Below are 144,179 nucleotides of genomic sequence, written 5' to 3'. Positions count from 1 at the left end.
ATAATATCCCCATATACAAAGTTTCAAGTCCAACACACAAAAATATTTGATCTCCATACAAACTTTCAACCCCTTTTTCACCACCTTGGGGGATGAATTTTCAAAAACGCTGAAATTACTTTTCCCGTCTTATAATAATATCCCCATATACAAAGTTTCAAGTCCAACACTCTCAAAAATATTTGATCTCCATACAAACTTTCAACCCCTTTTTCACCACCTTGGGGGATGAATTTTCGAAAACGCAGAAATTTGTTTTCTTGTTTTTTAATTTAGTACCTTTTTACGAAGTTTCAAGGTCCTAGCTTAAAATAAAATTTGCACCCCAGGACAAAGTTTCATCCCCTTTTTTACCACCTTAGGGGTTGAATTACCTAAAACGTCGCAATTCCTTTTTTTTGTCATCGGCTATTATGTCTTTCTAAGAAGTTTCAAAGCATTTGTAATGGGTTCAAACTTTCAACCCCTTTTTAACCCTGTTAGGGGATGAATTTTCAAAAACGCTGAAATTACTTTTCCCGTCTTATAATAATATCTCCATATACAAAGTTTCAAGTCCAACACTCCCAAAAATATTTGATATCCATACAAACTTTCAACCCCTTTTTCACCACCTTGGGGGATGAATTTTCGAAAACGTAGAAATTAGTTTTCTTGTTTTTTAATATAGTACATTTTTACAAAGTTTCAAATTCCTAGCTTAAAATAAAACTTGCACCCCATACAACCTTTCATCCCCTTTTTAACCCCCTTAGGGGTTGAATTTTCCAAAATCGCTTCTTATCTCTTGTACACTTTATAAATTCAACCTAGTGTGCAAATTTCAACTTTCTAGCTTTTGTAGTTTCGGCTCTGCGTTGATGAATCAGTCAGTCAGTCAGTCAGTCAGTCAGTCAGGACACTTGCATTTATATATATAGATTACATCCAAAATATATCACAAGTGTGGGTACTTATTACTAACTGATATAATAATCAAACAAATTAACTGGTATCGTAACTTACGAAATTTGTGTACATAGGTGTTACTTTTAGGTGAGATAAACATGTTTATTACATTTAAGTACCTACCATAAAATAATATATAATGATTTAATTTTGTAGTAATCAAGGTTCCGTACGCAGGGAATTAAGGTAATTAACAAACGAAGGTCGAATCACCCCTGGATGGAGAACCAATACAAGTTCTAACTGATGGGATCCCTCGGGATGAAGTACAATTATCAAAATTAGTTATGTTATTAGTATGTTAGAAACTTTAAACGTGACATTCAGTCTCTTGTTCGTCCGCGGCTCCAATTGGAGGTTAGTGCTAGAAACCTGTAATTTTTGCACAGATAGATAAATTAATCACGCCGACAAAACGGTAGAATAAAAACTATGTAGAAGAATAAAATAGGGTAGGTACCCTAACCCGATTGTGTCGTTGGATCAGCGTTGGAAAGGTCATTCAAATTTTGTGAAATTCGACTCGAGCATTTAAAGAGTGAAACAGGAACAAGATAATACCTAATGAATCTTGTTACAAGTTGCATCATATCGGAGTTGTAGAGGAATTCACCTAAAGCTCAGATTTAATATATTTGCATGCATGTCGTCAAAGGACAGGTTGGCAAGGTTACTAACAAGCAGAGTGCAGCTTTAGCACTCGTATGACCATCTTTCCTGTTGATATCTTAATAAAATACAAATATTCTTGGAAAATATATTTACACAAATTAATTAAAGTAGAGTAAGTGTGTCCGTTTGATCTGCCGAAGTCGGGAATCCGGCACCTGCTCTGGATCCGTATTTCTGCCAGAAAACTCGGATCGACTATTTTGGTTCAAAAAACATCTCTACCCTACCTCGTCCGCCATATTAGCCTAGGACGTGATTTTTACCTGATTAGAAAACGGTATGAGAACAAAGGAGATTTCCTGGCTGCTTATATCTATGAAATTTCGGAATCGTCTAAAGAAGAATGGTCGTCGGTATTTTCCAAGTGGTTTAAATAGATGGAAAAATGTATACGTATTTACGGAGAATACTTTGAAAAAAAAAATCGGTAATAATAAATATTAGAATATAAACAGTAAAAATTTTTGAGTACCTAACAATTATTTTTTCACCTCAGCAGCTCGAACAAGGGTACTTTGCTACTTAAAAACAGCGAGCAAAATCGCATTTTGCTCACTGAGTGAGACAAAATGAGCAAAATGCGATTTTGCTCACTGTTTTTAAGTAGCAAAGTACCCTTGTTCGAGCTGCTGAAGTGAAAACTTAATTGTTGGTATATCTTAAGAAAACATGAGTGAATAGGTAAGTGATGAAGAAGGAATACATTTTTCGGGTTCTCTAATATGTTCTCACTGCTGAGGTGAATAGTTTTGTGAACTACACGAGATCAAAGTTATTTACATCTCGTGCGCTTTTGAGTCCCTTACTACGCTCAAGATAAGCACTCGAAGAAATATCAAACTTTGATCTCTTGTTGTACAAATATCTATGCCACGATCCTCGTATTGTGTACTACGTGTAACATGGCCACCCAAACGACTTTCTAGTTGGCTCAATCAGTGCCGCTATCGGATAACTGCGTATAATTGAATCCACTGCAAAATTATACTCCATAACGTATTGCACGAGCAATCGCAGGATTCGTACTCGTAGGCGCCTACGTGTGTTGTTACGTCTGTATTTCATGGTCATATCTTCAAGACTGTTATATAAAATATTTTCGAGGCATCTCATCAGGTAAAGAATCTCAATAGGTAAGTACTCAAACCGCTCTCGCTACCGTACTTTTCGGTTTACTGAAAACGGGAGCAGAGAACATTGCTAAATAGTTAAAACACGAATTGATTCATGGTCTTTCATTATTCACAAGATTAATTTTATACAATTTAATCGAAATATTGATCAATAAGTATTTATTAGGTTAATATTGACATTATATTAAAATTTAGGTAAACACTTTTAACATTGATTATTTCAGTTAGACGACATCATAATTTTGTACAACCGATGTTAGGCTGCTTTTAACCTTTCAACCGCCGTAGACTGATATATAAGACATACAAAAACGGGCTCATTTCGCCGCTGTCTGATAAATAAGACAAAACTTCGTGTAACTTCGTACCCCCCCCGGCGGCACGAGCACGCTCGATGACGTATTCTATGGCGGTTAAAAGGTTAATAATGGTCGGGTGAAGGATGATTACAACGCGTTGCGGACTATAATTTGGTTAGTTTTCGAGGCCGGAGGGTCCTTTGTGGACAGCACGCGTCTCTTTCATGCATCGCCACATAACGTGTAGGTACAGCTAATTGTGTGGACACGTTAACGTTTAATCTGTTAGTTTCGGGGGTTATTAGCGCGATCGTGACCGGATAGGTCATAGAATAAGCTAATCGACTAACACAGAAATGAGTCTGCTAGCTTGAGTAAGTTTTTGATTACTTAATTGTTACTAATGTAAGAAATATTTTGGATTTAATAAAAAATGCGCATACTATTTTTAATAACCAGATGTACACAGTGTGTCTCACGTCCATGCCATACTCTGGCCATACCCTGTAAATTTGTCCCGTTTTACCATACGAGGAACAATTATTAACTTTAGTCCACAACCTACAACTATGGTCAAAATTCAAGTTCCAGTAAAATATGTAGGTATAAGTATTTTCAAATTATGTTGAGTATATAATATAGAAAGAGCGTTAGTGTATCTAAGCTCCAAATAAATGTAACGAGTACAAATCATAAAGGCTCGTTAAGAATCAACGTTAAAACTGGACCATAAGTTGTACTTAAGGACTATAGTTACCTGTGTTTACGGTACTGCTTTTGATGTTTGCTGGGGTTTGATAGTTATTGATAATAAATAATAAATAAATCAATATTATAATAGGACATTCTTTACACAGATTTACTAAGTCCCACAGTAAGCTTAAGAAGGCTTGTGTTGTGGGTACTCAGACAACGATATATAACTAACTATAATATACAAATACATAAATACATAGAAAACACCCTAGACTCAGGAACAAATATCTGTGTTACTCACACAAATAAATGCCCTTACCAGGATTCGAACCCAGGATCGCGGCTTTAACAGGCAGGGTCACTACTCACTAACCCATTAGGCCAGACTAGTCGTCGATAATGGAGCAACATTTAAGTACCTAGAACTTGAAAAGGCTGATTTGTAGATATAGAACGTTTATAGGAAACTTTTGAAAAAAAAGGTGTTAAAATCAAAATTCTCCGTCGCACACTCTAATAAAAGCCAATTACGAGGTACAACGGATGGAACCACCCCAAATTATGTAAATTTGCACCTCGGAACTGCAGTCTAGAAATAGTTCTTTAATTAAGACTCGACTACTGTTTGTGCAAAAGTCGGGGACGTTGGAGAAAGGAATTTAATTTGTAGCTGTGGAAATGATTACTTCCCTCCTTTTTATTTGTATTATTACTAATGTTTCCTTACTGTGTAATAAGTCTAGTTCCACTTTAGTGAATATGATGTAAAAAATATTTTTTATATTTATAGTTTAAATTAGTTATTACGAAATCAGTAAGCATTTATAAATTATTATTCATACTAATATTATTAGTAATGATGAAATTTCGTATGGATATAGTTTGAGGTCCGGAGAAGGACATAATTATGATAGTTTTTATCAAGCATTATCACCATGCCGCGCAGGCGAAGTTACGGGCAGAAGCTAGTAACAGAAAAGCAATTAAATCACACTCACTGGGAGTATCCACTACAAGGGGGGTAGTGGATACTCCCAAGATCGTAATTTATTTTTATTAGATTAATGAGAGAAAGGCGACTAATAGGCTGCGTTTCCTAATGTGCAAGGATGCGTAACGAGGCATGTGTTTTTTAAAAACCAATAGAATCACTTCATTTATTTTCCTCGCTCAGCGTGTTGTGATTCGATTTGGTTCTTAACAAACACATCTCTCGCTACGCATTGTCGCTCATTTCTGGTGGAAACGAAGCCTTATTAGGAATTAGATATCAATCTGTTTAGTATGGTGGTCAAGCAATGTTTAGCATGATGGCCTATATTGACAAAGTTGACATTATACTTAAAATAGCTTTTTAAAACCACATGGACTAGGTTAAAGGTTAAACTGAAGGATTAAAAATTAATAAAATAAAAAATTACGACTACAACAGAACTAGTAGGTATTTCGAATATAGCTGCACTTTTGTCCGGCCGTATAAAGAAACTGTCGCGCCGCGGACGGAACTGGCCAGATGAATCGGCTGAAGCTATGAAGACTCGGCAACTCTTTTCACGTCATGAGCTGCATACATTTTTACTTCTTTGTCAAAGTAGATGAGAAATTCTCTTTTCACCTCAGCAGCTCGAACAAGGGTACTTTGCTACTTAAAATCAGTGAGCAAAATCGCATTTTGCTCACTGAGTGAGACAAAATGAGCAAAATGCGATTTTGCTCACTCAGTGAACAAAACGCGATTTTGCTCACTGTTTTTAAGTAGCAAAGTACCCTTGTTCGGGCTGCTGAAGTGAAAACTTAATTGTTGGTATATCTTAAGAAAACATGAGTGAATAGAGGTAAGTGATGAAGAAGGAATACATTTTTCGGGTTCTCTAATATGTTCTCACTGCTGAGGTGAAAAGTTTTGTGAACTACACGAGATCAAAGTTATTTACATCTCGTGCGCTTTTGAGTCCCTTACTACGCTCAAGATTCTAAATTAGATTCACGAGCGTAGCGAGTAATAATATAGAATCTTTCGCTTGCACGGGACTCAAAATAAGCACTCGAAGAAATATCAAACTTTGATCTCTTGTTGTACAAATAACTATTATTATGGTAAAGTTGGTCAGTATTCAGCACTATGACTTTTTATTTGATATTTTGCGACGATTTATAGGTTAGGTATTACTAAAACCATCAAAAGAAAAAGTCCTTTTATTTAAAGAATCATTTATTCTAAACTTAATGCACCGTAAATAACTTATTGGAACTTGGCGGTACTTAATTAATAAGTTTGGCCGAGTTATCTTAGTTTGGTCTTCTTCGTTTTTCACGAATTTTCCTTAGAAGTGAGAGTCTATGCAGAAAGAGATCAGTCGTGAAATGTATGGGATCCAGTACATTCTACGATTCTTCTCTTTCCGTACAGACTTTATCAATGTAGTGACATTAGAGGTTTTATTAGAAAAAAATGTTTCTAGCAGAAGTTACAAGTTAGTAGTCTACTTAATAATACTAGTAGTTAGTAGTATACTTAATAATAATTTTAACTGTAATTAATTTATTTTATAAAGGTAACATTTGCAAGACTAAATTAGATTTTAGTTCTCTTTGAGATTTGTATGCCAAGTTGCCAACCGGCAAAACATAGCGCTCAAATGTAACCTAAGACCTTAGACCCATGTATACCTATGTTTTACAAATAAAGCATTCTGATTCTGATTCTGATTCTGAAGTTACTACTATATAGTAATTTCAAGTGAAGTCTTAATAAAGCTGAATATTATTTAGCAAACGGATGTCTAAAAAAATATTTGTAGACCATGGCACTGGTTCAACATGTTACCTACACAACGAGGAAAAAACATCCCAATATACTTCAGTAAGTATAGGGACGACGATTTTCTATTGCTTTGTCCGCCGGCGGACAAACGAACGACCGATGGACACAGCGAAACTATAAATGGGGCATTATGTATGAAAAGGGACCTTATTGTCGATGGCACTTATGCCGCTCAGCGTCGCGCGGCATTGTATTTATATCGGAGGATCGTTAATAAAGGCGTAAGCGCCATCGACAATAAGGTCCCTTTTCATTGATAACATCACAAATACCTAGTAGATTGTTAACCATGGCATGAAAGACACCCATTTGTGATAAGATATTTTTAGTTAAAGTCCGTTATGCATGTCCGAGTTGAACACGAATTTTCATTTCGAATAAGAGGAAATTAGAAGACGAATTTTACAAAACATGACTAAATATAAATGACGAGTGAGGAAAAGGATCGTTATTAAGTTAAATATTGGAATGTTTTATTTACAACAAAACTATTTTAAATTGAATTATCCTTGCTAAACGTAATATAAATATAATTGTACCTATACTTGAACAGTAAAACCCTAGGGTCGAAAAGTATCACTTTCAACCCGCTTCCTATGAACATGCATTTCCTATGCATTGTTTATCTATATAAACAATGCAGCTTTCTACGGAATAAAGAAAGTGTTTTGTGCAGTTTTCTGTCGAGCGTCAGGATGACAGTCACCATGATACTCGTAGCTATTTATAACGAGTGTTACTCCAAGTATTAGTGCCTTTTTGTAGGTATTATTTGGTACCTGACGTCAAAAATTTTGTACCTCGCTAAAAGAAGCATGATAAATAAAAATGGAAACATTACTTCCAAAACCTAAATTAGCGCCACCTTTGATCACTTGAAACAAGCAGAACAAAGCTTTCCTTTGACCTGGATCACCGACGGGGCGATATGTTTTCATTATCCCAGGTAATTTTTCATGCCCTTTGGCAGCGACGAAGCTGCGTCGTACTGATCGTAACCACCAGGTGTCGTTGTGTAATCACCGTGCAGTCCGTGCGTAAACAAATCCTAGGGCACCCCAAGATACATAGTCTGTGCGGAAAGAGAAGAGTCTTGTCAAATGTAACTGTTCCAATATTTCTATAACTCTTTTCTTTCCGCACAGACCGTAATTCTGATAATTTTACATAGAGTTCTACTTTGCATGTACGGAAGCCTGTGACTTGTTGGTAGCAAATAGGGCCTACTGCGAAAACCGAAATTCGCAATTTCGATTTTCGCGGTTATAGCGGATATTTGTATTTTTCCCTTAATAAAAAAAAATATTGCTCGCAGGCGTATCTGCCTGATCATGATTTCATTTATACTTTTAGGACTCCGAAAAAATGTCCAACTTTGGTTTCAACATCTGTCAGTCGCCACTTTATTCTGTAACTTGTTTGTCAATCAATCAGTGTTCAAGTTTGATTCATACATAGATACATAGTATATGTATAAGAAAAGTTACCAACATTATGCCGTACTATTTATAACATAAATTATGGGGAACTTGAGATTATGGGCCCGAGTCGGATTTTGTTTAAGATTTAACCTGTCAAATTTGACATTTGCGCGATTCTGGAGATACTCTTGAACGATTTCCACAAGATATGACTTAGAGATCCAATTCACATCTAATAGATATCTAACTCTATCTAACGTAAAAGTGACATTGGTTGCCCGAATTGCGCTGCAAAAGAGAACTAGTTGAAATCTAAACTACTAGTAGTTCGCCCCGAACTGAGAACTCGCGGTTAACCAAAAATTATATAGCTATTGACTTTGTTGAACCTACTTAGGTACTCGTATAGTGCGACATAAAATAATAGAAAATAAATGAGGCCGCCACTTTCTACGTAACTGTCACATTTGTGACGTAAAATGCTTACACAAATACACATGGCAACAATTTAGTATGGACATTTTTGAGTTCCATTTTATTTAATTTCTACTATTTTATGTCGCTCTATAGGCGGCAATGGATCAAAGATGGATTTATTGCAAGGTCTGTGGAGCCTTTAACTGATTGATTTAAGCAAAGAGTAGTATGTATAATATAGTTGGCCAAGCAGATCTTGTCAGTAGAAAAAATGTAGGCGCGAAGGGATATGCTCTCATAGAAAATTTGAGTTTCGCGCCTTTTTCTACTGACAAGATTTGCTTTTTTGCATCAATTTTGAAGCGCCATTTACAAGTTTAGCGTTAAGTAATATAGATGGCGCTATTTTTTCGAATAAAGGGCTTCGTATACGGCTGCCCCTCCCCTGGATTTAAGTCACCACCATAGAGATTAAAATAAACTGTATCTGTGCTAAGCCGAAATATTTCCTGTCAAATGTCAAATACATATATTATGTTTATTCTATTTTATTTTTATGTTGCTAATTATTTCAAAATGGTAAATTTAAAAACGATATTATAAAAGTGTAAGTCGAGCACTTTCATTTGATACTAAACTCGACCATGTTTCTTGCAAAAAAATGACCAGAATAGCAAGACCTCTCACAAACAGCTTTTTGGCCTTCTAAGCTCTTCTAGCTCAATAACGTCTTGATCGGGCCTGCTCATAATTTAATGACTAAAATATAATGCCCTCGACTACACGTTTACCCAATTTCATTTAAATTAGAACAAATTTACTTAAGTTATTGAGTATCAAACTATCTTCTGACAGTTCAGCTTAAAAACATCGAAATGCCGAGACGTGCCGCTAGCCAGCCGCGTGTTCAAAGTCGAATGTAAGAACTTCGCTTCGCTTCGCTCGCTCGTTCGATAACGTATCTAGAATGGATCTAGTACGTGTCGTCTCTTGTGAATATCTTGAAGTTCGAATACGGCAGTATATATAATGTTTGTTGCGTCGACAATGTTTTTCTTCAACTTTTCAATAATAAAACTGCTATAGCGATTGTTTGTACCTACACTACTGATATATTATTTCAGGTCTCGCTTTGCAGAAGTTGTGTGGTTGTAAATTAACATATTGTTCATGAACCGGGATAAGTACGAGTATATTGTACGCTACAATTAACGTTGATATTTTGTAACGTTAACAGTAGCATACCTACAATCAGGCCAAAGTTAGGAAGTAAACAACAAACAACTTAGGACTTTTTGTTAACATGTTGTGCAGGAAACATCACATTTATAAATAACTAGATTAACAAAGTACAGTGTGTTTAGTAATCTATGTGGACATACCATCCATACCATCGCCCACACTGTTAACTGTCATTCGACCTTATGCCTTTTGTAATAAGGTCCACCGATGGACAGTTAACAGTGTTGCTGTTTGTAGCATATTTTTTATAATATCGTTCTGTAAATATTTAATTCTGCTCAATTACTTTTTCATACAACTGTTCCCGTGTTGTTTCATTCAACTTAGGTCCCACACGTTCAGTCCTGGCAGTTTTAGTAGTAGTAGTAGTAATAGTAAACTCTTTATTGTACAAAAAGACATATTAAAAATAACACTGAAAAGAGGGTGACAAACGCAGTAAAATGTACAACAAGGTACCAGAAAGATAAAGGATATAAATACATACAAAATGTATAGGATAAACATACATAGGTATATTACACAAAAAGGAATGGGGAAAATACACTAAATATTGGAAAGAAGTAGAAAAATAGAAATCAAGTATACAACAAAAATATTGGCAAATTAATCAGTCAGATAACCATAGCTTTTTAACCTCTCCTTGAGCGACGCAACCGATCGCAGTTTTATAATTGAAATAGCACCTACCTACGGGCCAAGGACCTATTATTCACATTCGAAAAGGCAAGCCGTGCTACATGTACTACTATGCCATTGTACTTAGCAGAATTTTCTCGCTATGAGACGAAAACAGTAAAAAAAATGTAAACGTATTATAATCGTACGTATATGAGCATTTTCAGGAAAAAGTGTACCATTTTTACAATTTAATAATACAGTAACTGACATTTATGTGATGTAATACTTTTACTGACGCTTTAAAAAAAACCGGCCAAGTGCGAGTCGGACTCGCGCACGGAGGGTTCCGCACCATCAACAAAAAATAGATCAAACAAGCAAAAAAACGGTCACCCATTCAAGTACTGACCCCGCCCGACGTTGCTTAACTTCGGTCAAAAATCACGTTTGTTGTATGGGAGCCCCACTTCAATCTTTATTTTATTCTGTTTTTAGTATTTGTTGTTATAGCGGCAACAGAAATACATCATCTGTGAAAATTTCAACTGTCTAGCTATCACGGTTCGTAAGATACAGCCTGGTGACAGACGGACAGCGGAGTCTTAGTAATAGGGTCCCGTTTTTACCCTTTGGGTACGGAACCCTAAAAAGAAACATAATTATCTCATAATCTCAAAACTTTGATTTCTTTGAAAACAGGGCTGAAATGTTTTACAAACTCATTAACAAATTTAGCGTATCCGCAACAACAATAGGCTGTGACAGACAGACAGACGGACGGACAGACAGACGCACGAGTGATCCTATAAGGGTTCCCTTTTTTCCTTTTGGGGTACGGAACCCTAAAGGAGCAGGATATTAACACATAGCTAGAAGGTTAATTTAGAAAACAACACAGGCAATAACGTTTATTACATAATTGTAAACCACATAATGATTAACAACAAAACATAATTTATTTACGGTATAATCTTACAATAAGGGATTGAGAAATTCGTATCAAATAGTTGTAAGTTAGAGAAATAAAGGCAAATAGCTAGCGTAAATGATGTTATAGAATTTGTATGTGATATTATGTAGAGTTAGAAGCATGTAACTGCGTTGAAGTAACATCGTAGGACCCGCCCGCGGCCGGCGGCGCCCGCCTGCCCCCGCCGCTGCAGGGCGCTCTGGTAACAACAACAACATAACAACAATTAAACCATAAAGGATAATAAAACAAAAGGAGAGGAAAAAGTCAGACTGAGATATCTAATTTGACACAAAAAAGTTGTTACTTATACGTGCACATTTCGGATTGATGGTTATATAGCTATTACAGCTCTCAATTTTATTTCAAACAGAAAATTGCTACTTTGTGAAAGAGAAGAGTGTAGCGAACTACATACTTACCTACCTAACTTCCTTACGCTACGGTAAGGTTTTCTTTGAAAATATTTAATACGTAACTTATATTAAAGTGAAATGGGTCATAATTAACTATAACGTTGCTAAAAAGACTATCAAACCAAAGTCAAAAGCTGTCTACTGAGAAAGTAGGCTACAGTCAGGGGCAGGACTGACTAGCCTACTTTCTACTACTGAAGCAGACAATCGCTATCGCTTCGACAACGAAACGCTTTGTCTCTCTCTATCACTCTTCCATATTAGTGCGACAGTGAAAGTTGCGTTCGATCGCTACGGAGCGTAAGCGATTGGCACGTTGGCTACGCGGCCTGAGGCGATGCAAGTGGTGCAATGGTACCGGGAGCCGACACGGCTACTTTTTGCCAGTACCCTGTCGTTGGATTAAGGATGCGCAGTGGCGCAGTGTGAGAACTGTTGTAGAATTCTCCTGGTAGCTCGTTCTGGAGTCTGGGTCTACTGTAGTCTGATTTAGTCACGACTTGCACGCCACTTACCATGTCGTTGGAGTCGAGGTAGGAAGAAACGCGCAGCGGCGCAGCGTGCGGACCGTCGTGGGATCCTGCCGGAGGTTCGTGCAGGGCCTTCTGCAGCGCGATCAGAATTCGGTCCAACACTAGTGCCGCTCGCTTCTGCGGTATCACTACCTCCTGGAACAACAAGCTTTTATCAGACACCAATTTAAGTTAAGTCTTGTATCCTCGCAGTGCAAGCGTATCGGGCGAAAGTGGCGCACTGAGATTAAAATAAAAACAATATGATTATTTTTTAAATCTGCATGCGCCGTCTATGTACAACCGGCTAGACATTTCTATATTATACGTTTACATTTTTTACTGTTTACGTCACCTAGCGGGAAAATGCTGCTACGTTCAACGGCGTAGCACACGTAGCTCGGCTTTGCCTTGAATGAATTCGAATGTGAATAGGCCCGTGCTTTTTCAATTACAAAACTGTCAGACTAAAAAGCGGCCAAGTGCGAGTCGGACTCGCCCATGCAGGGTTCCGTATTTAGGCGATTTATGACGTATTAAAAAAAACTACTTACTAGATCTCGTTCAAACCAATTTTCGGTGGAAGTTTACATGGTAATGTACATCATATATTTTTTTTAGTTTTATCATTCTGTTATTTTAGAAGTTACGGGGGGGGGGGGGGGGGACACACATTTTACCACTTTGGAAGTGTCTCTCGCGCAAACTATTCAGTTTAGAAAAAAATGATATTAGAAACCTCAGTATCATTTTTGAAGACCTATCCATAGATACCCCACACGTATGGGTTTGATGAAAAAAAAAATTTTTGAGTTTCAGTTCTAAGTATGGGGAAACCCCCAAAAAAAATTTTTTTTTTCTTTTTTTGTGTGAAAATCTTAATGCGGTTCACAGAATACATCTACTTACCACGTTTCAACAGTATAGGTCTTATAGTTTCGGAAAAAAGTGGCTGTGACATACGGACGGACAGACAGACGGACAGACAGACAGACAGACAGACAGACAGACAGACATGACGAATCTATAAGGGTTCCGTTTTTTGCCATTTGGCTACGGAACCCTAAAAAACGTGTGACCACACGGGAACAGTTGCAAGAAATAAGTAATTGTTTTAAACTTGTAGGGGATACCTATAAGTAAAAGTCGTTAGATATTTTCAACTATATTTTCACTCCTTTATGGGCAATATTTAAAAAAAACTGTTTTAGTGAAGCTCTACTTCTAAGGATATTTCTATACATCTAAGTAGTTATGGATATAATATAAGCATGTATATTGTCGCCTAGTACCCACGTTACAAGCTTCGCTTAGTTTGCAGCTACAGGTCGATCTGTGTAATATTATCCCAGTAGGTACTTAAAACTATGTATTGTAAATATTGTAATAATACAAAGACGTATAAAATGCGCTGGTGGCCTAGCGGTAAGAGCGTGCGACTTGCAATCCGGAGGTCGCGGGTTCGAACCCCGGTTCGTACCAATGAGTTTTTCGGAACTTATGTACGAAATATCATTTGACATTTACCAGTCGCTTTTCGGTGAAGGAAAACATCGTGAGGAAACCGGACTTATCCCAATACGGGCTTAGTTTACCCTCTGGGTTGGAAGGTCAGATGGCAGTCGCTTTCGTAAAAACTAGTGCCCACGCCAATTACTGGGATTAGTTGCCAAGCGGACCCCAGGCTCCCATGAGCCGTGGCAAAATTCCGGGACAACGCGAGGAAGATGATGACAAAGACGTATAAAATCGTGCGGATTGGAAAATGTTCGTAAACAAAGCCACGATCTCTTATAACCGCGACATTCGCGACCGTCAGTCCTGGGCTCCTGGGGAAACTAGGAAGAAGAAGAAGTAACAATACTTACTTAATCAGGTAACTATTTGGATCGTAAAACCTACACTAAATTATTTCCCTCCAAGTAAGGTAATCGTACTGGTGCTCGACGCGGTCCTAATACATGTCATCTTGAAATTAGTCATTGTCAATAGAGGTGACAGCTGGGTGCCATCTTTTGGGCATTAGCTTGTCGAGCACTAGTACGTTTACCTTAAATAGATCGACAACGTAACTATTACACACAGTTTCGGCAATTCTGGAAATAAAGGCAATTTCTCACAATTACATTACTAGCACGAATCGAATTCGAAGAAAACCTTTAACCTAATTTAATGACAAAACATTCGACGTTGCGAGGAAAGGACATTAAATTTATCGTCAATTACTCACAATTCGTACTATGGACATTGACTTTTCTACGCCACCATGCATAACAGCTCATACAACTGTGGGTGGTGCAGGCGCTTTCGATGATGGGGGATTAGACAATCAATGTGACGGTTGCCCCAAAACAATTTTTAGGTTTTAGACCATACGTGTATCGCATAGTACACTAGGCATCTCTGAAATAGTTATCCCTCCACTGAAGTCCGAAAGTTCAGAGGGCGTGTGCTGTCTATTCGACCGGCTATTTCTTTATAAATTAGGTTTACTATTATAATTTTTCTCATGAAATCCTTCATCATAATTTATGTACCTACTTATTACCTATAAAAGTAAACTAAAAATAGGCATGCTAAACCTGTGTGTTCTTTACAAGAGAGTATAAAAAAAGGAGCTTAGGGTATAGGTTACTAGTTATCATGCGGCTAATAAAAAGCACTTTCTTAGATTTATAACTAGGTACTCGTACCTACTCATTTTCTCTCATCTAAATTTCTTAGCTTATTTACTCATGCCTTGATTATTCCCGGCCACTTCGTTTAAAGAGATTTAATTTATTTTAATTTAGGTAACAGATTCCTCTTTGTTTGATTAAGTGACATGTAGCGGGTCGAGCAAGTTTTTCAGTACCTAGAAAAAGGCGCGATTTCTATTTTTCTACTGATGACAATGGCTTGACCTTGGCTTGACAAACTATATTAACAGCTCATTGATTGTCAAAGAAAATAAACATTGAGTCAGTTTTGTCCCTACTCACCCCATTTAACGAACTTTGCCACTCTTGTGGATAAAATGCAACTTTCTCGTCATTGTTTGAACAATCAAGAGAGCCTTTACGAGCTGATGTTCTGAAAAATAAATGATCTCGTCCTTACACGAACATTCTCCGAAAATCTTACATTTATATTATACATTTATTATAAAATTTATAAAGAACAGTGCGAATATAGGAGGCAGACTCGTTTGTCTGTCAATATTTGGGCAGGAATTTTGAACGACGTTTAACGATGGTTGGACCACATTTCATTGAATTCCTAAGAAACATTGTTACCAGTATTACTAAGCGAGGTGCCGTGCCGTGCCGCAGCAAAATTAGGAGAATCTTCATTTCCAACGAACTTACGTGAGTCAAAAGAGTTACCTGAGAGATGAATTGGACACGCACAGCGAAACTTTAAATTCGACAATATATTCTATAGATTTTTGCAGTCCTTCGCCATCATCAGCCACTCCGCGGTACCATTGGCGGTACCACGCCAAGTCGTAGACAACGTTTACGTGGAGTACCTCTGGATTCTCGAAGAGAGGCGCAGGCGCTGCGTCGATGACCGAGCACGCCAGCGCTAGCAGCAGCAACGCTACGCTCATCATCGCTGGTACATCACACTGTCCTGCACAAGATAACAAGCTTAAGTATTATACAATTTTAAAATGTAGGTGAGTACGTATTGTGTCCATCAGCCACTTGACACGTGCAAAGTGCCCTTTTGAAAGTAATTTCTGCACTTGCCGGGCATGTTATAATTGAGTAATTACGTAGGTATATTAAAAAAATTACCATAGTATAGGTTTATAGGGCGCCTTAGGGAATTAGTTCCAACTGACAATTGACATTCTTTGGTTTTCGACTAGTTAATTTTTTTAAATAGGTACTTAAAAAGTAGATTGGTGAGGGCAGCTACCAGATGCCGCTAGATTGGCATTCGGTTTTTTGATGCATAAAAATTGGAAAAAGATTACTTTTTTATCGCGTGCTGTACACTTATATTAAATGTGAAAATATCAAGCGTCGTACTAATTAAAAAGTTACGGAAGTTTTCCTAAGATCATGAGGCGTATTCTGATTGTTATAGCTGGTTATGAATTTGATCCGGATTTTTTATGGATATTATCTGTTAGCTGTACAGTGAGTTTTCTTCATTTTCTGAATTTTCGCGTAGCAGAACGGAATGCTGCCCTACCTGACAGACACTTTTTTACCTGACAGTAAAAAAAACATCCTGTATGTATGTTTGGTTATACCATTAAAAAAATATGTCCCAAAATGTCCATTCCATTACGTCACGTTTTTAGTATGAGAAAAATTTTCACTTGTATGTAACGTGACGTAGTGGAATGTACAATTTTCATACAAAATTTTGGGACATCTTTTTTTAATGGTAGGATGGAGAGTGCTGTCGATTTTGAGTAGAATAAGCCCAAGAACGTCCAGATTTGAAAGAATCGGGTTTTCGATATTTATTTTAGAAAAAGCCCTCTAGACACTGCTTATGCTGAGCGGCATCCTATTTGGTGTACCTTTCTTTATTTCATTTTCTGTTGTACCCACCAGACTGAGCATAGTAGCGCTACCCCCTCTGCCTATACGTAGTTTTACTCCATTTTCGAGTCAAAGTGTCTTTGTGTGACGTCCGTGTCTTTGAACGGACCAATCACGGCACGGGACTCGCTCACCTCGTCCCCCGCACCCCAGTATTTTTGGCAGCATCGGTTTCATGAAATAATTGCTCTAAACTACCCATAGTACGAGCTTTGCTTAGTTTTGGGCTAGGTTGATCTGTGTAAGATGTCCCCTAAACTCCGTCTAGAGGATTCCTACTCTATGGTTGTACCTAATGTCAATGTATGTTTTTTACACCAAATAAATATTGTCTATTTCTATTTCTAAAATATAAGAACATGATAGAATGATAGATGTCCCTCGTTATAATATGGGTCACGAAAATTGAGCTCACATAACACGGAGTTTAATGCTTTATTGATAGCTAGATGACAAGCTACTTACATTCTTTGCGAAGGATAACACACTTTAAGGCCGTTAACGCCGAGAAAATGTGTAGTTCTGACTACTTTAGAAAATATGTAGAACATTATTTCAAGATAATTAAATAATTAATATACCTATTCATAACGGTTGATAAATACAGAAAACAAATCAGGCAGTCTGCAGGGGAAACCGGGGACAATATAAGCTTTTTAAACACATAAGTTATGATAACTTGAGGATTAGCTATAATATTATATGACTTTGTTAACAACCATTAACTATGTATATTATGTTTTTTTTAAATATATTTTGCCATTTAACAAAAAAATACTTACCGCTCATATTATCCCCTTAACGGGGCACTAGAGTGGTTTTTGCTATTTTCTCTTGACCCCACATTAGGAAACCGTAAAACGTTTAGGAAATGGCTGGTGGAATGGTTGTGGAGTTGCAAAAGTAGCTCTGGAAGAAAAATAACGCGTATTCATTTGAACCTATTCAGACCATGAGGCCAATTCGGACTTACATTCCGATTTCAGAATTATGTCACTTTGTTATCAGATATAGGTAGGTATAGCCCATAATGCCACGTTTATTATACTTTAGAGGCGTTACGAATAAACTGATCCTGAATCAACAAGTGGTTTTTCTTTTAAAATCTTTGTTAGTCACGAGCTGAACTAGTCAACAATTATAAATGCTAATTCAATTGCGGCACAGGAATCTGACACACAAAAATCACATAAAATAACGAATCCTTTTTCAAAGTATCTAGGTACATATTTACTTTTTTCTCACCGCGTGGGCCCGGGCCGTACCGGCTTCGCCCTGCTAGAGGTTAACAACAGATAAGTGAAGGAAAAGTCTCTTCATAAACCGGTCTCCCGGTGACCGTATTGCCCCGGGCTCCCCTACTCGTACGTCGCCATACCGTATTTCGTTTGATATTGCTTTTTACTCCTCTACGTATGAGTTTTATTTTAGATAATAAAGTATTCATTTATTATGTTGTACAGGCACGATAAAGAAAATGTGCAATTAAATTAAATCAATAAAATGTTTCGGCTGATTTCTTTAATTGATCACTTGTCACGTACAGTCACCTGCAATAATATGTTACTCTTTGAAGGCAGCAAAAGTATGTGACAAGCTCTTATGGCTCTACAAATAAGATCGTGTCAGATATTTTTGCGGCCTTCGTTGTGTAACATATTATTACAGGTGACTGTACTTACGTAATTTTAATTTCAGATGACAACATATCTAGCAAAATTATACTTTATAGCAAAAAAAGTGCATAGCCAACGTGCAATCGTTTACGCTCCGTAGGGAGCGAAATGCAACTGTTACTGTCGCACTAATATGGAAGAGTAATAGAGAGAGATGACTACGATACGCTACGGATGATTGGTACCTACGTTTAGAGTTTGTCAGTGTACTAAAATAGCTCGATTACACTTCAACGCTATAAAACACAATTCAATAAAATTAAAAAAAAACGAAGCAAATAACGCCGACGAGCACGGCACCACTTAAAACGTTTCAAAAAAAAACGAATAGATACATTAGGACAATGACCCGGTTCATACTGTGTAAATATAGGTAAAGGCTTATTATTAACCGGGCACCTAAAATATTAAACAGGAACTTTCATTGGGCATATAATAATATAATTTGGCTGTGCATTAATATTTTAGAGCCAAAAAAAACATTTTTGCCCCAAATATAAGCATCATATTATTAAAAAAACTGGCAGCAAAATCAAGCCACCTAAAAACATTATAGGGAACTTAAAGTGATAGGTTGGCGTCTAAAATAATAAATTGGCAACTAATATTGTAAAGCGATCATAAAATTTAGTTATCATCTAGTTGTTCAAACCTAAGTAATCAACTAATCATAACTGAGCATATCGTTTCAGCTAGGAAGTATTTTAACACGAAAGCAGTAAAATTTAATGAATATTGGTCACTTTTTACACAAAACACCTCAAATTAATTTACCAATACGCAATGGTCTAATTTATATTAATCGAAATTCGTAATCATGAAACGCCTAATGGCCATTAGATCTTTAAATTTTTAATTAGGTACTAATCGCAATAGTTACCACTGTGTTCTGCTAGAGTCAACAGATAGGTGCGACGACGAGCGAAGCGAGGAGGAGCGTGTTAGGTTGACCGTGTAATGACCAAACAAAATATTTTAAAAGAACTTCGTTTTCTTTTTAAAATGTGCTTCATAAATGGTCTCCAATATATTAATTACATACATATAATAAATACTTGGTACCTGCCTAAAAATAATCAAAAGCTGTAACGACATTAAAATACAACTCATATTGACATATTTTAAGGTTCCGTTTTTGTAGCCAAACTATTAAATTTAGTAGCCATTTCAATTTTTTTAAACTACCCAAATTTGATTAATTAGTTGACCGGTTAAATACGTGCCATAGGTAAATACATTACTCAAGATTTGAAGTATAAATTAATTACTCAAATATGATTTATTAATAATACAACGAATGCCTACACATCTGTGCATATCTTTAACTCCAGCTTATAGAAATTGTTTTAAATGGGCATTTGTCTCGTTGTTGCACTTTACCCGCCAGGTGGAAAATAAAGGCCACGCAACTAGTGCCTGTACTACTTAGTTCACTATAATCGGCTCTATTTCCGTCTAATCAATTTAATAGCTTTATTTCCACTCAAATTCAATGATTACCTAACTTAATCATGTATAACCAAATAAATAAAGATATCATGAATAAGTTATAATAATAACAAAATTAATAATTTGTTTTTATTTTTATTTTTCTTAGTTACCTACTCCTGATATACATTTGTTCATGCATTATAGGTATACGTAATTAACAATAAATTATAAATGCATCTAATGGCACTAAACAAACAAAAACTTCAACAGTAAAACGAACTAAATATGTATAAAATAATATAAAAATACAAGGAAAAAATTTATTAGGTACTCACGGTAGTTCATAATTGTAGAAAAAACTAAAAATCTAAGTAGCGTCAAGTTAAACTATAGATATACTTTTGAAACGTGTACGTACGTTGAACGGTAGCGGCGCGTGCAAGCTCCACAGACTATTTGGGCGGCGCGCAGCGCCCAAGCTTTTATAAGGGCGGGCCGACGCATGCTAGTGCTCGCTCGCGGATGCGGCTTCCTCATTATTAACTTTAAAATGGTGAGACTAAGGACCCGATTCGGGTTTTGTAATAGACATCTATTAGATATCTTTTAGACATCACCAAGATACAATAACGATATGTTTAAGATCTAACCTGTCAAATTTGACATTTCCGCGATTCTGGAGATAGTCTTGAACGATTTCCACAAGATATGATTTAGAGATCCAATTCATATCTAATAGATATCTAACACTATCTAACGTAAAAGTGACATTGGTTGCCCGAATTGCGCTGCAAAAGAGAACTATTACTATCTAGAATGGATCTAGTACGTGTCGTATCTTGTGAATATCTTGAAGTTCGAATACGGCAGCAGTACAGTAGTTGTAATTAACTCAGCAATTGTAGTTTAACATTCGCCAAAATAATACATGGCAATGGCATTACCTACTTTAAAATGCGTAGTACTTAAAATATTTTTAATATCTGAGATGTGAGATTTTTGTATACGGGATAAGGGAAATGAAACATCAACATTGTAGTCATCATTATATCAGTCGTCATAGTCGAGAATGTAGGGCCTAAACGTTGCGTGAACAAGAGATTTCCTTTGGCAGGATTGGTCCTTAGGACCCAAGGATGGATTTAAAAAGCGGAGCCACCGAGATTTTGTAAAATTTTAGGCGGGAGGCTCTCAAATTTCGTATAAATCGGGGATGCCGAATTCATTTAAGATATCATAATTATACCATTCCGTAGTAAAAACACATAAAAAATAAAAAAATAAAACTTTATTTAAATTCCTCTTCACGCTTAAACCGCTGAACCAATTTAGTTGAAATTTGGTTTAGAGATGGTTTGAGTCCCACTAGGCCCAGGAAAGAACATTGGATACTTTTAATCTCAAAAATTATCCATTAAGGGTGTGAAAAGGGAGATGGAAATTTGTATAGGGATTCAATAACCGCTGAACCGATTTGACCGAAAATTTGGTATAGAGATAGTTTGAGTACCGGGAAAGAACATAGGATAGTTTTTATCCAAAAAAAACCCTTAAAATGAAAGGTAGGGTGTAGGATTGTATGGGGAATCAATAAACGCTGAACCGATTTGGATGAAATCTATGTCTACATCTTCGATTTAGTTGAAAATGATACTAAACTTGACTTAGAACCTAAACTTATTAACCTCAGACGTTACAGACGCTTAAAACCTGCATCAAAAATCTGGGTGGCTCCACTTCTTAAATCCATCCTTGGGTCCTAAAGGACCAATCCTGCCATTCCTGCCAAAGTAAATCTCTTGTTCACGCAACGCCGTAGTTGACCTTTTTATGATCTGAGCACACTCGACTATCATCCCTAAACACTACTTACCCTCTCCAACTCCTATCTAAGTTACTATACTAAAATCATTTCGAAACAACATTAATTGGCGACCTACAAATAATATAAATACCTATTGTGAAAAGGATAAAACAATAATGAATGATATTTAACAATCTAAAATTAACTTGTTTTGTTCAGTAGAGTTTTTCGTAAATAGTAACAAATTAATTTATAATTGTTTTTTCATAAAGGGAAAAGAACCTGACCTACCTATAGATCCTAAAAAAATAAACTTTCAAATGAAATGACAAATTAAAAGTGACCTAAATCTTAAGGTGAGATCGGTCCGTGGGCCGGTTCTATTAATATGTCAAATTTTCGATGTACCTAATTTTCTATTAAACGTGGGCCCGAATGGTGACCCGATCAACTTAAGTTAACCATAAATAGATTTCGGTGACCATACGTTTTCGGTTCCGTACCCCAAAAGGAAAAAAAACTACCTTTGATAGGATTTATCTTAGTCCTTCTGTCTGTAAATGTCCTTTTTCAAGAACACTGGATTAAAATGTAGGTACTATATAGATATGTCGTAGTCAGATCGTATAATCCGCCGTATTACATTACGGCTAGCCGTTTTCCGAAACAGGGGCGTTTTGAAATGCGGCGGCTCGACGATTAGCCGGATTGTAATTGCCATACGTTTTTCAATAAGGCGGTCTACGTTTAGCCGCATCGTACTATACTATTTAGATTCTTTCGGTCGCCTACGTAACCGGAGTTTGACAATGTTTGCAATTTAATTTATTTTTACCATGGTCCCACCGCACTACATGTGTTTCTTTTCCAAAACATTTCCTTCACAACTTAAATAGACGGAGCCCCGCTTTGCGGGGCTCCTATTTCTGGGCGGTTTGCCCTTCGGGCATCTGAAGCTACCTAACGAACCTAACCTCTTTTTTCCCCAAAGTGTAATGTTTTCGCGGACGTCTCACTAAATCAATAGGTAGGTAGGGCTCCGTCTAGTTAAGTTGCGAAGGGAATGTTTTTTGAAAAGAAACAGTCCGACGAACTCCAGATTTGATGGACACCCCAGCGTTCTTCATAGTTTGTTGTTGTTATGTCAGGCAGCGCCACGAGTGTTAAAAATGGGAACTAAAAACTGTCAAAGCGGCGGCTAATGACTCGCAGTATTACATTACGGCTAGCCGTGTTGAAGAACGTATGGCGCCGAATACATTCTGGCGGATTCTCATTCAGCCGCATTCAATCCGGCTAATCGTTGAACCGCCGCATTTTAAAACGCCCCTGTTTTGGAAAACGGCTAGCCGTAATGTAATACGGCGGATTATACGATCCGACTGCGACAGATACCATCGAAGTTTGTCTCTCAATTTAAAACGACATGCTTCATGTAATTTATTAGATATGAAACTTGGTATAAACATTGACGTAGCATATATCTATGTCAGGTACTAGTTTTCGTTGCTAAAAATTGTTATACAAAGAAAATAGAACTAGTAAAAAAAAAATTATGTAAACTTCTACTCGCTCTAATTTCTTTGTATTGCCATTCCTAGCTACGAAAACTAGGACGACATAGATATAAGTTTCTTGTTGTTATTTAATGTCAAATTTTACGTAAAAAAATTACACCATAACTGTGCTTGCAATGGCGGCGGCTAGGGTCGTGTGCCTCTAAAAGCTGTGAAACAATCAAATTTCTAATGAAATATTATTATTTCTAAAAAAAAACGATACGTCTATAAAATTTATGTTAAAGGTACTTAGGTACATATTTCACGCAAAAACCTCTAGGGTAGGTACCTACTTGCCGTTGACCGAGAAACATAAATGACAAGTAAAGTAGCAATGCCTTACAGCAGAAGTAAAAGGAAAAATATGAAAACCGAATATTTTGCAGTGTTACCACTAACTTTTGCGTATATTTATTGGCGTGGGAGACGCACAATAACTACATATTTATCATCATTCAAATAGCAACCTAATTTCAGAGTACGGTCAAATAGGCATGTATAGGGCAGAGCCGCGGTAGTACGGTTGTGACCACTGGCCTGATTTCGGCCATTTATTATAAAATAAAATTTATTCGTTGTATAGACTCAGTTTGTTACCATACAACGCTATAAATACTAAAAAATAGATTATTTTAATGTTATAGTTTTCTATATACCGTAAAATGGGGTGAGTAGGTGCAAAACTGACATTCAAACCTCGATAACATTTTATTTTTACATATGCAAACTGAATGGTGTATATAATAAGTGTTCCGGAAGTTTGTATTTTCGTTTTTATTTTATTTTGGGTAGTTCCATTTCATAACTTTGACGATAAACAGGAAAACCCACCTCACCCCGTAGTCCCTCGTATTTGGGGTGAGTTGGGTTTTCATACAAAGGTGATTTTGGAAGATTGTTGGATCGATTTTTTTTTATTATGAGTATTACTATAGCTCCAATTTAAATTGGAATGCATTGTTTTTGTGGCAGTAGCCTTAAAAAACCATCTCACCCCCCTTTCAAACCTTCCCTCCCCATTCATAACCCAACTGTCCCCGCGAAGCCTACTCACCCCATTTTACGGTATTTATTAAAATTTCAACTGGCCAAAAAAGGTGCTAAGGTGGCCAAAACCGGGGCATCTGCCCTGGTACAATTAGGTACGATTGTTTGCGGAAAGACACACATTTTAAATATAAACAAATACCTATATGTTTCAGATCGTGTTGAATAAAATAAAGTTAAACTATTCGATTGTAACTGAAAGTGGTAGAATGTTAACAAATAAATCCATTAGCTCTCTGTCAATTTACCGTGTAACGAGGGTCAATCCGTCCGATACCCGGAAAAGTTAATTAAGATACGAGAACTGAGTTCATATTTGGTCATAATAATATATCTGCTGTTTGATACGGATCATCAAGCACTGTGAGTGGTATTTACTGTAGTTTATAAATTGTATTTAAATACAATCGTGATTTTAGGTTCAGGCACGTGAGTCTGTGCTCAAGACAACATATAATCGCCTTTTTAAATCGATCCAATAAAATAAATACACTCTTTTTTTGGGCAGTCGTGTAAAAATACCGCCTCCTATGTACTCCTATTGGTAGGTAGTCTCTTATTGTGCTCATAACGGATGGCATTATAATGGCCACACTTGGCCGTGGGTGCTCTGTATATCCACAATGAATTACGAGCGTGCCGAATGACCGCGTAAAAAAGGATTATATTTGTACTAAATTAAATGAGATCAAATTAAGGAACTTCATACGAAAGGCTATTTGGAAAATCGCATTGTATTTTTTTTTACTTATAAAGCACCTTCCTACTCGTATATCAAAGAATACTAGGTATGACATCGTGTAGCATACCTACCTATAGCCATTTATAGCAAAATTAACAGCAAATAGTAGTTTTTCAGTTTCTAGTATTTTGGTTGTATGAATGACCGCAACAACCCCCCCTTCCTTTTCTAACTTTTAAACGTGCTGCAGGACGCGTAGGCGCGAATAAATACTTTCCATGATATGAAATAGAGGTTTCAAGGCATTAATGAGTTAAAAAAAAAAACATATTTAAACATTTGAGAAGAGTGACAAGAATGTAAGTAACTCCGTAGATACCTATTATATGTATATTTAAAGTTCATACGAGAATTTTATGAGACGTTCTTCCTATCAATTGAAGAACTTTCCAAATTTAGTACCTACTTACTTAAACTACTCTTATTTAAGGTATAAGCATTATTAACAACTTTAACAAGATTAAATTTCAAACAGTCATAAACTGCTGCGGCTGGCGGATGTCAAGGACGTGACGGAAGATAATATTTAATAGAAGATCTTAGAACGCCACTATAGAAAACATAACACTAAATGTTAAGAATTGTACCAGTCCAGCCTAAAACTATAGGTACTATGATCTCAAAATACTATGTAAACAGTATGTGTCTATTTAACCTTTTGGACGCCAATGACCGATATATCCGCACCGTAGGTTCAACGCCAAAGACCGATTAATTGATCACAGACCACAGAGCAACATCGACCTACGTGCATATGCATAAAGTTCAACTTCAGTTTTGACACTTCAATGATGTGACGTCTGAGTGACAGCTTTTGTGTTTGACACGGCGTGGAAAAGGTTAAACTTGTTTCCACCCCCCCCCCCCCTTATATTACGAGTCAATATTTAAAATCAAGCCATTCGACTCGACTTTGTCCTAACTTCATTATTCATAACTCTTCAGATCCCACTATTGCGCCGGCAGGCGGTACGCCCAACCCAACATACATAGTTCGAATTATTTTTAAATATGGTACCTTTAAATAAATAAAAAAGTTACCCAATTTCACATAGGTTGTCATGTGCGATGACGAAGTTGCGTGCTGTGCTGCCTGTGCTCTGTTTCTGGAGACCGGCCTGTTTAGGCTTTGTTTAGTACCTAACAATAACATGATTTTTTTATGGCATTGATTCGGTTCTAGTTTGTTTGTGAGTAATTCGACATTTAGATTGGTAGAGATTTTATACATCTCTAGTAATTTATTTCTTTGAATTGATATTTATAATTGTTGATGTTTTATTTTTATTGCTTTTATGTAAAATGCACCTTTACGTGTAAAAGTGTTCTTGTGGTTATTAGTATTTGCTAAATATGTAAATGTTTAAGTTTTTGAGTTATGCGACTTATGCGCCAACGTTACCTATGTCATGGTTATGCAATTATGCATTAGGCAATCTACAATCACTAGGTGGTAATGTCACAAGCTTCCAAAGTCAATTACATTTCATCCTTAACGTTTTAAGTTTTAACGTCAGCATTGTTATAGGGTAATTGTGTCAGATACCGTCCAATTATAGGAGATGTCTACTTTGAAATGCTAAAAAAAAATATTTAAGTAGTCTTACTTAAATGTGCTATATTTGTTTGTATTGCTCATATTGTCTATTTTAGGTTAATATTACGTGACCTTAAATAATATTTACGGTTTATGTTATAAAATATATATTTTGAAAAAGTAGGGTTATTTCAGTTTCCGTCCGCCTGTGAGCTACTTTTCGTCCACGTATGAGTCAGTTTTCGTCCACTGTATGAAAAAGTACTGTAGGGTGCATTATTGCATTGAAAATCAATTATACCTATCTTTATTTTTTGTTTTTATGTTATATAGATAATTCTTAGTTAGTTACTAGCTTCTGCCCGTGACTTCGACCGCGTAGAATGGTTATTTTCGTGATAAATATTTATATATATTTCCTTCCTCAGGACTCAGACCGACAAACAGTGTTACATTCGCATTTATAATATATAATATCAATATAATAAGGAATCATTTATTTTTAAGCTATGTACGTTACTAGTACCGACTTAGTTTTGTTTTGCATATGCGACAAAAAAATCGCAGCGATTTTAAAATTGTGATTTGTCACATTTTTCCGCGACTGCTCGCGACGCCATTGTCACAAAGTGAATTGCAGCATACGGAGTTGTATGGCCCCGCGCGCACTGCGATAATAAAATCGCACCCCGGACCTCAGTCGGCATTTCGCTCTCCAAGAGTCAACATATCGGAACCTGCTTCTCCAATGGAGTCACAAGATGAGACGCTAGATGTTGACCGTTTAATTATAGAAATAGAAGGAGATCACCTTTGTGGTATAAATACTCAGTCATACAGCGATTGCATATTGTTTCACGCCTGGCGACTGGTACGAAATCCATGTCGAGAATGAACAAATCGTCGACTTTTCATCGCAGTGCGCGCAGTGAATTTTCTGCGATAAATTACAGCGCGATTCTAAAATCGTCTCGCAAAAATTAAAATCGTGGTGCGCGCTTGGCCTTACAGACGCCCGGACCGTGACTTTGCGGTCCGGCGCACGTTCGATCGTGTGTAAGGTGATCCGCCGTATGTACGTCCATTAAAGCCGTGTAACAGACAACCGCACCCATGAGTGAGAGCGAGAAAGAGATGGCTTTTAAGGACGCAGTTTTATAAAGCCCCACATTCACACTCCTACCGTGTAGGCCGCCTCGTAGTCCGCCTCGTTGGGTAGGATTGTGTATGGGGGTTGTGGACCGTAGTGTGGCTCGTAAGCCGTCCTACAAACGGCTAAACGGTAGGACGGCTCGTAGTCTACAACCCCCATACACAATCCTACCCAACGAGGCGGACTACGAGGCGGCCTACAAGGTAGGAGTGTGAATGCGGGGCTTAAGTGAGAGCGAAAAACAGATACTTATTAAACCAGCTTCCACACGGCCTGGTACAGCTATCAGTTCATGCTGTAGGATATAGAGCGAGATAGGGAGACAATTATATGTCTCATTCTTGCAGGACTATTTTGTAACATCGTGTAAATACTGCTTAATAATCATAGACATTTCAATTATTTTAAAGCCCGCTCCACACTCGTGCGCGAGATATTAAGGAGGGAAAATCGTAAGATTTGACATTTTTTATATTAAGATTCGAGTAATGCTTGATGCTTAAATAATTAATTGCCTATTTTAACTTATTTCCTCGCATATTTGGGGCAAACCACTATGCTCCGGTGGGAATAGCAATTCGTGGAATCGTCTCATTGTCGGACTCAGTTCAATTCTTTCATTTCGTCGAACAAAATCGAAACTCATCCACGAATTGCTATTTTCGCCCTCAGTAATCATGTAATAATAAATCTCGTCTACACCACTCATAGTACATGGACGGAAACTGAAACAATATTTAAAGCTATTTTTAGTTTTCGACCACGTATTTTAAACATGATTTTAATCAAGCAACACTGACAAAATCGTGGACGAAAACTAAAATGTATAATCTTATAAGCAAGAAACATCATTTTAAGAGAAAATATATAGTAGTTTATAAGTCTTTTGAAGTAAAACGATCATAACAAATACTCACCTAGCTGTTCCAGTTACCGTCCGTGTGGTCGGAAACTAAATATTTTTCAAAATTAGTATGTCAGTACTCGTCCACTAAATTTATCAAAGATTATTATGAAAAAACTATAAAAAACACTTAAAATTGCGTTTACTATACTTTTAAGTTGCAGTATGTGCCAATAACGTAACTTAAACTAGTTAAATTAATTAATAAACTTACCGTGAACATTTGCCGCCAACACTTTTTTTTTCTTGCAAAATGACGTTTTCAAGCTCTGGATGCAATGCCGCCACTTACATAATTTTTTTTAAAGCCGCTATTTGTCAAATAACACTTTTATTTTGGTAAAAATATTGCTTAGACATTATGGATTGCAACAAATCCAAACATGTGTGAGAAGGCTTGTTTATATTCAAATTTTCCGCAATTCTTTGTAGCACCTCCGCCAAGTGGACGGAAACAGGCACTGGACGGCAAACAGACACAATTACCCTACTTGGTCAACCAAATCTTGACAGTAGAAAAAGGCGGCAAATTTTAAAAATGTAGGGGCGAAGGGATATCGTCCCATAGAAAATTTGAATTTCGCGCCTTTTTTTACTGACAAGATTTGGTTGACCAGCTATATGTTAGAGTATTTTATAGCGTAGGCAATAGTTATTATTGCGTAGATACAATACTTGCCAGTTGATATTGCCCCCGGTCCTGTAAGCTCTCTAAATCCACAAAGGCCCGCTATCAGGATACAAGGCTGAAAGTAAATAGAACTCGTGTGAACTGACATGTTTTGCAGTAGCTCTGTTATCGTGATAGATTTAGGTGAAGACACGTACGAGCTACTGTTCTATTTGTTATAATATTTATGCAATAATGTGGAAATAATTTCACACCCACCACTGAACGCGCGTCATTTTTGAAGGCAACGGGGATTATTAAATACCTACTTATTATCATTTGATGTACCTACCTAAAAACTTATTTATATTTACATAAGTACCTACACATAATTAGCATGTCGAGCACTGAGATACGTTTTCTATATCTGAGTTTTTTTACCTTACATTCATGAAAATACTTGAAGTAAGTATGTAGTAGGTAATAACCAGCTTCACTCATACAGATGACAGTGGCAATTTTAGGCCACACTTATTGCTTAAGGACTATTTGAGATACTTTACGTTAGGCATCTTGCCGCTAAATAGCAATCTCCTCCGGTTCGGAAGCGGTGCGGTGCCTAGCTACATCCTCCCGACTTTATTGTAAACGAATAGGTAAGTTGTCTGCACCGTACTCTTAATTTTCCTTCATCATTGAAATCCTTAAGGATACGATGCCTCAAGCTCGACCGGTCCGGGTCCGAGCCGAGGCGTCCGACACTTCGTTTTCTACGATGGATGACAGTTACTTTCTTATATGAGTTGTCCTTTTGTCGTCCAGCTGGACATAGGTCATCTCCAACGCAAAAGTTCAATTGCGATAAAGTCTCCATGATAGCATTTTCGTGATTTTCTTTTTGCAAATACCTATACCTTCACTAAATTAAGTTAAGGAATTCTAAATGCATCCTAATTGGCTATCTGTATGAAGGGGCGAAGTATGGCGTAAACAATAACAAGTAATAATTATTTTAAGTAGTTTATAGACAGGAAGTATTTATTGACACACACATTAAAAATAAAACATTAAATAAGCTTAAAAATAATGATATAAACTATGTATCTATAAATATAGGTAGGTACTTAAAATAAAAGCCCTATAAATTAAACACGGCGTCCAAGTCACTGCCGTTGGGCAGTGTGCCTAGAAGGCTGGCCGCATTGCCACGTTGAATGGCAATGCTATTAGCGTTGAGCAAAATACTGGCCAACCCTCTGGTCCCTTGTGGCGTCTATAAGGCGCGTCTATAGATAGTTTTCATGTTTATTGTATTAGTTATTAGCTTTGTTTATTTCTTGATTATTGTAAATGCAGAATGGAAATTATCAAATACGAGTAGGTAAACGGTTATTTGTATTTTGTATACTAATAATAAACTGTTCCTGCTACCTAAGTAGGTACCTCTAGTACCGCATATGAGGACATTACCACACGATATAAAGTGGCATCAGCAACAAAAATACTTGTCAACGCTTGTGCTTAGAAAAGTCGGTAGGTAAGCTATAAAATATTAGGGGACACTCAGTATGTCGTTATAGCCAGGTCAGGAAGAAAGGTCATTGAATCGTGGGCGGGGGTAAATGCAACAAGGGCTGCTCAGTAGGGCTAATGTATTGGCCATGTAGCCCCGCATGGGGCCTATAGCTAATCATTTCGGCCACTCAACTGCTGATGGTATTAAGCTTGTGATTAATGTCCAGGCATATCTTAAATGCGGTGGAGCGGCGGCGTTCAGTTGTTTAAGACGAAAACTACATTCGCTTTCACGAAGAGAAAGGAAGTAAATTGGGCTTCATTTAAAGGCTTCATAGCTCAATGCTTTATAATAAAGCATTGCAAAGAACTGAGGATAAATACCTACCTACTCGTAATGGGTAAGGTAGGTAGTTATTATATTTGTGCTTAGTCCGAGGTAGTATTTACATGTAGTATCCTGATTCCAGCGTCTAACGTCGCGATTTCAGAGACTAAAAAAAAAAAAAATAACCCTACCTGGCAACACCATGGTCACCACACTTCATTCCTGTTTTAGCGCGAAAACTAGCGGTTCGCGTCCCGTGAAAATAAATAGTTTTATACATTGTTTTATGTGAAAGATTACATATCTCCTGAGAAAAAAGATGCCTAAAAGATCTATTGAAGGTGAGGATGGTGATGCACGTAAGTTACGGAAGATACGTAAGATGGAAAGGAAAATACAAAAATACAAGGAAGCCATGACAGGTAAGCTTTAATCAAACATTGAATTTTGACTCGATAAACCAGTATTTTTTCCACACATAGCAGGTTATTTTGAATGTTTATTGCCTCGGCATAGTAAAATCTCGTTGAGATACTATGAATATGGATGTAAAGTTATCCATAACCTATAACGGGTTGCTCGAGTTTCGAAACCCGTTTCTCTCGGTGAGAGAATTTATCTGGTCTTTTACCTTACCCCCATTTTCCGGTGGAAAAGGGGAAGATCTCGTTGAGATATTATGGATTCTTAAGAAAATATCAATTGTTCACATGACCTCATGCCGGGTTCCTTCGAGTTTCGAAGACCCGATGTCCCCGTTTGGGAAAATTAACATCTAATCATACCCCCAGTTTCCGTTGGATCAAGGGGAGGATCTCGTTGAGATATTATGTTGATTTTTAAGAAGATACCACAAGAGAGGTGTGATATGGCCCTATATTTAATGTCCTTGCTCGGTGCTCGGTTCACTAGCCAAGTTGGCTCTGAAATTTGGGTATCATAGTGTAGACTTGGGTATAAACCTAAGTACTTATCTTATGGTGATTGAAATCTAACGCATGGAAAAAATTTCAGCTGTGGATCCAGAAACATTATCAATTTTGGAACAAAATAGTGTGGATGAAAATTGTAATAAGTTGGAAGAAGAAGATAATGCTCGTAGTGACAATCCAGAAGAAACTCAAGAACACCATCAGGAACACGAAGATGATGAAGGTGATGTTGAGATAGAAGAACTGCCCCAAGACATCCTGACTGCCCTCGGAGAAGGGGGTCAGGATGATGATGCTAACTATGGAGCTGAAATAAAATCAGAGATTGTTAAGATAATCAATACCATACTAACAGATGGGATGAATAAGGAGATGCAGGAATCCCTATCAAAGACTAAGATCCCGAGAAACATCAAATTGTTAGATGCTCCAAAATTAAATACAGAATTTGCAGGTTTGTTAAACAACTCCATGACTAATAGAGACAACCTACTGAAAGATAGACAGCAAGACCTGGGCAGAGCAATTGCTTTAGTTACTCAGACAATTAATGATCTAACTAAGAAAGATTTTGACAAATTACAAGCAATAAAGTCCCTGAGTGACAGCATAAGACTACTCAGTAACCTGCATTACAATTACACTCAAATTCGCAGAAAGTTGATTGCACCATTTATGGATAAGTCATTGACACAAAATCTAAGTGAAAACAAGAGGTCTGAGTTTTTATACTCTAAACTCGAGGAATCAGTAAAGACATCCTCTGCAATGAAACGCACAATCAACATTCTAAAACCCAAAAACACACCAAAAAACTATCAGAATCCCAGGCGGCAAGCCGCCCCAAACCAGTACACGCCCAGAACAAACAACATGAATTACAAACCCAGACCATACCAAAGCAATCAGGTTCCAACCTACAAGCCACAGCGCAGCCATCAACATCCACCACAACAAGTGAGGTCAACCCGCCGACCAACTACATCCCACCATCGGGGAGGTCGTGCGAAGTACACATAAAGGTAAATTTTGCTGCCCGCCTTAAACATTTTTATAAATGTTGGACATTTATAACAGATGATGAAACAATCCTAAAATGGATAAATGGATATTCCATTCCTTTTGATAGTGAACCAAGTCAACATAATATACCTCTTAATAATACATTTAATGCCTCTGAGAGAAATATTATTACTCTGGAAATACATAAACTTATTGTAATGGGGGCTATCACCCAATGTCAATCAAGGAAAGGGCAATTTTTGTCTAGTATTTTTACTATCCCTAAAAAAGATGGATCTCACAGATTTATTCTCAATTTAAAATGTTTAAACAAATTTATTATAACAAAACATTTCAAGCTGGAAGACATTAGGACATTATGTAAACTAATCACAACAGATGATTACATGTGCACTGTTGACCTAAAACATGCATATTATTTGGTGCCTATAAATGAATCACATAAGAAATATTTAAGATTTACTTTTAATAAGAAATTATATGAGTTTAACTGTATGCCATTCGGGTTGTCTACGGCTCCTCTAGTTTTTACTAAACTTTTAAAACCGGCTATTGAAACACTTAGAGAACAAGGTATTAGGATTATTATCTACCTTGATGACATAATTTGTCTTGGGAGTACTTACACGGAATGTCTAAATAACACCCAAACAACATGTAATCTATTACAATGTTTAGGTTTCATAATTAATTATGAAAAGAGCTCTATGACTCCATCCCATGTGAAGGAGTATTTAGGCTTTACTATTAATTCAAGAAACATGACTTTAAGCCCGACACTAAAGAAACGCAAGAATTTATACTCTTTAATTAAAGACTTCCTTAAAATTAAATCATGCAGTATCAGAGAATTTGCAAAATTACTAGGAAATTTAGTATCAGTTTGCATAGCAATTCCTTATGGTTTTGTATACACAAAAAATTTAGAAAGGGAAAAGTTTTTAGCTCTAGAATGCCATAAGGATAATTTTGAAGGAATTATGAACATAAATAAACCAATTAAAACAGACTTAAGGTGGTGGAAAGAGAACATTTTAATAAAGAGCAATCACATTAAGCAATATAACTTCTCCTTAGAAATATTCTCTGATGCCTCACTTATGGGATGGGGTGCATTTTGTAATGGCCAAAGTACACAGGGCAATTGGTCTGAGTGGGAGCGCAATCAGCACATTAACTATTTAGAACTTTTAGCTGCGTTCTTTGCTCTAAGATGCTTTGCAGACAAATATAATAACTGTGAAGTACTTCTCAGGATAGACAACACAACTGCCATAGCATATATTAACCGTATGGGTGGGGTGCAATACCCGTTACTAAATGATATTACTAGACAGATATGGAGGTGGTGTGAAGCGAGAAATCTGTGGATTTTCGCATCTTACATCAAATCAAAAGAAAATGTTGAGGCTGATTTTCAATCTCGCAACTTTAATGTAGATACTGAGTGGGAACTTGCACAGGACATTTTTAATATAATTATTAATAAATTCGGTGCTCCCGAATTAGACCTGTTTGCGTCAAGAATTAATCATAAATGTGACAAATATATATCATGGCACAGGGATCCTTTCGCCTGGAACATTGACGCTTTCACAGTCAAATGGAACTCTACCTTTTTCTACGCCTTCCCACCTTTTGGTATTCTACTAAAAGTTCTTCATAAAATTAAATCGGAAAAGGCCACAGGCATTCTAGTATTTCCTCTATGGCCATCTCAAGTTTGGTATCCACTTTTAAAATCTATGGTAATATCAGATATACTAACATTCGGACCATCTGAAGATCTCCTCATGTCTCCTTTCAGAACTCCACACCCACTTCAGACTCAACTTATCCTGGCGGCGTGCAAATTATCAGGGAAGCGTTTAAGAGAAGATTAATAGCAGAACGTTCAATTGACATTATGATTGCTTCATTATCTAAGAACTCCATTAAACAATATAATAGTTGTTTACGCCAGTGGTGGCTTTATAGTAAACGTTATAACTTAGATCCATTTAGTGCATCAGTCCCTATCATAATATCATATTTAACAAACTGTTTTGAGAATGGCCTGTCGTATCAATCACTGAATTGCTATCGCTCAGCGTTATCCCTTATAATTGGCAGCCACATAGGCACAGATGAGAGAATTAAGCGCCTATTTAAAGGATTTTATAAGTTGCGCCCTATGAAACCCAAGTATAATGATACTTGGAACCCGGACACAGTATTAACATTCTTAGGAAATCTATATCCATTAGAATCTTTACAACTAGAATTACTTACAAAGAAACTAGCAATGTTATTGATTTTGGCAACAGGCCAAAGAGTACAGACTCTTTTTTATATTAAAATTAATAATATTAAGGCCTCTACAGATGGTATCACAATACAAATTACAAACCTTCTGAAGACTTCTGGACCCAGGCGTCCTCCAACAATACTTAGCATACCATATTTAAGTAATAAACCTGAGATATGTCCGGCTAAGACTTTAATTAAATATTTAGAAACTACTAAAAATGTACGACAGGAAAATAGTTCTATCAGAGAAGCCTCTACTCAGACCATTAGTAGATGGCTGAAGCAAATTATGAATGATAGTGGGGTGGATATATCTAGATTTTCAGCTCATTCCACTAGACATGCGTCTTCCTCTAGAGCACACAGAGAAGGTCTTACTGTAAACAGCATAATGAAGGTTGTAGGTTGGTCATCAAAGTCGCACACATTTGCACGACATTATAATAGACCACTAACCAATATGGTTAATGACCAAGTTCAATTTGCCCGAGCAGTGCTCGGAGATTAGAATATTTTGTTTTTATTATAACTTTTTATTGTAAGGGTCAAGTCCTGAGTTATGTTTTATTTAATTTTATTAGTTGAAACTTGTACTAAGACAGTACAAACAAATTGTTTATGTTGATTAACTGTTAAGAAGCTTATAAGAGTTATATAAGACTGTTCCGAACTGATTAAGTCTATTTAAAGTTTAATCTCTATGTTTGTTCTAAATTGATCTCATAATAACTGTTAAGAATACAGTAAGTACATAAAGTACACAATGTGAGATTATAAATAGTCTATGTTCCATTAAAAAATCTGAAAGTAAATAAATAATGCTTATTAATTTTCTCTGAACATCTACATGTAAATACTACCTCGGACTAAGCACAAATATAATTACAGGATTAAACGAACTTACCTGAAGTGAAGTTCTATCCTGATTATATGTAGTGCTTAGTCCGAGGTAGGAAGTTCCCTTCCCTCCCAGGATTAAGAGTTCCCTCTTAATCTCTTACCCTCTTAATTAGCTCTGAACTAAATGAAGTGTGGTGACCATGGTGTTGCCAGGTAGGGTTATTTTTTTTTTTTTTAGTCTCTGAAATCGCGACGTTAGACGCTGGAATCAGGATACTACATGTAAATACTACCTCGGACTAAGCACTACATATAATCAGGATAGAACTTCACTTCAGGTAAGTTCGTTTAATCCTGTAATTATAACTTCTAGGTACGGAATTTCAACTATTTTCATGCCAAGATCAGAGGGCCTAAGCTAAGATGCCGATCGTTTGCACCGTATTAGCGAACGAAACAGTAATAAATAAAAATATATTTATTCGTAATCTCTCTCTATCACTCTTCCATATCAGTGCAACAGAGAGACAAGAACAAAAAACACTATGTTACTCATTCCTTTTTTTGGGTGCTAGTACCTACCGTAGTGATTATATTCTCTTTGGTACCTACTAGCGTCCTTAAAACAAAGACAGTATGATTCTTTCTGTCTATGTTTGAAATGAGACAGTCCCTAGTCAAACTATACTCTGGCACACCTACTGTGTCAGTAGAAAAAGGCATCAAATTAAAAATATATAGTCGCGAAAGATTAACTTCCCATAGAAAATTTGAATTTCGCGCCTTTTTCCACTGACATAATTATAATAAGTAAAAAATATATTTAAATTTGTAGAATGCAAATGAAATTAATAATAGAAAGAGATTTCTACACGTTCAACAAATAGGTAAGAGCCGTATCAGACTACCGCATCGCGACCTTGGTGTGCCGCACATATAAATGTGAGAGCGAGAAAGAAATTATTTCTTTTAAATATTGTGCGGTTTAAAAACCGCGTGAAATAAAAAAAATATATACGCGTCGACTTGAGAACCTCCTCCGTTTTTTTCGTCGGTTAAAAAGTCCAAATCTTGTCAGTCAACAACGTGTCCATGTCGACTGCGATCAGTACGGTTACCATCAGTTTGTCACTGACATAAACGCCGTCGAGAACGTAATTTAATTTCTATACATCACGTTTGCGCTAATATGCGAGTGCGAGCGAGATGTATAGAAAGTAAATTACGTTCTCGACGGCGTTTATGTCAGTGACAAACTGATGGTAACCGTACTGTTATCTCATTCTAGAGTCTGGCTAATGAAAGTTGAGCCTGAGATAACGCGGGAATTTCAATAAAAACCGCACCTGGCAATAAAATTACTATGAAATTAAATGACAGCTTGAAACTGACAGCTTATTTGATAGGAAAAAAAGTTGCCATATAAATAAATCTCAGGCTCAACTTTCATTAGCCAGACTCTAACTATCGCTCCATATATCGCAAACGTTTGCAGAGGCCTTTAAAGTGATAACACACTATCGCACCGCACCGCGACCTTGGAGTTGGAGCGTCGCATCCAGATCGCACCCAAAACTTAGAGCGAGAAACAGATGTCTCTTTCTCGCTCTCACTTATATGTGCGACGCACCAAGGTCACGATGCGGTGCGATAGTGTGTATCACTCTTAAATTTATGTTGGTTGGCAACATTTAAAAAATGAATGGATTGGAACGATGGGAACGAATGAATGAATGGAATGGTTAAAAAAAGATGGTGGAGCGAATTCGATTGGATGCCGGCCGAATTGAAAATTGAATTTATAGGACGCGAGCTTTAAATTTGGTATATTTTGTGTGACTTGACAATAATATTATGTAAGTTTATTGTAGTCTATCAAATGTAAATATATTATTAATTTTGTATGGGTTATTAAATTGAGTTTCTTGTTTTAAGGGCTCGCAATAAATCGCCGTCAGCAACGTCGGATAAAGACAAGAAGAAACCAAAGGATAAGAAGAAAAAGGACGATTCAGGATCCAGTAGCAGCGATAGTAGCGGCAGGTAGATCTTTTTGCACACTCGTTGCATTTTGCATCAACGAATCGTCATTCATCTGAATCTACTAGAATGTAACAATTAATTTTAGGTTATGTACGGAAACTGATGCACAGTAAGAGGCTTACCTGGTAGGTACGGTTAAATTTACAAGGATAAACCGTTTAAAAGCAGTGTTTCAGCGGTTAGTAATTGTCAGTTTTTCTTCGGTTTAATATGTTTTCCCGCCTAAGTTGCCTTTAGGCTCAGTCCTTGTTGTATAGTATGTTAATATAAATAAATATACACAAAAAACTGACGTGTGACAATGCCATTCATGTTAAACAAAGAAAACAAAGCTTCTCATAACAGATATACAAACTATGGTTGCAATGCCATGAATAAATTATGAGTTACTAGCGTCCCGCCCTGGCTTCGCACTGTTAAGAAATTATACATAAACCTTCCTCTTGAATCGCTCTATCTATTAAAAAAAACCGCATCAAAATCCGTTGAGTAGTTTTAAAGATCTAAGCATACAGGCAGACAGCGGGAAGCGACATTGTTTTATACTATGTGTTGATAGTGATGTTATGACACATTAATTTAGTACCCACTTACAAATCATATTAATAGCTATAAACATTAAGTATTACGAACAAATTACATCCCAAGAACATTTTTTTTAATACCTATTGTTATTTCCAGTTCATCAGGGAGCAGTTCATCAAGGTCATCGTCTCGGTCTTCTTCTAGTAGCTCGGGCAGCTCCTCAAGATCTTCCTCCTCGTCCAGCTCATCCAGCAGCAGTAGCAATGACCGCTCCAGGGCCAAGAAGAAGTAAGTTTTATTAAAGACATAATAACTCTTTACTATGGGCTGGTTCTGGTTCTAATATCACACTGACCGTCAGTGCTGACAGGTCAATGAACGTTTTAGAATAATGTCGACAGGGGAGTGCTGACGGGCGTCAGCGCTGAAGCATATGCTGTAGATGCTATGGTTTGGCACCATGTAGGGGCCAGACCTGACCACTGCTCTCGCGCCTCTGTCTCCTATGAGCGTTTTGGTATCTAGCTGAGAATGACTAGCGCTGATGGGGTGTGAGTGTGAGCCAATGATTAGCACTGGCCATTGGTGGAGGGTCAGGTTGACACTATAACTAATTGTGCAAACTTAGAGCAGGATTTGTGCAACTAACCATAATTCATTTATCATACATTCAGTCTTAGCTAGAATGGAACTCATTTGTTTGGCCATTAGTTATGCATAAGGTAATTAAATTTTTTAATCAATGCAGAAACAACCACAATCTCTAAATTAAGCTATAAGAAACTTTTACAATAAAAGCAGATCACTTTCTGCAGAACTTTGCTCTTAAAATTCAATGCTTTATCCAGGACATCACCACAGAAGAGTCCAGTGAAGGATCGTCGGGAGCCGGACCGGGAGAAACTTCGGGACAGATCACCACTTGGAGACAAGAAGAAGATCTCAGCTCCATCATCTAATGACAAGGCCAAAAGCAAGGACAAACATGACAGGTATGAAACTTAGAAAAGTAAATTGCGGTTTTAAAAAAAAAAATTCTTTATCCTGGTTTGTCTTGGTAGTTTCTCTTCACTAACTCTTCGGTTCTACTTCAAGGTTAAGATTAAGGTAACTCATGATAAGAAGAATAATCTTAGTGTCAATATGTAATGAATAACAGTTAGTGACTTTCATAAAAACTTGTAGCTCCGCCCATTATTGAGATTAGGGCCACAGGCTCCCATGAGCCATGACAAAAAGGCGGAACAAAGCGAGGAAGATTACGATGACATTGTTATGTATGATCATTTATCTTATTTGAATCACAAATGTCTTGTCTTAAAAGTGGTAATAGTATAGAGTTGGCTCATCTTTTTTTAGATCTCCAGCAAGAAAAAAGAGAGAGCGTTCACCGCCGCCGCGTCCCACACGCATCCACATCGGGCGGTTGACTCTGAATGTCACCAAAGACCATCTTCAAGAGATATTCTCAACATATGGCACTGTGAAAACTATAGAGTTCCCGATGGATCGCCTGCATCCGCACAACAGTCGCGGATACGCCTACGTGGAGTTCACCAATGCCGACGAAGCAGAAAACGCAATGAAACATATGGATGGAGGTAAGACATGGTTTATTTGTGGTGTATGAATTTCATGTCATAAAACAGTAAATAAAACATGCAATAGATTTGACATATTCGCTCATGATGATTGAAGATTTCCAATAATTGGGGCATTTCACGTGAAGCGGACAGAGTAAAATGGTTGAGGTTTCCGATTTCGGTTATATTCGAGTATGTTACACATATATGAGTTCTCGACACAACCACATAATATTTTTACAATTGGAAGCCTATTTCATAAATTATGGGTCTTAGAAGATTTGACTTAAGGCGAGATTTACACTTCTTTAAATGCCACGACTCAGTTAGAGGAAGTATAGTGAACCAAACTGCTACATTTAATTAACCCTTAAATTGCCTTTATTACCTCATATTTCGATTTCGTTTAAAACTTTTTTTTATGAAAAAAAAAAAAGTAAAATATTTTTGTTTTTACTTTTTTACAAAGTTCGCATTTTTTCTTTTTAATTTTTTTTGCTTGTTATTTTGAAAGCCTATATTATGTTTATACTCCAATTATTAACGTTAAATGTATGTACGCGTGTGACCTTGTACACATGCACAAATTGATTAAGAAGGAAGGGGAAGGAGATACGATTATGATCATGCTTTCTCGCTTGCTCACATGCATATATAAAAATCGTGTGACTCCAGGGCAGATCGACGGGCAGGAGATCACGGCGGCGCCGGTGCTGATCCCGTCGCGGCCGCGCCGCCCCTCGCCGCGCCCGCCGCCCCGCCACGCCCCGCTCCGCCGACACTCGCCGCCGAGGTAACTACTATACTTGTCGGTCAAACCAATTTGCCAGTCAGTAAGAACCAGGAAAACTATACTCATCCTTTTCTTTTGGGTGCTAGTACTAGTGTAAGACGAAGATTTTCTGTCTATGTTTGAAATGAGATGGTCCTTTGACAAACTATAATAATCATATTTCATGATTAATATCAAAGAGACAACTGCACGTCTACAAAATAGACGCGGGGATTATTTATGACTCAATATAGTACCAAACGACAAATGGGCTAACAGAAACATTTGGTAACGAATACGTGTCGGCATTTAATTTAACTCATACTCCATGCATAGTGTATAGTTTAGCGTATGATATTGAAGTGTACATGTCCGTGGCAGGTACCGCCGCCGCAGCCCCCCGCGGCGCCGCTCGCCGCCGCGGCGCCGGCGCACGCGCTCGCGCTCGCCGCGCCCCGCGCCGCGCCGCCGCCGCTCCAGGTCCTCCTCCTCCTCCTCCCGATAGTCGCTCCACCACCACCATCACCATCCCTCCACACACACACACACACACACACACACACACACACACACACATACACACACACACACACACACACACACACACACACACACACACACACACCCGGTGCTCGTCACACCGGTAGACTAGTTTCCTGTAGGTGAGCAATGATTTATAACTCAAGATAGGTTATAGGCGTTCCAAAATTGAAGCGCTTACCTTGTGACAAATTGGACAAGTTGCCTTTAGTCGCGGCTGGACAAGCGAGAAATGTGCACGTGCTAACGAGCTCCCGCACACCGAAAGAGAAAGAGACGACCTTATGTTTAACGACAAGTGTGATGGAATGAGAAAATTAATCAAAAATAACAGATTTCTACGTAGGCACAAAAATAAATATGGAAGTTTATTTTGTGTTCTTCAAGTATGAGTATAACCTATCTATAGTTATATAATATCATTGTAGGTGAGGATATTTCATGGCAATCGTGAACTTTAATCTTAATTGACTGGACTATATTTGAACTAACAAAAGAACATTGAAGGTTCGATTATTGCATAATATTATGACATAGTTTAGATTATATTAAACATTGTTGATGTTTAGGTACTTACTAGGAAACTAGCCTATTACACGATGAAATACAGGTGATATGGGGAGGTTTGGTATATCTACATCTTGGTACACTTTTATCCGAGCTTTAAGTACTCGTTCTAAAGTTAATGTTTGCTTCGAAGACGTCTAACTGATAAAATTACAAGCATTCGGAAAAAGTATACCAAAATTAACTCAATCTCACCATGACACATTCCAGAGCCTTCGCGTGAGGTAAGTATGAATCCGATTCCCTTTCTTTTAGAATAAACTGGTTCTGTAGATTCTACAGAAAGGTAAGTATAGTGTCATGAATAATTAACTTGCAAATTTCTCATTATAAAAGCTTGCAAAATGGAAACTGAAACAGTGAGTGGTCAGTGAAGCTCCAAATGAACTGAGTATTGGTGAAGTGTTTAATGTATTTCAGTACCAATTTTTATTTGTATAATCAGAGACATTTGACCTAATAAATTGTAATACTAATCTTTTTTTTTATTCTCCCCAGATCCCAAGCTCCCACAAGTCCCACATCTGTTTCAGTCTTAAGAACTGTTTAAGATACATTCCTCTGGCATATTAATAATTTCATTAAGCTTTCATATTGTAACAATGTAAGGCAAATAAATATTGGTGTTAAAAATGTACATAAAACGTTTTATTTCAAAATATAACTTACAAAATATAACCTACCAAACAACATACACTTATAGGCAAAGATTTCAAAAGTAAAGAACATGCCCGTTCATATAATTCTGACGGAACCTCATTTGGCGTGCCTCGGTGAAATGCTACAACGCGATTGGTTGATGAGTTCGCATCACGCGCGCCATTGGTCGTAACTAGCTGCGTTGGACTGCACGCTTGGCTCGCATTAGTGCACAGCGTGACACCGCTGTGCTGGCACCATTCTTAGTACCAGTAAGGTTCGTCTTTACGATTTTACGAAGTATGTAAGTCAATGCTTTTAGGTATTTTCAATACCATACCCTAATGTCATTGTTGTTTGCCTATTATTTTACAGTATGTTTGATAATCTGCTACTAAGACTTTTCCCTTGTATAAATAGTTTGGTTCTAATAAAGCTAATTCTTGCAGTGATCTGAAAAAGTACAGAAATGTATATAAAAACATGACATACTAATAAATGTTATAATTAATTTAGGAAAGTAACCAAGCACTCACGGGTATTGAATTTTCATGTTCTTTGGCCCTCTAACTGGATTCCATGCAGAGACTGGTGCCTTATTAGCTACCATCAGTCCAGCAACAGCAGTGTATAGTCCATGTTCTTGACACATCTTTTCCTGAAAATATAATATTTTTGTTTTAAAATGAGTGAGGAGATATTCACGACACTCTGGTAGATGGCGTTAATTTCAACATTTAACAAATTAACACATCAGTTGAAAGAATAAGGGTCAAAGTCAAATGGCGTTCTAACAGTTATAATCTTTTGTCAAAAGATGGCAGTAAATGTACTGGGGCTACATAATTTATTTTTACCATTACAGTAACTCTATTCATTTAGAGCGGTTTCGCACTACGTCCGATCCGAATCCGTGAAAATATGGTCCGAAGTAGCCGTAGAACTATTTCTATGGTAATCTACGCACTCCGTCATCCGATTTCGGAAAGAAATCAGACGGATCTTGTGCGTAAATTACCATAGAAATAGTTCTACGGCTACTTCGGACCATATTTTCACGGATTCGGAACGGACGTAGTGCGAAACCGCTCTTATTCTCTTTGGTAGTAGTAATCAGTTTATTGTCCAATAATAGGTTCACATGAATGAAATTTACATAAAGTTAGGTACACAGGCGAACTTATCCCTAGAAGGGATGTCTTCCAGCTAACCATAGAGTTAATGAGCATACATCGGGGTTTTCGGTGCGGGAATGATTTCGTGTATTTATAACTTTGTTTATTGTAAAATAATTACCAAACTATGAATTAAACGTAGGTAGTGAGGTTCAAATGTGCTTAGAAATGTTAAATTAGTATCGTTTTTTACCGTTTTTACCTGTTATTTGGCTAGTGTAAAACATTCCCGCACCGAAAACCCCGATGTATGTTAATGAGTAGAAAATTCGAATTAGAGTAACTTATAGAACATATTTACAATAATTATTTTTTAATCTCAAGGTCGTATTTTAACTAACAGATTAAAATCCCACGGGTCTACATTAGCCAAGAACTTACCCGCCACTCTCCCAGCATGAAGTCTGCGTCACTCAGGCTTAGGGCTGCTCCAACCACATGGTCGATCGAGGAGTAGTGACTCAAATAGTTTTCTTCAAGGAAATTCACAAACGAACTTGGCTGACTTAAAAATTGATCTATTATCTCTGTAGGGCGGTGTGTCAACTGTTTGCTTCCATTTTCGCTTATCACAACTAAAAAAATAAAAGGAATCATGGTAGATACAATTACTAGAAGCTACAGAATGTTTTTTATAAGTGTTAACTCTGGGTTAAATGTAGTTTGAGGATACCACAGCCTTAGAGAAATTAATATTATTTAACATAAATTAGGTACAGGATTAAGGAATATTTCTTGAAATTTGACAACATTTTGTACCTATATAATGTGGAATGAACGCCTTACTGCGTGTAATGAAAAAAAAATTGTTTAAATTTGAACTTTAATAGCTGTCAATAGAGTTGAATATCATATTCGTATGCGGTAAAGGGTTAATGGTTACGCGTTACATTCAAATTATGTGTTTAAAATTTACCTTTTGGGTTTAGTACTCTTCCTACGCCATGCAGAATGCTAACAGTTTGGTCTTTCCCTAGGGATACGAATTTACTTGATGGTGGCTTTTTCTTATTATTCACAGTCTTCTTACTTTTCGTTTCCTTCTCAATAATTACATCAGTCTCTAAACTTTGATAGGAACCTGGAATTATATTTTAACTTTAATTAACCCTTTTCCAGGCATAGTACGATTTATCGAACACATACGTGTCAATATAATTTCAACCTTAGCACTTTCATTTAAGGCAAATCTGATCGCATTTCCGGGGAGTGACTCGCCTTCAAATGTCCTAAACACCTAAACTTAACATTTTGGAATATCTTTCGATTTTTTGGGAAAACCTTATAGTTTCTTGTGGCCTGGAAATAGGTATTACTGAAGCTAAACTACACTAAAATTAGTGCCTATGCCAACTCTTGGGATTAGTTGCCAAGTGGACTCCAGGCTCCCATGAGGAAGATGATAAGTATTACTGAAGCTTTAGTAAATTGTAGTAAAATGTCAGATCAGGTTAAAAACAATTATACCCTTTAGACAGGCAAAATGTAGGTTCAACACTGCCGATCTTACATCCCCCGCGGAAGAATTAACAACACAGTCTACCAGCTCGGCTGTTGGTTTGTTGTACATGGTGGTATGATTTTTACTAATGATTTCTGAAACTCGCTTTAAGGCAGATTTTAGTCCTGTAACTGATACTGCATTCAATCTGAAATAAAAACATGATATTAAAACAAATACTTAAACTAAAATTGTATATATTGTACCTTTACATTAAATTCAGACAGCACAAACGTAATAATTTAAAGAGGTAGGTACAGCTATAGCAAATGCTTTCATGCTTTATGTTGTAAACATTTGCAGGATTAAAAATACGAAACAAAAAAAAAGGGGAAATATTACGCGATGTGATGTATCTTGAATTGCTCCTTCAAACTTGGTGTAAATAGATTTGCAGCAGTATTCTTACTATCCGTATGACTTTCTGAGCATATAAAAACTATGGGTGATTTAGCTCTTTGTTTATAATGGCTGGAAAAAGGTACAATATTAGTAAGACATCTGGCAGTCAAGTTAAAATTGTTGACACCACTAATTGAGTTATACCAAACAATGAATTTGTCGCAATCGCAACCTGTAGGTGTGAACCATGAATTCACAGTGAATTTTGGTCACGATATTCATGCTCCACTTCACGCAAAATACAGGTTCTCTATGCTAGTTCTATACATAGTAATAATTAGTTCAATGACACCACTCTTTGTGTGTAAATAATAACTTACTGTAGAACATCACTAAATTCAGACGGTGTTCTTATAAATGTATTTGGTAAATCTTCAACCAACACCAGTTTGCTGCTGTTGTTATCCAATAGAGATGTAAAATTAGCTGCGTTCAATATAAAATCAAGGAATTTAGTAGATTGTTTTTCTTTAAACTGGTAATCTCCTGAAAATGAAAGAAACAAGCGGTAGTAAGTATTCAGTTACTAAATCACTTAATCTGATTAGGGAAGATAAGGAAGTGGAACTCTCTTCTTCCTCGATTCCTCATGACTGAGGGTCGCGACCACATGAGGTCGTTGTTTTGCGCACCAAAGCTCTCCATTCTGCACGATTTTCCGCCTTCCTAATAATAGGCGCCTGTGTTGATCCCTGGCAGGCCTTCTTTACAGTGTCCACCCAGCGGGTCGGTGGATGTCCACTACCCCGTCCTCCATCCACCATGCCAATCATAATACGCTTTCCAAAGTTGTCCGGCTCCCGCCTGGCCACGTGTCCAAAGTAGTTGGAAGTGGAACAGAGCTCTTGTTTAACTAAATCCTTAATAAGGTAACATATCCTTCCTAACATAAGGCACTCTTCATAGACCGCAAAATTATTATGAAGAGTGAAACATGATATTAGGAATGATGAGGATATCAGAGAAAATTATCCTGTAGATATTTAGAGAAAATGGATTGGCAATCATACCATATTCTGTAGGTATATCAATATCCAGGGGTGTAATCCACTCTGTGACTTTTACTTTGTATTTAGCAGCTAGTGTCCGCACTGTAATAGTCTTCCCACACCCTACAGGCCCAGTGAGAAGTAATATCTCACTATTATTGTGTTGAATATTGAATTTTAACCAGTCCTCAATTTCTTGTATCTTTTTACTATTAACAGCTAAGTCTTCTATTGTCACTGGATCAAAGTTCTTCATCCAATTCTTGTGATCAATGTTAATAGGAGTTTTATCAGTAGTAGCCGATGTGTTACTGCACATATTCTGAAACCATGTGAAAGTTTGTAAGAACAAAATAAATTAATTGCAGGTATAAAACTTTTATAGAACAGATAACAAGAGATCTTGAATACTTCTTTGACGGGGGTTCTAGAATTAGGCAAGGTTCCATCTTTGCTTTTTCGCCGCTTCGCAGGAGGAACATCATCTTCGAAGTCGAAGATTGGCTTGAACCATTTCTTTTCCTGGTAACAATTTTCAATATTATGAAGTGAACAATTAAACACTAGTTTATTAAATGCACAGTTATTAACGTGTATTACTTTTTGTATGGACATTGTTGCCCTCAATGTATCATTAAAATTCTACCGATTTTGCACAGAATAATATAAATATTGAATTGAACTCCAATTTTCAACGTATCAAATCAAATAGCATTGACATTGACAGTCAGCTGAGCTGGGACTTGACGGTATGAAGGGATATTTTTCTTCAATAATCATAATATGTATGTCGATAATAAGTGTTTAAAATCAATTAATGAATACTGTGAAGTGTCTGTGTATCTTAAGTGTAATGTTATTGCATGTTAATTAAATTTCCTTAATTATGTTTTATGTGCAATCCTGATAACTTTTACAAATAAACCATTTTTTATAGAAAAATACACCCTAACGACATACAATTCGTTTACGAGGAATGGAATAAAATTATTTTTGAATTGGGCATCAAACTTGTAAATAACACATATAATTTTTTTTATATATTACCTTTATTGTAAATTTAGAGGAACATTATATATTTTTTGTTCTGTTTTCAATAATGAGTAGATTTATCAAAAAAAATATGCGTAGATTTATTACGATTAGCCAACTTTACAAACACAACACTTGTCTGTTCTTACGTAAATTTTGTGTATTAAAATTTTATTTTATAAGCGTACAGTGGCATAATTCTATCGAGTTGTTTGTGTGAAAGCTTGTAAGTTTGTCAGCATGTGATTACGCCTGTTTAAGTTCGCACTAAATGGAATTTAATGCGTAGTAGTACCTGTAGATACATGAGTACATAACCAAAACATTTTTCAGGTAATTATGCAGGCTATTAAAGCGCTGGGAGCGACGGCTCCTAAAGCTCTTTCTGTAGTGAAGAAAGGTGCTTTTGCTCCCATCGTTGATCAAGTCCGTCAAACCCATTTGCCAGCTCCGAAGCCGAACGAGAAGCGCCCGTACTCTCCCTTCCAGGATGCTAGTAACCTGGCAGAGATTGCGGTGGCCAGGCTGGACGATCTCCTCAACTGGGGAAGGAAGGGCTCCATGTGGCCTATGACCTTTGGTTTAGCTTGTTGTGCCGTGGAAATGATGCACATCGCCGCGCCTCGCTATGATATGGACAGGTACTTATGAAGTATTGGGATAAAAAATTAGGTGAATAAACATCTACACCTGAACACCCTTATTTGGTGCTTCAACTACACCAAGATCATATAGGAGCAAACACAAATGAAGTTTAGCAAGTTTTCATTGTGTTTGGTTAAACCCCTGACCTGGGCGGCCACAGAGGGGGTTATAAAACCTTTTTTTGTTCTAAGGGAGGTTGCAATAGCCAAAATCAACTAAGGCGCTATACCTGTGTATAGTTGTATCTCTGCTTTAAGGACTCCTGCATGTGATTTGGTATGAACACCAACTTAAAAATCACTAAACATCAGAATAAGAATATCTAGATACAAATAATCCAGATTGTCTTAGTGATAGATTTTAGTGGCCTGGCCTTTTAATTTGAGGATGCAAATTTCAGACAATCATGTTTTTATTTATTATGTTATTTTCCATTTTCCATTTCAGATATGGTGTAGTGTTCCGTGCATCACCTCGCCAGTCTGATGTCATGATTGTCGCAGGGACCTTGACTAACAAAATGGCACCAGCTCTTAGGAAAGTATATGACCAGATGCCTGATCCCAGATGGGTCATTTCCATGGGAAGCTGCGCCAATGGCGGTGGATATTACCACTACTCCTATTCTGTTGTGAGGTAATTATTTGATCCCCATTTACAGATATCTTAAAAATAAACAATAAATGTCACAATAATAAGAAAGCTATTATGGAGTGTACAATAACTCACTTTGAAATGTAATTTCATTTACGTCACCCTAGGGCCGTAACTCACTTCCTGGCCAAGGCAAGACGTAAAACTTTAGACAAACCACGGGCGGTAATTCGTAAAGCCCCAGATCGCATATTTATGGCCCTCACCTTCAGTTCGGGCCACAAATACCTGCGATCTGGATCATTCACGAATTCACCTCCCTAGGTATGTAATGTACTATTGTATACCTTGTTCTATTGCTGTCGTACATTATGTTCTACAATTATTAAAAGAGGTTTGAAATTGAGTTATTGTACTTATGCTTAGTGCGGCAGTGTAGTGAAGGAATAAAATCTAAAATAAAAAATACTTTACTAACATTTACGCTACGGCACGGCTTACCATAGAGAAATATAATAAAACAAAGAGTGCTCACTCCATACAACAGTTAGACTATTAATTTCAGTGTCTACATCTAGCATCGAGTAGCGGAACTATCAGTACTGCTACTTAACAATAGATGTAGCACCGACCGGAAAGTCTTATCTCAACATCATAAGACTTTCCGGTCAGTGCTACATCTATTGTCAAGTAGCAGTACTGATAGTTCCGCTACTCGATGCTAATAGTCTTTTTGGTACTAAAAGTGATGTATGGAGTGAGCAATCTAGGTATTTTTTTCTCTATGATAGTACCCAGTCATTATACTGCCCTCCAAAACAAATTATTTAGAAAATGGAATTTTAAACTAAAGGATTTAAGGTAAATGTTTGCATTCCATTCTGATTTCAGTTATCACTGTATATCTGGTAAAACAAAGATTAATGTTTATGCATTATTTCTCAATCCTTACCTTAAACGTACTTACTACCAACTTAGTACTTACTGAATACCTTATTTCGTTTCAGGGGTTGTGATAGAATCGTACCCGTCGACATCTACGTACCCGGATGCCCGCCATCAGCAGAAGCCCTACTTTATGGTGTACTTCAATTGCAAAAGAAAGTCAAGAGAATGAAAACTGTTCAAATCTGGTACAGGAAGTGAAGAATTATATCTAATACATTTGGTTAAATCAGAACATAGACAATTTTTTATTTATACGAGTATGTACATAATCTCTTCTCGCAGTAAATACATCGTGTAGTTGCAGCAGTAACACTGTTTTATTTGAGAATAGATTTACCCTTTTTGTCTATTAACAGACAACAATTGCGCCCCACTATGCTTATGCTTTGGTTTCCTCCGATAGCGGTGCCGTCATATAGCGGCCGTCTCCATACAAATACTACGACACCCATATTTAGCCGTATTATTTAGTATGGAGACGGCCGCTATATGACGGCACCGCTATCGGAGGAAACCAAAGCTTTACGCTAACGCGCCTAGGGGGTCGCTGGCAGTGAATAGATATAACACCCAGCATAAAATTGATATTGGAGTAGTTACATGCCATACGGGCGACGCTACCATTTAATGAGATTTTTCAATATTTAACTACCTACCTACATAGGTACCCTAAGTTTTAAGAATTCTTGAAGTTCACAAGGTTAATGAAACTCCTTATTACTTCTTTTAAATAAATCAATCTAGCGTGGAGCTGCGATCCACGTCCACGCTCCGGGTCGTATCTGGTACAGGAGATTTCATTGGCTATATACAGCGTGGAAATGCTGCTAGTGTGATGCTAATGTGGTCTTTTTTAGACGACTGTGTTTTTGAATAACCCACATGAGAAAGTGACGAAGCCTGTTGCTAGCATTATTTTTTGTGTATAACGACACTCGTTGCTGATTTATGGTTATGAGTTTATCATTTATTTATGTTGCTAACTTTTCATTAACGATTTATCTGTGTTTTGTCAATTTAATAGTCAGCAGCAGAAGTTGCTAAGCGGGTAAGGTGTTCAAAATGATCTTGATGCGACTTTATTGTTAAGAATAACAGCGTGTCGGGGTACTTTTGAACACCTCGCTGCTTAGCAACTTCTGCTGCTGACTGTACAAGCTGATTATTGTTTTTTGACGTTTACCCCCCTGGTATTATTTAATGGAAGACTAATATCAAAGAGTTTTTAAAAAAGCTGAAGAGGTGTAATATAAGAATTAAGTTTTGACAACCGTTACGGCATAGTCTGTGCGGAAAGAGAAGAGTCGTGGAATGTATGGAGCCCAATACATTCCACGACTCTTCTCTTTCCGAACTGACTTGAATGCACAGTTCAAGTACAGTTACTTCTACTTCAGCTGTCAAATTCGAGACGCGATTTTTACTTAAAGTGTCATTCAATAGAACTTGCTAACTATGTAAACAAACCGCCATACTAAAATTGACACTGAATGTCAATTTACTAGTAACTTTCTCGGTAACTTTTGTTTACATAGTTAGCAAGTTCTATTGAATGACACTTTAGATTTTATACCTCTAACTATGACAAACTCTTTGCTAGTATCGACGTCAGGATAAGTGGCATCTGCCACAAAATGGATAGGAAGGTATATAAAAATCTTATTGGTATAAAAATCAAAAGTTTTAATGGTATTTTCTGAATCGCACCAAGCTTTCATTTACTTTTTAGTATACAGAATGATTTTGTATAAACTATAATACACTTCATTGTTCTCGCAATAAGAACACAAATTTTTAATGTGCCATAGGACAGGTAGGTTAGCCCGTTTCTACACTTGTAAATTTTACTTACGTAAGTAGGGACACAGCTATACTAGAGAATGAGAGATGAATATCGTTATCTCATTCTAACAAATAGCTTTGTCCCTACTTACGTAAGTAAAACTTACAAGTGTAGAAACGGGCTTACAACTGCAATTTTGTCTGACTCAATGATCATTTATACTGGATGAATGGCACACTAACGCGTTTGTAGTTGCTGACTTAACATAACTAAACAAGTATAAATCCGGATACTGCTCACAATTATTATAAATCCAAAATTTGTTCACGAAAAAAATGTAATGATTTATGAAATACTTTTACACAAATTTGAACATTACTGCATTATACTCATTAGATCTATAAACCTGAGAGACACTACTTGAAGTCAGACAAAATGTTTTTTTTTTCACAATACATACATACAATAATATCACATACTTTTAAATGCATTTTAACAAAAATCATCCGCTATTGCTGTCGAGTGTAATTTTATTCCATGATCACTAATTAAGGAGTCAGTAAATAAATAAATTTACTCCACTGGTACAATTGAAAAACCATTATGAGATTTTTAACGGAAGCATAAATTAAACTCCCGATACAATAATAATTTATGGGATTTTTCATTTGTTTGAAGTTAAATAAACCAATTCTATATTTTAACACTAATTTACACACTAATATTTACATTTTATTTATATGTATATATAAATATGTATAATTATATTGATAGCGATTTCAATAATCCTATCCCTCACATAATCAGCAATTTGATGTATAATTAACTAATAATGGTCACAATAACAACTCTATAGATATTTCCATGTAAATAAACAAGCAGTAGTGTACAGGCCGGCGGCGACGAGCGCCCAGAGTCCTCGTCCTATATTGCACTTGTCGAGCGAGCCGTCTCGCTCGCACCACCCTCCCCCGAGTCTCGCCCTCTCGCTCCGGCCCCCCACTCTCCGCTCCTCGCGACGTCGTTCGACTACGATACCGGTCAACATTACACTAACAACGCGTCGGGGGCGGCTCGCGAGTGGAGCGACCGTCGTCTCGGCAAGCGACGTTACAATAAATATTTTTCTAAACCGATAATACGAAACGATACACATTAAACTGTCGTATTCTCACTCGCGACGTCGTTTACTCTACCGTATGTACAGGCGACGAGAGCCGGCGCTATCATCGCGGCTCCTCCTTCTTGAGCATGTCGAGCGGGGCGAGGGGCGCGAGCGGCGGCGCCAGCGGCGGCAGCGGCGCCAGCGACTGGTGCGCGTGCGCATGCGGGTGCAGCGGCAGCCCGTGGCCCAGGCCGCGGTGCAGCAGCGGCGCCGCCTTCAGCTGCTGGTGGTGCGCGTACGCGCTCAGCATCTTGTGCCGGTCCTCCTCGGCGCGGATGGCCGCCTCGACGATGGGCGCGAAGCGCATGTGCTGCAGCGGGTCGAAGGCGCGGTAGGGGTCGCCCCAGGGCGGCGGCGGCGGGTAGGCGGGCAGCGCGGGCGGCGGCGGGCGCGGCGGCTCCTTGCGCTCGTCCTTCACCTGCCGCTCGGGCTCCGGCGGGCCGGGGCGGAGCGGCGAGCGGGCGCGCGCGCGCTCCAGCTCGCGCTCGCGGTGCTTGCGCCGCTCGCGCTCGTCGCGGTCGCGGCGCTCGCGGTCGTCGCGCTCGCGGCGCGCGCGCTCGTCGTGCTCGCGGCGGGCGTCGGCGGGCGCGGGCGGGCGCGCGCGCCACGCGTCGTGCAGCGGCGCGCCGAGCGGGCCGTGGTGCACGCCGTGCAGCGAGGAGAGCGCGAGCTCGCGCCCGTAGAGCCCGAAGGCGGCGGGGCCGCCGGGAAACGCGCCGGCGCCGTAGCGTCCGAACGGCGATATCCCTGAAACGCGCAAACCTCGGTCAGTGGGCGGCGCGAGAGCGGCGGCCGGCGGCACGGGCGGGTATCGGACGCTACCTAGGTGCGGGTGGTGCGGCAGGTAGGGCGCGGGCAGGTCGTAGGGCGAGCGGTAGGCGGGCGGCGGCGGCGCGGGCGCGGGGAAGGCGCGCAGCTTGTCCTTGTCGGCGGCGGCGGGGACGCCCGGGGCGGTCGGCGCGGCGCCGCCCGTCTTCTCCTTCTGCTGGTGGTTGTAGATCTCCCACGCGATCCGCACGTGCATGGCGTTCCATTTGCCGGTTTTCTGCGAACGCAAAGAGGCTCCCGTTAAAAATCTGCGAGCGGGTTGTACTCTAGATGTAAAGATAGTGAAAAGTAAAGAATGATAGTAATGAAATTAGGCATGCGAAGTAATTAAGTGGCAAGTGGAAACCTACCGCGACGGCGGGGCGAGGTGGTGGTTTAGTGGCGGAGTCGCTCGCGGCCGACACTACGGGCTGTTAAAATGAGGCGAGGCAGGGTTAATGATCGTAAAGCAACATAAACAACGTAAGCAATAAGAAAGGTAGATAAAGAAATCTTCGAGTAATAATGATAATATAGGCATTAGGTATGCAAGATTCTGAGTAATATTTCCTTGACGTGGATTTGACTAACAATTTTATTTTGCGGTCCGTATCACAAAATTCTTCAATATGTACACTCAGCCCACAATTAAAACAAATCACCTGTGTATAAAGTGACATATTTTCATAGGTCTTGAAAGAAGACTAGAGACGAAATTACCATTGTAGCAAGAGACGATTGTTGGCCGAATCCACGCTTAGAACATTTAATAAATAAGTGGCATTAAAGGACTAAGTCATAAAGCTAATTTACAGCTTAGTAAATCTAATCGTAGAATCAATAGGAATATGTTTAAAAATAGTTGGCATTGCTGGCACATCTACTTTCAGTTTAAATAACAACTCGGAAGGTGATGCAGATATTATTATTAATTAAAATATTTGATCAGACGGGTGATTCTTAAAGACGACGAGCAACACCATGAATTACTAGGTATTTTACATATAAAGCAGGGCAACTTCTTTACCGACCGCCCGAGATAATTAAGTCGAAGACTTTTGGAACGAATTGGCGTTACTCCTCCCTAGATCTCGCTCGACGCACAGTATCGCACCGAGTACCGAGTATCGACTCCGATCGCGATAGGGAGGCTCGACCAGGGATGATGCGGATACGGATGCGGATATTTAAAGGCTCACATCCGCGGATGCGGATGCGGATGTTAAGATTAGGTACTTAGAAAATGTCAAATATTACATTTTTAGTATTTTTTTATTTAAAAAAAACGAAACGTTTAGTATTTGAGAAAGAATATAGGTGCGTTATATTTAATAAACAGTAACTTGGCCGACTTTTCTGGATCTAGACGATTTCGTTATAGTTAATGACGAAATCACCTAGCACTTACGCCGCCGCTAAGACGTTCCTGTACCCACTTGTTCGACATCCGCATCCGCATAAGCTCCGCATCGATTTTATGCGGATGCGGATGTTGAAAATAATGCGGAAGTTCCGCGGTTGCGGATGTTCGCAACATCCCTGGGCTCGACATTTCATGCTCGGGTCGGTGGATGTCGTAGAGTGTAGTGTGGTGACAATGTCGGGTGTTACCTTGGGCGCGTATGCGAGCGGCGCGGGGGCGGGCTGCGGCGGCGGGTAGGGCTGCGCGGGGTGCAGCAGCGACGACGAGTACGGGTAGCCCAGCCCCAGCCCGCCGCGGTACAGCGTGTTCATCTTGCTCACGTCCTTGAACTGAAACGGGAACAAAAACAGTTTAACTAGTGGCTCTGTGAGCTGTAGACCTCGCGAGCAGAGCTTAAAACTGAATAAATGTATGGCAAAAATATTTATTAAAATATAGGTATAGTACATGTAATATAAACAAAAAATTAAAAACTACATAAAGCTACAAACAAAAATTAAATGAATACGCTTAACCCGCGCTTGATAAATAAAAAAAAGGAAATTTAAAATTTTTCAAAATCAAAAATAAAAAAACCGGCCAAGTGCGAGTCGGACTCGCGCACGGAGGGTTCCGCACCATCAACAAAAAATAGAGCAAAACAAGCAAAAAAAACGGTCACCCATCCAAGTACTGACCCCGCCCGACGTTGCTTAACTTCGGTCAAAAATCACGTTTGTTGTATGGGAGCCCCACTTAAATCTTTATTTTATTCTGTTTTTAGTATTTGTTGTTATACGTCGCTCAGTTGTCCCTCCCGACTCGAAGTGTGAAATTGTAGCTACAAGCAAATTTGTCACCGGTAGTAATACAGTCATGTTCGACTCGAACCTTTGTATTTCGTTTTGCGGGGGTTCCAATGGCATACTGCTCATCTCATATACGTTATATTCGTAACGAGGTGAGAATATCAATCTATCTATAAAAGTATGTATATCGTCGCCTAGTACCCATAGTACAAGCTTTGCTTAGTTTGGGACTAGGTTGATCTGTGTAAGATGTCCCCCAATATTTATTTATTCAGACTTTTGACGTTTATGCCGACACGACACTTCAATCTTTGTGATCGCAAAGTGTACTTGGTGAGGTTGGATCTCGTGTAGTGGTAGTGGTGGTGGTACTGACCAGTGAGTGCGGATGCAGCAGCTGGTGCGGGTGGTGGTGCGGATGCTGGTGCACGTGCGTGTGCTGGTGCTGGTGGTGGTGCATCCCGTGCGCGCGCCCGCCGCGCATGGTGAGGTTGGACCTCGTGTAGTGGTAGGTAGCGGTACTGACCAGCGAGTGCGGATGCAGCAGCTGGTGCGGGTGGTGGTGCGGATGCTGGTGCACGTGCGTGTGCTGGTGCTGGTGGTGGTGCATCCCGTGCGCGCGCCCGCCGCGCATGGTGAGGTTGGACCTCGTGTAGTGGTAGGTAGCGGTACTGACCAGCGAGTGCGGATGCAGCAGCTGGTGCGGGTGGTGGTGCGGATGCTGGTGCACGTGCGTGTGCTGGTGCTGGTGGTGGTGCATCTCCGTGCGCGCGCCCGCCGCGCATGGTGAGGTTGGACCTCGTGTAGTGGTAGGTAGCGGTACTGACCAGCGAGTGCGGATGCAGCAGCTGGTACGGGTGGTGGTGCGGATGCTGGTGCACGTGCGTGTGCTGGTGCTGGTGGTGGTGCATCTCCGTGCGCGCGCCCGCCGCGCATGGTGAGGTTGGACCTCGTGTAGTGGTAGGTAGCGGTACTGACCAGCGAGTGCGGATGCAGCAGCTGGTGCGGGTGGTGGTGCGGATGCTGGTGCACGTGCGTGTGCTGGTGCTGGTGGTGGTGCATCTCCGTGCGCGCGCCCGCCGCGCATGGTGAGGTTGGACCTCGTGTAGTGGTAGGTAGCGGTACTGACCAGCGAGTGCGGATGCAGCAGCTGGTGCGGGTGGTGGTGCGGATGCTGGTGCACGTGCGTGTGCTGGTGCTGGTGGTGGTGCATCTCCGTGCGCGCGCCCGCCGCGCATGGTGAGGTTGGACCTCGTGTAGTGGTAGGTAGCGGTACTGACCAGCGAGTGCGGATGCAGCAGCTGGTGCGGGTGGTGGTGCGGATGCTGGTGCACGTGCGTGTGCTGGTGCTGGTGGTGGTGCATCTCCGTGCGCGCGCCCGCCGCGCCCACCGCGCCCGCCGCCGCGAGGAACCGGTTATCTAACTCGCGCCGTAGGAGGTCTGCCGAAGGGCCTGAAATACATCAATGAATAAAACTGTATTATCTTGCACTTTACATACAAAGACGAAAGAAGAAGTGACCGAGGCATCATCTATCATCCAGTGCACAGAGCTGGGTATTAGCACATTTATCATTCGCGGCAGGTGACCGGGTAGCCTACCGATGGAACCGACCGGCGGGTGGCAGGATAGACCGAGTGCGGGTGGCTGGCGGCATGACACTGGTTCGTTCCCAGCCCTGGCATCGGTCACTTTTTATTTCGTATACGACATCTATTTAAGCTCATAGTTAATGGGAGTTTTCTAAAATAAATATTGAAAACCCGATTCTCCCAGATCCTGGTGTTTTTGGGTTCTTTCAACTCAGAATCACTAGCATATTCAATCCTGATGATAAAAAAATTGTCCCAAAAAGAATCGGGTTTTCGATATTTATTTTAGAAAAAGCCCTAATATCATTTGACTACACGGTTAGTCTTAGTTTATATAGTTTACGTCCCGAATATAAGATACTTTTTATCCAGAGAGTAAAGTGAATGTGTTATACAATAGATTATATACTGACTGGTCTGGAAGAGCGACTCGGCGGAGAAGGGGTTGGGGTTGGGCGGCGCGAGCGGCGCGCCGAACAGCGGCGGCGCCGGCGCAAACCCGCGCTCCGGCCTGCTGGAAAAAGATGCACGCACCATCACTACACTGTACATAATAAAACAATACCGTCAACATCCCGCCTTAGTGTGTTTTGGCGTCTTAGCGAGCAGCGATCAGACACGAAAGCGTTTTTCAAAAAATCCCTCGCCAGCAGTAAGCGAGGTATTCCTGTCCTATATTTGATCAAATGCGCATTGCGTCTCGCTCTCTCATAAAGCAAAATGTGAGACGCAAATACAAATTTGATAAAATGTTGGACAGGTGGAATATCACCATAATGGTATATCATTGGTGTCAATACTTTTTGTCTCGAGCACCACTGCCAGGCTTCCGCTTCCTATTGACGAGTCTCATTTGCAGGGTCGAGATTTGGTTCTCGATAGCAAAACGGTTAGTGTAAGGCCCGAGTGGACGCTCGAGTTGGGCGTGCAGCGGGGCGGGGCGTGCAGCGTGCATGTTAAACAAATGCAAACGTAAAGGAGCGGCCTTAGTGCACGCTGCTCAAATCCCTTGGGAGCTCGACGCCACGCTGCACACCCCGCCGAACGCTCCGCTTCGAGCGTCCACTCAGGCCTTAGTGTAAGGCCTGAGTGGACGCTCGAGTTGGGCGTGCAGAGGGGCGGGGCGTGCGGCGTGCATGTTAAACAAATGCAAGCGTATAGGAGCGGCCTTAGTGCACGCTGATCAAATTACTTGTGAGCCCGACGCCACGCTGCACGCCCCGCCGAACGCTCCGCTTCGAGCGTCCACTCAGGCCTTCCTTACTTACGTAAGTAGGGACAAAGCTATTTGTTAGAATGAGATAACGATATTCATCTCTCATTCTGTGGTATAGCTGTGTCCCTACTTACGTAAGTAAAACTTCCAGGTGTAAAGGCGGCCTTACACTTAGTCGGTAGGTTACTGCGCTAGTGTACTCACGTGACCCCCCAGTGCGCGGGCGGCTTGGCGCCGGAGCTGATGCTGGGCACGGTGGGCACGGGCGCCAGCGAGTGCGGCAGGAGCGCGCCCGGCGCCGCGGGCGTCGGCGTCGGCGCGGCCAGCGGCGCGCCCAGCAGCCCGCCCAGCGGGGCCAGCGGCGCCTGCAACAGGGATTTAACACTCAGTTCAACTCGCTTTCTTCTCTATGGGACACTGAATTGACGTAGCTCATGACGACGTAGTCTAAGTAGAACTGACGTAGTCTAGAGGCCTATGAAACCCCGATATAGTAGTTTTGCGTTAATTGATTTCGGACTTCAACTAAAGTAACGTAACATGTCGTGTTACACTTAGTGTAAGGCCCGAGTGGACGCTCGAAGCGGAGCTTGCAGCGTGGCGTCGGGCTCACAAGTGATTTGAGCAGCGTGCACTAAGGCCGCTCCTATACGCTTGCATTTGTTTAACATGCACGCCGCACGCCCCGCCCCGCTGCACGCCCAACTCGAGCGTCCACTCAGGCCTTACACAGACTCATAGTCACAAGTATACATAAGCACCAAGCTGGCTTGCAAATACTTACATATTGCGATTCCGATTTTATTAGAACGTTTTTTTAATAGTACCCCTAATTGTTTGTTACAACAAGCATACGGCCCGCCATATAGTAAGCATTCTCCGGAGCCTATGGACGCCTGCAACTCCAGACATGTTACATGCGCGTTGCCGGCCGTTGAGCTCTGGACAACTTACTTAAGAATCTTTATCAAATTGGCGCCGGTATTGATCAATGCCAAAAGATCTCTTGGAGTATCTGTTATGATCCGAATTTCTTTCTTATACTTGATCAACCAGATCTTGACAGTAGAAAAAGGCGGCAAATTTGAAAAATGTAGGCGCGAAGGGATATTGTCCCATAAAAAATTTGAATTTTGCGCCTTTTTTTACTGACAAGATTTGGTTGACCAGCTATAGATTTTATTTATATAAAACACTGACCGCGAGAGTTGTAGCGAGCGGGGTCGCGAGCGGTGTAGCTAGAGGCGCGGGGAGGGGCGCGCCGATCGTCGGCGCCAGCGGCGCGCTGCTCGCCGACGCGGGCGTGCTGCGCGACAAACTGCTGATGTTGCTGCTGAAATCAAACCAGGCAGGTCTTAAAATTATGTCTTAGTTGTGCCTAACGAAAGTCAATTGATACAAGTATACGGACAAAGAAAATATGTATTTATTTTTTTCAATCGCAATTTGAGCCTGGCACTTGCAGGCTGCCTTTGGCACCCCTGTCACAAATGGTCAATGCATAAAGATTTTCTGTTTCTGAATCGGATTGTGTTTTCTAAGCGAGTATGAATGTGGCGTGAGGCGCCTGGCGGCGTTTTGACGGAAATGACGGCGGTTATCATTAACCAAAAGTAAACGAATATACCTAAAGCTTTCCCGTTCCCGGTTGGGACTGTGTCCCCTGGGCGAGTAGGAGTGTGGTGCGTGCGGAGGTATCGAACCGGCGGCGCCCGTCGAGCCAGGCGTGTGCGGTCGAACGCCTTTTGGCGTCTTTGGCGCAACCAGTGGTGACGCTGATAGACTTGTGCGCTGGAAATAATAACAAATTCATGATTTAAAAAACATTGTATAACATAATGTACGAGTAAATTGCTGCTTGAAGCAGTTACTATTACTAACGTTAAGAATAAAAAATTGACAAGAGATATGGTATTATTAGCACACATTAACTATTTATTTAAGAACAAACAAATAGAGAAACAGTTCAATCTGTGTTTATGACACTAAACATGAAGACTGACTGAAATGTTAGTTATTCCGATAGTAGGCTCAAACATGTGATCAACCGACTTACAAGGTGGCCCAAACATACGTAGATTTTTTTACTGTGCATATCGTTGATCAGTTTAATAAACGTTTACGTTTGTATATTTCTTCTTGATCAAAGAACTAACCGTGTCCGCTGAGTTTCTAGGAGACGCAGCAGCGGGTGGTAGATACGGGCTGTGTTGTAGCGTCGTGGCGTACGGCGCGTACAGCGGCGGGAACGTCGCCCCGGAGTACACGGCCGGCGGCGGGAACCCGTTGGATGAGAGCGCCGAGCTCACGACCGCCTCGCTTCTGGCCGCTTCGCTCGTAGGTTGCCGCGAGTCTATCACTGGCGGTAGGGAATGACTGCTTGTCGTGACGACTGTCGGCGCCCCGCTCGACACGGGCAAGGCGTCCACGTGATTGTGCTGGGGCTGGTGAAGCGTCACCGGAGGGATCATTGGAGCCGGGTGAGGAGGTAGACTGAGACTCGGATGCTTCAAATTTGGTGTAAAACTTGACATAGAACTGGCAGTCGTTGAAGGAAGAGATAATGGAGGCCCAATGTGATTCGGAGTAGACGTCGCTAAAGAGTTAGAATTACTCGAGGGGAGATGATTCACATGATTGACAATGGAATGGCTGTTTATGGGATGACTTAAAGGTGTGGCAGTCGGTTGGTTGGCTACTGAGGATTGGACATGATTCGACGACACGTGATTAGGCACGGTGAAAGGAGCGAGATGGGGGGGCCGGCTCGTATATACCGATTGTACGGAATGTTTTTGTAAACTTGATTGACTCTGAAACGGTATCGAATGGCCGTGAATACTGGAACTTAAACTCGAGTTTATATGACTAGACCCGATTGACGGGGCGGGGTAAGGACGAGAGGCGGGCGCGGCCGGAGAGAGCGGCCGCGCCGCCAGGGGTTGACTACTCGGAAGACAGCTCGGCGTGGACGACGCGACCGAGTGCGGCGGCGGCGGCGCCACGCCGTTCACTCGGCTCGGGAACGAGATAGGAACGGAGGGATGTGTCGGGGCGGCGGCCGGGGCGTTCCGGACGTCGTGCCCCGGCATCACAGGGTGAGGCTGCGAGTGCGACACGCGGCTCGGGAGACTAGGGTGCGGCGGCGGCGCGGCGGCCGGGGCCAGATGCGGCGGGCGCGGCGCGTGCGGCGCGTGGTGCGCGTGCAAGTCCAGCGGCGCGGCGGGCGGCTCGCCGGGCTCGGTCCGCGTCTCGTGGTTGGTGTGCCGGAAGTCAGGCAGCGCAGGCGCCGCGTGCGCCTGATAGGCGGTGTGCGAGGGGAAGAGCGGCGAGGGCGCCGGCGGAGCGGGGGGCGCCGGCGTGGGGCTGTCCGCGGCGGCGCGGGCGCCCGGCTGGAGCTTGTTGTTGCTCGCGGGTCGCTCGGGGGTGTCGGGCCCGGCGGCGCCCACGGGCCGCGCGGGGATCTGCGTGGCGGCGTGGCCGTCGAGGGCGGGGATGTGCGCGCCGTTGGGCCGGTGCGGCGTGTCGGCGCGGAAGGGCGGCGGCGGGAGCGCGGGCGGCGGCAGGGCGGCGGGCGCGGGCGAGGGCGCGGGTTGCGGCAGCGGCGCGGGCGCGGGGCTGGCGCTGCCGCCGACGGGCGCCCGCGACAGCGCGAGGGCGCCGCCGCTGCTGCCGCGCGCGACCAGCTCGTTCTTGGCGCCGCCGCCCGCCCCTGCCGCGCCCGCGACACCGCCCGCGCCCGTCACCCGGAACAGAGCCCCAGCGTCCGATACCTGAAAAGTGTTAGGGTAATCATAATTATCTTCCAGCTTGCCAAACACGAGCACTCGTAACGAGATCAGTGCTAGCTAGCAGGCTATCACCATACTAGAGTCATTTAAAGTTACGTACAATGCGATCTATGTCATAAATAAATGCTTTTTTCCCAACTATTTCTAAATAGAGGGCAGGTATCGAAAATGCAAATAGTGCGTATAATATATACTCACATCTTCCATTGACGCATCATGGTATCGTGGTGAGACGTTTCTACTATTATCTGGGCTCGCCTGTAACAAAGGAAACACAGATGAGTACGGGTTCAGACGGTAGAAAGTGTTTCTTAAACAGTATTTCAACACAGCCTACGTTCGAGTGAAAGCTTAAGTTTAGCACTGGTCGCATCATACATATAGTCGGGGCAACGATACTGGTCTGTTACTCCCGAAGCCTATAGAATGCAAGCAAGTAATGGGCGAACCAATACAATTATGGCCTCTTGGTCTCCGATAACGCTTAATTTATATATTGATTTCGAGGTTTCAGTTATGTTGGTCCTCTTTGAGTTAATGCTCGAACACTCACAGTAATACATGGCCTGGTTTGTATGCAGACACCGAGCAGCGCGTGAGTGGATATTAGTATTCCGCCTATGCCTCTTGCTCTAAAACAATCGCCGCCCACAGGGTTTTTGTGTCCGATGGACAAATACAATCACGTCTGACACATAAAACAATGTTAATAGGAATTACAAGCAGAGATTGAATAGTAACAACTTGTTAATATCACCAACAGATCTTGCAACATCAACATTAGCATCACGGTTTGATTTATTGGTAAAATAAATTTTACTTCAGTAAGGTCAGGTATATTCAGAGATCAATCATCATTAGGTTCAAAATTAAAAATCGAAATGTCTTGTAAGTACTGTTAATTAATATTAACATCGACAACTTCCTTCTACGAGGGGTTTAATTAACGCAAAAAAGGGAAACAACAACGAAGTACGGGAATAAAAGGTACATTCAAAGAGGCGAGGAGTAAGTATGCGTTTTGTTTTAAAAGATAGACTGCAAATTCAAGGGGGAATGGAAAGTAATTACTTGAGGATATTTACGATCGAGTCAGAGCAGGGCTCAATAAAACTAGTCGGGTAACCGCCGGGCGGCCATTTACGACCAGCGTAATTTAAGTAGCCGTGTTTCTACGCTTTGTTTTGTTACCTAGGTAGTAGGTACCTACACCTGATTTAACAATGGCCGTTTTATTTGAGAACAGGCTCTAAACGTTGAGCAACGCGGTGAAGAAACTGAATATTACAACGTAACGCTAGTTAGCGGATTCTGTGTGTCGAAAGTGTTGAAACATCAAGTTAGCACGTCTAATGGGACGTCATAAAATAGTGCTAAACTGTTTACTAAAATAGGTTCGCGGTACACTGAACTCTGTAGGTATTTGAACAAGAATTGTTTCGATAAAGAATTTCTTTTGAAATTCGAAGCGACCTTTTTACGAGAAGGAATTCGCTCGCGGACCATTAAACGCAACTTTAGCTATTATCGAACAGATTCTCTCCCTTCCGCGGTCAAATAGAGACAATGTTATGCGCTGGCGTAAAAATATATTTTTAGATTTTTTGCGATCAAGTTATACCTATGTCAGGTTGTAAACAAGTGGCAATATTTTAGGGCGAGATTCATACTAAACTGAACAATGAAAGGGTGTCACATTTTGAGGAAATTCTATAGAAATGATCAGACATTGCTTTTGTTACTTATAGCGCGAAATGCAAAAAATCAACGCGTCCTTATAAAACTGCCAAAAGGTTCTTCACACAGCAGTATTTAAAAAATGTAGGCTAAATTTTTTCACGCACTAAACAAATAAATCTTTTCCAAATAGGCCCCGCCGGATTAAGTAGGTACGGGACGGGCGGAATGAGCTAAATGTAATGTAGGTAAAGTAGTCAATCGATCGTTTGAAGGGAACAAAATCTTCTCAGGAGCGTTCCGGCAATTGAATGTTTAGCCTTATCCGGAGAGGGTGGGTCGACGCTCCGCAACAATGGAGTGATAAATCAAGTATGGGCCGCGCGTGCCGGCGGCGCGCGAGCGAGCGCTGCGTCCGGGGCAATAAGATATTCAAAGGTGCCGCACTGGTGTTGTGGCGGTGGCACGCCGCGTTGGCGGCCTGTCAAACCGTCTCAGGTTAAAATAGACATCCACCGAGGTATTAGCGCGATGACTGATGCGTCGACGAGCAATAATAGCGAACCACAGACCAGAAACAAACGCCACTAAAATAAACCAGCAATAAAAATAAACGACAGCATTAGTCAACGATGTCAAAATAAAAATTAGAATATTAACACGACCCGAACATTGAAAATTGTCTCGCTGTCGTGACAGTTTATTTTCTGAAAATAAATTTGAAAGCTCATTTGTAAAAACACGAGTTTAATGGGTAGCTTGAGCGAAAATTATTTGTTGGCTTTTATTGTAGTAGGTTGTCTACAAAAAGCAGTTAAAAGAATAACTTTAAAAATAAATTAAACGTTGGAATTAATTATATTCAAATTACGAATTCAAAACAGATAGCGAAACATAATCTTGCGATCCCAGCCCGGGGGGCCGTTTTGCTCGCCTCCCGTCGCTCTCCGAAGGGAGCCGGAAAAATGGCGTGATAGCTTCTCGCTCGCCCCTCGTTCGAATTTCTAATACTTTGACAAACTTTTAATAGGATAGAACTTGAAATTCAAGGAGAATTCCGTCTCGCAGCAAATTTCAAACAGCGGTTCGCAACGCGATCGTCGGCTGTGACTTTTCTTTTTTATGTTACGAGCTTTCCCGTTCAACGTTTAATCAATTTGAATAAAAACTTTCCCGAGGAAAGTATTAATAACTAGTTGTAAACTCGACAGAAGTTACCGGCTACTTAGTCAAGTAAGCTTTATGGAGTACTCTAGGACTGTCAGTGACCGCTCGTGTAACTGTTTTGCTATTGAAAGACCTCGAGTTTTATATTAGGTACCATACCTACAATACCTAAAGCCCCATATAGACGGTTCAAGATCTTGCGGTATGTGGTCGATCGACTGAATTCATTGTTACAAATGTTGTTTATGACAATTATGAATATTATGTATGATATCTTTATATAGGAGCTTGATGAAAAAAGTTACCTACTCTGCGTATAGATGTTGCTAAGCAGAGGGGAAAACCCTGTACACTTTTCCTTCAAATTTATTACCCCTCCGTAATTACAAATAATACAAATATCATATGACCTCGTAAAAATAATGAAGCACTTCAAAATAAAAGGTGTTCTCTACACCAATATAGAATACATGATGACTAGATAAATGGCAATAGCGGCCGACATAACCGTGCGTCCGGCCCGCGAGGATTTCAAAGGAATAGCACAAAAAGAGAAAAGACTCCATTCGTAACGTGTACAATGAGCTCGCTTTGCCCTATGAATAATTCACAATGCTACAGTAACTTATTGTCGACTCCCACCCCACTACTGCATTTGGCTTTCGGTCTGTTTGCTTTCCTCACATTTCGTTTGTTGAGTAACTTAACGAAATAAGGAAAACAAATAAATCAATGAAATGTTGATGGCAAATGTTTGTTCAAGTGCTGTATTAAACAATGCTTTTGACAAATATTACGACGTCTAGCTAGATTTATTCATGTAAACAAGGAATTTCTCATGAATACATTGTATATTATGCGTCTATATTACCTATCTGCTTCTCGTTTCCCTGTACATAATTGGATATTTGTAAATGGAAATACATTACACTATTTATACCGCTAGGAGGTAGATTAAGAATTTCAGAGATGTATATATTTAGCATAAAAACTAAATGTTGAAAGCCTTAATAAAGGTAATATCACATAAATAATGTAATACTCGTACAGGATTGAATGTTCATGACCCGAATTCAAGCCGCATACAGAATTTGGTCGACTGTGCATGCATAGTAAGAAGCGCTGCGTACCAAGCAGGCAGGCAGTTTGCTGGACTTAACTATCCGTACGTGACGATTGCAAAATAAGAGGTGTAATACATACATGCCAAGGAGATACCGAGGAAATGGCGCTATAGTGTATGCGTTGCGATGAGTAGACATATTGACAATCACCTAAATATGGTCTGAGGCGACAAGCCCCTGGGAAAATTAAACCAGATCGTGCTCGCATCGTTTGGACGCTCATGGTAAAGAGGCTGAATTAACTACTGAAAATCACGGTTCTTGTTCCAATTTCCTTAATTGTACTAAACGTTTCGACTGAATGAGGACCTACGAGCTGCGAGAGTATGTAGGCTGATAGGATATTTGGAGATTTCTTAAATCCTCCATACTTCGTGTACATGGTAGCTATTACCATCAACAAAAAGCAAGACTTGTCTCTTCTGCCCCCAAAAGGCAAGGATTATGCGACTTGTATTGCATAAAACTGGTTTCGACGTAGTTGAACCAAATCCGTGTAATTCTTCCAATATCTCACGTGTGTTTATAGAATGCTTCATTTTCAATAAATGCATACTTTTATAAAAAAACGTTCTAAAATAAATAGGTTATGGAGCTACAATTGTGATGATTACGGGTCGTGTGATCGCTGATAATTGCAAGCGCTCGCTCATACTGGGCGGTCCCCATACCCTAGCATTACGGAAATATAGGTAGTGCAGCAACGACTCCGTGGAGCAAGATTTAAGTGGGTTTTATTACCGATGGTTAACTGATAGATTATATTAACTACACATAAATGGTGCTAGTTTATTTAATTAGAAGGAAATGAGGACCTAAGTGATTTTTATTAAGATAGGTGTATTCAGCAGTACCCACTTGTAAAAACAAATTTAGGGTAAATGACATTATTTCTGTCTAACTTACATAGATACCTTAACCTCTCCAACTCCATGTTGTCCATGCATTCAAAAATATACCTATCTATTTCACAAAGTTGAAGTGCGCATCATAATATACCATAGTTTTGAAAAGAATATGCCAATTTAGCTCCTGTGTACTTGTTAACGTATAAAAATATGTAATGCCACCAAAACCGACACTAACACTCATTTTTTAATTTCCAAAATCTGATAAATGGAATGTATTAAATGAATATGTCGTTGATTGTGAAAACGCGGTTGTCAGAAACAGGCTTGCAACAACTTTATCGAGGAACAAAATTAATCGCGCACTTTACGAGTGCATAAAGGAAGCAATTACCACATGATATAATAAAGTTATCTACAAAACGTGGTTATAAAACGCTGCATTAGGTATGCGCCTTGCACCGAGCCGGTAAGGCCGGACATAAAATCATTTATTAACCTACATGAGTTAATAGCACCTGAGTACTCATACTCATGTAGAGCATGATAAATTATAAATCAGAATAATATGGACGGCTGCATTTGAGTAACGACTTTACGTATTTTGGGAACAATCTCACATCACATGTATAATTAATGTTATTAAGAACACTGGAACTAAAAGTAAAACGTATGCCTTTTGCCCTTTGTCTCGTCTTGGCGGGGGCACGGCCGTGCCCCCAGATTGTGGGTGGTTTTTTATTTTGTTCAAAGCATGGATTTCTCCGCTATCTGGTAGAGAAGGCAAGAAAAAGAGCTCCTAAAAATGTATGAACCCACTCAGCGCTAATAACGACGCATTGTCGTTACGACTCTACGAAGCATTTTCGCTACTTGCCGGGAAATCTGTGATATCGGCTACGGCGTAGCGCTACAACCGTAGCTTAGCAGTGAATTAAAAATGTTTTGTATTGTATTTATCGTATCGTAATTTATAGTTTAACAACAATAAAATTAAGTTGCTAGTAAATCCTCAAACTACATACATAACGCAACCTAAATACGGTGAAAGAATTGTGTCTCTATGTGCAATAGTTTTTTTTTTCTTTTAATGTGTACGAGTGAAAGAGCGATAACGGAGAAAACGATGGTTAAAATATGGGCCGGCGAAAACACCTTTGTACTTTGAAGTTATGGAGTGGTTTGGTATAAAACTAATCTTTCAGGATCTAAAATTAAGAAAAATAATCTATAATTATTCCATGACGCTCTGTGGAGATTCACAATTTTTATAATGCTTTCTTAAGTGAAAAGATTAGAAATAAGGTACTTATATGAATTATTTTAATTCGTCATTGTAAAGTTTATATAATTTAATTCGAAAAATTCGTTATAAAAATACGAAGTTCATGTGTTTAAAAAAAATCATACCACTAATTAACAAGCATACCTACTTAACGACATGTAAAAAGTACCTATGCCAATAACAAATAATTATTACATCATTTTCTTTACTAAATCTTAAAGAGTGTCCCACTTGAAATATGACATAAATAATATTGAAAGATGTACTGCCGTATTCGAACTTCAAGATATTCACAAGAGACGACACGTACTAGATCCATTCTAGATACGTTATAGGTTAGATTTCAACTAGTTCTCTTTTGCAGCTCAATTCGGGCAACCAATGTCACTTTTACGTTAGATAGAGTTAGATGTGAATTGGATCTCTAAGTCATATCTTGTGGAAATCGTTCAAGAGTATCTCCAGAATCGCGGAAATGTCAGATTAGATCCTAAAAATATCGTTATCGTATCTTGGTGGTGTCTAAAATATATCTTATAGATATCTATATCAAAATCCGAATCGGGCCCGTAATTTGTAGTACATTTTCACGGATGATAGAACGAATGTAGTAGCTCGGCCCCTCGTTTCGAGTACAGGTATAATTACTCAGCTATCAACATTCAGCCGGGGTATCGTAGTATAATAGCTCAGAACTACGCGTGTTTGCGTTTCGAATGTGTCGTGACTAACGGCAATAACGATTCTATTAGTTTTTTCAATGTGAATAAGTGTAATACCTGCCTGGGATCTGTTGGCGGATTTTCACCTTTTTTTTGTAAAACGAGGCATTCTCTGTTATGCTTATGTAAATGAGTGTTTACCATGGAAGCTAATAGCTTATGAACATCATTAAAATACTTTAAACAAAGCAGGTTACAGTTAATACTACAGTTAATAAATACAAGTGTTATTGTTATGACGGCAATACTGTTTAAGTTTTCCTACATGACCTACATTCATATAAAAAATCATTTCGTAGTATAGTTACTCATAAATGTAGGCCTTATTTATTGATAGATGGCAGAGCAGACGCAGAGCGTAATAATTTAAGTATGTACATATGTAGGTATAATAGTCAGGTAAATATCTCATGTTTTTTTAAGGACAACCAAAAGTTTTTCGCTGGGTAATCAATTGCAGCCAATTACCTCGTGATATTAGCCGTTATAATATATAATTAATTTATTCAAACTATTAGGTGTGCACAAATTAGCATAAAACAAATATATTTTCATTACAGCTTAAAGTTGATACCTGATGTTCAGTATCATCCTTAACCGCCTTCTCTTTTCCTTCCTTTTCCGTTATGGAGAAGACAGCTGTTGCCCTCTCTTTTTTCACTCCTGTCACCGCTCCGCTGTTGCGGTCTGCTTTCTTTCTACCAGTCTTTTTCTTGCTTTCTTTCTTGCCACCACTCTCAACATTGCTTTTAGGTGAATCTTTGATCCTCACTATGGCTACTGTTACGACAGCTAATGTGCAATAATGTACACTGCACTTTTGTAAATACCGAACAACATCAATAACACGGTAACACTTTATTTCATTATTTTGTGCTAAACAAATAAGTAGCTCAAGCTAGTTTTTCACCTTAGGAACACTTTAATAAGTTTGCAACTACACTAAACTTTATTTCACATCACTTATCAAAACAAAGTTGTGAAAGATGAACTCAAAAAAATCACTGCAATCCGTGCGCACTGCAATCCAATGGCGAGTGTTCGGTGAGAGGTGATCCGATGTGGAACAAAAATAAAGACGAGTCGCGATACTATCGGAGACAAAGAGTGTTCGTGTGTAGGTCGGACATATAGTCGGCCCGGCGGCCGGGACGAGAGTGCGGCGGGCCGCGAGGCCGGTCGGCGGCCGCTCCCCTCCCCAAGTCCCCACGCGCGCGCACGCGCCCGCCCGCCCTACAAACTGCCTGAGCATTTCACACTACACATGTAAACGGCTTTCGGAAGCTAATACCCACCTACATGCCGATAAAAGAAACCACTTGAATAAAAATTTACGTTCCATATTTATTTTGCCGTTGGCTGTGAAAGCAATGGTATTGTCTTTTTTGTTGACATATATATCAATGTCAACGTTACTCTGTATTATGCTAATGCCTCTATATACTTTACAAATTGACAGTTACACTAGTCGACTTCGTAATATACACTAAAGGTAAATGTAATATTAATATAACCCTGTCTTATTTACGTGGATAAAACGGGATATTATATTCTAGTTCTAAAACACGTATACGTAGTAAAAGCTAGTGAAGGTAAAACATCACCTTCAACTAACTCCTAAATTGACCAATCATGTTGTTAATTATTTTCACTTCATGAATCATGAATTGTCGAAAGTAAATTTATTTATTTCGCACCGTGAATTAGTGCCAATTAAAAACAATTAACCACATAAAGTAAGTAGAAGATTGATAGCGGATTTCCCGCAGTCGGCTGGTAATTCAACTCTGGCACGCCTGCCACTCCGGCTGGCTATTAAGTCATTATTAATTAACGGTAATTACAACGAGCAAATGTTTTACCTACACGGCAAATTCCTTGTTCAGCTATTAAGGCTTTAATTTGGCTTGTAAATGCTAGTGTCAACTTGACTAGTAATGTTATTATGATATTATGACGGTTTGGTTGTTTCGTTGTTATTAGTTAATAACTATCGTTATCGTATAAATTATCGTTGTAATATAAATTATAATTCAGCTGTCGTATTTCTAATATAATAGTATCTACAAAACTATTAATTTAAATAAATTATAGACAAAGTATTTTCTTTTAGCCTAATATTTAAGAATGAAACAGCCCAGAGCCTAGCGTTAAAATCGAAGTTTTCGTTGAAATACCTAATACTGAAACCCTCACATTCTCCTTTAATGTGGCATTAAAAACGTTACGAGAGAAGTAAAATTATTCACTGAATGTGCTAGTGTCAACTCGAACGTTTATGTTTTTACGAAGAATTATATATAATTTATTTGCAAGTCGTCTGGTTATCTACTTGAAATTTGCGCAGATGTTGCTTCGGTATTAAAACGTTGTAAACTGTGCGTAAACAGTGCTTTATTGTCCGTTCTTATTGTATAAATGGTGCTCATTATTTTTGATTGTGCGAGTGTTTGCTTTCTTAATAAAATAAATTAAACACAATTAATGCGGCCACAGCCAACAGCTGGGTAATCAAAGCTTAAGGAAGGATGAATCACATTTTCTTCATTTCTTGCAAATGGGACACTGCCTTGAAGTACATTATAAATACAGACAGCACCTGTATATTACAATTTTAGTTTGCTTTAGTAAAAGCAATTTTATTATTAACACCTTCGTAATGTACAGTTATCTTTTATCATCAACGACTTTATCGTTAAAGGGTTATAATGGAATTAATTTAGCAATATACCTACCTTAATTGGTTTTTAATGTCTTTATTAATTTAATGTAAATTACATTGAAAATATAATTGTCGCAACTCTTAAACTTGATAATGAACTTTAAAAAATCCCATACGAATATCTATTATTACGGTGTATGCTCGACTAATTGTGTCTAATTCAGTACGGTAGTCTGGTCTCTTCTTATGTCATTAATTAAGTATGCCTTTTGTAAAATACAAGTTTACTACGAAGAAGTGTAAGTATTGTTATGTTTTATAGACTTTATGTATATTAAATATAATTGCTTACTTACTTACCTACTACCCCTTGTAAAATTTTTTAAACTTTATAATTGCAATTGCCAACGAAACTAGACTACAACACAATACACAACCTTCACTTTAGGTATTCAAAATTCGGCATACAGTTAATTTCTAAAAGTACGTAACTAGTTCAGCACGGGTTCAGTTGAAAATGCAAATATAATTTCCGATTGCCTATTTGCTAAACTGATGAGGTTATGAGGTTATAATCATGCCAAAAGGGTAATTAAAACTGACGAGGAGGAAATAAGTAATAAACTAATTGTTGGTTTCAGCCTTACTTCATAATCAAAGGCTTGGCTTAGTTTCGTGACCAATAATTTGTTATAGTCATAGGTATATAAACCACAAACAATGCCCCTTGAGCAAATGTTTAAAATAATATAATTTCGAGATCTATTTTTATTACTACGAATTACGACTGTATTAAAGAAGAATGTATATAGACGTGTTACTACAAAACTTCTTTGACAAACAAAACTCTTTAAATTATACCAACTACTCAACATAACAATTAGTTGTTTGATGTTTTATCACAATGTTTCAACTTGCTTGAAAACTTTAATAAATCGAAAATAAAATAAGAACCGACGATAGTTTATATTTCGTAAAATTGAAATTCCCGGACGGCGAGTGCCGGAAATTCGCTAGCGAGCGACAGCAGGCTGTTTATTTTTTCCCACTTTTGAACGCAATAAAAACAGTTTCGTATTTTTTTTAAACCTTTAGCTGTATTTTCATATCAGGTTTTAAACATTTTGCACGTGTGAATGAAAATGTAGAATTGTTTTGGGCAGTGAGCGTGCAATAACGAATCATACATTTGTCGGCTCTTTGTTGGTCAGTAAACATTCATAAACACGCATAGTGATAATTATAAATTAACGATAATTTGGTTCTTACGCTTGTTAACATTATTCTAAATTTCAATACAGCTAAAACTCGTATAATTTTAGTTTAAATTGTATTAAATACAAGGTAAACTCTTTGATGGCTTAATTCATGTCACCATTACCGACGAGGTTGGGTAGTGAGGTAGTTAGTTAGGTTAGGCTAGAATTAGGTCTGCGGCCCTCGAAGCGGCAGCTCCCGGCGTTGATTACGCAGATTGAAATCGTTTCGCCCCTCGCAGCTTGTTAATGATGCAATAAAAACGACGCTTATCGATTTAGCCGCCCGTTAAGATCGCTTCAAGGCATAATAATTTATTATCCAAACAATGTTGCGTCAGGCCATGTAAATTACAGTATTCCGCGGTGGAGTTATGTAACGTTGAGATTTGTTAACCGCCGCCTGTGAAGTGACAAAAGTAATTAACACTTACGATACACTTAAGTGCTGGTTTACGGCGGCGCTCGACCCTCGGGGCCTCGATCTCTAATGAGGGAGAGAAAATGGCTCCCCCGATAATGATCACGGCTAGGTATTTAGCACTGATTCGACTCTTGTTGTTTCGGGCTTCATTTTATCCCTAAGGTCGTGTAGTATTTAATAAAGCGTAACTAATATTTTCGTTATAAGTTTGATTAAAACTTTTTGTTGTTGAGATAACTAATATAACTTTTCTCGTTTACAGGTGCGATTTCCCGCATGAATTGCCAACAACGGCAAACAGGGGTGAAATGCGTACACAGTATTGGGAGTCAGACAGCGACTATGGGATTTATTTCGAGCCTCATTCAATTTGCGGTGAACGTATTGTTGAATTGCGTTTTTGTATCGCTACCATTTAAGGGGATTTTTATTTAGGCACGCCAATCCTACTAACATTTAACTTCAGATTTTTTGTTGACTTTAATTGAATGAAAGCTTTTATTTATTATCGTTTGTTTTAATTATCTGGTGTTACTTTTACTTTCATACGCGTCGTTATTTGAGTAAGCAGAAGTCGTTATTTAAGTATGTACTTATCAGCGGTCCAGACACTATCAGTCTATCAGTAAGAATGACATGAACATTGGTAATTTCTTCGTATCATTTTATTCGAATCACTACTCTGGCAATATTTAAAGATAATTACTATCTTCACTGTTAGTGTTTGTTGCTTAATATATACCAGAACCACCAACGACTACCGTAGAAAAATACCAAAAATGTTGGGCGAACAAAATTTATTTATTGCATCGAAATATAAACACGAAAACTTACAGGTATAAGTACTTAAAACGTGGGTCGATGCATGAAACACACAGGGCTACGCACATGTCATACAAACATATTCAGAGAACGGCAATGGCAGCCTCATACTTAGAATTGCAATGAGGATAAGCTGAAACTCCGCGGGTGAATATATTCGACACGGGTATAAATTGTGTTTATTTAGATTACACAGGTGAATCTTGACAATGTGATGTGTGGTGGCGCGTCGTGCCAAATATCAATTAAGCGCAGGCCAAGTTATGAATGCTTTGGAGATTTCTTACTTCATACAAAGACATCTTAGCAATGCAATAAAAACATTTACTACGAATTAATTATTCGAAACAACTAGTCAATTAGATTAGCACGATTAAGTGCTCAGCTATAAATGTTTAAAGCGTTCGGATGTCGAATTAAGAGCGGGCCTGCGAAGTAGTTTCCAAGTGGTCGTGTAGTGTAGTGTCATTCGTAAAGGAGTTGCAATTGGTATTTGTGGTAAAGAAACGAGCAAGAGCGGAAAAACGGCGAAGCGCCAACAGTACAAAGGGAATACCCGCTGCTCTGGATTTCTCAAAAGCTGGAGTAATCTCGCACAACGTATCGTACCGACTACAATAAAACCCCTGTATCATCCCACCCACTCCCCTCCAGGCGAAAACTCCACTTATATTTTTATGTATACTAAACATTTGACTTTCTAGCTTACTTATTGTTTTGTAAGATAAATAAAATGTTTTGTTTTGCATAAGTAAGACATAATAGAAAACGTTTTTTTAATTATTGCTATTGCTGCAGCTTAAAGGACAACGTTTGCTTTTTTCCAAAATGCTGATACTAATTAACAAAACGCAAATGAACCGTTCCTTATTTCACACATAGAAGGTTTTAAATATTTTTGTTTTTAATGCAAATCATAGAAACCGGCAATCTTTTATTTATATTTCATGCACGATTGAGATTTTAGTTTATATAAATAAATAAAAACAGTATTTCAATATAAAGTGTTTACATACTAAATGATGAAAATGATGTTACTAATTTCTTAAATACTTGAATTGATAACTAAATACGGGCAAACTTATTTTCACAAATTGTGTAGTTAGGGTGGAAATTAAATGGAAGGCATGATTTTAACGTCAGTAGCGGCGGAAGGGGGCCGCGGGTGCAGGGAGGTGCATTTGACGATTCAGTGAGAGGCGACATAAAATTTTCAACGACTGCTCCGAGTATCTGTCGGCATTATCTAGCCGTTTGTGAGTGCTCTGACGCTTTTCATATCTTTCAAATAAAATTCTCAAGTGTAACATTGTTTCCGGTCAACGTGCCCGACGTTGCAGAACTATCTGATTGTTGGTATCAACTTACAATAAAGTCTATTGATATATGTACTGTACTTGTTACTTCACGATATTTTAACGCCGATGATTTAAGCTTCATGGTTTATTTTTAAGTTAAGACAATAAATACACTTGCGTTTCGAGACATGATAAATGTAATGTATTAACGTTCTGAATAATAAAATGTTAAAAATTATTTAGTATGTGTATATTATACGAAATATAATAAAATAAAATAAAAAGCATGTTATTGTCTTCCATAATGTTCCACTACACATTGGGCAATCACACGAACACATAAGGTCGAATCCCTAAGCAGAGATTGTAAACACAACAGACGTTCGATAACGACAAGAGAAAACATTTCGATATAGCCATATTACTGCGGCATCGAGAAGCGCTATACGTTGCAAGGAGCCGTCGACAATTTTAGAGGGAGAAAATGTAAAAGGAAAACGTAATAGCTTTATAACTCCGTCACAAAAAGAGAATTAAGCGAGCAAAAAGAGCGAGTGAGAGTAAATATGGCGACGGGAGCGAGTGGCGAGACAAATAAGCGGCTGTGGAGCGCGCACGGGGACGGACGGGGGCACCGACAATCTCGTTATAGATGTGAATAAATAATGAGTTAGCATTAAGCTCGCCTTTCGCGCAGAGGGGGCGATTGCCGAGTTGCCTTTGTTGTCGGCGGTGTTTACTGCGCCGGGGATTGCGCCCGCCGCAAGCCCAATTTATTCCGCTAATCGAGCTCACCTCGCTCGCCGTAAATTAATTAACTTCGACTTAACCTCCGCATACACCTACAAATTGTAAAGGATCTTAAACCTCAAGTTTACTTTACATTTTTTATTAATGTTTGGCTTGATGTCGATTAAGATCTCCTGAAATATAACTCTATAATGACGCTGACGGTATTAAAGTTTAATTTGGTAACTGACGAATGCTTTTTGTTTACGACGCGATTAATAAGCGGCAATAAAGTTATTTTATTTTATTCTGAAATAACACACGCGATATATCGCTGTGGGCCATTTAGTGGACAATAAAATAACAGGAAATATATTTTACGACGAAAGTTTCACAATGATGATAATAATTGAGTTTGATTTGCGACCGAAAAGTATATTATGTGGGTTAATTGAGTTTCAAAGTGTCGGGTTGTTGTTGTTTTTTCGTGTGGGGACATCAAAGCGTTGTTGGGATGGTGGCCCGCCCACGGCCAGGTGGACACGTCGGACGTGCGGAATGCACTCGTCCGGTGCCAACAGACGGGACATCATTCCGGCTGCGCTCGACAGCTCCGATCAAACCACTCGGTGGCACGCGAGTTATCTGTCACATGTCACGCCGGCTGAATAACGCGCGGCTAATGACAAACTTACAAGGCGCTATCTTTCATGTTTATTAATATAATGCTTGGAGATAAACGACCAAAGTTTGCAACTGAAAATAACATAAAAAGGAAAACATTTGCTATGACAACGCGTATTGCTCAGACGGATTTTGTCAAAGCGAAGAGAATGCGAGCTTTGTGAGTGAAATTGAATCGAATGTCATACATAACGCATTCCGCCCGCTCAAAGGGAGTGTAATTGCGATCTGGCGGCTCCATTTAAAATGTATCCGTGCAAATCTGCACCACGCTAAGCTGAATCTCTCTCGCTGGTGCGTCTCGTTGGCCCGGCCGGAGTTGAATCAAAGCTCGGTCTTATAAAGATTTAGGTGGGTTGGCGCGTACAGATTATCTGCCAAGCAGTCATTTAATGATCCATTAACTTGCCGTCAAAACGTTTGAGAACCAGCAACGGATTGAGTAACCAATAAATTAGTAACTAACCGAAAAACGTATGTCAATTAAACGACTGTATAAATATGTAAATAATTGTAGTCCATAGCGTTTGATATAGTTATGTGACTATGTATTACTAATTCCAGCTAGTATTTTGGTTTAGGCGCATTGTGCAGCGCTGATCGCAAATCGCGCGTTCATCCACTCGTGTCGCGTCCGCGATCGCACCGCGCAACTTGGTCGCTTGCCAGACGCTTTGTTTTATCGCGAACGCGAACTATTTGGCATCTTAACAATGTTTTTATTTAATGACACAGAAAATTCATACAAGATTTCTCAATCTGTCAACACAAACGACCCGATCTCATTTTGTTATGCAGGTAATCATGTATATTATATTTATAGGGTTAGATAATGGAGAAGGATGTTTAATAGATGTGACATTTAGAACGTCTCTTACATACATATTTCAGAAGCATTTCCGCCGTGTCAAGCGAACGTGTAAATTGAATTCTCCCGTTTTTCTTTAACACTTTGGATAAAAATGAAGCAGTTAAATAAGTGACAGCGCCGGATAAAAGCAATTTATAGTACATAAATAAACAATGGGTCGGCGCGTCATAACAATCCACAGTAATTAATTACGAGTTAATGCGTGCGCGAGCGCCGCCGCCGCCGCGGTTACCGCAAAGCTGAACATATATTTTATTTTCCCGCCGTCATATTTTATCGGGCCCTCGGGCATGTCAGCCCCTTCACTACGCCATTACATGTTATTTAATTGTTGAAGATTATTATAAAAAACGTGTAACTGTCTAAAAAGCGAAATGTAATAATTTTAAGCGTGAAGGAAAGAATGGCTATTATATCGAGTTCCTTAATAAAATAATAACGTCGTAAAAAAAGGAGCAACAAACCGAAAGAGATAAAGAGAACGTAATAAAAACAGTGCAATTTTAGGGGTATTTTGTCGAGGTTATATCCATAAACTGAACGAAGTGAGGGTGGGCCGCCTCCATCCCCCGGCGCTCGCGGCGGAAAGTAATGAATAAACTCGCCCGGGAGATTCCACCTATTTTATTTAATTTTACATTCAAAGTGATTACCATCCTTTAACAAGCAAACTGATTTGTCTATTGTGCTTCGTCAAAAGCGTTCATAATTCTGTATAATGAGTATTTAATGTTAATATTATTTTAAAGCTACCTACCAGTTATTAAGACACATCAACAGTGATTAATTAAATTAAGCTTTGAACTTACATGCAAATAATAATACCAACCGACTTCATAATAAAAATGTAAATCGGACTGCATGAAGTAGAGTATAAAATCTTTTTAACATAAAATAAACCTTACTCGTAAAAATATGCGGAACATGAAAGCTCGAAAGAGCTGTAGAACAAAGGCATTAAAGCGAATTTTCAGCACCCTCGCAAGGAATACAGGAAAAAGCGACGCAATGGCACCACTAACTCATTTTGTTTGCTCTCCGCATAAAAATGTAGTTTGTTTCTGAGCGTTTGCGAGGGTTGGAGGCGAGTGTGGCGACGCGTTATTACAGCGGTTCCCCGTAAGGCTTGTTCGTCGAAAAATGAAATTCTTTCTTTTATTAGATACCTTCAAAGTTTGCTTTGCTAGTGGGACAAAGTGGAAAAAGAGGAAAAAAATCACTTGATGACTTGGTCCTCCTTCTATTTTCTTTAGTACCCGTAAAAACACCTGCATTCCAAGTTTCACGCTTTGTGCTAGGACCATAGTTTTAAAATAGTAAAGCTAAGTAGGCGTAATATAATTAGCATTGTAGATAATAGTGTATAAATTAATTGAATTAAACTGCAGTATTACTTGAGTGCCTATGAAATTCAATGGCTAGCTTGGTTTTATATTATGCATGCACACAAAATAACATTAATCCCGGATTTTACATAGCAACATGAGCCGAGAGTGAAGCATAAAAGGGGAAACTAAGCGAAACGGCGAAGAGCAATGAGGCGATGCATAAAGTCGCTCCGAGACTTCGTTTATACTTAGTATAAAACGTATAAAACAACAAAGTGGTAGACGCATATCGCCGGCGTAAAGAGGGGAGTAATCCGACAACGATCAGGGTCCGGGCGGGATAGTACTTTAGGGTCCATATAAAATAATGATCTGTCCTCCTAGCACATTATTCTGAGACAGCTTGCGAGCAGATATGTTAAATCGAATTTTAAAGCAAAATCTAATGTTGTAAAAATTGTTTAAAACTTCTAAAAAGAAAAGTCAAGAGCAGATGCTAAAAGGTTCCTAATACGAACGGTGCTGAGGGTCTCAGTTGTTTTTAGATTTAGCGCAACTTATCATTGTCAACTAAGCTAATGTTATAAGCTTTGACAAATGGATAAATGTAGTCCGACTCCGAAGAAAAAGTAATTGAATCAGATAATTTTTAATTTAAAAAGCGGCCAAGTGCGAGTCGAGCTCGCCCATTAAGGGTTCCGTATTTAGGCGACTTATGACGTATTAAAGAAAAACTACTTGCTAGATCTCGTTCAAACCAATTTTCGGTGGAAGTTTACATGGTAATGTACATCATATATTTTTTTTAGTTTTATCATTCTCTTATTTTAGGAGTTACAGGGGGGGGGGGGACACATTTTACCACTTTGGAAGTGTCTCTCGCGCAAACTATTCAGTTTAGAAAAAAATGATATTAGAAACCTCAATATCATTTTTGAAGACCTATCCATAGATACCCCACACGTATGGGTTTGATGAAAAAAAAAATTTTGAGTTTCAGTTCGAAGTATGGGGAACCCCAAAAATGTATTGTTTTTTTTTTCTATTTTTGTGTGAAAATCTTAATGCGGTTCACAGAATACATCTACTTACCAAGTTTCAACAGTATAGTTCTTATAGTTTCGGAGAAAAGTGGCTGTGACATACGGACGGACAGACAGACGGACAGACAGACGGACAGACAGACAGACAGACAGACATGACGAATCTATAAGGGTTCCGTTTTTTGCCATTTGGCTACGGAACCCTAAAAAAACGGATCCCACGCTGCCATTCGGAGCCGATTTTCATAAGCGTCCCTTTCATACATTTCGATAAATGTTTACAGATAAAATCTCCGAATACATAATAATTTGTCAACAAATATTCTGTCGCCTGAGAAGCGCAGTCGCGAGTCTGGGCTGAACAGAACATACGATTATGTAAATTCAGATGAGGGCATATAAAAGAAAGTGTGCCACAACACAACGCGCGGAGGCGTAACGTAAGTGATCGGGCTCGGTTCAATAGCGGCACTGTAATAAGATAAACATAAGGCAAAGATAAAAAAATCCGCGTGCTTCGACATATTTTTATCGTAGTGCTGACTGCTCCGTATTTTTATTACACCTAAGTGCTTATAAAGGATAGCATTAACTTATGATAAGTTTGTTTTTAAATGACACTAACGCAACACTAAGTCATGGCAGCGGGATATCTTTGCGTTGATATGACACGAATACACGATCCAGTACTCTTCTTCTGCGACTAATTTCCTGGATATTTTGTTTGGATTTCCAAATTAATTACAATTTGAATGATAATGTGGCTAAATACAATTGAAACGGCAAAATATTTTTTTAACTATAATTAAAATGAGATATTTCGAAGTTGCACGTAGTTACCTGCGCCTCCAGTGAGTTTGTTGAACATGGCAAGTAAGAGCTGCCATTAATACTCTATAACATTAATTTTATTATGGATGTTTAGTTTAATCTAATTATATCCCAACAACGTTAATCCTGATTAACGAGCATTAAACGCTAAGATAACAAGTCGGTAAAATGATCTAGAAGTAGAAAATGCGCTGACATCTTTGGCTCGAGTCTGAGGGCAAAATGTGAGTATTCACTCCGCGTTGGAACGAGCAATTAATGGGTATAGCTCAGAAAGCCCTTGCCACCGCACACACACCGTCGTTCCATGTAAAACAGAGAATCAGTGAAGCAAAGTGGGAGGACTTGCGAGTGTATTTAAACACCTGTCAACCCCCTAGTCTCTACGGGTCGACTAACTTAGATTACTTTATAATAATTCCACCAAAACTCACCCCAGACGTTAACTATGCGTCTACATCTTAAGACGATGTCGTGAAGTTAACTAATTATTAATGCTCGAAGGACGGGGGAGCGGTGGAGTGTATTCGACTACTTTATCATGTCGTCGTCGCATGCTTGTTTTTCTTATTTTCCCGTGCCACTAACGGTCTACAGCAATTTACGAGATAAATAACGACCGCTGAAACTTGAACCGTTAAAAGTCTTTATCTTTCTCCGGCGGAGACGGCTGCTCGCTCGCAGGCAACAGACGTACTTTAAACATTATTTAACGCTTGTAAAGATTTACCCGCAAGCGAATAGCTTAATTATGAACTCCAAACAAAGGCAATCGACCACAACTAGTACGACTATGAGATGTCATTCCCATGAATCAACCTTAATCTTATTAGGAAACAAATCTGTCTATTATAAGAACAAAACACAACTAGTAAGTAAGGAAATCCAATTCACGGGAGAACAGAACATTTCTTGTAACAGGAAAACATCCGCTGATACTCGAACAGAGCCAATTGAACTAAGAAAGAGGCAATCGGAAACCGAGAACCAATTGGTGAGCGACTGCACGCCCGTGGACAAGTTAGCTCTCAACACCTGCTTGAATTATGGCCTGCGATACGATAAAGTGGCTGAATAAACTGTAGTGAGCACACGGTTCTGGAGTTGTGTTTTAAACTGGTGGGTGGCGGCCTGGTGGTAGGGGTGTCGAGTGAACTTAGTTTATTTTGAAATACTAGGCACCGAAAAAGTTAGAAAGAAACTTGATGTTACAGAAATAGAAGTTATTATTTGATCCCTTAGTCTTGACAGCTAGGTTATACATGGTATGAACTTTGTAAATGTAAGTGATTTTCAAATGAAGATACAAAAAAAATATTATATACATTTTGGCTGCATTTATAATATTTACAGCGGCTTGATGATACTCGTAGGTATATGATATGTATTGTTTTAGCTCGTGTGATAAAAGGTACCCCGTACATAATAGTGCAACATAAAAAAAAATTGTGTCTTATTTGAAAAATATACAAAATAAAAGATTTAAATTTTAAAGCGTTAGGTTTCTTGATTGTGTTTCACTTTATGATTATTCAATAAAAATATTTTATTGAATAATCCCTTAGTTTAAAGCGAGTACCTCGGTTTTAAAATGTGTAATTTACGCTAAAAAATAATAATAAATAAGTAAACTAAATTATATACTAGTAATTACAAGTACTATTTGCAGTATGTCGAATTACTGTCACAATTTCACAAGCGGAATAGGTGTCGAGGAAATCAGAGCACATTAAACAGGATCCCCAAATATTAGCCAACCCTGTGCAGTGTGCATGTAATGTAGGTCGGCACGGATACAACGGCGAGGGTGGCTCGTAAGCGCGTGTCATATGCATTATATTGGCGTAAGTATTAATATGAAGTAACTAAATGTACAGCTCGGGTTTCATACTCTCGAAAAAATAATAAAATAAATCAGAATCAGAGCAATTACTTTTCTTTCAAGGCGTTGCGGAAATTATAGGTGATCGAAATTAGCCAGTCCTGCACATCGGCAGGGTGTTCACTGTTCTTGTACTCGCATTCTGGTGAACTTTGCGGGCAGCTAATTGCGGCCGGCCCGCGCCACGATGTGCAAATAGCCGAGCGGCCGTACGTGGCGCGCATTCACGTCGAGTTCGATACACTGGCATTTGGCAATAACATTGTTATTTATGAGTCGTTTATAAATGTCACTGCTTTAGTGAACACATTCGAAATCGGTGTAGGCAATTTTTATATACTAAAACATTCCTAAACATCATTATTTGCGGTTTAATAAATTGTCTACGAAATCATAGCAAATTAAACTAAATATCAAGGAACCCTGCAAGATTGCACCGAACGGCTCGGGTGTGTTCATGTGCTCGCATTCCGGCGAACTTTGCGGACGGCTAATTGCGGCCGGCCCGCGCCACGATGTGCAAATAGCCGAGCGGCCGTACGTGGCGCTCGCTACACCGGTATTAACGTTGCTACATGTCGTTTATAAATTACGCTTTTAAAACAATAAGGAGCGGTTGCATGCACTGCATTTAATGAACCAGTTAGTATCAAATATGTTTTCTATAGAGAAGAAGAAATATATCTAAAGTACGGTTCGAGTTTTTGTTAGATTTTGAAGCAACCAACCTTATCCAACGTTTAAATCAGAGATAATTGTCTAAGAAATCATATCATTAGCACATCAGGTAAGTTTCCTATATTAGTATTAGACAAATCCGAGTTTATTTACCTATTTCAAATATAAATGCGTGGTTAAAACCAGTCGGTTACCGCAGAATCACGGTGTAGTATTTATGTCTAACTCGATAATACCGCAACAAAGCGATTCGAAAAGTGAATCCAACGTGGTTTACCAGTCCGGGCGCAAAGCAATAAACTGGCAGAGTCGTAGAGCCTGAATACCGCTTATGTTCAAAGAACGTTGACATGAGTGTGTTTATCAGAGCGAGAGGCTCAGACCGCAACCGGGTGCAGTGACAAACGGAATCGCCGAGTGCATCGCGAGTGAGCTGCTGATCCGGCGAGAGATATTCTCGACCTCGGCGTCGAGTGCTAACACTCGCCCGCCTTCAGATAATTACAGCCCTTTGACGACGTGTCTTTGTCCTACACTAGAAAATGGCAACCATGTTTTCACTATTTTAACAATCCCACTCATATTTGCTTCACAAAAACACAAACTTAAACTGTTGCTAGTTCAGAGTAACAGTAAATAAAATAATATGAGCGGAAAGCTCTGTTACAGTGTATAAAACAACAAAAGATTTGAGTACCGTTCGCGTACGATTCGTGTAGAAATGTAAACACAGTGCGATTGTTAAAATTCCGTTTAAAAACAACAAAGAGTAAATTGGCTAAGTGAAAAAGCTCACAGTAACCGAGATTGTCGGTTTCGAAAACAAAAGCCGTAGATAACTGAGTCGGAAATGCGAGAGTTGTAAGGCTGTGTTTAAAGTTTTGTTTGCGTCGTTGCAAGTTAAGTTCTATCCAAGTCGAACCAGTTAGAGTCAAGGAAGTAGTATGGATCTTGGTTGAAGTTTGCTAGCCGGCGAACTAGCGGGCGGTGGGTTGGAGCGTCCCCACTCTTGTTATTTCACCCTCTCACCTACGCAAGGGGTTTCTACTCTGAGCCGTTCTGTCGCGCAAGATTAAGACGCTTCTCGCTTTACTGTTAACGCTCTGGCTTCCGTTCTGAATAGCATCAAGTATGTTCTCCACTTCCTGCTCGCTGACTTTAATAAAACGCGATCAGATCCAAGTGCGCTCTTCTTAAGGAGTAGTACGTTCTTTAACGAACTTAAAAGGTATTTCGCGATACATTTTGCGACAATTTTATTCGAGAAAGTTTAGCGGGCTTAACATCTGAAGTAAATATTCGTAAGGGTGTCTTTCTGAGCATTTACCGGAACTATCTAATTATAGTCGTTTGCGTAATGTGTCAAGAAGTTTTTTAATTGGCATTATTTAGTGCTTATTTTCTTTTGGTTAGTGTTCGGTTTTCCAAACCTTGGTTTTCCATGATACACAGAATACACACTAAGATTTAATACATATAGTCATACATACCAATAGGTAAATTATTGTAGCAAAGGTATTGTAATTTGCGATACCTACTACCAATATACTGATTTTCATATAATAATCCGACGATAATAAAAACCGATCCGATCACTATGTTTACATCGTGAAAAGGCGCGTTGCCGTTGCGATTACTTATCAGCTAGAATCTAGAGCTCGAGGTTAAATCGTTAGTTAATGTTTTCCTAGAACTACATAAATCATACGAGTAACAGCTGCACGATTGAAACCGACAAGATGTTAAAATATGAGCAGCGACCGGAATCGTTTATCTCACGTTGTTACGTTACACCACTTCAGTTATAAATAAAAGTGCCGAAGAAAAGCCAGATAAGACGGAAGAGAAATAAGTTTAACCGAACGGGAGAAAGCATTATCATTGGCTGCGAGTGAGGAACAAAAGAAAATGGTGGAGCGCGAGCGTACGAGAGTACTTTATAGGCGCGTAAATATGTTTTATATCCCTCTACTGTCTGTTATACACTGGCGCGTCGGCGACCCATCCCAGCCCGGCCGCCTCCCCCGCCAGAGGGTTGCTTCGCTCTCGGAAATGCCGAGCTTTAATAAAACATATATTTTTCCGAGCGAGGAAAATACTGGGGAAACTCGCAATTTGTTCTTTCACTTTATGCTCGTTTACAAGACAAAAGTGGAACATTCTGGAAACATTATGTTAATCACGTAGTTATAGAGTTTACACGATTATTGCTATAGGTGTGAAGTGTTGGCACTATCCTCATAATATAACATATAATATGACAAATAAATAAGCGTAAATGTTGGGTGGTACTAAACGGTGTCTTTAGTGGCTTAGTAAAGGCGAGAAATCGTAAAGCGTGGATGGGGGAGTTGGGTGTTGTGTAGTTGATTAGTGACATTGTAGTGTTTAATCCAGTGTATGGGAAAGGAAGTAGTACAGCGAAAGAAGTACTGAACATTAGACCAATGGGTTCTGAGGCAGTTTGGTATTATGGTGGACCTAATCTTGCGTGCCGCGGCAACTTCGCGGGCGAGGGCGATTTATTACCGCTCAGTTCCCGCAAAACAAGTCAACTCTAACACTAATTGTTACAACTTCTTATCTAATATGAATTTGTCTCAAGGAAAAGTTATACAAAGGTTTATTTTTTTTCAAAATATGAATATTTAAATTAGTTTAATAAAATAATAACGATTACATTTCCCTAAATAAAATTAGGAACAAAGGAAAATAAGCTTTGGCTGAAAGCTGATTAAATAGCAGCAGCAAATATTAAAAAGATAATGTCAGAGCGAATTTATATTCGGATTCTGCGAAGTGGATTAAATCATTCTACTATTTTTTCTTTCTATTACGAGGGACTCGAGGGAGACGGTTTTATGATGAGAAGGTGGTGTTGAAGAGAGATCGGTAGCACTTGTGTACTCCGTGGCATAAAATATTACACCCGTGGAGAGCACTTTCAATTAACCGCACAGGTTGGCGTCTATTACCAAGAGGCGCGCCAATGCGCGGAATGGGAAACATTTTATACGACGTGATTTCACTTTTAGATTACATATTTTGAAATTCCCTCGAAAAACTTTCTTCACGTAACGGTTAAATAACAGTGTGGGATATTTTATTGTTTGTAATGATTTTTTACTAGATGATTTGTATTGTAATAAAAAGACATACGTATTGTATGTAAATTCCCTTTTTAAGTAAGCAATTTTTTTTTTGCCTGTTCACCCTTGATTTGATAGTTGCCGGGTTATATTCCATTCCTTGGCAGTGCGCATAAGAAAAGAGGAAGCAAAGCGCTATTATGTAGTGTTCCTATGTAGAATTGTAGATTCCAGAAAATGGTCAAAATGTCCGTTAGAGTCGGATTTCCGGTATTGTAAAGGAATTTCAATATTTTCAATGTTTCTTTTTGACTTGGTCCTTTGCATGGCTCATTAGGTAAGGAAAAATAATTGAATAAGATATCTACCTTTACAAGTTTCAAACACGAGGTAGTAAAGTTATTAAGATATTATACAACAGTTACAGAATATAAATTACACTCAATAAGGCTTGACAGTAATTGCATCTGTCTCCGCGCAACGGGTTCTTGTGCAACTACTGTATTGACTCGTCATTTATTATTACCACCATAAATAAAATATTATTCATATTATGTTGACATTTCTCAATTATGTTTTTTCTTGACGACAAATGTCATTGAAACTCCATACAAGTTGTAGCTAACCTTTTAAGGAACACGACGGATAATACACAAAAGTTTTTCGTTGATTTTATTGAGTTTGATATGATTATTTTTCCAGCTTACTCCATTATCTAAAATATTTAAATAGTGTGGACCATCTCGTTATTGGACGAAACTACCGCTGTACTACAATTATTTTCTACAGTTTAAGTACCTAATTAAATATGTTAAGTTTTAAAATTGTTTAAGTTTACAAATTTCTGGAAACAACAAACAATAACAGGAAAGCTTAAGCAACAAGGAAAGTAAACATCCGCCATAAACAGATTATTAAGATTACTGATCAGATGTTGAGAAATCGCTCTACAAGACGAGGATCACATACGAAGTGAGAGGCCAAAAAATTGGTAATAACCATTGGCACATAATTTTGAGCTTTCTCTTCTCACGTTACATAACGGATCGAAGAGCACAATAGGCGTTATGTACCTACACGTACGTTCGTTCGGTTACAGGCATCCGATAAGTATTCATGAGCCTATTAATGCGGCGGCACCCTTGCTCGTGTACGCACAGATTGCGCGCAAGCCAGCCGGTCTAATCGACCAGAAGTGATATGCCACCTGATGAATGATGATGAGCTTTGTAACCCGGTCCTGAAACTGATTTATTGAGTGAAAAAGTGCGGATAAAGCTTTGTGAACAAGTAGCCCTCGTCTGTTAATGGGCCACTACCATTATTTATTATCTTACAAATGGAATGCCTCTTGGTACCTATAAATATTAAGTATCAGAAACTTAGAATTCGGTTATCATTTCGGATCGGACTGGGAACACCTAGAAAGGTCAAGTTTTTAAATTCCAAAACTAGTAATTACTCTGGACGTCGATTCTGTTTCACCAATTTGATATTCTTTTCACCTTATTTCGATACGAACTTGATCGTGTGCACAAGTAAAATAAAAGCCACAAAACAAATGTTTGTCGAGCAGTTCATAAATACCGCTTATTAAAAAAACTATTTTAGTTATTTGGCTGCAATCTCCGCTCGAAAACTTACAAATTCCAGTGACATTTAATTAATTTTATAAAGAATTCCACGCTAAATTACACGTTCATTTTGGAATGGACTTGAAACGACAATTCCATTAGCGCTGCCGTAATATTGTCAGAGAATACCGTGTACAAAGGACAATATTGTGTGCACGTCACTATAACTCGGTTAAATTACATCCAGTGAATTCGTATGCATATATCGGAATATATTTTTAATTTCGATGCATATTAAATAATGATTGTGTTAATTTGGTAACGCAATCATTTATTTTCTTTCGTCGGCACGATAACATAATAAAGTTTTATGGTAATTATTTACTCTTTGAGTTAAATATTGGAACCGACACATTAATTTACGTAAAATATTAAACAGTTTAGACATTTTTAATGTTAATAGACCTACTAAACCAGTGGGCTTAAATAATGGTCAAGATCAATGATATGTTTGTGCTAACATATCCAGAATTACAACATATCAATAATAAACACTTTATTACAATGTATTGATTATCCCCGAGCGTGTGTGGTTTACGAAGCACATATTATTTATAAGAACCGATCGTTGTAAATAATTTATACAGTTGTGTAATGTTTTTTAAAGGCTATCTGGGAAAGTTTATTTTATATTGTTTTTCCATATGACTAAGAATATAACTTGTTATGTATTGAAATAAAGAGTCTAAATTAATTAATTAGCTTTTTATTCAACACGTTTTTACAGTTAGGTTACCATGACAGTCGGCGTAGTCTATGCAACAGAGCGATGGAACGTTCCGTTCCTCACACTCTCCTTCACTTATTTTTGAGTCTGACTTAAAGATATATCATTACTTAAGAAACTTAAGACTAACAAAACTCTTCTAGTTCATCAGCACAACTTAACATCTGATTAATGTGGCGCTTCCACTTTAATCCTTCTACATCTATATCATTTAATTTTATATCATTTAATTTTTTATTGGCGAATGCAATAGGTTTTACAACACCCTGTGAATCTCTATTTGACAGCACTACTGCAAGCCCGGTATCTGAAGCATCACAAGTCAAGATCAGTGGCAGTTTAGGATCATAGTGTCTAAGGTTATTAGCCGAAGCTAATTTACTTTTAATTTTTTTAAAAGCTTTATCACACTCTGGTGTCCAGATAAATTTGTTTTTTTTAGTACAGTCATATAAAGGTGCTAGTGTTGTGGCCATATGTTGTAAAAATCGAGAGTAATAATTTATTTTACCCAAGAATGATTTCAGCATGGTCAGGTTAGTCGGTGCTTTTGCATTTAATAATGGTTCAATATTGGACTGAATCACGCTGATACCATTTTTGTTTACAAGGTACCCAAACACCTGTAGGTTGGTTGTGAAGAATTTGCACTTTTGTGGTTTTAATTTGAATTCACATTCCTGCAATTTTTTTAAGACTTGACACAATGTTTCAAAAGTATTTTGTAATGAATCACCCTTTATATAAATATTATCAATAAATACTATGGTGTTGGGAACTTCGGCTAATTTTTTAGTCATTAAACGTTGGAAAGCCCCAGGGCCGGAACTTACCCCATAAGGCAAGTAATTATATTTGTATGTTCCAGATTCGGTTACAATGGTTGTACAATCTTTACTTTCCTCCCCAAGTGGGGCCTGTAAATATGCCTCTTTTAAATCCAGTTCACAGTAATATTCGCCATTTTTTAGAGAATTTAAAATATCATCAATATGAGGTAATGGGAAGTGATCAATTTCCATACAAGGATTTACTGTTAGCTTATAGTCGGCGTAGTCTATGCAACAGAGCGATGGAACGTTCCGTTCCTCACATAACTTACTAACGTTTTATTCTGTCCTTTGACATTCGACCTAAAAGGGATAGAACCTGTACAAATATTCATCTATGATTAAACTTGTTTACCCCATCGCACCGTCACAAAAGGGAGGATTATTAGGGGTACGTGTTCCTGATTGCGGGGAGTTTAATAAATAATAGCGGTGCTAGTAGTCGTATTAGCCGCGAGCGAGTAAGTTAGCGGAGTCCCAGAGGACCGGCTACGGCTGCGGTTATGGGTATTCCAAACGCCAAGCGCATCGCTGCGAACCAGTGTAAGTGGAATACTTGAGTATCTAGTTACATGGAAGACCAGGACTCAGTATATTTATCAGGATAGCAGAGTGGAAAGCTTCGTCTGTCATGGGAATATAGATTGAGCGCGGGCGGTCCGGCACGCTGCCTGCATAATGCCAGTTGCTGACTCCCGTTACTGCTAAGCTAATAACAGAGTTTGCATAGATTCGTGCTCGGGCTATTCATAACTTCTACTTGCTCAGTGCAAGTTTCATTTTGAAGGCGTACCTGTTTCGTGATATTTGTGTTTGTGTAACTCAAGTTTTAGATAAGCAGGAAATGCTGAAAGCATGAAGTCTTTACAATTTAAACCGTTGGTTAAAATAAAATGTTTGCATGTGAAAATGGTACATTTACAACATTAATATTTCATAACTTTACAGATATAGAATATTAATAAGGAAAATAGCTCACCCCCGCCCAGCTCTGTTCATGATATTAATTTTTACTGCAAATTCCTCTTATTTTCTGAATATTACCCGTCTGTAGGTGACACTGACAACAGAAAACGACAGATACATGCACAGTAGCACTGAGTGACAGTGCCGTACATTCTGAAAGCGCCAGTAACTCAATCCGATTCCACTCATGCTATTTGCACTGGCTCCAATTATGCTCCGCACTGATATGCAAATCCGGTTGCTTTTGACTAATTATGTTAGACGCTTCTGCAGCGTGCGCTCTTATATAGACGTGCAAGTTACCTACTTGCATTTATATGAGGTATAATTTGGATTTTGAACATCATCGACATACCTATCAGTACTATCGAGCTGGCCATATTTGTATTGATTTTCTTGAAAACAACTCTATAAATTTCGAAATTTACATTCATGGGGCGGACCACTGATCATGCAAAATTCGCGTGAAATAAAAAGGCAACTTGAAATAATACTGGACGATAAATATTATGCTGATGATTCAATTATTGTAGACATCACGACTTTTTTGCTGCCATTACTTACTACTAATTATTCACTAAAATCACGCTAGTTTCCTCTGATCTACTTGTCATCTCATAAACTACAGTAGTGAGACTAGTGAGTTTCGCCTCGCTCAGTATAATGTAATTAATCGACCACGCTTCAAGCCGAGTCGAGACTGATTTCCTCCTCAGATACCCATTTACCGGCATTATTATGCTACTAAACTTCCAATTCTATTAAGTTTAACGTTAAGAACAGATGTTCTGCATGTTTATTGATGAATGTTATTACTTTACAGCTGTAACAGGTATAATTGAGTGGAATTATGCAATGGTAATAGATGTAAGTACTTTAATGCAACATGGCAGTAAATTGCTTTGCATCCGTTAATATTAATATGAAAATTTAAAACTATAAGCGATGTGCTTAGTGTATTTTTATATTATTAGGTATTAGTATGTTAAATAATAAGACTCCCATGAAGTAGACTGTTTTTACAGAACCTCATTGCTTTAGCAAACTTATTTGCTTAAGGCTGCTAATTTCTTAACGAAATATGGCAGAAGCTTGATATTCCCACATGGTATGTAAATTCTTGGCCCGCGACGCGAAATTACTTTTTTAAACTGGAAAGTTGAAAAAAAATGTAGCAAGTATAAATTGGTTATGTGAATAACTTGTCACTTGGTCATTCAAAAAAGTGTCGTAAGTAGACTTGCACTCGCTCGCAAACTGACGTTTACGAGCGTGTTATCGTAATTACCGCGTTATGGTGAAAATTAATTGCTTATTTATGAATTTAAGTCATCTTTATATACGTAGCTACATATGTAATTATGTTTCCAATCATATTAATAAATACGTATTTAAATATACTTGAGTACTTCTTTTTTGCTGCTGCTATTGTCACCCAACTGGTGACATTTTACTCTTCCTAATTTTGGATTATTTATGTATAAGTATAAGGATTAAGAAAGATTAAAATGTAAGTGCCATTTGAATTGAACGAGACCTAAGCCGATTTAAGGCAAATAATCGTAAACGATTTTCCATTCAAGGAGTTTATGGTCGACGGTAGTGACATTGATATCAAATTAGATTTTGTGTTTAGCTCTTAACCGACGCGAAGGTAATAAAATTTTATAGCCTGATGTTAAATTTCAATTTCATTTAAATTTAATAGGGTCGTTTGAAAATTATTGAAAGAAAACTTAGGCGTCTAAAGTTTTTTGAATGGGTGTAATAATTACCTACAATTTGCACTGTCGTCACTTGTCCGTGTTTAACTTTTACTTAGCCAGTCCACTTATAAGAATAGCTTCTTATAATAAAAGCTAAAGTAATTCGTATAAACTTTGAAGTTAAATGTCGATACGAGTAGGCTACAAAACACATTATCATAATTATTTATGAAAGCAGCCAAGAAACGAAAGGTTAATGCTCAAAACTCATTTAAAATCTGAAGATTCCATTCAATGTTGCGGGGGATGGATTGCCTAAAATACTTTCATATTTAAACGTTTTCGCTGTGAAGAAAATTGAGAGAGATAGAGGATGGGGGAGTTTGGGCCGGCTGGCGGCGAAGCGGCCAGATAATTAGATTAAGGGGAACGGAGGCTCTGGCCGTGGTCACGGATTAAATAATAGGTACCATAATAGGAGATTCGCCATTCGTAGACCAGAACTGATAATTCTGTTGGTGTGGGGTCTGTGGGTGGGCGGGTGAGGCCTAATAAGCAAGTCTTAAGGTGACAGTCCATTTCCAACCGCAGCTGTATTACTGTTCATTTTACTATGGAAATTGACAGGAACAGCGACGCGTTCAGTACCAGTAGTGCAGCTGCGGTCAGAAATGGAATGTTACCCTTACAAAGCTTTTGTCAAGATGTTTTTTTTTAAGTACACGAAAAGAAAATTTCTATTTCGTGTGTGGTACATTTTCATTACTGTGTAGTTTTAATTTTACTTTGTCTACCCCTTTTGTTGCCAATGCTGAATATCGTTTTACAACTTACAAGCAAACAAATCCCGTTAATTACAAAACTGCAGTGCCGAAATTGCTTTGGTGACTGCATGACGAGCGCGCTTAAAAAGCAAAGCCATAGAAAAATGTGTTAAACTTAAGAATAGCGGGGTGAGAATAATTTTGGAATGAGTTTTTTCCGAGAAAACCGTATCTGTAGTATATAATCTGTGTCGGTGCTCCCGGACAATGCTACCTATCAGTCTTTAAAGCTTTCGGCTCCGCTCGGCTGCCGCTGCTGATTGTACTTGCAAGTTCTTTTTATTCTTTTCTCGTTCGCACTATTTCAATCACACTTTGCGGTTTTATTTTGTCTGATTTATTGGGACTGTAGCTGGTAGATTACTTTTAATTAATGGTGTTCAAAGATAATCATAGAATAGCAAGCTGTACTGTATTATTAGGTGAGCAGTCATTGGAATAATTGTGGATACAAGCGTACAATGATAAAGTATAAACTTGTTTGAGTTCCTTTCTACTTTGATATTATCACTTAATTCGGAAAAGATGTAAGATATGTTTCTAAAAGGGGATTACTACGTAACTAATCATATCCCAGTACGATATAGTACAGAGATGAATGTACGAGCAAACACAAATGTAATAAACTAAACCCCAACAGCGATTAAAACTCGCAGCGTAGCATAACTCAATTTATTATCGAAACAAATTGTCATAGCGACAGTGAAACGTAGCAGCGTTTAAGTAAATTTAGCATAAGGATGCGTTTAGTGTGGTGTACGCGCCGAGTAACGGCAAAGGCGGGTGTAATGTATTTAATTACAGGCACTTCGATACTGCAGCAATCTAGTAATTACCGAACAGAGCGGCGGCGCGTAATCAGCGCCCTTTGCGACCCCGACACGGAGAGCTCTAAGATGATATTATAATCGCTTAGTGCACAAGCGACTCAAAGGCTTCAGTGTAATATTTGGAATCGATACACTTAATATGCGCACATATGTCTCAGGTTTATTCACATGACGGAAATTAGCCTCAATATAAACTTCAAAAACTCTGGCAATACAATAAGAATACTAATTTGTCTATTTAAATAAAAAAAGTAAAAAAACCCAACATATTACTAATTTGTCTATTTAAATAAAAAAACACAACATAGGTATATGACGTGACATGGTTTTTTTATAGCAAAATTACAACGCGCAACGGCCGTTATATATTTATTTATTGCACAACAGGAAATTAACAATGCAAAAGACGTCCGTGATGCTTTAAGGCATTCTCTACCAGACAAATTAAAAAAAAAGGTTTAACCTGTTTCTCAAGCTTCTTCATATTACTATATTAATAACCTACATGTAATTAAACAGAAGTGTAAGAACAAGCGCGCTATACGATAGCATAACGCAAATTAAGTTACGGGTCCTTTGGTCAGAGTAACATTGGTTCGGCTCAGTGTTCGCCTCGCTAAGCGGAATACGCGCTCTAAGCTTAAACTCTGGCCGCTTTTGATTCGCATTTCACAACCTGTTGACGAGTTAGTTAAGCCCCTGGAGCGTGTACGGCACAAAGCGAACTCGCCTATTACCCTTCAGCTGCACGTCTACTGCTCTACCTGTCTCACTGACGTAGCTTTAATACCATTTAATAAACTGAACACCAAATGGCACTAATTATGTACCTACCTACATCATGTTCAGTTAGGTACATAACGTTAATTAAATGTAAGGGAAGATTACAGTATTTATACGTAAACATAATTTATAAAAAATGAAATGTTGCATGTTGCATTCCATCTTTTCTCTCTCAATTCCATATGATATGATACATAACAATTGTGTCAAATTAGGACGAGATCTTCACATATCGCCGTTCGGAGGACATACAAAACTTTAATAAATTGAATTAAACTTAAATTCACTTATTATTTTAGTTTGTCAAAAGCAGGACAAAAGCTTCCATGAAAGCTTTGCCCTAGCCAAAGTGAGTGAAAGTGATTTCCCTGTTTAAGCAAATAATAAAAAGCGGCCAAGTGCGAGTCGGACTCGCCCATGAAGGGTTCCGTAATTTATGACGTATAAAAAAAACTACTTACTAGATCTCGTTCAAACCAATTTTCGGTGGAAGTTTACATGGTAATGTACATCATATATTTTTTTTAGTTTTATCATTCTCTTATTTTAGAAGTTACAGGGGGGGGGGACAAACATTTTACCACTTTGGAAGTGTCTCTCGCGCAAACTATTCAGTTTAGAAAAAAATGATATTAGAAACCTCAATATCATTTTTGAAGACCTATCCATAGATACCCCACACGTATGGGTTTGATGAAAAAAAAATTTTTGAGTTTCAGTTCGAAGTATGGGGAACCCCAAAAATTTATTGTTTTTTTTCTATTTTTGTGTGAAAATCTTAATGCGGTTTACAGAATACATCTACTTACCAAGTTTCAACAGTATAGTTCTTATAGTTTCGGAGAAAAGTGGCTGTGACATACGGACGGACAGACAGACGGACAGACGGACAGACGGACAGACAGACAGACAGACATGACGAATCTATAAGGGTTCCGTTTTTTTTTCCATTTGGCTACGGAACCCTAAAAACTACTTACTAGATCTCGTTCAAACCAATTTTCGGTGGAAGTTTGCATGGTAATGTACTTGTACATCATATTTTTTTTTTAGTTTTATCATTCTCTTATTTTAGAAGTTACAGGGGGGGGGGGATAAACATTTTACCACTTTGTAAGTGTCTCTCGCGCAAACTATTCAGTTTAGAAAAAAATGATATTAGAAATCTCAATATCATTTTTGAAGACCTATCCATAGACACCCCACATGTATGGGTTTGATGAAAAAAAAAAATTTTGAGTTTCAGTTCTAAGTATGGGGAACCCCCAAAATTTATTGTTTTTCTTTCTATTTTTGTGTGAAAATCTTAATGCGGTTCACAGAATACATCTACTTACCAAGTTTCAACAGTATAGTTCTTATAGTTTCGGAAAAAAGTGGCTGTGACATACGGACGGACAGACAGATAGACAGACAGACAGACATGACAAATCCATAAGGGTTCCGTTTTTTGCCATTTGGCTACGGAACCCTAAAAAGCACCGCTTGTATACATGGTTTGAAATATAGGAAAACATGTCGCTGAAAATAAATTGTAATATAAACATATTTAGGAAAATACCCTTAGGGACATGATTGCTACCTTTTCCTTATGAAATGTATATTTATCATCGATATCTGAATAAAACATTAAGCAGTCTTTTGTTGTGAAACAATAGCTTAGCATAGAGTAGGTAAACAATTTGTAAGCAGGTGCGGGGGATGGGCATTGGGCGTCTCGCGAGATTAATCACAGCACCAAGTCGGGCCCGGCGCCCTGGCCGTGTATTTTCATTGCTTACACGAGCGCGGACGTGTCGAGTAAATCAGAAAACCAGCGAAACATGACCTCAAGATTCGTAACAATTATACAGCGCACATGTAATTATAATTCGACTTGCCGGCGCTCGACAAGCGTTTGGAATGAGAACTCCGTAATAAACCGAGAACGAGCAACTTCGCCACTTACATTACATGGACATTTATATCCTACGCTCTGTTTCAACTTTTCCGACGGACTTGACACCAGTTTAATTAATTCGCAGGATTCGTAAATATCGCCCCGACATTTGTACAACGTTTAAAAGAAAAAATAAATCACTTGCCTTGTCATCGTCGCCTTCACTATCACACTGCAAAAGGAGAAAACCGTCAATTAGTATATGTCTGAAACACCAATCTAAATAAACGTGCGAAATTACATGCAGTCTAGCTACTACTTATTCATTACTGTCACTAAGTGTTAATAAATACTTCAGAAGCGTTGAGTTAATAAAATGTTTATCTTTTTGTCTGTTTTGATAACAATCTTGAAGCGGTAAATGTAAGTTGTCCAACCCTCGATAGCAAACAAACGTAGATATTCCATCAGTGAACATGATATACGGCCAAAGTAACCCCAAGTAAAAGTAAAGAAACCTCCACGTCCTAAATTGGGGGAGTATTAGGTAGAATATCAATAAACAGGTGAAGAAGATATTATCGTATCATAAATCGACGAGAACGTTACAGGATATTTACGAGGCAAGTTCGCGCCGAGGGAAACAAGCAGGGATCAGACTGAGATATTACAATTTCAAATAAATACACAGCATGAAGTATTCAGGGCGGGAGCAGGTAATGTTATGTAGTGTGGAGCGCCGCCTCGACAAATCTCGTGATTTAGCTGCGATACGCGTCGAATATCGAGCAGGGGATGTGTGCCTTCCGTGATCAGGGTATATTTGCGCACTCTGATCGGAAATTACACCTATTACCCTGTTACACCACTTTCTATGAGTTAGTTCAAGCTTTAAATGAACCGTTTAATGTAAAAAGAAACAATAACCATGCGATGGCGACGAAAAGGAGACTATTTTATAAAGTAGCGCGGCGGAAAAGATTGCGATGCGATAAAGTGGTTCTGAGACATGCCAGACAGCAGCGTACACTAAACATGGACAACAATGATTATACTCACGATATAGCCTTTTCCGGAACTACAGCGGCTACTGGCCTGTAGGCAGGAGAGAGAAAGCGAACATATGAGTGGACTGGAGTGACTGGGGGAGGTAAAGTTTGTCTCGTCTCTCCCTAGACTACACACCACAGCGCTATTTGTTTTCAATCAGTGCGAGGTGACGCGACTCGTATTTGACTTTCCTGCGATTTGAATCCTAAGCACGGCATCGTGTAGGTTTTGGTGGAATTTTTATAGCATTAGAAGAGAGACGAGAGAAATAGCAAACGAAATAGAGGACGACATATCGTTACAACATTCTAACAGTTAAAGTACATCAGCAGTCACAGAGTGAATTTATTGTGCATGCGCGTCGGCGTGGCGTGGACTCCTATTCGTTATAAACTCGGCAAACCTAAGCGGAGACGATAATTAAGAGCAGGGCAATAAACTAAATTGATGGATACTTGGAGAAAGCGCGCCGCAAGCATTCTACCTTTCCTCGGGTCCTGTCTGCCAATTTGGTAAATAACTAAGGATCTACTTTTTTGTACACCCATTATGACTTTTGTGCATTAGTGCAAAATGCTAAGGCAATTTATTGAACAGATTTATTTTATGTGGTAATCAAAACTATTATAAACATGAGGGCTGACCGAGTTACAAGATTATGATCTGCGGTTAACAACATCGTGTTAATACCATTTAATTACGAGCTTTATTTAACATTATAATGTGTATTCGTAAAATATATGCCTATTACTAAATTACCTAATAAATGTTTCATCAATAATCATTCGGTTTACTACATTATATCAATTCAACGATTCTAAAGTATTTTATATGATGGGAGTTTTGATTTTCATAATTTATTCTATATGAATATAATTGAATGTATTTTTTTACTTATCTTTATTTCGGCCTATCAAGGAAAAGAGGCTATGCGAGCATAAGATAATTAAACAGTTTTTTAGCTTTTTTGTTGTATAGCACCTTCCCGCTTGTCCTAATCGTCTCCGCTAGTATAGCAAGCACTTAATGCTAGAATTCACTGAGACAGTCGCAAAATGAAAGGAATACCGGGTTTGTCAGCTGATGCTGTACTCCCATCACTAATTGAGCGAAGGCGAGCATTCGACTAGACTAGAGCGAAACAATATAAAACAATAATATCGCGGCTCGTGCCAGAGTCGAATGCTCGGCAGCTCTGTCAAGATATACAGACATTCTAGCAATAAGCGAAGAGCGAAGTACAAAGCGGTATGGTGCGGTTCGACAGGCAATTGGTCACTTACGTCGCTAAGCCTGTCGCGGGATGAATCGGGGTCGCGGGGAGCCACCGAACTGCCCGTGAGGCGCTCGGAGGCCCGACCACTGTCATCCGATGTGCCAGCGTCTTGAAGCAGCGTAATACCCTGCAAAAACCGTAGCTTGTACCAACAATAACAAATACTTTGTGTCATGTTTCGTAGTATTTGTCTGATATTCATTGGCTGCCACATAAGTGATGTCATGAATTTTTTTGTAATACACAGTACTCGTACCTCGTACATAAGATCAAAACCATTTTTTATGCTAACCCGTATCATGTCTGAAATGTGTTCACGAGACAAGAAATAATTTATTCTTAACGAGGAAGTCTTAAGGTTAATTTGAGCTTGTAAAGTTTTTTAAATTGCCTATCAATTTGTAATCTATAAAAACAACAATTTGATCATATGTAAAAATTATACAGCTCTGAACAAAAGGAATGAATACATTTGAATAAATAAAAGATATCTCTGTAAGCATAAATCATAGTTTCGTGAATGTTTGATTGTTGTTTGAGGAAGGGAAGCGAAATTTCCCAATAGACTAAGATAGCATATTAAAGCACCCGCAACTCTTGTTACTGATACTTTAACTTACAATTCTGTTGCCAAGAGGGGAGGACAGAGGAAAAGCTTTTTATATGGGATCGCAAAATTGAGCGGTAACTAGGATATAAAAAAACTTGATAAGACGGGTCGAGGAAGCAAGTAAGCGAGGGCACGGAGCAGACGACCCATAACGTAACGTGCCGGGGGCTGACAATAAAAAGAGTTTTCCATTTATCACATTTCGCGTGTATTTTACGGTAGGGCACGAAGCGCTCGAGCGGGCCGCGACGACTGCGAAAATAAAATAAAACGCCGAGTAACTTCCCTTTAAATGGATAAATCCACGATCGGCTCGACGACAATCGACCCTTACATTATTATACGTAATTTGAAACAGCTTAAGCCCGAATGATTCATATGTATTGAATCGGAACTATAATTAAATCGTGTGAAATTGGACAAGTGGTTTGTTTTCTTGCTGTCATTGAAGTAGACGGTTTGTGCGTTGCGTGTTAAGGTACAATAAGCAGATTAAATCATGTTGCTTTATTAATGCCGTGTTAACATTACCGTCGCTAAATATGTAGATAAAATAGTTGTCTAAATAAGCAAATACATACAGTATGACAAGTTAATGAATTTCTATGTATGTAATATTGAACCTTTATAATGTTATTTTGCTAATATATCACGTACAATATCTGGCTCTTAGCATTTATAATAATGTAAAATACTACTAAACGTAACAAAAAAACGAATCGACTTAATTCAAAGTCAAGGCATGACTGAAATTCCATTTCGCTATTTGGTCTCAGCGTATTCTATGCGATTTAAAATTCCGCACAAACTCGCAAGTTATATGGCGTAGATGCCATTACTCACGGGCGGTTTAGCTCTGTATAAATGGCGTCAGTTCCGGGAGCGACCGACGACCGGAACAAAAACTCAAAAAGCTCCGGAATACGGATTGGTCCGAGATTGAAGGATGAAAATGAATTTACGAATGTTTTTATAGATAGATAGATAGATAGTTTTTTTTGCAATATATTATATTAATGCAAAGTAAACGGTATATGTATCGTCACCTAATTAAGCGCTCGAAGTCCATTGAGACACTGCCATCATAACTTCCAACCCAAAGATAAACTAGGCATCGTTGGGACTAATCCCGTTTTTCTCACCATGTTTTCGTTGGCTGAAGATATTTAATCTCGATATTTCGTCCATAAACTTCCGACATATCATAAATGTTATATTAGTTAAATCAAAATGAATAAATGTGCCGTTTCTATTCATTCCGAATCACATAAACATTTTATCGGAAGATATATGGAATATACATCATGTTAAGAAACTATTTGACGAACACAATAAACTTCTCAAAGACGTCTACAAGTGGCCATAATAGAGAATAATAAAACATACCTTACGCATGCGATTATGTCCCTATTCTAATAAAAGGGATTGCTTTCCGACCCTTTACATAGATAAACGTGAAGCAGTCGCACATATCAATTTAATCCTGGGCGTGGAAGCGAGCGGGATCCCTGTAATCCGGCGGGGTCGGCGGGATGTTACGTCGGATGTTACCACATAATTACTCTCGCTCGTTAAACTTTGCTCTAATTTTAATCGACTTTGGGACACTTTCTCTGAGTAGGTACAACTTATTCTTTGTATTCAGCTAGGATTGTTCAACCTTCTGTCAACTTAAACAAATTTGGTTGTCAACTATGTACATAATTTAAGTTCAGAAGGGGTTTCACCCAATTGCAAAATATCATTTGCTCATTAAAGCAATTGAATAGCAAAACTTGACATTATGCCATGTTTCTTATCTTATGGTCGTCTAGTCGTCGTCATTAAACCAAGACAAAACACTGTCCCTGTCACTGAATACTACTAGCTACTAGGTAATATTGCGCAAAACATTACGACAAGTAACTAAACCTCTTTTACCATAAAACACAAACAATAAACCTATCCATTGAGAGACAATAAGAATGAAGTTACTGTTTTCAGTATCGGTGAGCAATATCGAATTTCCTCAGGCAAAATACACCCGAGTAAATGTGGTCAATTGAGCAACACAATCAATTGGTACTTTATGACAATAGTGTAGGGTCGGATATCGGTTGAGAGAAGTTGGGTGGCAGGCAGGAGGCAGTCGTGCTCGAACGGCGACACAACCGCTAATTGAAACAACGACCGCGGCCGAACATTACTTATTCATGAGAAGTCCATATGGCGGCAGAACGTGACCGACGAGATAAATCATTCAATTACATTTTTCATGAATAGATACACTAGCCAGGTATTCTGTCCATCGCCTGTTAAAGTTTTCCCAGATGCGATCTAAGCCTTGGATTAGCTCATAGAATTAGCACAAGGATTGATTTTTATAAAAGAGCACCTTCTAAGATAAGAGATTGTTAATCTTGGGTTTAGTTGGCTCATGGTTTTCTTTCTAAACCCACTGGTGCGAGCCAGAAATCAAGCCTACTCCTCCCCGATCGCCAGGTACCCTGTTAATACTTACTCCGAAATATTATGTAGTTGAATTGTGTGACATGCCCGGTCACGCTTGAATTTGAACCCTGTTCGCTGACCGCGAATAGACAAATATTATTTTGCATACCGCATTCATTAAATATTAACATGATTGCGCATTGTTACAATGATCCGTATAAATACGTTGCGGTTCCAATATTCATGATGATAGTCTATTAAATTAACCAATAAATCGGAGAAAAGCAGAGTAGCTTTTGGGTAATACTAATTATTGTTTAGATTATTTGATTATATATTTTGGGTAACAAGGAGATATATACAGGATGTAATCTAAAACGTGATACAAGATAATCAAACCTGAATCTTTTCATGATTTTGAACAACTTTTACTATGGGGTCAATTTTGTAATATTAAAAAAAAATTGAGCTGTTCCATAGAAATGGTCAAGGAGAGGTAGACAAAAATGTATGGCAAAGATTTTTTTTATTGTTAATTTACAAAGTTGACCCCATAGTAAAAGTTGTTCAAAATCATGAAAAGATTCAGGTTTGATTATCTTGTATCACGTTTTAGATTACACCCTGTATATAGTACATTTAATTTATTTTATTTTAATTTTAAACTGTATATTTCCTACATTTGGGTTGACTGTATTTTTCAGAAAGATCTCTTAATTTAATGTTAGCGTTTCCTTAAATACAATGTGTGGGAGATGTTGTATAATGTCCAGGATTAAAGTTCCCACGTCAATAAAATAAAACACTTTCGGTCGGTTCGATTAAATTGTTGGGTTTCTGCGTATACTTATTTCAGAATAACGAGGTTAGTGTCAATATTTAACAATAAATTGGTAAAGAGATAGTGTTGCAGCGGGTGTTGTTTATCAGTTAGATGGGATAGAGTATAGGAGGCGGGGTCGCAGATCAGGTCGTGTATTACCATTCGCGATGTTCGAGCGCGGGTCATTAGTGTTCTCGGACAAACCCGTGTACCGCGAACTGATTTGTGTGTGTCGGAGAACGTATTTATACTGGTTCGTCTCGTCTGAGCTTTTGATTCGGCCATACTAGGTAAGCGATTAGAATGTGGAGCCAGGTAATGCGTGGTGCGACGGGGTGCGGTGGCGTGCTGCATAATTTATTTATGTCTCGGCACGTTACTCCCTTGTTGGGAGTTGTCAGCTATGTTGGAGCCTTATTTTAATTACTATGCGCTGAATTAGTTTAGTTAACAAGCGCGCTGTAATAAGGAACTACGGACGGCTACATACGTCAAAGACGACGTTCATACAACTTTTGTGTATTTATGACAAAAATAAAAATATTATAATTTAAAAACCGGCCAAGTGCGAGTCGGACTCGCGCACGGAGGGTTCCGCACCATCAACAAAAAATAGAGCAAAACACAAAAAAAAAACGGTCACCCATCCAAGTACTGACCCCGCCCGACGTTGCTTAACTTCGGTCAAAAATCACGTTTGTTGTATTGTATGGGAGCCCCACTTAAATCTTTATTTTATTGTTTTTAGTATTTGTTGTAATAGCGGCAACAGAAATACATTATCTGTGAAAATTTCAACTGTCTAGCTATCACGGTTCGTGAGATACAGCCTGGTGACAGACGGACGGACGGACGGACAGCGGAGTCTTAGTAATAGGGTCCCGTTTTTACCCTTTGGGTACGGAACCCTAAAAATCGCGGCTAGGGAATAAAACACGATCAATTCGTCTATTTTGCTTTCAAAGCAAGAGTAAATATGTAATTTTATTTATATTATTTGAGAAGAAAGAAATTAAATTCTCACTTAAATAAGGAAAAATGTACAAATGGTGAACTTAATGTCAGACGGCATTCTCTACCATACCTATATCTTTTTTTCTAGCCTTGCCAAACTTTCCATAAAGTAAAACTACAAAAAGCTCGGTTTGAAGTCATAAAAACACAAAAACAAACGAATATATTTAAAAATCGCTCCCAAAAATGTTGGCAATATTTTACTGTGAACAGAAGCGAGTACAAAGCTAGATTTCCGAGCATACGTGAGTATGCTCGGGTAAGCCGGGCGAGCCATCACAGAGGATCAATCAGATCCGGCGTCGACATCAAGCGGAGTTAGCTTGCAGCGGCAGCCTCCACCTACACTGTTCATTTCCAGAACCACATATCTCAATTAGATTGCATTGCAATGTGAACTTTATTGTAGTCACTGCACGGTTGTTTTGGCAATTGTTAAATTAGGTGGGATACGATACAGATGAATTAAGCTGGCAAATGGAATTTCGCGACAGACCGCTCTCAGTTTAATATACTGCGGCAAACCGAACGAATAGTTATTGTGATTGAATTAACATATTCACTGCGTGGCGAGTAATCAATAATTTGGGCTGCGAATACTGCACGGATTAGAGATATCTAAAATATATAGGTAAGTACATGTATTAACACTGATTTAACGTGGTCTTCTCCGAGACCACGGGGACAACGCCGTCCTCGAAACGTCGGAGGTAAATCTTAAAACTTAGATACGCGATTAAGTCCCGTTGTACAATTTAATAGTACATGTATTAGTCCCGTGGCCATTGAATGTTATTCACAACTTGCAGTTCGGTATACATTGTAATTCCTGGAATGTGTAATCAGTGTCAATAGCTCACTAAATTTCTAATAAAACAATTTATACGAAGTTCAGTCGGTTTATTTACGTCACTATAAAATTCCAAGATAACCCCTTAAACTTTATATTGAAAGTCTATAAATTTAAATCATAATTGCATCGTAAAGTAATATTTATAAGCTAAACTTAAAGCGTCATAAGCTTATAGTATGCTTAAGCTTAAGTCTTATAGTATGAGAATCTTATCGTAATATTAAACACAGTTTTCAACATCCTCGCCTCACAAAGCCATCCCATCACCCTGTTGTTGCAAAAATACATTACATCGTAAAACGGGAAAAGAAATCCCGACGACGAGCTGTTTATATAGTGACGATGTGATACTTAGCTATCTTGAGTTAACAGGCTTCCCAGATTTTTTTACAAACTACGAAATATCTTGTTTAATATTGGTTAGAGCAACTTGTTTTATACTTTGTCCAACATTGCGTTAAAATGAGGCTGAAATAGTTCGACGATGGCGAGTTATCAAATACTAGAGATGAGTTTTCTTCATATTAGGTAGGGCAGGGTCAGCACTCAGTTCACTTGTTTAATTTATTTGCAAATATTACTTTTAAATTTTTCTAATGGCTCTCATCTGCAAAATGCTCTTACCCTTCACTCTGCACACACTTATAATTAGTGCACTATTTAGTTAGCTTAATAGTACAGTGTGCAACTGTCTAAACACAGCAAACAGGGAGGCAATTAGTCTGCTTATTATGTATCAATATTGAATAATTAAAGTTGAATTAATATACTACCTATACTACACTTATACTTACCTATGTATCATTGTTATTTCCAATCATTCATAAGTTCAATTTCGTGACGCGCCGTATATATAAATTCGTTTCTGCTTTGTGATTGAAATTTATGTAAAGTAGCACGCTTTAATATGCCCTCCGTTATGCATAAGGTCGGCAAAAGAAAGTAGCGATGAGCAAGAGAGGGTATTTTCTTGACATAATATTCGGCCTATAAATTTTGGAACTTATGGAAAGTACAAGTAAAGAAGTGAAGTTGGACTATCATACCTAGAGCAACAAAAACATTTGTAAGGGGTCAGGCGAGCCGTGGCGAGACGCCAGACCTCTCCGCGACAACACAAGAAGGTCGTGCAGCTGTTGGGAAAGATCAATAACTTCTGTTTACTACAGCCCGTTCAAAGTGTCATGTCATATAATAGCTTTGTAAGCTTTCGGAGGTTCATAAGAGCACGTTGAACATATTGTTAGTAAATTATGCTGCATGCCGTCAGACTGCGCTTACCGTCACTAACTAACGAAATTAATTTAGTTAGCAATTGGTCTAGTACGTGTTTAAAATGAATCTTTACTTGCTCGTAGTCGGAGCCGAGGGCGTAACTTAATGATCGCGTAGAGCGCACCGGGAGGCTATCTATTCGACGGCAAATTGAATCTGCGAAGAGCTATTAGCCGACACCGCCGCGGCGCTCCGAGCGTGCCAAACCATTCCCTGCCTGACTCGCTCACTCCACCGCTGGCTGTTAAGGCGCGATATGCTTCGTAAACTGCAAGCATGCGGACGGCAAATAAAACTAAACGACATCGCCTCACAACACGTTTATGTCGTCAGCTTTAAGTTCAGCTTAAATGTTTTTTTTCTTTAGCACTGTAGAGTTTAAGTTTAATGTAACCATAGCTCAAGTTGTTTCAATTTCAATCCTAATAGGACAGTGGTTCCTAACCTTTTCAGTCCGGTCACCCCTATGACTAACTAGGGAACCTGATTTTACCCCTCCTCCCAATGGTAATAAAAAATAAAACGTGTACGTTTGTTGTATTGTTATATTAGATTAACTTATTTACCCCCGTAAAATACCAGTTTTACCCCCACGGGGGAAACTACCCCCAGGTTAGGAACCACTGTAATAGGAGTTACGCACGGTACCTATGCGTAGACTCTTTTATAGGTACAATGCAGTAAAATAAAGAGGTACATAAACAGTACGGTTGTTTGTTCAGAGTTATAAAACGCGTGGAGCATTGTGGCTTTTTATTGAAGTCGAGGAAAATGTATTCTTTCGGCGGCAGAGCAAGATTTTCCACTTTATTGGAGCAACAGCGCGGCAGGAGGCAAATTGGATGGGATTGCGACATATCTGCCGGAGGACTGTCGAAATGCGCGAGGGAGTGAAGGGTAAACTGTTACCATTTTCCCCATGCACTTTCGAAAAACAGATTACACATCCTATTTAAGTAATAAAAATATGGACGGTGATACCGAGAGAATTCATAAATATAAATAAATAAAATATGTGCTACTTCCTACGCTTTATAAATATATAGATTACCTAGTAGTAGTTGTCCTATTATTCATGTTGTTTTTACTCAATACAAAAACATGTTATAAACTGTCAATCATTAGCTGTCTTAATCACCGATTCATTAACACGTTCATTTATGCAACTCTAATTGTTTTAATCGTTTCACTGGCATTGTATTGATACGCCTGGTACATTTTGCACTAAAAAATCGTGAATTATTATTTCCAAGCCTAACTAAACGTCTATATAAAGAGCAGACCTCGTAATGAATTAAAAATTACCAACGTCAACGCACGCAGTCGCGCACCGTGACGTGTTAACTGAATCCAGACAGACCCATTAATAATTCGCGACCTAATAGTCTGCGGTTCACATTCACACTATTACCTTCAATCCAACAAATTGATTTAACTCGTAGTTTTTAATCCGTTCACGGTAAGTTAACCGTTTTAATATATATCTCAATTAGTCGCATCGTTGAGCAACCGGCAGCATGACCACAAACTTGTTAATCTGTTAGTTGCAAGTTAGTTGTGAGCATATTGTTTCCAATTTAGATCGGTTGTTAGACGTCGATATATTAAATTGAATACTCGGTTTTGTTTTCACTGATAAGCTTTATAAATTGTTAATATACAATGAACATTCTGGTTGAACGATTATTACCTACTCGTGAGCCTAGAGCCATGTTATCGGAAACTGTTAGATAATCGATCAGTTGAACTACCGAGCTGACAAAATAGACTAGATAGATAAAGGCAGAGTATTTCATAGCCCTGCCATTCGACGGCGAGCCGAGCCACGCTCCTGCATTTTAATATCGAGTCACTGCACGCTCCGACTATCGTCCCGCCCATCCAGCTTTCATCCTCTGCGAGAATCAAGTGCATTGTGGTTTACTTCCGCATCGCTAAGTACTTTCGCCACAAGGCGCTGCAGAATAGTGAAGCATCTTACTGACACTAAGTTTATTATTGTTGCAACACGAACTTGGAAGACTTTTATGTTTAACTTTTTCATATAAATATCAGAACAATGGCCACTAAAGAAAAAAAAACAATAATTGCGTTTTAATAAAAAAAAACTTACGTTAAATTCGGATACAACAGTCATGAGAGTATTAAGTAATTGGTAGAGCAGTTTAATTAATATTACGGTCCGCATAAATTGAAGCGTAAACAAAAACAAAAGCCAACTCGATTTCTTATGTCGGTTACACGTATTTGGCACGGTCAACTGAGCGCCTATGCAAAGTTAATTTGTCGTTCAAATAAAGGGTTAGGTTTATTCTCGTCTTAATTCAATATTGCGGTTAATGGTTTGGTAAACTGTTGAGGATAAGTAAACAGTGTGCCATTTCACGCGTGTTGGTTTAGCAGCGTGCTCCGAGATGAGCCGAGTCGCGTTGACAAGTCGAGTGGCAGTTTGCATACATTTTATGCGTTTGGCGAGAAAGCATAGCCCGGAAGAGGCGCGGCGATGAGTACCGATTTAGACTCGCTGCATTTAGACGTGTGAGATCACCCAGCTCATTTAGGTACGGACGAAAAGCACACAGCAACAGTTTTGTTTGCATTCACCGTTCAGCCTCGCAGCGTAAAACGAAACTTTGTACGACGTGACAACTAGCATTTAACTTAATCAATGAAAAGCATATTTACACATGCCAGTAAGCCGATCTCGCCTGTCAGTTGCCCTAATATGACGCCATCTATCATTACTACATCACACGCCGTTATAAATATGCATGTTTCTCTCACGGAGACTTGCGACTTCATACATAGTCAATGGCGTGGCTTACGACGTTACAATATGAGGGATGTCAAATGAGCCTTCAGTTCTGCTTAAATGTTTTTATTACTAAATGTATTATTATTCGTGAGCATAATAAGCACTGTAATAAAAAATGTGGAGGACGAGCGAACCGTGAAAAGGTGAAACTGGCTGCGCGCGGTTGATGACACCAGAGCTTGCCTTGTAGGGTTTAACGGAAGCGACTATCGTGAGCAGGAGATTCCTACCTAATGTGCTTCAATAGACACGCATTCGTGAACAACATCAAACACTTTGTCATATTTAAAGGCCGTTTACATGTTACGAGTTTTTCGCGCAGTTTGAATCGAGAAATAGTATGACATTAATATCGTAGGCAACAATCGCCAGGCAATTATCATTCAAAATAGTTTACATTCATGCAAGTAGGTAATAAAAACCGGCTTACGACTACGTCGTACGATACTCGTGAGAAGGGTGTTTAATTTCTCGCAATGATTTTGTTTACTCGATGATATGCAATCATCGAACCGGGTGCGTTATCGTATGCCCATTTTATATGATAACTTCGAGGTGAGAAACTCGTGCCATGTAAGTAAATGGCCTTTATACACATACATGCGAAGTGACTTACGTGCGAATTTACGTTGTTGGGCGGGTGATTCCGAGCAGCGTCGCCGGGGAGCGCAGCCAGGGGTAAGCGCGGTTTGGTTGACAGAGAGTTGGTACGGGGTGAGGAAGCACATTTTACGGCAGCCTGGAAGCAAAACATAATGTTAGCACACAAATACATATGAACATTGAACACCTGTCGTATGGCGGCGGCACAGAGCCTAAAACCCGCACTACAGGCTTCGTCACACAGGCGCGTTTTCCGGGCGCAGCGTCCGCGGGGCGCGCCGCTTTTACATATAAAATGCTCACGCCGCGCCCGGAAAACGCGCCTGTGTGACGAAGCCTTAAAGTCGGAACTGCCTAACATCCGTATAATGATAACGTTATAGATGGTCAAGCAAATCTTGTCAGTAGAAAAAGGCGCGAAATTCAAATTTTCTATGGGACGATATCCATTCGCGCCTACATTTTTCAAATTTGCCCCCTTTTTTTACTGACAAGATCTGCTTGACCATCTGTAACAACAATATCATGGCAAATCTAGATATGAGAAACTTCCGCAAAACACACTTTAACTCTAGTGCATTTCTACATATGGGGAAGCTATTTACGGAAGAGTAGGTGCTAATTGTTCATGTAGTTTATTATACTTAAGCATAATAATAATTACAAAGCATATAACAACTTTCAATGGTCCTTAGATACACCCTTTGTGGCCCATAACACGGGCAAGGGCAGTTACTGCTCGGTGTACCCCTTACAATTCACTAAAGCGTCGAAAGGGGCTCTACGTGTTCGCTTCGGCTCCGGGCACACCTCCCAAATGTCCGGAAAACCATTGTTACGTGTACGGTAAAGAATTACTAAGTATCAGAATAAGACACGAGTAGTTTCTCAAATTATTTGATTGGAGTTTCTTTATAAGTCAAATACATTACTAAATTTAGTGTAATATGTATGGCTAAAATTTGAAAAATAATCATATTTATTTGACAAATAATCCTTAATTAAAAACCAAACATGGTTTTTAATTAAGGATTATTTGTTTTCGTTATTTAATTATTTTTCATTTCAATCGGAAACATAACTTTGTATACTTAATAAATAAAATCAGAGCGGCATTGTTTAAAAAAAATAGATAATTTAATCAAGCCTTAAAGAATTAAATAAACAATGTAATCAATAACCCACTTTTATTGTTGTGCAAATAAAAAGTACAACAAAAATCTTTACAAGGCCCTAGTAGCGGTATAAAAAAGAGAATGTGTGTCTTGAATGCGACATGACAAGAGTACAATCAAACAATCTTTGTGGGAGTGAAACAAACAAGAGGGTGCCTACTGACACGCTTTTGCATTAATGAACACAAAAAAATGTCCGGCTTACAGATCCACGGGGCACCGGGCGGGGGCCAACGAGTAGGGATATTACCATAACAATTAAACGATACATCCCTGCCATTGACACGACACTGAGCTCCACGGCAGATGTTACCGCTCGCTCGCGATGTTACGTGAGCAATAAAAACATTAACTGATTCTAAATGTCGATGGAATTCTCGCAATAAACAGCACATCATTTTTAACACCGCCGTCTGGAGCATTTGCAAATTGTTTGGAGCATTAAGAGTCCATCGCTTTATCCCAAGCGAGATTTAAATCCATAGAGGCTTTTCAGAAGGTTTATTGAGCTTTTCAGTACAAAAAGGGTGTTACAAAGTTTCCAGCGAGCCGAAAGGACGAAGGACCCACATCAAAAAATGTGACAACTGGGAACAAAGTGAACGCGTAAACCTTAACCCTCTGTTTGAATGATGCGATGGTAATGTCACGAATTCGAATTAGGTAGGGATTGGACCGTCTCGTGTAAAAGTGGCTCGTGTCGAGTCGACGCGACGCGTGCCGCCGACCGCGACCTAATGTGAATAAATAATAACAATCAACAACGTTTCACACAAAACTGGGGATATCACACGCACTACATCATTTATTTATAGACAACACGTTCTACGCTCATAATTCCGACGGCCCGCGTGATTTATTGACCATCAGATAATCGTGAGATAACATTACGGAGGTAGTCGGTACAATTGTTTCTATAATATATGATATTATTATTTATTATTATTTATTTAATTAATAAAGTACAGTGATATTCTTAACTATAATCATAGCCCCGCAAAACTCAACAATGAGTTTGACTGTGGGGTCATCAGTCTCTGGTTAATATGTAACTTAATGTAACTTAAAGTAGGTAAATTAATTACTACAATGTGTCATGGTAATGTTTTTTTAACATAGATTTAAATTTGGACTTCTTGTTTTCGCGTCTTATAGCTTCAGGCAAACTATTGAGTAAGTATGGAATTCTTTTTCTAAGTGTTCTATCCCCGTAGTAGTTATTAATTCTAGGAACGGATAGTTTGCCTGTAGTCACAGCCTTTGTGATGTATGTATGATTAACTGGTGTTAAGGAATCCGCTGAGTTAGACTCTTGGTAGCTATGGTTATTGATCGCGAGTAAGTATTTATGTTTTAAACTAACTGGTAAAATATTGCAAATTTTAAATAGTAGTCTGTAGTTACCTTTACATTTGAGTTTAATTTTATATATATCAATTCAATAAATTGCTTCAGATATTTCGTCGGGTGAGAATACGTTTGTGCCATACGCCACTTTCATTGGTTTACAGGAGAGCGAAAAGAAGCAAAAAAATTTTTTTTTCGAAACGTTTTACAGTTAGGAAATATTGAACTTATTTATCATTTAGGCAAATATGTTTACTATGTCTAATACAATACAAATATTGTAATCATGAAATAAAAGCATTTTTATGATTGCCATATCCGTTTTTGATGAATAAATGTTAAACGTAAAATGTATGATATTACACAAAAGTTTTGGATGTGTCACACTTTTGTGATAATTTTCTGTTAACAGAGTGTAGTTATCCTATAGTAAAATGCGGGGGTACCTAATGATTCTCCGAGAAACTTTTAGCAGATTATCGATTCGCCGACAACGATTCGCCGAACATTGTTTCGCAGAGTCATTTATTTGTAAATGTAACTTTTGGTCGACTAATGTTACGTAAACTCTTGGTTCACATACAGTTCAGTTCGCTTGTGTGTAAATTAGCTGAACTATTATCGGTCGATTTCCATTTGGCAGAGTAATTGTTTCGTTTAAGCAATGTTTAGTCGAATAACGTTTCACATTATACATATAATTTTTTATTTTCGCAACAAAAGGATGATATAAAATATTATCATTTTTTAATTAAATGCGTTAAGTAGGTATACATATATGTATATAAAGTAAGTTACGAAGAAATAGCGAATATGTAGTGTCAGACTCGTCGTAAGGCTACAATTGCACTACATCAAATTGGTGGATAGAAAGTAGATAGATAGTTACTTTAGAAAATACCGAAATCATAATACACATCACACACACACACACACATGTTGGAGCTCTTTTGATGATTTTTAACAAAAAAAAACAAAAAAAAAATTTTTTTTTTTTTTTGAGATAACTTCTATTCTAACGTAAAATTTCCTCATTTTGTTATAGATTTTGAATAACTTTCAAAGTATATATCTAATCATAAATAATACTCGCTTGTATATAATACATGTATAAATAAGTACATAAAGTACATAGAGACAAAAGGAAGGTAGCTGGTACTTATAGCTCAGGTTTATACCTAATTTAAGTATCAGCGAAAGATCTTGGAATGTAACATATCTTAAGAAATGATGTATGTGATGTAACCTTTTGAACTTAATAAACTTTATCTTATCTTATCTTATCTTACATGCCTTTAAAAATTTAGGAGTTCCGTCAATTCCTAATGGATTCCAACATCAGATCAGAACCAAAATTATTATGGGAATACCACGAAGGTACTCAAATCGGACCATGGGTGGCGGAGTAATCGCTGAACATATTACTTAAATTAAATCATCATCATTATCATCAAAACAATCATCATCATCAGGTACACTTTATCAAAATATTTGAACTCTCACCTTACTTTATAACTATTTCGATTAAAATTTAGTTCTTTCTTCGGAAGTGTGATGAAAAACATTGTGTGTAACTCCGGGGGTAAGAATATTCTAAGTTCTGCTAGTCAATAATATGCCAAATGAACATTCGACCTATTGTGTTTCGACCAATGGTTTCTCGGGTAATTATGACAGTTACTAAATGATTATTCTACGAATAGCAAATATGCGTATCAATGTTCTGCTTATTGACTACACTCGCAAACGACTATTATGCGTAATGAGATTCGGCCAATCGTTACTCTGCCAAACAACCCGTCGGCGAATCGTTGTCGGCGAAACAAAAATCGGCGTAATTTTTCTCGGAATATCAATACGGCACCAAAATGCGGATATGGCACGACATTTTCGAAAAATATAGTTTTTCAAAAACCGATTAGTGTCAATTATAGCATATTTTTTGTTATTTTAGAAATCATTAAAAAACGATTTTGCTCAGAAATGGATATGGCACAAACGTATTCTCAGCCGGCGATTTATCGAATAAAAGACGAGGCCTCGCCTTTTGCCAGAATTATCAAACAACGAGAAGAAAGCAAATAACAAAATTACCGAAGTTAAACCCAATAATCATTTTGCCTACACAATAAAAATTATGAAAAGAAAACACAGGAGTTAATTTAACAGGGAATAAATCTCTACGGGATTGCGATGAAAGCAAAATTCTCTCGAGGAATTTATGTGACTTCCTCAAAAGATTTTTATACAATTCATTTCAGTCTCATAAAAAAGTTATCACGGATTCGCAGAAATCGGGTGAGCTATTTTTCTGCCGGCGGCGACGTTCCCCGTGGGAAGAGCAGCTTAATTCCAGATGCCTCGAACCATAACATTACTCGTATTTCGGATCTATTATGTAAATGTAAGTTATTATCTTGTACAAAAAAGGGTATTCCAAGCATAATATTATTTAAGTGTTGTAATCACTGTATACATAATTAACTTATTACGTTTTGTAGTTAAAATGTCACAGGTGTTTACAAGATGGTATCATAATGAACGGCGGTGACCAGCCGGCGGGCCGCATTGTAATCACCTGCCTACGCGCACGGAATATTTCGATCGCTACCGAACGCAGGCGACAAAAGCTCGAACGGACCAGTATAAGAGCGCTCTCCGATTACTCATAATTCTTTTGGATCTCATGTCACATTTATACTAGTTTGCCTGCGGGTTTGATTTGTTTGCGTTAGTCAAGCAATGGATGTACATCACGTTACACCTACTGACCGGTCATTTGCAGTAATTGCTTTCCCGCCAACATATTAATCACTAATACGACAGCAGCGATACCACCAATTCAAAGAAGATAAATTCATAATGGCTCGTTGGAGACGTTTATAATGTAAAGCTTTACTGACACACATTTATTACATGTATTAGTAATGTTTGTATTTATGCGACAGCTAATAACCCTTAACGATGAATTAACCTATTCTAATGAAGAATTAATATGTGAACATTATCTTATTTTGCATTTTTAGTGTAATATGAACCAGCAAACGGTGGTGTGAATTCCTAAAACTAATTCAGTTGGCAGCGTAAAGATGTTTCACATAAACAAACAAGTAGTTGGGTACACACGTATTATTTTCTATGCATAAATTGAATCGAAACGAATGCTACGCCTTGCACGGTCATTTAACAAAAACATCCAAGCGAGGTGAGAACGTTAATACGAAAAGCGTCACAGTTACGGTTGTGAGCTGTGACGAATTTTGGTGACAACTGCGGTGCGGTCAGGCGTTCTATAACATCGACCTATTTTTTTCCCTGTCCCGTTATGACGTGAGAAACAGATGTCACCGGCAGCTTCATAGGTGTCAATAAGAATGCAATTACATTTTTTCTATTAAGTAATAAATTGGATTTTTTTTTTATTAAAGAAGCTATATAAAACGTTAACATTAACATAATTTGTAATTTATGGATGGTGACTTAACTCAATTGATATTTGAAGCACTCAATTCTCTGATGTTTAGCATAGAATAACAAATTGTCTTGAAAAAAATTGGTTAGGCACCACATTATTCAAACGTATGAATAGAAATATTTGCGCGTGACTTCGTTTGCGTAGAACTCAGAAATTCCATTTCCGAAGTTACCTCCTTCTTACTGATTACGTCCTTTAAACCAGGCACAGGGACGGATTCCGATAAAAAGTATCCTTACTCGTGTTTATATTACATATTTCAATAAAAAAAATCGACCAATTCACTTCAACGTAAGATACATGGTTATTTTCACTTTCACGAACACAAGTGCTAAGTGAACCAGCTCAGAACTTGAGCCAACGGCAATTTGGTAGGTATTGCTATTATATTTTAAATGATCGATTGACTGATACGTCAGAAAACATAATTCATACGAATAATACCTACTTACATTATTTTAATTAAATGTAGCGCTAAGCGCGGGCGCAGGCGTGGAGTTCAATTTGCCAAAGCTGTGTGATTAATGGCAGAATGGTGGATCATTAATTAAGACTTCAGACAAGCCAGCGTGGGTTACCGCCGCTTGGATAAAGTAAATCGTACTAATCAGCGATTATGCTCAATTTTACTAGTCCCGTGCCAATTTACACTAATCTGGCGCAATAATCTCAATTGAACGTTTTAGATTAAATACAAGTGATACATTTTGACTAATGAAGCTTAAGTTATTTTATTTTTACCGCCGAGATTTGAAATACACGGAGAAAAAATTATTCTTCATCAATTCTCATCTACTCAAAGGTTAACTGGGAGAAATCCCTTAAAGGGATAAGTTCGCCTTTGTACTGCCTATCCTGTGCCATACATTTGTGTGTTGTGTTTTGTACAATAAAGAGATTATACATACATACATACATTATTCCATCAATGTAAAAAGCATAAAAACTTCCGTGTGTTTCCAGTTACATTTATACGTTTAAAAACATTTAAATAAGTTTAGGGGTTCTGGCGTGATGCGATAACAAATTTCTGACGTCTTCGTGTTCTATTTTTTAACGGTTTTCGCAATTATTTTGACTTCTATGTTAGGCATATTTTATATCACCAATAACTTCTTTAAAATATCTGGATTATTTCACAACATTAAGCTAATGACACCCATTAAGTTGGAAATGCCTCCGTGATGATGACAAGATTTCCCAAAGGGCGACAGGCTACGAAGTAATAAACCATTATGAGAAGCTAAAGTAAATTTTACACTTGGATGAATATTCGCACCCGATTTGAGTTACGATGTCATGGCAAGATTTAAATGATACGTCAGCATTCAATTGGTGATAATTTATACAATTATTACAAATTGTATTACATAAAAAAATTACTTTGTCTAACTGCCTCTATTTTTGTTCAGTTGTTTTCTTTGTACAGAAAAAAATATAATAAAAACCACAAGTCGAGCGCTGTCGAGCAACGCGACAAAAAATGTCAGAAAAAACTCGTACAAAAGCAAAACATTAAGTAAGTTTAAAGGGACTGAGCACAATAACTAGTCAGGTATATCCACAAAAAAATGATGGTTAACGAAACAATAGCCGCCGATATCTTGTTTCGCTATTTATTTACCGTAGATGCCAGCAGTACAATATTCACATACCAACACGTTATTAGTGTTGTTTATTCAAAACAAGTATGTAGTACAATTAAGTAAAATTTCCCACGATAAATCTGAAAACCGTTTTTAATAATAGAGGGAGGGAAAGTAGTAGCGTGGAAACAAATATGAGGGCCGTATCGAAATGTTTGTAAACGGCCCGTCGCGTGTCGATCGTCCCCAACCCTCTCGCCACCCCTCGCGCCGAAGACACCGATATAACTTTACTTTCAGCGCTCCTGGACGTGAACACTTAAATAAATTGTTATTCATCTACATCTTAATTTCAATAAAAGTGGAATGGTTTGGAAACATTAATTATTTCTTGAGAACGTTTAATATTTCCAAACCGTTTAAACAAAATGAAAACATAATTCGCATAATAAACAATATACTTAAATTAACATAAATAATAACATAAATAAAAGCATAAACTTATTGGATTAACTATAAATTATGATTGTATTATTTAAAATGACCTAAGTACTAAAGGATTTAAAATAACAACATAGGTAGGTATTTGGTTATTTAAGCTTAATTTAGGCAAAATGTGAGTTCATGTCATCGGCTGATATACGTACACATACACATATCCCACGTTATTCTAATTAGATAAAACGGTAAAAACACCACATATTTGGCAAAATATCTCTACATATATGTAATATTAGTTGAATGCGAGAATTCTCGAAAGAAAATCTTGCACACCAATCCCTGCGCGTCAAATCGTTTTTCAGGCAAGAGAGGGCTAGTTAGCTCTTCTTTTCTTCATCAGCTGTAGAAGGTGGAAGTCCTTAAAACTTAAAAAAACCCTGAAAATTAGGCAAGCCAGAAAAATAAAGGACCCGAAACTAAATAAAAAACACCAAATTAACTGACTGAGTAAACATTTAATTTAAACATGAACATTAATTTGATATAATTAAAATTAGCAGACAGACGCGCCCTAATTCTGTACGGCTCGTGGTGAAATTTAAATCACGCATTTGAATAATCGTGACTAATAAACGAGTAAGTAGTGGCAATAACTGGGAACCAAGAATTAACTGCTTTACTTGCAACGATCGTAAAATGAGGTCGCTATTTAAAATTCTCGTTCCCGTTCCCGGGGCGAGTACCGTACAGGAATGCCGACTGAATTAATGGGGGTTTTAACATCGTAATCATTTATTTGTCGACTATTTATTATACGAAGTTTGATTTACGGTTTGCGTGATCGTTGTTTTGATGCCAATCAGCTGTTTATATTAATTAACAGCACATAATTGTAGCCGCGTATACTATATAGTGATATCTAGAGTTCACAGTTTGTATTCTATAATCTTACACATTATCTATCAATAAACAAATCTCTATTCGACTTTCGAAAACTTACTCCTTAATTAAAACGAATACATAGTTCGTAGGTATTTTACTTTTACAGTTATTGGTTGCCTGATGACAGAAGGAAACTGTTCTTAGACTTGTGTGAGATCATTACACGTCACGCGAGTTCAACGTAGCGACGGCGACGTACCCAAACAAATATATTTTTCAAGAATGTTATCTTTACAAGATGACGCGAGTAACGCCTCCGCAAACATACACATTACACAGCTGACTAGAGCATCAAAGAGTTTAGTTTCTAACAAAATTATCGGAAGATTATTCGGATTAGGCTCTGTTATCTTAATTATGATAACAGTCATAAAATGAATTGCTTAAATAATAGTTATTGATCAGTTATTAATAATTTATCAAATATCACTATAACTCCAGTCATCGCAAAAAGGACGCATATCGTATTTAAAATACATAGTAAAAAGCTTAGATTGATTGATAAACATAAAAATATAAACACAGAAATAATACCTACTTAATTAACTAAAAAATCTACCTATATATATATATATATATATATATATATATATACATATTTACAAATAAAAAGTAATATTTGCATAATCAAATTTCAGAACCACACCGTCACATTTGCAGTGGTTTTAATGATAATAAACATAAATTATAATAGAATTGAATACATAACACCGGTAAACGCTTAATATATACGTAAAATAAACATCATAACCAAATTTAACCGTCCATCTGTCACTGGTGGCGCTTGTGGGAGAGTTCATTAATCTACTTTGATATAGGTTACATAATGTTGACAACAGTAATCAGATTTAGCCGAAACTGTTGTAACTCGGTATACTTACTGAAGTTTGAATTAAGTAGGTATTTCATTTCGCAATGGCAAGTAAATTAATTGCTATTAGATTTAACGATGTAATAATAACCAAAGTTATGAAGTCAAAACAAAGCGTTGAAGAGATTTCAATTACACTAATGACCAGTATGTACTTGGGTAATTATTTTTCAAACACCAGGAGAGTTTAGTCTTTGGTTTTAATAATATTTTAGTTACTATACTCGTACATATCTATAAAACTATTTGTTATAAATAAAGGTCTTTCTTATAGAACACTTGTTAGCATATGTTATAAATATAATTTATTTAGAAATATGTAAAACGTTTAAATATTAAATATACGGTATAATTAAATTTAAATAAAGAAGTTGCGTCTTAAATAAATAATTAAGTCAGAATCACCGTCTACAATACATAATTTATCACACTGTTAGTGCGAGTTCGTAGTGTAATTACAAAGTAAACATAGTACACTGGCATCTATCTATCAATGTACCTGTCTCAATGGCATATTATTAAGAAACGGTTATAATACATGTATACATATATTTAAATTGATAAAGCCTTAATATTGTTTGGCATTACTGTTATAGGTAATGTACTCATAGGTATATTATATGATTAACGTGTCTAAATTATTTCAATCACGACTAAAATAAATATGTAAAATATATATGTAAATATGTAAAATATGTTGTAAAATATGTTATTGTTATTACAATACAGAAGTAATGAGGCGTTGTTCGAAAACAATGTAAACAAGTTATAGAGTTGCGGCCAGGCGGCATTACGTTACGGAAACTAACTTATAACGGGGAGCACTTCATAACTCATTCTGTAGCACCGTACGTCACAGAGGCTATTACCGTCACCGCCCGTGAGAGATGTCAACGCCTCCAAGCAGTGAATAGTCCACATTATGATTATGATTGCCGTGCTTTTAGAACTAATGTGCGAGTACAAATACCGATAAGCTTGTGTTGTTTATTTACAATTGATTCTTCAGCCGGAGTTAGTTACGCATTAAACGTCAAGCACGATAAGAGGGTGTCGAGTGCACACTCGACGTGGAGGAGTGCGGACAAGTTCACATTGGCTGTAGTGAGCTCTCGGCGGACTATTAGATCGCGATAGCATGGCCGAGAGGGTGCACAAACTTATCGGCCGCAGGCAGATCGGCGAGATACACCGCGCCCCTTGCCCCACTACAGTACCTCGCTAATCAAAAAGGACGTTTGTCAAGTTTATACTCCAACGGTACATAAGACTTTTATGATTACCGAGGTAGCAATCCCCTGACGAAGCGCCGTACTTCGAAAAGCATCGCGATTCTTACCACTTGGCACATCTTAAAAAGAGTATCTCAAGTACGTATTTAATACCTTTAAAAGGTGGTTATAGCGGATTTCGTTTGATCGGTAAGCGTTTTGAACCTCTTGAATATGAAATCTAAAGATTTTATAACCACGTTAGAATGTAGGCCAGTGGTTTTGAGACTTTTTGAAGCGTTATAATATAAGGTTTGTCTAAGGTCAGCATCATCAACAAAATTTCAGAATAGGTTCATTTCGTCTAAGTAAAACGGAACATCAAGATACGGGCTTTATTATGTTACGACGAAATATAAAACTCGACTCTCGAAAGCGTGGTCATCGCATTTCCTTCTCGTGAGACCAGAACAGTTAAAACTTTAAATAACATAAGTTAACTCGCAGTCTAAAGTCGACGGGAGCGCAGAAATTTCAAGCAGCAACACGAGTGGTAATAAAAGCGAAACGAAGCGGTTTAAACTTCACCCAGGTAAGTATTATGTCAAAAAGTGCTAACATTGAGCTCCAGGGAATAACCAGGAGGGGATGGGTCATAGGGGTGTCTAGGGGCGCCGAGACACTCGGTCCCTGCTCCCAGCCATCGCGGGTCGTCTTCTAAAGCGGCGATATTGATTTTGTATAAGCACACGCAGCAAGTGCATCAGACACGTGTTCGACGAGTATATTGCTGTGGCTTTTGCAAGTATTACACGTCTTACCGTACAAATTTATGGCCTAGCGTCGTGCGCCGTCATAATTTACTTCGAACGCGATAATAAGATGTTAATAATTCAACAGAAAATCAATTATGTATTCATCTATTGACAAATTTTAGTCGAACTTGTCATAATTGGTGACGCACATAGTTTATGGCTTCATAAATGGGTAACATCATAGATATAATATTAAGTCAGTGGGTAACATGACAAGTACATAATAGGCTACTTGGGTGAATTTTGAAGGTTGAATTGCAGCAAAACATAGTAGTCATTAGCAAACATTATATATACATTATTAAGATTAAGGAAGTAACTAAGTAGTAACATAATTTGTCATTTCTACCTTTCCTTTTAATTTAATTCGGGTATAGTGCAGTATAATACTACATTAAATGAAACGACGATGTTAAATATTTTCCGTTTACTCTAAGCAGCTTATCTCCATTCCAAATAATACGTAAACCGCCAAAATAAATTGTACTCCCACAAAAGAACCAAATCCACGTTCTTAACAAGATAAAAACACCGTAAGGACAAGGAAATGGATCGTGAGCTCGCTTCACCGAAATCCAATGTCTGACAATATTTCACGGCCGCATAACTTCATGCCACGTTCGAAGACTTCGAAGTTTGAACTTCCTCGACCGCTATCAGGTAGGTTAGACGGGTGTTGCCAAACTTTACAAATTACTTTGGAACACCTCTTTTTTTATTTTGCAATGTTGTTCTCACAAACGTAGAGGTCGACAGGTGTTATTAATCATGCTCTAGGCTCTCTAGAGAACCAATAAATCTAATATTAATCCCACCAAAAACATTTTCATGTAAAATGTTGCCAAGACGAAACCATAAGGCTCGCACTGCCAAAAAGTTATCAGATCTTTTGTAGAGCCAAGCTTCTAACTCTACAAGCCCTAACTTCACAAACTCTACACCTTAGTCAAAATATGTGGCTTGACCGTTTCGCTACTGTCACATGAACGTAAGGTGAAAAATGTATTCACTATTCATTATTTTTTATAATACAATATTTCTTGGCGTAACGAAACGGCCAAGCCACTTATTACAAGATACTGAAAAAACAGTAGGCGATGTGAATGTTTGGACTACTCTGTCTGGACCAAGATAGGCCGGGATGATCATTACGAAATTAAGAAACTAGCGGAGCAATTTAATGGTCAGTAAATCTGATTGAGTTATTTAATCGGTCACATAAAATGTTAATACCTAAAGGTATACCAAATTGTTATTGATAATGATAACAATTAAATGTTCTAACTTCTTCAGATTATTGGCGGCATATCAAAAACATGATAACATGAGAATAGATAAGTGCTTCGATTGCTTATCTGACTATTATAGTAAATTGCCCCCTTAATAGATATACTCGTATCTGAAAATCAGTATATATTACCTAGTGTACGTAATGTAGGTAGGTATATACATATGTATATTTTTAAGTCATCATCATCTTCCTCGCGTTGTCCCGGCATTTTGCCACGGCTCATGGGAGCCTGGGGTCTGCTTGGCAACTAATCCCAGTAATTGGCGTGGGCACTAGTTTTACGAAAGCGACTGCCATCTGACCTTCCAACCCAGAGGGTAAACTAGGCCCGTATCGGGATTAGTCCGGTTTCCTCACGATGTTTTCCTTCACCGAAAAGCGACTGGTAAATATCAAATGATATTTCGTACATAAGTTCCGAAACTCATTGGTACGAGCCGGGGTTCGAACCCGCGACCTCCGGATTGCAAGTCGCACGCTCTTACCGCTAGGCCACCAGCGCTTCCATACATATATTTACATATTGGGGGACATCTTACACAGTAGTGTTGAGTCGCTCACTCGTGAGGCACCTCATTTGTACCACTCATTTTGTTAATTTGTCGCAGTACTTCGTACCGCAAAAATGTCTTACTTCACTCCTCTATTCATTTTACTTGATTCTAAAATTATCTTTCTCCTAAAAGTTCTATTCTTAACCTCCAGAATTGCACTCCAATTAAATGTTACTATTTATTTATTTATAAAGGAAGTTATGAATACATAAATATGTATATACATGAAATATTTTTGTCGCCGTTGGAATTAATGGAATAGTCGACGCTGAAAATATGCTAGTACCTCACCTCATTTGAAGTAAGACATTGTAACACCTCATTTTAGAAAATGAGGTACTCATACAAACTCATTTTAAATTGATGTCCTACCCATCACTATTACACAGATCAACCTAGCCCCAAACTAAGCAATGCTTGTACTATGGGTACTAGGTGACGATATACATACTTATATAGATAAAATACATATTTATATATATAGAAAACATCCATGACTCCGGAACTAATATTAGTGTTCATCACACAAATAAATGCCCTTACCGGGATTCGAACCCAGGACCATCGGGACCATTTTTACATATATTTTTAATACATATGTTATTAAGCTTTACATATATTTTTAAGTAGTTCGATATTATTCCTGCCTTCTGGATGACAAACATTTGGGTCATAAATAGCAACATTATGGGAAAATATTAGTTCGACCTAGTTCCCTATAAATCGTACTAAATTACTATAATGTATAGGATTAAATTGTTTTAATTACTATTAATGTACATTTGTACATCACTCTACATCGGTATTTCTATCTCTATTATACTTATAAAGGGGCCCACAGGGGATTACCAGTCCGCCGGACGATATCGGCCTATCAGTTAGAACAAAAAGTTGACAGTTCCGAACAACTGACAGGCCGATATCGTACGGCGGACTGTTAATCAGTGGGCCCCTTAAAATTAAACAACAGCACACGTATACATATGTATAAAGTGTCATTCAATAGAACTTGCTAACTATGGAAACAAACCGCCATACTAAAATTGACACTGAATGTCAATATACTAGTAACTTTTGTTTACATAGTTAGCAAGTTCTATTGAATGACACTTTAGCAAGCAACATGACCTAAGAACAAACATACCTGTATAAAATTAGGTCAGCAAAGTGCCCCCACCTGCGGCGTTATGAGAAGCCCCGTGGTCTTGGGCAACGTTATTTCAAAGCCAAAATCACGCATGCAATGCAAGTAGGCAAGCATTGCATTACACAAACAGATGTATGTATCTACAATTTACATGTAGGCATTCGAGACGGATTTAACAGCGTTTAGAAATAATATAATAAAAACCTGAGCTGTGAGAAATCTAGCTGAGTTGGGAACTACGAGTAGGTGCCAAAACCACAGAATAACTAATAGTACTCCAAAACTAGATAAAGTTTCGTTTAATTATTGTATTAGTCAATAGTTTTTACTCTACAAATCTATCATATTAACATTATTCAATTATTCTGTGCAGCCTTATTACGGCGGTAGAATAAAAAAGCGAAAAATTCGTTAATTAAGGTTTAAAATACCTACTATCGTGTCTTTGACCGTTTACGCGGCCCGTAACGAACACGTTCCTAATTCCTAATACACACGTATAACATTAAAAACATGGAAGTAATAAAAAAATACCTGCTTGCAAATGTTTTACGATTATGATATTTGTAATTCTAACATTAAAGTGATAAAGTGAACCCTCGATAAACAGATCTTGACTTGACGTAAACGTCAAAAAACTCTGTTTACGGACTTTTGACACAGAGGATATCGACATGGAATGACTTTTATAGATTCTTGCTCGACTTAAAGCGGTTTCGACTTGTTTAAATAAAATTAAAGTAACAGAAGTTTAGCTCATAGTTGGTTTGCAATGGGGGTCAAATCAAATCTCTGCTAATTTTGTCAAAGTGTTACTGGAGTCTAATTAGTATTGTTATAAAATTCGAGATATAGGTACATAAAGATTTAAGAATCGGGAATCGTAAATTACCTTGCCACAATAAAGATCTACTTGAACCTCGTCTTGAAAGACACGAGAATTTTAATTCGTGTAATCGAGGTTTGAGTTATCGAGGTTCCACTGCATAACTATTATTATACATAAATACCTACATTCCAATTGCGATCCGTGCCTATACACGATAACATACCTACTTAATTAGCAAACCTACTTAATTAACGTGCAAGGAGGAAGGAACATTGAACTGGTAAAAAAGTATAGCTTACGTAATTTGGTATGTTAGATTAAGTAAACCCAAGCCTATTTTAGTAATACATAATATTTCCTTTATTCATAATGTTTGTACGTTGGCCCATTGCGGTTCTTGCCCTTTAGAGGATAATAGGTAGGTACCAGCCAAATTAACGCGTGCAAAATTAAGCAGGAAGCAACATGAAACTAATTAAAAATACGTAGGTACCTACCATGAATTAGCTTACTTATCATTGTACAATTACGGATAGATCCACAGAACTCGCTTTCTCTACTTACCTAAAGGTAGGTTATTTTTACAACTTAATTAAAATATGCTTCTTTAGTCTTAGTATTCATTACATTTGACTCATATCAGTCATATCGCCAGTGGGTAGGTGACACAGTCACATTGGAAGACTTGATTCCACTTAAAAGGTCAAATCTATTAATTTGCGGATAGGTTACATATTACCTGGCTAAATGATTATTCTCTTGTACATACAATAATGAATTCATTTTACGCTTACGTAGGTAGTTACTAAGGACATAAATTATTAGATTTATTAGTAATACTTAGTCAGTACCTACTTAAAAATATTACGTGGGTATAACTTACTCGATATTAAACATTATTTATTTAGTTGTACATATGTGCATTGATACTTATGCGGGTAAGTAGGTATAGTCGTCAAAGTTATTAGCTTTGCTCCTCGATGCATCTATCAGCTTACAAATTTTTATGCAGGTTTGCACTTTGCACATTAGATTACTGACATTCAATGTATTATTTGTTTGATAACGAGCGATAATATACCAAAAGATATCTATAGCAAGGCATCTTACGATAGGTATATTATTTGACGTACTATTTGACAGAGTCCACACACGAAGCCAATATATATTTTGGTATATTACTTACGATATATTTTGGTATATTTCGTCTCTCTCACAATGTAGGTGCTAGACAGACATTGACGAGGTTTATGACGGCAATTTTTTTTATTTTGTTATCGTTGTCGTGTGTAGTGCTTAGCTATACTATAAGATATGTTTCGGTATCTTACCATCTCGGTTATTATTACCTCGGTTATCCGAACCCTCAATGATCTACGCGAACTTTATTCAGGTGTTTTATATTTTAATGTTAATTTGTACGTCTATTTGTAACATACTGCACTTTTTTATGTAAACAGGTAGGCATTGTTTTTGTTTGATCTACCTAGTACCAAAATACCCACATTTCGATTATCCAAACTAGTCTCGGTACCAATTAGTGCGTATAATCGAGGTTCTACTGTCATTGCGACAAGGAACCTACCTACCTACTAACAGTAACGTAACACGCTTAATTGATCGCTGGTAGACCGTAACTCGTTGCAATAAGGTTTGCAATTGGGCAACAAACTGTGTCAATAATGTTACCTAAACTACCTCCAAAGTGGCCCAGGGATCAAATTGATTAAATGTTCAGTCAAGATCTACCAATATTGATGCCAAAAATATGTATACGTGACCTTAAAAGAAAGGCGATAAAGTTGTGTCTAACGACTTTAGAGGCATTAAACAAGCATGCATCCTAAAAGTAAACTTAGTTATTACTTACCTATGTACTGAATTATTTAGGATGCTAGTAAGGACTTAAGGACAACTTAATTCAAGATGTAACCCTTTTTGGACCTAGGAGTACTGGTTCTTAATCGAACACAGGTACAGAACCCAAATAAGGATTAACGTGGGAAAATATTGACGAGGTATAGGTGGACTTTCGGTATTTTTATCTAATGCTATTTTATTTATCTTGTTGACGTAAGTATAGGTAAAACGTAGGTATGACGACGCAGAAATTATTGAATTATTATTGTTTATCTGACAATGACTTATAATTAATAATAATTATCAGGTAATAATTCTCTCGTTTTCAATAAGGTTTTAACTTAACAATAGACAGGAAATGGTATTATTTTCCGTCGTCGACCATATGTTGGCCGATTGATCTGTAATTTCTACAAAAAACCTCATTCTTGTAAACAATTATCTTACGTTCATTGTAAGCAAAAATTGCATATAAGCAAACCGCATGTGGCGAATTAAATAGGAGCAAAGGAACCTGTTCCAGCATTTTAGTACGCGTACGGCGTTCAACGAGCCACAAACGGCAGGCCTGTCGCCATAATTTAAAACGATAGCGCGGAATGTAGTTTTATTGTGCACATGCTAACATACCTACTCAACATATTGCCGGTTGTGGACGGCGATAAATGAGCACAAACGAGCGAAAGCCACTTAGACCGAATTTACACTTTGTGGGAGACCGCTGCACCGAGCGCCGACTCGCCGAGATCGCTCCTACGAAGTACAACCTCGTCAGCTGCTATCTACTGTTATTTTATTATATGGGTATATGTAACTACTATCGTGTCTTACAAATCTAACGCCAAACGTATATTTACTATATCTTTTATGGCGAAAAGCATAGGCCACTAAAAACCCACTTACGACTGATCTTTCTTTACACTAGGGTTCATTCAATAGGTCAATGCACTTCCGAGGCAACGACGTCCAAAGCGATTACAAGGCGCTGTTTTTGTAATGAGAATATGAAATAAATACCTACCAATTTAAATGTCCACTTTGCGATAGTTGTTGTAATATTAAGTTTGACGATAATAGTTTGTTAAATTTGTAGATTCTTTACGAGATTCGTCACATAGGTGATAATTATGTTTTAGGCTACAATGTAGCCGAATGCATCACTGTAGCGATAATAATATAAAACAAACAATCAAATTTTGACCAATCGACGATTGTAACCGAGGTTGTGCAAAGTATTGAAGCGTGTTCTAATAAGTGCTTGTGTTTAGAAAGAAAGGCTAAGCCATATTGACAAGGTAATCAGCAGGCACAATAAGTCGACAACACGGCTTATACCTGGTCGCGCGCTGTATCGTGATAACAGACGGGTTTGTGTACTTACCTCGAGATCTTCGTAGGTGCGAAATGCCATTATGGCGAATCCATCGATGATGTCCTCCTCTCCGAGTGGCTCCCGCGACTTTTTCCTCCTGGTAGGAGGACGAGGCGGCTTCTCTCTCGCCGGGGACTCGTCCTCGCCGCTGTCCCCATCCTTAACTTTACTCTCTCGCTGTGCTTGCATGCGCTGTGCCCGTTCCCTTCGCCTATTTCTCTGATTGCGCTGCTTCACTTCGTTTTCCATCGTTCGCACATTATTCGAATCACCCGACCACCGTGTTTCACTACACTAAAATCCGCACTTCACTGGAATCACTCATGGTTATCCGTCGATATTAGGCTGTATTCAACAAAATACAAATCTTGCACTCGGAGAAAGACACTGGCTGTTTCCAATGGCGGATTGTACACCGTTGCCGCATTGCAAGTAAAATGGCCGCGTAGCACTCGACGGGCTGTCTTCTTTCACATTCACGTAAATGGAGACATAATTACACTTAAACTAAGACATATTACATTATAATTTAACAAGAACTAAGATAATAATACATTAAATTAAGTTTATACATTATTCTCTATGTTGAGAATCAGTCAATAGTCAATACAATGAAAGGTGTTGCACGACGCCAACGCTACGTCGCGGTCGCGATGGTGAACTAAATCAGGGATACCAACATAACACGTCAAAGCACAATAGGGCGGCTGTGGCAATGTGGCGCTCGCTTCGGTTGTACTCTTTTCACTCGTACGCTTACACCTATCTTCCCTCTCGTAAAATACAAACTGCTGATGGCGTGTTTGAGTTGACGATATTTACGCTATTTTTCAAAAGTAGATGGTATTTAGGCAGCTCTTATTTTTATAACGTTAAGGGTCAAAATAAAGTAATGTTTTAAAAACAATGTCGTAAACAGTGTGCAGATTTTTTTACCTAGCAACTTTATTTGTAGTAGAGTAGAGCCGTAGTAGAGCTATGGTAGAGCAATTAAATAAAAATTAAGCTTTTTGCAAGGTTTTGTTAAAAATAAAAAATACTCTCTTATTTTATTTTATGAGTTTATTTTTATAACTTCGTTTCAGTTAAAGCACTATAAGACGAAATCAATGTTGTTGGTCAAACCAATTTGTCAGTCAGTAGGAACCAGGAAAACTACACTCATCCTTTTCTTTTGAGTGCTAGTACTAGTGTAAGACAAAGATAGTATGATTCTCTCTGTCTAACTAAATGTAAATGAGACAGTCCTTTGATAAACTATAGCTAGATAGTCGTTGTTTTTATTTAATTTTTGGCGTAGGTAATATGTTGTTATAAAGCGCTCAAAAACAACAATACAAATAAGCCGAATTTGGGCAATCTGCGGAAATAATTCGTGTAGTTTTGAAAATTGGTACAGGTAACCTATACCTTGTGGTGTCCAAATAAACATACTAAAATAGGTGGGGTGTATGCTGAGGGTGTACAGAGGGGTGAAGGGCGGGGGGGGGGGGGGGTTATTACGTGGAGGACATTTTTTGCTTCGGACAAAAGTTTTTACATAAAATTTCCTACAAATTGGGTTATGTTTATTTTTACTCTACGATAAATACTTTAGGAGCTACAGGCTGTTAAAATTAACAAATAATAAAAAAGATCACCCCACTTAGCTCATGTAGGGGAGCCACCCTAAAAAAATATTTTTTATAGTTTTTATTTTACGACTTTTCCTAGGTATGCTATTCGTAGGTACGATATTCGAGATATAAGCAAAAATACGTAAAAAGGTACCTTCAAGCCGCACTCTCAGTACCTACACCCCCTACACTCAAGGACTTTTAGTACCTATGTTTATTTGGACACCACAAGGTAGACCTGTGCCAATTTTCAAAACTACACGAATTATTTCCGCAGATTGCCCAAATTCGGCTTAATTTGACGTGGCTAGAAAGAGTCCTTGAAGTCTACTTACTTGGAGATTTTTACTTTTGATTTCCTCGCAAGTGTGAGAATTTCATCAAAAATAAAAGGGGTGTCCAAATTAGAAAATTCGTTGCCCCTTTTCAGATATTAAATAAATACATACTTATTAAGAAGTTACTGAGAACTTCCCATGTAGAGAATCTCGCAATTTTGGCATCTTTCCGCCTAATATAGATAAGATAATTTATTGTTTGGCGTTTAAGGGCGTCAGTGAAAGAAACAGCGGGTGAAGATTTGCCAGCAGTACGTAATTATTATTTACTTGTCTTTGGCCAGACTCTGAATATTATTGGAGCGCGTAATTTTAACGAGTCGTATAGTCATTTAAGTGACGTTTTGCATACATTAATGTGTTATTCTTAGCTAACGAGATTAAAATTTATCTGTTATGTTTGTGTATTGCTCTCCCCACTTAGAATATTCTGGGAGTGACTTACGCTTTTGTCTAGTACAATTTTGTTATTCTGATTTAGATCACACTCTTAGCTTGATGTCGTCGCATGACTGATCGTTGTAGAACTTCCTAAGGAAGGCCTTTGACCTAAAGAGAGGTAAATAAAATATTGCCAATTTGCCACTATATAACGTAGTTACAGTTAGTAGTAAATAATAACGATATTATTTTTTTATATAGAGGTAAGAGGTCAGGGTGGCCAAATCCATCAGCGGGCAAATCCGTCGAACAACATTTGTGGCTATTCTAACAACAGTACGCCATAGCGAGTGGACAAATCCGTCAATTACGAAAAGGGAAAAATCGTCATGTGCCGGAATTTCCCTATTTCATATATTGCCAACCTTTTTTGATTTGACTCAAGTGTAACTCATATTCATGAGAGGTGATGCGATATTCTTACTGAATTGTAAAATTTATTATATAAATTCGTCGTAGCTTTCGTAGATCAATCTATATCTGTGCTGTATTATTTAAAATTAGAAAGTAGATATTATTTTTAAAGTTTTTAAAAATGTTCATTACCCCTGAATTTAAAAATAGGACGGAATTGCCCCAAAAAAATATATTTGGTAATAAAATCTAAAATGAACTTTAAATAGAGGTCGCTAAGGTTTAGTTTCGATTAAGAGTATAGTGGTATTTGTTCACTTGACGTATATTATGTTTGTAATACGTCACGATCCAAGAAAAATCGTTGGTTGACGGAAATGCCCCAAACTCTAGGGAAAATCCGTCAACTGACATGTCTTTAAAAAAATCATATTTAAATAACCAGCAGTACTAGCAATTTAATATGAGTACCTTTATATAGCCAAATAAGTGCTTAATCTATTACAGTCATCAGGTTTATTAAAAATTAAATATCATCGTAGTTATGACCAGCCAAAGTGAACTTATAAAAAAGTATGACGGAAATGCCCTCATTGACCTTACCTATATAATATACCTACCTATATGCCTCTTATTTTTAGGTTTCCGTACCCAAAGGGTAAAAACGGGACCCTATTACTAAGACTCCGCTGTCCGTCCGTCCGTCCGTCTGTCACCAGGCTGTATCTCACGAACCGTGATAGCTAGACAGTTGAAATTTTCACAGATGATGTATTTCTGTTGCCGCTATAACAACAAATACTAAAAACAGAATAAAATAAAGATTTAAGTGGGGCTCCCATACAACAAACGTGATTTTTGACCGAAGTTAAGCAACGTCGGGCGGGGTCTGTACTTGGATGGGTGACCGTTTTTTTGCTTGTTTTGCTCTTTTTTTTGTTGATGGTGCGGAACCCTGCGTGCGCGAGTCCGACTCGCACTTGGCCGGTTTTTTAAACCACCTCGCTTACATTCGACCGGCTGTAGAGGTATCACTCGGCCGGAAAACCATACTCTATTAATCCATTACATTACTGTTTTTAGGGTTCCGTACCCAAAGGGTAAAAACGGGACCCTATTACTAAGACTCCGCTGTCCGTCCGTCCGTCCGTCCGTCCGTCTGTCACCAGGCTGTATTTCACGAACCGTGATAGCTAGACAGTTGAAATTTTCACAGATGATGTATTTCTGTTGCCGCTATAACAACAAATACTAAAAACTGAATAAAATAAACATTTAAGTGGGGCTCCCATACAACAAACGTGATTTTTGACCGAAGTTAAGCAACGTCGGGCGGGGTCAGTACTTGGATGGGTGACCGTTTTTTGCTTGTTTTGCTCTATTTTTTGTTGATGGTGCGGAACCCTCCGTGCGCGAGTCCGACTCGCACTTGGCCGGTTTTACCTTTGTAAAGTTTGTAGTACTTTACGGAAGAAATGCAAAAAGGAACTGTATTTAAGGTATGAGCGTTAATTTAATTAAACAAGTTTTCAACAAGCGAATATTCAGCCTACGAATTTCTACTCATACTTTATGAGCTCTTTCGATCCAAATAGGAAAAAAAATCCATATATTTATCAAAAATTCAAAGTCCATGAGAAACGGTAAGTAGTAATAACATAAAAATGTAAAATAAAAAAGTGTAAGTAACCACAAGTGTAGAGGAGTTAATATTCCTCACAATACTAAACGACCTTGCCTAAAACTATTTTTAGGTACTTTAGCTTTTAAAAACAATTTTATTAATTACTTATCTACCTATGAATATAAAACTCGCATGACATGATGACACGACAGATAAGCGGCTCACGGGTAAAGAGCATATGGGCCATTATCTATGAAAAGGGACCTTATTGTCGATGGCGCTTACGCCGCACAGCGTCGCGCGGCATTGTATTTATATCGGAGCATCGTTGATAATGGCGTAATCGCCATCGACAATAAGGTCCCTTTTCATAGATAACGTCACATATAATCACTACGTTCTACTCACCGGCTCAGTATACCACGCGTCACCGTCGAGGTAGCCTGTTTGTGCCACTCGACACTCATTTATAAACACGAATTATTAAATAAACAAACAAGTAACTGTATAGGTATAAAACGTTGATGAAAACGCAAGGATTTGTGGGTATGTGATAGTATAACAATCAAATAAGTAACATTTAGGGTAAGTAAAATGTTTAGGTTCTTAATAGCGAACTTGTGTATTTAAATGACATCTTTGTGATGCTGATGATGTTAAGGACAAAGCTCCACAAAACTACATTTGTTTGACTGTGGAGTAGCACTATTCTATACTTAATTAAATTTAAATATTATAAGTAATAGGCTTACATTGGGAGTTATAATACTTAAGTAGGTAATAATGTCATGAATACTCTATACTACTCTTTAGGGCAACACATTCCCCTATAGTGTACTGTAGTGTAGTGTGTCCCCTATAGTGTAGTGTGTGTGTATAGTGTACTATACCTTTTAAGACTGTTTTTAGGGTTCCGTATCCAAAGGGTAAAAAACGCGACCCTATTACTAAGACTTCGCTGTCCGTCCGTCCGTCCGTCCGTCTGTCACCAGGCTGTAACTCATGAACTGCGACAGTTGAAATTTTCACAAATGATGTATCTCTGTTGCCGCTATAACAACAAATACTAAAAATAAAATAAATATTTAAGGGGGCTCCCATACAACAAACACAATTTTTTTGCTCTATTTTTTGTTGATGGTGCGGAACCCTCCGTGCGCGAGTCCGACTCGCACTTGGCCGGTTTTATTAATTTACTTTTTTGGGCTATTTTACTATGTCCGCGGGCAAAGTATTCAGTAAATAGGGTAACCGTTTCTTAATTTAGAATACCCTTTACCAGCAGCTTGTTTGTTTTCTTTACCATATCATCCATAATGCGACGAATACACAAAACCAGTTTGTGTGACCTCTGAATACACGTACTATATATATTAAGTACCAGAAAAATAAAAAATTGCGTATATGACTTCCTTGTAAATTCCTGCTAAATTCCTTGTACAACAGCATTAGGGCAGAACCGTCGACTAAACATTTTTTTTGTTCCATTTCAATACGTTTGGGGCTCCCCTTCTTATAATATCATATATTCTCTAAAACAGTGGTTCCTAACCTTTTCAATCCGGTCACCTCTATGACTAACTAGGGCATCTGATTTTACCCCTCCTCCCAATGGTAACAAAAAAAAATGTGTACGTTTGTTGTATTGTTATATTAGGTTAGCTAATTACCCCCGTAAAATACCAGTTTTACCCCCACGGGGGTAATTACCCCCAGGTTAGGAACCACTGCTCTAAAAGATCGTGTGAATTAGTTTTTGAAACAACATTTATTATCTGTTTAATCTCGCGTCTAAATTAAATTTGGATCGGATAACGCTGTTTAATTTACCGTCAACACAGTTTTATTGTAAGCTCGTTTTTGTTCTCTTATTAAATATTTATAAAATATGACACTGCTTGATTAATACTTTTTATCGTGTTTCAATGAGCTTTGTCTACAATAGTGGTGCTAACTGCTAGCCTGGTGGCTATATATTATTACTTGGTATTAAAGGATATCAAATTCTGCGTTTACAAAAGTTCACATTTTTTCTACTACTCTTTAATATTACGGTTCGGTAGGTAAGATTGGACACAATATTAACCATCTAAAATATTAGTGTTTGATAAAATAATGGTACTTAATAAATTCTACAGGTACATGATAGGTATGGAGATAATACGGAATAGGAGACAAAATGCATGGAATAAAATAAGCGTAGCAACAAAAACGTATAGAAATTCATGCGTCCGGAAAAATAGCCTAATAGTGACACTGCATAGGAAAATAAAAAAGTGGGAAAAACGCGAATGGAACAAAAAATATTGGGGAACAAAAATTTTGGGTAGCTGTACTCAGCATGTTGCTGGCGACTTCCAGCGCCACGACCCTGAGTGGCGATTTTACGACTCTTCTCTTTCTATTCCGCACAGACTCTGCTATAAACCGTTTTGGTTACACGATGCATACAACCTGCGCAAATACCCCAAAAATACATGACTAATAAGGTTGCAAAGATTAAAATAATAACTTTGATTGAGTCACGGTTGACAAATTTTAGTCAGTTGAAGGCATTTGCTGTATTTTCATTATGTAAATTATTCCGACGATAATTCTAGATGCTGTTTCAGATACTTTGCGTAAGTTTTCTGGCAAATGAAATACTTAGTTTGAATGTAAATTTTGAAGCACTATAAATAAGTCGGCAAAATGCCATTTGGTCTTTGTGCTTGTTTGTAAGTGTTTGTTTTTATTAAAGTTTTTGTTAAATAGGTAGGTACTACCAGTTGCCGTTGCCGGACGCCAGACCGTCAGCATCTCCAGCATGAGGATGCCTCGTATGGCTCCTCTACACGATGGGCCAACGCCGGCCACTCCAAGGGACGCATTTATGCGTTAGAGGGAGCAAGTGATATTGCTATCTCATTCTACCGCATGGCTGCGTCCCTTGGAGTGGCCGGCGTTGGCCCATCGTGTAGAGGAGCCAGTAGAGAGGAGAGAGGCGAAACACATGTCGAGTATTGTACTTTTGGTGGTGGTTTCTAATATTTATTTGCGTATTTTTTTGCGGTGGGAGGGTGGTACATTAATTGCATGCAAAAATACGCAAGTAGGTATACAGATGTAGTGCATAAATGTCATGCCATGCTACTGACCAACCCCAGACAATCAACATCAGACCTCAGTACTTTTTGTACCGAGACTGACTGAAATAGAAGTATGTACGTTTCCGTGAAAATACGAAGGGAAATAATTATACACCTACATCATCGAGTGCTCCGCTCGCTCGACGCACATTTTATCAACCTATACACAAAAATACAAACATGTTTATTTATTTATTTCAGCCCTATCTTCAAAATGGGTGTAAAAGGTTTAGACAGAGCTATCATATCGGCAGCGATAGTCGGCATCCTGATATCCACGTATGCCTTGTACGTGGAGCTGTCCGCCGAAGCAGACCCCGAGTATAAGGCCTACTGCGACCTCACTGAAAAAGTCAGCTGCTCGAAAGTTCTCACGTCTGGGTAAGTAATTCTACTATCGTTCGTTCGCGTTAAGGATCCAGTAAAATCATGATTGTCCGCCACCCTATGATGGATGTCCGTAAACAATCCAATCATTTCTAATTAGATTGTATGCCTACAACTGGTCACTGTGAACTTGACTTTCAATTAGGAACGATTTGATTGGTTACGGGCGACAATTATTTTACGAACTATATGTGCTGTTAGATAATTTTGTAACCTTTCTCTTTTCTTCGGGATGTGATCGTGACATTCGTGACCATTCGCGACGTGCGACAAGCTTGAGGGACAATGAATTTACCTACCTATAAACAGTGGCAGATTTACATTCTTTGCCGCCCTTGGCCCTGTAGTAAGCACTAGCCGCCCCTTTCTACCCATCATATAAACTGCCGCCCCAAATATCTGGCCGCACTAGGCCCGCGGGCCTAGGTACTCGGCCTTAGGGCAAATCCGCCACTGCCTATAAATCATAAACGCTATATCTATGAATTTACCCAAGGCTTGGCATAAGGATCAGAAAAATTAAAAGGCCATTGACTCTTGCTATGCCATTTGACTTTTCAACCCAGAAGAGAAATTGGGCATTGTTGTCATGTGGATGGTCTGGTTTCCTTTCCACAGAATGTATTCCTCCATCGATGAGCTAAATAAATAATCTGATAGTTTGTTGGTTCAACCAAGGACCTCCATCTCGAAAGTTGCACTGTGTAGGTACCTGAACCACTGTTTCTGAATGCGCCAACGCCAAGTTGTTAAATAAATCACTAAAATTCTTAAAACGGACTTCAATCTTGCGAAACGCGATTCAAATTCCACTTTAGAAAGCATTTCTGTCTAGCGTAAAAGCTGTTTCCATAAATAATTTTCCAACTTGTGGATCATCAAACAGCTAGGGGAGATTTTTGAAAGCCCTTTCAATGGAGCATAACTCAATGGATGGGGTGAGCACAATTTTCGTCACCAATTTACCTTCCCCTTTATGTCTATTATTGCTTATCGTGATTATAATGGGTAGGTATCTCTTGTCTATTTTCATCGCTGATTCGATGAGATTTGATGGTTAAAATATTGTTATTACACTTATTTAAGGTTTTGTCTGTGGGAAAGGTACTGTAGGTAGAAAAATGTTGGATCATAGACTAGGAATCCTCTAGACTGAATTTAGAGCAATGATTTCATGAAACCGATGCTGCCAAAAATACGGAGGGTCCGGGGGGGACGAGGTGAGTGAATCCCGTGCCGTGATTGGTCCGTTCAAAGACACGGACCAATCACGGCACGGGATTGACTCGAAGATGGAGTAAAACTACCGTATAAGTGGCAGAGGGGGTAGCGTTACTATGCTTAGTCTAGAGGATGTCTTGTCTGTGTGTTGGATACTCATTAATTTATATAAATGTACGTAGGTAATTTTTTATTGGGATGGCGTCTACTAAACATTTTATTACGTAGCAGGTATTTATTTAAAAATAGGTATAGTTAGGGTCATCTATAGATACCAAATTTTGAAGTTAAATACAAAACACGGGAATTTTCTTTTAAATTATTGGATAGCAATAATAAAATACGATAATGTAGGTACCTACCTTATTAATGTCCCCTACCTAGCTACCTACTTACTTACTTAATTTATTGGTTTTTTTTCGCAGTTTCTCCAAAGGATTTGGCTTGGTGGCGAAAGGGTCTCAGTTAGAACTTCCGAATTGCATTTATGGAATTATTTTCTACTGCCTCATGATTATTATGAGTAAGTACATATAGGTATACTACTCCATAGCCATACCTGAACATTTTCAAAGCTTAGTTTATTCGTTTATTTATGGAACCTTTGTCGAGTTCTGTTATTTCTACTCAAGATTCACGAGTCTAATTTGCACACATTTTTCATAAGGTCAATATGGGTATACAAATATATAAATACTTATTATAAGTGAAGCTGGCCTTCACATTGGAGCCTGTTTGTATATTGATAAGCGTTTATTGCAAGTTCATACATAGCTACTTGCATTTAATGGTAGTATGAATTCGCAAATAAGACTAATCTAGTGTAAATAAAAACTAAAATAAGAGCGTAACTACGTTTAGTATTGAGAACCGAGCTTGCTGCGGACTAAGGCAACTTTTGCCCGTGCTACAAATCTTTTACTTGCTACTTCTATCGACATGCTGTACCAAGTGCCTACTCAATGCTAATCTAACTTGCAAAGTCGATAACCGACAATCGCGATACGCCTGCATCACCGCAGTCGTGACTCTTTCCTGAGAAAACTATTGCGAAGACCTTAGAAGCTCAGTGCAAAGTAAGTTAGGTACTTTACGCTTATTTGGTATCTCACGAGTGGGTAACTGTTAACGTAATGGGCCACTTCGTACACTCGCACCGAGTGCCTAGGAAGTGTGAATCGAGGGTTTACTGAGTTGCTGATAATGATTTATTGACGTTGCGGTCCGTGCACTTAATACCTATAGTAGGTAAGTAATAACTCGATAGCGTTTAAGGCCGGCTGATATTTGTTTTCCCTCGTTGTTTTCCTTGTTTCCGGGGCCAAGAATATTAATATACCTATATCGTTTTCAACATTTTTGATTTCGTCAGTTTGTCGAGTTAAAAGTCAATCGGGACAAGTGCGTCCATAGGAGTAACTTATAAGCTTAGTCTAAGCGTACTCGTACTTAGGAGCCTTATTGTTAGATACATCTTACGTTAGATGTTTACAGATCTTACATAAAGGGTTAGAGACCCTTCGAACGGAACCAAGCTTTTTCCAGTAAGGAAAGGGAATCGGTTATTAATGTTATTATAACGCAAGGGCCTAGCTGTAACGTACCTTGAGTTGCCTCTCGGTCGGTGGACATGACCCGATCCCGACTGACCTGAAAATCCTCGTAACTACAATTTATTACTTCAATGTCATTGCGTCTCACTCTCTCATTAGGGAAAATGTGTGACAAAATACATTGTGATAACCTGATGATAACTACCTAAAAGATGCGAGTGATAGCTAAAGAAGATGGCGCTATACGACGCCATGTGTTTTGTAGTAAGTAGTTCTAAGCATAATAGCATCGGTCGCAGACGTTTCTGCTTGTTAAAAAAACTAAATTAGTAAGTAGGTAATTGTCGATTTTTGATTATCTTTACATTAGTATACGGAGCCTCCAGCGCCACAGACCTACATTAGCTATCAAATTCTTAGCACGAGTTGGTAAGACCTACTTTACGCATAGGTAGGTACTTAACGAGACTTACACAGTCATCTAATACCATCAATGCACACATCACATCTTAGTACATATCGCTGGATAATTTGGATATGATATGAATATTACCTTAATTCTTTTATTATTATTTATTTTAGTTATTTATTACACAAAAGTTACAACTTTTTTGTTAAGGACAAAGCTCCACAAAACTACATTTGTTTGTTTTTCTTGTTTCAGCTACGTACGACAACATGTCGGTGGTGCGACTACAGCTTTTAACTGCAGTGATGTCGGTTCTCACCTGCATCTACTTAGCCTACCTTTTATTATTCGTTCTACAAGATTTCTGCTTGGTTTGTATCTCCACTTACTTTGTAAATGGTGGCATAGCCGCATTAGTCTACAGGAAATTGAAATATGTCATTAAAAAATGCCGATAAATGTAACAACATACTCGTGTGAACTGTAAAAAATAATTGATTCAAATGATTAAAAGTTTGTAAAAGTGATTTTGTTTTCATTTACGGTTTCAGTGCCCTCTGTCAGCGAGTAGTAGTACTGTATAAAAGCATTTAAAAGTTAAGTGTCCAGATCACAGATGGCGCTTTACTACAATTGTTTATAACGCCATCTGTTGACTTCCACTATCAATATCACTTAGTTCCGTAAGTGGCTAAGGTGACATCTATTGGCGAGTAGTATGTCATTTGATTATCTAGATGCATTTCAGGGGGCCGATTTTTGAATTTCGATCGCTCGATTTCGTCACTCGAAAATCGGTGGAAAACGGCAAAATGCCAATTTTTGAAATACGAGCGATCGAAATTTGGAATCTATTGGTATTGACCACTCGATTTCAATTCTATTAGTAGAATTTAAATGCCTAGTAGTGGAGATATTAATTAACGAAATACACGAAATCGAGTGGTCGAAATTCAAAAATCGGCCCCCAGAAGACGCATTGAAAACTAAGCGGATAAGTACCTATGTACCTATGATAGGTTTTTGCAAAGAGAATAGAGTGTGATGAGAAAACAGACTCTATTTTAATAGAGTGTGTTTTGAATTCTCTTTGGTTTTGGTTAACCTTTTCGCCGCCATTGACTTGATAATTTTATAAAGTCAGTACTAGAGTCTGTCCGGAAAGAGAAGAGTCGTGGAATGTATGGGGCCCAATATAATAATGTAAGTAGAGGAACCTCTACACTCCATAGTCAGTACATTTCGTGCCCCGTGACACTACTAGAGCTAGAGTAAACTCTATCCGTTGCTAATATGTACAATCAGCATCAAAAGTACACTCATACTAGAGATTTTGCACACAAATGTAGGTATGTAGATTTAAGTACATTTAGCGAAATAACTGATTTTTTTTTTTTTTTTAAGTAGCGTGCGTCTGGTTAGACACGCTACTTTGTCACCCGTTACGCATAGTCATGCGTTAAAAGTAGGTATTTAGCATTCTCTAATTAACAAAAAAAGAGATTAATTACATAATGTCTCTATCCCTAGAACAAGTAGACTAGCAGATTTTTTGAACGCGAACTGTCGAGATAGACAAATACCTCACTGTTTGGACAAGTATTCCAGAGTGGCATATACCTACTTTTAGCGCATTGTTTGATCCGTTACTGACTGTACATCCGTGATATAAAGTTGAAAGCGCAATCTTTGTAGGTATCTGCCGTCAGCGCGATGAGCAAGATGAATGGCAGGCTGCGGCCGACGTGATTCGGGGGTGATGAATACGGATGATCTCGAATTCCAAGTGTTTCCCATGTTTTGATGAATGGATGAGGCGCGGTAAAAGAAATATTTATGTTTTTATACCTAACGTCCGTTTGCGCGCGGCTCATCGCAATATAAAATTGCAACAAATAAGTAAGAAAATAGAACTTCGTGAGGGTTATGATTATTCCATTTGAAAATAGTTTCTTTCCGTAGGTGTTGGCAAGCTTTACAAGACGATATTTTTCTTCATTTTCATCTGTCGTAGCTGTGATCTAGGGGCCGATTTTTGAAATTTTGAAAGTCTGTAGAAATTCGTAATTGAAATTCGAGTGATAGAACTTCGAAATCCAGTGGTACTGACCTCTCACTTTCAATTCTATTAGTAGAATTTAAATGCCGAGTACCGAAGGTATATTGAAGGGATCCACACGAAATCGAGCACTCGAAATGAAAAAATCGGTTCCCTTTTCATCTCATTGGCGATTGGTGTCGATCAAATCAAAAGGGACATTCCATGATTTCCATGATCTGTCCCGTTAGTTCCGTACTATAGTCTGTTCGGAAAGAGAAGAGTCGCGGGAATGTATTGGGGCCCATACTTTCCACGACTCTTCTCTTTCCGCACAGAGTCTAACGCATTTTGTTTTGTATGTTAAGTAGGTGTAGGTACCTACATTTTTTAAAGTTCCAAGTCGATCATTATTTTCATGAGTATTTTTCACATCCATTGTGACAGAAAAAACTTATACTATCTGTAAAACTTCAGAAAATTCTCATTTGTATGGGACAGCGGAAGACAGTTTCATGGACTCCTAAAACTGGTTCTACTCGTATATCCATATGGAGCGGTGTGATTATTCTCAAGATCAGACACATAAATATTTCATTACATTTCATTATTGATCGTAGCGCTTCTAACTCAAATTTCGAAATCTTACTTAGGTAGTTTCATTCAATTTGAATTTAATTATGACCTAAAGCCTTGCGAAACCCACACGATGGCATGCCTATCCTACGCTGCTGTATAAAAAGCTGAGCTTCAGTAGCAAAAATGTGCCCGTTAAACTTATTCTTGTGAGTCAAGTGTAATGACCTCCCTATCTGCTTGGCGATTTGTCTCGTCGTAAACGCATCTGATACTGGGACATGACATGACGAATACGGCTGCTTTACCTCACAAAATACAACTACAATTTAGATATTCTCTTCCTATTAGACTTCATTGTGCTTCATTGTTGATGATCTTAAAATATATACATCCACTACCGCCACAGTAGCGCCTTCAGTTTCACAAAATGCACCCAATTAATCTATGACACAGAGCAGAGACAAGTAAATAACGTGGATTGCAAATCCCCATGCAAGGCCTCATCTACATCATGAATACTTCTGATAACATTGTATTCGGTAAGGGACTGCAAAGGCTATTTATTTATTTAAATTTTACAATAAAAAATAGTTAATTATAAAAGCCTAAGTAATTTTCTACCAATCGTATATATACAATATGGATAAATAGAAAATTCTATTTGTTTTACGGTGTGAGTTTACCACGTTAATCAAGGAAAAGTGGCAAAGGCACCACCGTGGATATTTCAATAGTCAATAGTCAAAATATACTTTATTCATGTAGGCCTAGCAACAAGAACTTATGAATCGTAACATACTTGTAAATTATCTTAAGCTAATTATCAGAGCAATTTATTGATGTTATTATACCATAAGAATATTGGATTATTATACAAATCAAATTAAACACAAATTAAATTAAATTAAGAATTTCACAAAAGGATCGTCAAACATGAAAAAAAAAATTGTATAAAAAATACTAGTCTAGAATGTTTCTAGAATAAAATCTAGATGTCAAATAAATAAATAAAAAACACAAAAGAAGTATGTACATCGGAATATCAATTTCCTCATCATTAATTAAATATACCTAAAATCATAAAAAATCATATATACCTAAAATTTAACAAGAACAGGCTTGTAAAATTTTTTGCTTGTAATTTTTTTCGGCTTAACTATGTACGCCATGTACCTATAGTTGGTCAAACCAAATTGTTAGTAAATAAGAACATAAACAAAAAAACTATACTCATCCATTTCTTTGGGTGCTAGTACTATTAGTGTAAGACAAAAATAGTATGATTCTCTCTGTCTAAGTTTGAAATGAGAGTCCTTTGACAAACTATATGTACCTACACTTGTACAGTGGAACCTATCCGAAATTAGATACAGCAAAGTGTAAACTGATTACAGTTTGTCTATTTGTGTTGATTCGGGCGTATTTTTGGATAAAAAATTATATGAGGAGGTATAACATGAAATAAAAGTAAGTAACTTTGCAATGTCGGTTATCTCATGCAATTATGAATGCATACGCATCAGTTTACTTTATCTAATTTTGGGATGCTAGACGGTTGTGCGACTTACAGAATAAAAAAAAACGATTAAACGCAGTGCTTT

General features: G+C 38.3%; 6 protein-coding genes across 8 annotated transcripts; 3 read left to right on the top strand and 3 right to left on the bottom strand.

Annotated features, from left to right (window-relative positions):
• Positions 1 to 11,210: 11,210 nt before the first annotated feature.
• Positions 11,211 to 20,293, bottom strand: LOC134652594 (uncharacterized). 2 transcript variants are annotated; one of them, XM_063507756.1, is made up of 4 exons: positions 20,241 to 20,293; positions 15,683 to 15,786; positions 12,175 to 12,327; positions 11,211 to 11,442 (listed from the first exon to the last, which is right to left on the bottom strand). In XM_063507756.1, exons 2-4 carry the CDS (start codon positions 15,764 to 15,766, stop codon positions 11,356 to 11,358), a joined length of 324 nt encoding a protein of 107 aa, XP_063363826.1. In that variant the 5' UTR covers positions 15,767 to 15,786; positions 20,241 to 20,293; the 3' UTR covers positions 11,211 to 11,355. The 2 variants fall into 2 exon arrangements, with proteins under 2 accessions (XP_063363826.1, XP_063363825.1); XM_063507755.1 differs by having other exon boundaries at positions 20,158 to 20,265.
• An 11,047-nt stretch (positions 20,294 to 31,340) lies between these two features.
• On the top strand, positions 31,341 to 41,650 carry LOC134652725 (RNA-binding protein with serine-rich domain 1-like). Its single transcript, XM_063507887.1, has 9 exons — positions 31,341 to 31,443; positions 32,036 to 32,407; positions 32,776 to 32,975; positions 38,027 to 38,148; positions 38,830 to 38,961; positions 39,522 to 39,665; positions 40,033 to 40,274; positions 40,932 to 41,049; positions 41,410 to 41,650. Exons 1-9 carry the CDS (start codon positions 31,341 to 31,343, stop codon positions 41,531 to 41,533), a joined length of 1,557 nt encoding a protein of 518 aa, XP_063363957.1. The 3' UTR covers positions 41,534 to 41,650.
• A 1,460-nt stretch (positions 41,651 to 43,110) lies between these two features.
• Positions 43,111 to 47,578, bottom strand: LOC134652920 (cell cycle checkpoint protein RAD17). Of its 2 annotated transcripts, XM_063508154.1 has the most exons (11): positions 47,496 to 47,578; positions 47,442 to 47,458; positions 47,253 to 47,363; positions 46,863 to 47,163; positions 46,173 to 46,338; positions 45,793 to 45,921; positions 45,417 to 45,598; positions 44,866 to 45,030; positions 44,331 to 44,524; positions 43,311 to 43,432; positions 43,111 to 43,227 (listed from the first exon to the last, which is right to left on the bottom strand). In XM_063508154.1, the coding sequence occupies exons 2-11, from the start codon at positions 47,454 to 47,456 to the stop codon at positions 43,122 to 43,124; spliced, it is 1,491 nt and encodes a 496-aa protein (XP_063364224.1). In that variant the 5' UTR covers positions 47,457 to 47,458; positions 47,496 to 47,578; the 3' UTR covers positions 43,111 to 43,121. The 2 variants fall into 2 exon arrangements, with proteins under 2 accessions (XP_063364224.1, XP_063364225.1); XM_063508155.1 differs by having other exon boundaries at positions 47,442 to 47,545.
• Positions 47,579 to 47,955: 377 nt separating this feature from the next.
• LOC134652921 (NADH-quinone oxidoreductase subunit B 2-like) lies at positions 47,956 to 50,370 on the top strand. The gene is made up of 4 exons (XM_063508157.1): positions 47,956 to 48,099; positions 48,207 to 48,514; positions 48,966 to 49,154; positions 50,120 to 50,370. The coding sequence occupies exons 2-4, from the start codon at positions 48,213 to 48,215 to the stop codon at positions 50,256 to 50,258; spliced, it is 630 nt and encodes a 209-aa protein (XP_063364227.1). The 5' UTR covers positions 47,956 to 48,099; positions 48,207 to 48,212; the 3' UTR covers positions 50,259 to 50,370.
• Positions 50,371 to 52,483: 2,113 nt separating this feature from the next.
• LOC134652994 (autism susceptibility gene 2 protein-like) lies at positions 52,484 to 129,541 on the bottom strand. The gene is made up of 17 exons (XM_063508267.1): positions 128,900 to 129,541; positions 109,988 to 110,110; positions 99,559 to 99,678; positions 98,285 to 98,320; positions 97,431 to 97,457; positions 62,825 to 62,884; positions 60,992 to 62,608; positions 60,463 to 60,626; positions 60,063 to 60,168; positions 59,040 to 59,200; positions 58,033 to 58,133; positions 57,307 to 57,479; positions 57,156 to 57,218; positions 55,427 to 55,567; positions 54,187 to 54,246; positions 53,831 to 54,053; positions 52,484 to 53,755 (listed from the first exon to the last, which is right to left on the bottom strand). The coding sequence occupies exons 1-17, from the start codon at positions 129,137 to 129,139 to the stop codon at positions 53,070 to 53,072; spliced, it is 4,101 nt and encodes a 1,366-aa protein (XP_063364337.1). The 5' UTR covers positions 129,140 to 129,541; the 3' UTR covers positions 52,484 to 53,069.
• LOC134652987 (vitamin K epoxide reductase complex subunit 1-like protein 1) lies at positions 128,623 to 140,488 on the top strand. Its single transcript, XM_063508261.1, has 4 exons — positions 128,623 to 128,885; positions 136,593 to 136,772; positions 138,425 to 138,522; positions 140,217 to 140,488. Exons 2-4 carry the CDS (start codon positions 136,606 to 136,608, stop codon positions 140,417 to 140,419), a joined length of 468 nt encoding a protein of 155 aa, XP_063364331.1. The 5' UTR covers positions 128,623 to 128,885; positions 136,593 to 136,605; the 3' UTR covers positions 140,420 to 140,488.
• The last annotated feature ends 3,691 nt before the right edge of the window (positions 140,489 to 144,179 follow it).

The sequence above is a fragment of the Cydia amplana genome, chromosome 12 (genome assembly GCF_948474715.1).
Source record: "Cydia amplana chromosome 12, ilCydAmpl1.1, whole genome shotgun sequence".
NCBI classification, from domain to species: domain Eukaryota; kingdom Metazoa; phylum Arthropoda; class Insecta; order Lepidoptera; family Tortricidae; genus Cydia; species Cydia amplana.
The sequence above is the reverse complement of the archived record's forward strand: the minus strand, read 5'-3'. Positions and strand labels throughout refer to the sequence as shown.

Bases quoted from the DNA above. Each gene is read 5' to 3' on its own strand.
- LOC134652987 (XM_063508261.1), top strand. From the start codon at position 136,606: ATGGGTGTAAAAGGTTTAGACAGAGCTATCATATCGGCAGCGATAGTC. The intron at 136,773-138,424 runs GTAAGTAATTCT...TTTTTTTCGCAG, and splicing joins TCGAAAGTTCTCACGTCTGG to TTTCTCCAAAGGATTTGGCT. The intron at 138,523-140,216 runs GTAAGTACATAT...TTCTTGTTTCAG, and splicing joins CTGCCTCATGATTATTATGA to CTACGTACGACAACATGTCG.
- LOC134652725 (XM_063507887.1), top strand. From the start codon at position 31,341: ATGCCTAAAAGATCTATTGAAGGTGAGGATGGTGATGCACGTAAGTTA. The intron at 31,444-32,035 runs GTAAGCTTTAAT...AAAAAATTTCAG, and splicing joins ATACAAGGAAGCCATGACAG to CTGTGGATCCAGAAACATTA. The intron at 38,962-39,521 runs GTAAGTTTTATT...TGCTTTATCCAG, and splicing joins CGCTCCAGGGCCAAGAAGAA to GACATCACCACAGAAGAGTC.
- LOC134652994 (XM_063508267.1), bottom strand. From the start codon at position 129,139: ATGGAAAACGAAGTGAAGCAGCGCAATCAGAGAAATAGGCGAAGGGAA. The intron at 99,679-109,987 runs GTAAGTCACTTC...CGGTTTTTGCAG, and splicing joins CCAACAACGTAAATTCGCAC to GGTATTACGCTGCTTCAAGA. The intron at 62,885-97,430 runs GCAAGTGATTTA...CCTTTGTTACAG, and splicing joins GTGAAGGCGACGATGACAAG to GCGAGCCCAGATAATAGTAG.
- LOC134652920 (XM_063508154.1), bottom strand. The intron at 47,164-47,252 runs GTATTCAAGATC...ACATGGTTTCAG, and splicing joins CTAGAACCCCCGTCAAAGAA to AATATGTGCAGTAACACATC. The intron at 43,433-44,330 runs GTAAGTTCTTGG...TTATATTTTCAG, and splicing joins TCATGCTGGGAGAGTGGCGG to GAAAAGATGTGTCAAGAACA.
- LOC134652921 (XM_063508157.1), top strand. From the start codon at position 48,213: ATGCAGGCTATTAAAGCGCTGGGAGCGACGGCTCCTAAAGCTCTTTCT. The intron at 48,515-48,965 runs GTACTTATGAAG...TTTCCATTTCAG, and splicing joins CCTCGCTATGATATGGACAG to ATATGGTGTAGTGTTCCGTG. The intron at 49,155-50,119 runs GTAATTATTTGA...ATTTCGTTTCAG, and splicing joins TACTCCTATTCTGTTGTGAG to GGGTTGTGATAGAATCGTAC.
- LOC134652594 (XM_063507755.1), bottom strand. The intron at 12,328-15,682 runs GTACTCCACGTA...TTGTTGTTCCAG, and splicing joins CTCTCTTCGAGAATCCAGAG to GAGGTAGTGATACCGCAGAA. The intron at 11,443-12,174 runs GTAAGTGGCGTG...TGTTGTTACCAG, and splicing joins ACCTCGACTCCAACGACATG to AGCGCCCTGCAGCGGCGGGG.